We start from the raw sequence: 144,179 nt of genomic DNA, 5'->3' as shown, positions 1-144,179 counted from the left end.
TCCCCCCCCAACAACAATGGATTAAGTCCAGGGCTTTCAGGAGGCCCATGGTTGAGGAGGAGAAGCGGGTGTTTGTGCAGCAGATAGATATTTGTCTGTGTCTCTTTGTGCGTCATCCTCCCAACGGTTGGTGATCTCTCCGCCTGATAAGGTTCCTCTCCTTGATGGAGAGATAGCAGCTAGGCAGGCAGGCAGGCAGGCAGGCAGGCAGGCAGGCAGGCGGCCCACTGAGGCTGGATCCCTGGGCTTATATTTTGGCGGTTGAGATGGGAGACGCGATAAAACTTGGCGGCGATCACTGCTGCTGATATCTCAGAAAGCAACAGAGAGAGAGAGATGGAAGGAGAGATGGAGGATGGAGGGCACATTGTAATTACATCTGGCTGTTGCATGCCATTTTCCCAGCGTTGTCACGTTGTTGTCGGTGGTTTTGTTTGCGATTGGCTGGGGGTGGGATCTCTAGATAATTAAAAGAAAAGCAGAGGGAGAGCAGGGGAAAAACATGTGGCGATAAGAGGGAGGGGTGGAGGTGAGTGGTGGGAATAAAGAGTGAAAAAGTGTGTTAAAAAAAACGTGGCTTTAAGATGAATGTGTTGTGCTGTGTTTTAATGGAGGCCCAGCCAGCTCTGCCGCTTCCCCACCCCTCTGTGAAAGATGTTTGAGGCTGATAAGGAGGCCTGCTGATGGTAGATAGATAAGCGCCTGCAGATCCACACTGCTGATACTGTGTGTGTGTGTGAGAAAGCTCGCTTCCTATGACATCAGTGCCAGAGCTCAGAGGTCACCATGAATAATACGCTGCCTCCCACGGCTTAAAGCAAACCAGGACGCCTGCAGAGGCCAGACAAGGAAACACCGTTCTGACCTCCACCTTCTCCTTCGACTTCTCCTTTTTATTTTCCTTTCATAAAACAGAGGTTCAACTTGTGTAAAAGCTCATAACAGAGGAGTTTTTAGATTTGTAAAACAACTCGAGTCAGGTTCCAGCTGAGTGTGTTGCAGCTGTGTGAAAGGAATGTGTTCTTTTATCAGTAGTCCGACAAGGCCCGGGTCACGTGAGCGTTATATGGACGCACAATTGAGAGATTAATTCATTCTTTGTGAGCCAAAGTGAAATAAAACACACAAGAACGTCTGAATTCCACACACACACACACACACACACAAACACACACACCCAGGAGACTGAGCAGCGCCTTGGTGGCTTTCTCTTGTGTGTTTTTTTTTCTCCTTCTTTGTTCTGCTTTTAGCTTGATGTGAACTTTCGATAAGCCGCGGGGCCTGATCTCCGGTGCAGATAGAGATCGCCAAGTGTGATTGGAGTTGTTATCAGGCTGGAGCAGGCAGGAGCTGAGGCTCCACTGCAATAACAACAGGCCCAGGCGGGAGCAGCCGGGGTCCGGACCCTGGCAATCAGTTCCAGCCCTAATGGGATTAATGTTGTTGTATAATTAGATGATAGGTGTGAATGCATTTCTTTTCTCCCTCGATCTCTTCTCACTCATTCACACCTCCTCCTCCCCCTTCCTCGCCTCTCCCCTCTCTCTCCTCCTCCCTAACAAGCATTGTCAATGATTAATTTAATTAAAATTAATAGCACGTATTACTCATTCCAGATTCTGTGTAAGATAGCGCAGACATGTTGAGAAATTTTGGTGTTCATCGATGATAATCTCCAGGGTTTTTTTTTTTTCGGTTTTTTTTAACGTTCTTCTCTGTTAAAGGCGTAAAACTTGAAGAGCGTACAGTAAGCGAGGGGAGGAAAGTAACAGCATCAGCAGGATGACTCGCTCTCAATTGATTTTACTGACAGATATCAAACTAGCTGAGATGGTGAGTGATTGCTGATCGGATGCCATCGCTTGCTCAAAGCTTGGTGCGAGAGCTGCATGTAACTGCATATGCTGCATAATGCTGTACATTTAATGTTTGAGGGAACTTTTGATGATTTAATTTGTGTATCTAGAGTAACATTTTCCACAGATGTTCCTTTTTAAACACATTAAACTCAAACATGACTGTAATCACAATCCTCTGAATATTATTCCAGTTTTAGATGTTGTGCGATGTGTCCTGTTTATAGGTCAATTTACTTTATTCAGTGATTAAACTTTATGAAAAAGATGTGAAGTTGCACAACTGATACAATCTTCATCAACTAACAGGTTAAGGAAGTGGTAGATGATGTTAGTAACCATGGTCTCGAATGCTTATTTTTTGCATTTGTTTAATTATTTTTCCGCCCTGAAATGAAACATTTCCTTCCAATAGAAAACAGCAAGCTTACATCACTGCAGAAACAGAACACAACCACAAACAGGGCTCAGGGTCTGCAAGCAGAGCTGTAGCTAACGTTAGCTCTGCTGCTTTCTCTCAAAACTATGGCTGCATTCAGGCTGCAGGCCTTCATGCTCAGTTCTGATTTGGGGCTCGTATCTGATTTTTTGAGGTCACTGTTCATATCTATTTTAGAATGTGACCCAGTTAAGATGTCAATGTGAACACAAAATGATTTTCAAAAGACACGCGTGCGCAAACAACAAACAAGATGTCTCATCTGCTGACATTTGTAATCCGTAAAACATGGACGCTCTCGGGTGTTCTCACAAATATTTTCAACACACTTGGGTTGCGGTGTGAGCCTTCTAGTTTTGATTGGATAGAGGCATCTCCCCAAATAGCAATTTAATCTGCTATTTCGCCATCTCTCCACTGCCGCGTGTCGTTGTCCTCCATGGTCAAGTGGAAAAAGGAAGTCTTCTTCTTCTTTAGAATCACTCATGGTAATGTGCATATTACCAAGGCAACGCGGACCAATGTTTTAGATTTAGTACCACATATTCAAGTAGCCCAGTTCCGAATAAAAAAAAAAATGCAGCATGCAACTTGTTGCTGATTTGAAAAAATCTGATCTGTGTCACATTGGGAGGAAAAATGTGACACTAGAATTTGTTCATGGGTCCGTGCTTTAGTCCGTAGGTAACGAGCGAGTCTTTCCATGGAATATATTTCCTCTACTATGGCCAACCACTGTGCAGGGCTTGGGGGCGTGGCTCAACTTTTTGACCAGTTCCTTGTCATGGCCTTTTTACATGCAAGTCTCAGGACTTTGAAGAGGTATAATCACGTCACTTGGAATTAGACCCAGGCACTCAACCCGGGGGTCCCTGGGAATCTTGTAACCTTTAAACCTGTGATCTTCAATAACCTTGTCTCAGAATGTTGTTTTTTTTTTATACATAGTCAGAAAAAGTGCTTGCCATTCATTTGCCTGCACACTAATTGTTTATTTTTTATTTGGGGCGTAACAAAGAAGAGGATTACAGTTTTCCACCCCCAGTAGAAAGTGAGTAGTCAAAAGGTCTGTGTAAAAACCCCAGCAGATTAAAGGTTGAAGAGCCTGAAATGAACCTTTCATAATGGTTCAATAATTAATAGCTCCTGTGACCTGCACATTATTGAACTTCCCTCTTGTCAACTGACTGAAGTTCTTTCAAATCCGTTCACAAAAGCAGAAATTTATTGTCACTGTGTTTTTGTTCTGTTCTTGTCATTGTTGTGTGTGTGTTTGCATTGTGCCACTGGCGGGGTAGTGTGTGTGCATGCATGGTCAGATAGACCAAAGGGGGAAGTTGGCAGGGTTACAGAGGAAACGCCGTTTGTGTTGGGTGTGTGGATGAGTTATTACCCTTTCCTGCTATTTACCCAGGGGACGGCCGCGTGGTGAATTATGGTTCCTGAACTCAGTGCCGTTGTAAACGGTTTCACCCTTGACCTCGGCGGTGAGGACTCCGTGGACGAGGGAGGGGGAGAAAGCATCACCCCGCACCAACAGTAGCGTAATCTACGTCCAAACTGTTTGCTCTGGCAGTAATTACCACTCTGCCCGCTCTTCCCAGGGAGCTTTGTGAGGGCTTAACTCACGGCTCACATGGTCGCTGTTAGAGCCGGTGGATGTTTAACCAGAGTAACCAAAGAATCTCCTCGAGCTGCTGTCCGAGCGGAGCGTGAACACACACATATTCGGGGTGTACAGGCTCAAGCAGGTGTGTGTGTAGCTCAGTAGACTGTAGATTGTGTTTGTGTGTGGGATAGCTGTGGGCCACGCGCCTCTGATCTCTGGTCAGAATGACTCAGGACACTCTGAGGACAGTGTGTTCATGTGGATACATATCTGTGTGTGTGTGTGTGTGTGTATATAACAGCCAGTGTTATGACAAGGCCCCCCCAGCAGCAGTGATAAGACAACCCATTTGCTCCTACTGTGCTGAGCGCTCTGTTCCGGGGTGTTAAGGCAACCTGGGCAAACAACACCGCCTGACCTGCTTTTACAGCCACACTAACACACACGCACACGCACACGCACACGCACACTGCGACTGGGACTGCGACTGCGACTGCTCTTGTCCTGACAATGCATGCACCTGTAGCTTGAAGCTGCAGAGCTTGAATTCCCAGAACACCAAACCACACAAACAGTAGAGAGGTCAAAGGTCACAGCAGCCTGACGAGATGAAACAATACACCACCGTCCTCTAAATCAGTCGTACCCAACCTGGGGTCCGGGCGCCAAAGATTGCTGGGGGTGCGTGAGGCTTGTCGAGATCAGATTTGCACATGTTGAATAAAATCATTACAATTAAAATAATATATTCATCCATACACACACATGTATGCACACAGATATATTTAGACATTCATACAGGCATGCAGAAATGCCTACATATTTAAACTGAAGTAAAAGGGGTGTTTATTATAATAACTAAAGATAAGTAAAACGACAAAGAACTACAGGCTGATTGGTGTTAATTTTTGCCAATAAAGATTTGGAATTAATCACTTTATTGTTTTGGTGTACGTGTGCGCGGGCTGCGTGGGCTCAGGCTTCCTTAGATACAAGCAGCAGGGGGGGGGCTCCAAGGAAAAAAGGACCACTGCTCTTTGACCCTGTGTGCACCTGCTGCCTCTACAGTCTGCCATCAAGTGAAAGCAGCTTTATGACAACACATCACATGAGACTGTTTGGTGTAAACGCTGAATCTGTTCAGTTTTATTACATTTAATCCTTTTTGTCGAGTATTTCTTTGAAATATTTAATTTATATTTGGCTTCATTCGGGTTTAATATTATTTTGCAAATGAATTAATTTATCCTGATCTTTATGAATAGGCTTTATTTCAGCTCTTATTAGATATATTGTAGCACTGACTTGATTGCAGGTTTCTCCACCATGTTAAATTAAACCATCCCCTCAAATAGATCTGGTGTAACCGCATCTGTCTGGCCTTTATTCCTATTACTTTTACAGTTGTATTTGGCTGCTTGACTGACTGTGACTTGGTGCTGTATGGGAAAATTGTGCATCTACAACTGATAGCTAGCCTAGCCCTCATATTAAAGGCATATTCCCCCCTTCACAGGAATATTTCTTTTGCAAATTTCCCTGTTGAAAATTGTCCCTCTCTCCCATTTAATGCAGTTCAAAACTAAAATGTTCCCAAACGGGGCAAGTAGCATTTGGTTTTGTGATGAGAGCAGTTGCCATTGTTTTCTCTTAAAATCACAGTTGGCTAAAACACACACTTTGACCAATAAGACAGTGTGACAGTAACCAGGTCAGATTATTACTACAGGTAGCCTACATACTGTATACAGTGATGTACTAAACAGGGCTGTAGCACAGGTAGTGCAAGTGTGCAAAGAAAAATATTGTATAAGTAAAGTTACTGAACTCAGGTGTCTGCATGTATTGAGGTAATCTGCAACTGTACAGTATGAACAGACATGCAGATTATGAGTGAAGCAGAATCAGCCAGCTTTAGCCTTTGTCCATATTATATTGTCTGACTTACCTTGATCTGTCAGTCAGGAAAGTTTTCACAACAAATTTTTACAACTGTGGATGTTCAGAGCTCTAAGACAGAACATGACATTATGAGCACACTCTGGAGGTATGGAGGAGGGCAACTGTCTGGCCCTTATAAAGCCCATAATGTACAGAGCAACAGGCAGATGTTCGTTCTCGACACCGGATATTAATTAACGAGATAAACGCAATTTTCATTTTCTTATCTTTTGAATTACAACATTTTCATTTTCGATCACAAACAGGAAGCATTTACACAGCAGGTGTGTTGTTGCCAGGATAGAAAAGACTTGTTTAAACAGTGTTTCAGTCATAAAGCAACCAGGCTGGTTATAAAAATGAAAGAATCAGAATACAGTAGGGGAAGAGGAAAGACAACTGCCTCCATATGAACAGTGAAGTCCAGGAGAAGAGGATGGAGATGGGGGACGATGAGGGAATGAGGAAGCAGAGGAAGGTTAGAAGGAGGAAATGGGAGGATAGGAGGCGATAAGGGCGACTCGGCGTCCGAGACAATGCGAGCAGAAAGAGGAGATGCTGGAGGAGCCTCCTGGGAGCCGCCTTAACAGAGGAGGTCTAGACCAGCGGCTCCTCTCGCTGTCTATCTGCGCACACACACACACACACACACACACTTGCGTCAGTGCTTTAGGGATCAGGATTCTGAGTCCCAATAATTTCTCTCCAGGTTGACATCTTTCCTGGACTCTCTGATCTGCTTATTAGCCTCTTGACTCGTCTTTGCGTGTAAATGTAACTTTCTCCCAGCTGTCAGGTCGGACGTGTGGAGGCTGAGCTGCTGTTGTTGTTGCAGTTCCCTCCGGCTGCCAACAGAGGAGGATAAAAGTCACATATATCTTGTTTTCCATCTGAAAATTTAGTGTTTGATTACATTTAGGAATGTCAGGCTGACCGGCGACGCACAGCGTACTCCTCTTTTTCTCTCTCTCTCTCTCTCTCCGTCTCCATCCTTGTCTCGCAGTATCTCTCCCCCATGTCTCAGTGTGTACACTATGAGTCATGTGAGCCAGTAGTGTTGCACTGATCCGGGCCTTTGGGTTGCTTTGTGCTTGTGTAAACCGTGGTGCTCCGGCTCCCCGACTGATAAGTGAACTGCCAATCAACCAGCTGTGTGTGTGTGTTTAGTGGGGTGGGAGGTGTGTGTGTGTGTGTGTCTGTCTGGCCTTACAGTATGCTTGTAGACTGTATGGTGTGAGCCTGATAAAGACATCATATGAGGAAGATTTAGTCGTGTAAGAACAGATTTTAAGGAGGAAATCCAATTAGTTTATAAAGGATTAACAGTCTTTGGATATTGACCGGTCAATTAGACAACATGTGGTTCCAAACCAGTGCTTTTTCATGATTTTATAATGATAGGGTCGTTTAAAGGTGGAAGAGAATGTCCCTCTCCGTATGAAAAGCTTTCATACACATATGAGTAACAACCATGTGGAAACCTCCAGGTGTAAGAAATTAAGCCAGCGTGCTGCCTCACTTGCAAAAACTGCAGTTCCTCAAATGGCCACTTGAGGCTGGCACCCAAAGTGAGTTAATTCCCATTAAGCCCCATGATATCATGTCTGACTTCACAGCAGACTTTAACCTTTTCATAGTCTGGGACAAAAAATGGTTTTGGTCTTTCTAGCTAACTTTTTTTCTGCATGACATCTGTACGGGGTAGAATTTATATAATGTATGTGTATCTTACATGTTTGAATTAGAATAAGGCTTAAAGTTATGCTTGATTCATGACTTCAAAAGCGATAGTCTGCAAACCAATAGGTGATGTCACTGTAGCTACTTCAACTTCTTCTACGTCGTCTCAAACCGTGGTTCTCAACTGGTGGGTCGGGACCCACAAGTGGGTCACGGAGCTGTTTTCAGTGGGTGCTTGGAAAAAAAAAGAAGTTGTGGAAAAAGTCGTTGCTGCGCTTTTATTTTGAAGGACATGGGTTTCCTTTGACGTGCGAGCAGTAGTAGTGTAGTTTAGTTACAGTCTATGTATTCAGTGATTGGGTAATCCCAGCTACAGTTACAGTCTTGAAACTTGATGAGCCCAACAGAAGATGCTTTATGTTGCAGTTAATATATATTATTCTCCTCTTATGCACTGCCACCATTTTGTTTGATTATTACTCTTTTGTGATGTTGACGTACTGCGATGTTACGTTCCGTTTCAGGTCCATTTGAGTGGTTGAAAAAAATCGCAATTTGACATAAAGGGGGTGGTGGTGGGTCCTGAGGTGAGACCAGTTGAGAGCCACTGGTCTAATAGATAAATAACGCCATGCTTATCCAAACACCTGCCCTCCACCTCACTGATGTCAAACAGATGAAAGCTGTTTTCCTCATGTTTGAGAAGCTAGAATTTCAAAGTAATTGTCATTTTTGCTTCTAAAAAAAGTGTAAAAGATTAGATAATTATAATAGTCTAAACTGATAAATATTCTGTCCAGTGATGTTTTGATATACCAGTTGTTACAGCTGTAGTCACCACTTTAATAGGTAGGGAACCACTGATGTAGCCTCCTGTGTGCACGTATACATCCTGCAGTATTAAACAGTAGATTGGGATTTATTGTAATTGATGATTGTGATGTAAACCTTTATTTATTTTTTCCCTGCGTGAGCATATAGTGACCTAACCAAAGCGCATATGTTGACAACATGCCAATTTACAGATAATTCCAGATACATATTTAGAAATCCCAGTAAAGGGGATCTCTGATTGGTGCACGATACCAAGAAAGGTCAGAACAAGTCATGAGAAGATCTTCCCAGCTTGTGAAAACAGTCGTGGTATGTCTCTCTGAAGTCTGAGAAGATGACCTCAGATTGGTTATGAAGACCATAAAGGACAGATCTAATACAAACAGGCTAGTGGTTGCATTATGGGAAATGCAGGGTGCCTGAAGCTTGACCCAAACTACGATGTAAAAAATGGGATATGATTTCCTCTGCTGCTTAAAATGTGACCATTGCTTTCCACCGTTTTATAGGTCCTCCACTAATTGGCTGGAGGAGCAGGGAGCAGGGCCAAGTACATTTTTGATATCAGCAATGAAAAATCGATATCAAGTCATGTCAAAATAAATCAACACACTGCCTAATTTCCATCTTTCTAATGTTTGGTTTGAGACTGTTGGGAGGAACACATTCATGCAGTATCCTGACGGGTTGTTTCATCTTGTCTCTCGATAGAGACGCAGATAAAAGCCTGAGTGATCCACATAACTAACTTTGTGTAATCTCTCAGATTAATGAAGCCCTGTTGTAACATCATTTATTACGGGCGTGTTGATCTAATATAACTTAACAGTCTGCAGAGGCGGGAGGTGAGGCCGCAAACACGATGTCACTGTGACAGCAGGTTAAATAAGAAAGCCTGGTAGTTTATGATTATTTTCAGATGTCACTCTGTCACCTTCACCTCTTCATCTCCATCTGTTCTTGTTTTTCTGCCTAAAATAACCTCCTCTCTCTCCTCTTGACCCTCCATTTATTTTCTTTATTTACAATATCTTCCCTTCCACCTCCTCTTCTCTATCACCCCTTCTTTCATTCTATCTATCCCCCCCCTCCTCCCCCCTCCTCTCCCGCTCTGTCTCCAGCCAGACCCCTCGTCTTGGCGAACCAGGTCTTGGCGGTATGATAATGTGGAAAGTTGAACTGGCCCCATTACAGCGAGGCTGATGCTGGGTCCGATAAGGCTGTTGATAATGGGTGCAGATAGCGCTGACACAGCGGTCCAATAGCCTAGCCCTGCCTCCCCCCTCTCTCCCTCCTTCACCCCCTCAACCCCCCCCACCCCCCCCCATTATCATTCCTGCCCACCGATGGGCTCCCAGAACGCTATCTCCTCTCCATTTCCACTCCTGCGACAGATAAGAATGGAAATACTGACTTCATAGCTGACTGATTAAAGTGTCTGCCTTTCTTGATAATACACAGATAAATTATGTTTTTTTTTCTTCCTCTCCCTCTTCTTCTTCTCCCCCTCTCCCTCTCTATCTAGAAAAGGGTGGGGCACAGCAGAGAGAAGAAAAACCCTCTCCTCTTTTCATTTCTCTTTTCTTTTGTGGAGCGTTTTTTTTTTTTTTCTGCAGGAAGAAGGAGATGAAGTGCAGAGAGGAAGGAAGGAAGGGGGGATTGAGAGATTCTGTGCTGGTATTGAGATGTGAGTGTGTTTTATTTGCAGATCCGCTGGGCAGTAAAGATGTGTGGATCATTGCAGCATGGCCTGAGTATAAAGAAACTTGTATTACTGGCTTTTTGAGTCGTTATAAAGGCAACAAGAGCGTCGGGGGGAGGAGGGGGGCACAGATGGATAGATAGGGGGAGGGGGGGGGGGCACACAGGGCTGTTCGCAGCCCACTGAACTCCCACTGCAGCTACAGCTGTTTCCAGGTTGACTTTTTATCACTGATCGCTCCAGTTTGATACCAGCACAGATCCCTGATGGATATGCTCCCTGCATCCAAATCCTGTGAACCCCCCAACCTCACAACACACACAAACAACCCCCCCACCGTAACCTCTATCTCCCTCCCCTCTCTTATCTTTAGCTCTCCAGCTCTCCGTCTGTCCAACTGAACTTCTTCCCTTCTCCTCCTCACCTCCTCCGCCAACATTTCCATGAGGAGTAATTCCCCATCTGCTCCATCACTCCTCCTCCTCCATCAGGAGGGTGATGATGTTGTCTCTATTTCAATTGCTTCCGTTCATGATGTTTGATATGCCTGTCGACATGGGACTCCCTAAAAACACAGCCTTTAACACTGTGGTGGTGCCCGACCTGGTGCACGTTGTTGTCAGCCCACAATGGACTGTAACTGTAAGAGATTGTTTATTAAGCTAATTGTGTCTTTAAAGTAATCATCTCAAAGATTTTCTTCTAATTAAATGTCTGTTAAGTCGCTATCTATCGCTGAATGAGGTAACACAATGGTGATTGAGCCTATGGCCCACTGATGAAAGCCTTTGCATTTGCAGTATATAGTATTATTATGGACTGGGTGTCTGTGGCGACATACGCGGATAAAATCACAAGCGGCGCCCAGTTAGTGACGCGTTTTCCATCAGCCAGCAGTGGTTGGTCTGCCAGAGAGGGTAGGCGGAGCTAAGCAGCTGCTTTTCCGGTCTCTGCAAGTGTTGTGAGTGAACAGTAATCTACTATGGCTGAACAAACAAAGAAAAGATTGATGACAAAAGAAACAAATGTGACACTCAGATGAAGGCAAACAGTCTAAAAAGGAAAGCGACCGTCAGCGAGGAAAATCAAGAGTTACAACCGTCTGGTTAAATTGGGAAGTGTCCTCCCACAATTACCACATATCGCCATTAGGGGGCGCCCAAGAGAATGAAACTGAAATCTTCGAGATTGTCAGTTTAACCCCAAGATTGAACCTGCAGGAGACCTCAGGCCTCACTGTTACTTCAAACAGATGATTTGGTATTTTGTTGTTATGTTGAATCACACTGGCACAGCTGTTTCACTTTCAAGTGACTGTTGATAAAGGTTAAAACTCCTAATCATAATTTTATTCTGGAAAATATGTAGAAAATAGTGCTCAAATATATTGCCTTGGCTAAATCAATATCTGATCCAAACCATAATCTTTTTCTACACCTGAACAAACTGGGACGGTTTCCCAAAAACCTACAGACACTGAAGCATCAGTGTTGTGTTTAAGTTAACAAAAAAAGGAGGGAAAAAATCAAACCACATCCCTGTGATGATCACAGAGTCACCAGAGCAGGAACTCGCCCATGTTGGTGAAACACTGTGTGTATTAGTGAGTCCTGTATGTTTAGAGTGACGCCATCAATAAGAAAAGATCAATGCTCACCCCAGCACAGTCAGTGATAGCAGTGGTTGTGTATTATTCCAGTCTGTTCCAATCATTTGACTCATGAACAGAGCCTCAATCACCTCCTACTCACGAGCTTATAGCACCAGCATGTAGGAGGTGGACCTCTGGAGAGTCAGGTACTAAATCTGGTAAATGCACTCCTGCACAGAGTCAGTGACGGGATTGAAACCACTCTGATGTCTTTGTGTTAAATATAGAGCTACATCCAGGTATCGGTTAGCCTAGCTTAGCACAGAGACTGGAAACAAAGGGAAACCGTTAGCCTGTGTTTTTCAGAATGGAACAAAATCTACCTACCAGGACGTCTAAAAACCTTCAGAAGTCCTGTCGTATTTGGTGGCTGTTAAATACAAAATGTATAATGAATCAGTAAATGTCATTCTACCCACAATCCAGTTTGATTGTAGTCATTTGTATTATTGTAGATGCTAGCAAAAGACACAATAAAAGTAATAGAACTGATTCCATCCACATCTCTTGGGATCAAAGCTGGAAAAAAACCACTCAAGTTTTCCAACCTCAGATTATTAATGATTGTGTTTTATATATCCGATCAGCTTGTCATTACAGACATCCAGAAGCTGTTACCGCGCGTCATCCCCGCAGCGAGCCCACAGATGTTGTGTTCTCCTGCAGGGAGCAGCGGGACGGAACAGCACGCTGTTTGTCCGGGCCACACTCGCTGACCTTGATAGATTAGACCCAGAGAGGCTTTTCTGTCTGACACACAGCCGTGATAAGTCTGTGTGTGAAATAGTTTTTTCCTCTTCTCAGAAATATGTGTAGGCTGGGAGCAGATTGTGTGTGACTATGTCTGCTTCTGCCAACCAACCTTCCTGTCTGCTAATAAAGCCACTCCTCCCGCTTCAGCAGATCGCACATCGAGACGTGTGTTCAGTTTCCTCTGTTAAACGGCATGAACGCTGCTGCTTTTTAGTTTTGTACATTAACCTGATGGTGCAGGGGAAAAAAATCTGACGTGACTTTTTAAGGGCACTGCTCCTTTCGGTCCACAAAGACCGGGGAGTGGACGGCTCCGAAAAAGAGAAAGAAAACAGAAGAAAAAAGCGAGTGATAAAAAGCCCCGATAAGAGAATGACTGTGTTGTGTAGGAGTTGATATCAATGTTATCTATCTGTCTCTTTTTCTCTCTGCGAGCCCTTCTGTTGTTTTTGGCTCTTATCTTGCTGCACCAAAATGCCAGGAACAAAAAGGGGAGAAAGAAAGAAATTAGCGTGTGGATTATTCGTGGGGGTTGGCTGATAAAATGTTGATGTGGAAATTAAAACCAATACTTGTTTTTTCTCATTGTGATATTTCTGTGTTTTTTTTCCCCACATGTCTATAAAGGTTTTTTGAATTTTGTGCAAGCTGTGCGTTGATAATTTCTTGCCGTTGCTTGCTATTAGCAGATTAGACCTCATTTAACTCTTTATGCCCTCCCTGACACCAATTCATTACACGCACACCCCTCTGTCTGCGCACACGCACACACACTCTGCTGGGCCCAGATAAGCTCAGTCCTCAATCTGTCGCTAATAGAGAGGCACCAAACAGCAGCGGACAGGTTTGAGTTTCCACAATGACAGCCCCCTAACGTCTCCGTCGACAGCGGTGGCAGAGACGGGACGCTGTGATTGGCCGCTTTGTGTCACCGAGCCGTCCGGTGGCTTCCCAACAGAAGACGTGAAGACAGGCAGGTCAGCAGCTTGACCCCACTTTACATGTGAATCCCTAATTGCTCCTGTGCTTAATACAATAGCTCTGAAGTCCCAGCTGACTGACTGACTCTGTGTGTGTGTGTGTGTGTGTACTCATCCTTTCATTGGTGCAGCCTTTAGTTTGATAATCCCTCTTGCTTCCAAAATGTATTTTATTATTCAAAGCTGCACTCTAGTTGGGTGCCTGAACTATTATCTAGCAGTTCAAATAATTCCTTAAATATTGAGTGCGTCCCGTAATTATTCAGCCACATTTAGTATGAAGTAGGGCTGCAGATCTGCTTCCCAGAGCCCAGTGGCACGCCCCTTTCACACACGTGCACTGCACTCCTAAAAATATCCTGACATCGCCCAGGTGCGCTACATGTGTGAACGCACAAGGAGGAGTTTTCCACCGCGACTTTATGCCGACTTTTTCCTGCAGCATTTAACAGGATGATTTAAAACATTCAAGGTTAAAGAAGGATCATGTACAAGACGACAGTAGCGGAGATGTCTGCAAATTGGAGAGGTGAAGAAATTCGGGAGCTCTTGGCTGTGACGGCCAAGGCCGAAAATTGCCTGCCAGTTGTGGGGATTGATGCTATTTACATCATGTCCTGCCTCATAAGACCCCCCACGTCTGACAGGGAAAATCTCCTGCTGTGAGGGACATGTGTGAAAGGGCAGACTGTCTTAAAATGTTCTGAAAATTGTCGCATGGAGTGCATGTGTGAAAAGTAGAAACCTCTTGAAATATTACAGTAGGCAATTGATTTAAACTTAAGACACTTAAAGTGGCAGTAAGCAACATGAACATTTCATTGGAAATGCTGACACAAGTCACGTAGAGGCCGGAATTATTGAGTTTGTACAGAATCGCTGTGATTGGCTAGTCCAGTGGAAAGCTAACCCTGATTGGTTGTTTGATTTGGACCGGACGCACAAAGGGGCCGGCGCTCACAGTCACAGATCAGCAATCATTTCAATTTAATGTTGTTAAAGTAGGAGATGCAATGATCAAATTAACCAGATTCTTATGAACTAATGATGCCTACTGTAGCTTTAATAAAGCATTTGTGTGAAAACTCAGGACAAGACGTCAGGGGAGGCTACAAGCTAACTGCTGCTAGCTTGTTTCTAGGTGCTCAGCTTGTTTATAGGACAGCGTTTCTGCAGTGTTCATTGTTCACCTCTCTTTTCATATGCAAACAGAGTAATAAAAAACCGTTTCTCTGAGCATCTGTGGGGGCTGTGAGCTGAGCTGTAGCTTCAGTTAGCTTGTTTTTATGATAACTTCAGATCCGTCCCTCCACTTATATTATATCATTGGAAATTTCTGTGAGCTGACAGTGTGGTTAAAGACATAACAGTTAGATGTGGCGCTGAACTGGAAAAAAAAGGCAATTTGTATTCCAATCTGCATATTCTGAGTCAGGTGCTTGTGTAACACACATCATTTATCATTACGAAATTGCTCCAAAAACCACAATATCCTTCTTAACCGATATGTGCAATAACAAATTAAACATGCACGTTTTCCACTTTAGCTTCAAACAGTTTCCTGTTTCCATTGTTTGTGCTAAGCTAGGCTAATCACCTCCTGGGCTCGACTCATTCGACACATTCCCCTCATATTGGAGTGATTCTATCCAGTGGGTCTGCCCTAGAAGTCGTTGCTCATTTGCATGAGCAGTTTTTGATATTTAATATTAATTTTATACAATAATGGCTCGCCCTTTTTATCATGATGGAGTGCACCTGTAGCAATAGGCTGGGAAAAACCCATGACTGAAATAGTGTAGGAAGATTAATGAAATAAAATAAAGGACGATAAACCATTAATTTAATGTCTTTGGAAAGATCTTTTATTAGGTTATAATTCTTATTTTCTAAGGTTAGATTTTATTAGCTTATTCCAGCTGAGATTAGATCTCTTATAGAGAGAGGGCTTTTATTAAGTGGTAAACTGTTGATCCGGGGCAGAGAGAGCGAGAGCAAGAAAGAGAGAGAGAGGGAGAGAGAGAGAGAGAGAGAGAGAGAGAGAAAGAGAGAGAAAGTAGTCCTTGTGTTTCACACTTGACCCTTTTTTAACCGTAGGTCACCTGGTGCGCTACCTTCTGCCCCAAACCCCCCCTCCTGCTCGCTCAGGTTACCCCTGTGAGCGTTTCTGTGAGTGTACGAGACGCAGTTTTACATTTTTCTCAACATTGCATCCATTTAAATCAGTATTTAAATTTGCTCCACGGTCAGTCTGATTCATTTGATACTATAGAGCTTTAAAAACATGAACAGGTTACCAAATTGGCGCCTGTATTTCCACAGGCAGGATAAGGACATATCGGACATCGGCTGTAATTTCCTCCAGCTCATCGCGGTTTCCTCGCCCTTACCTCTTTGTGCCTCCTTGCCCCCTCTCCCTCCCCTCCTATCGCCAGCGAGTCCTCTTGTCTGTGTATTAGTATTAGCAGCAGCAGCAGTGTCCCCTGAAGTAAAACAATCTGCTGTAATCTATCAGCGTGTTATCGGCCCTATCTGAGAGCCGAGAAAGCCAGGGCCGGGGCTGTGGCGCCGCTCTCCGGAGCTGATAAAGTTTCAGAGTTCAGCGATGATGAATGTTAAGAAACTACACCCTCGTTACCGGCGATGTGGACTTGGCAAAGCCCCGCGATAGGGGAGGGGGCGTGTGAAGGTGGAAAATGGAGAAAAAGAGGAGAAGAGGAGGGTGAAGGTGGTGACGGGGAGGAAAAAGAGGTCTTCTTGGCATCAGTTGTGGGTCGAGGGGTCAGGCACCGGTGGGTCTTTTATTTTCTTGGGTTTCTCCGCGACTGGAGCACGGCTCAATTTCTACCTTCTGTTGTTACTGATGATGTTTGAACCTTTTACACTCTGACTTTCTCCTCACAGAACATGCTGTATACAGTTTATGTTTATCTGTTTCTCCCTGAATTTAACTGAAAATATATTTTTAGATTTAAAATGCAGCATATTTCATTATATGAGTAATATTTAAGATCTTATCTATCATTTTACTCCCATTAAACTCCCATTAATTCACTTTTGCTTGGAATACATCCACATTGTAAGGGCTTAGATAAAAACTTGGTCTCTTATCACTATTTTTGACATTTTATCAACTATACTATTAAGGACCAATCATTGACTACATCACTGCGTCGTGTAGACTCTCAACTGTCTAATGCTTCAGACTATGATTCTTCGGCCCGTGTTACTGGTGCACACTTGACCACCAGATGAACTGTGGTTATTGGCATTGGTTAAAAACAACCCCAGAATATTCCAGATATGTCGGAAAACCCAAGTATTATTGGATTAATCATTGATTACATGGTCCGGGGGCGGCTGTGGCTCAGTGGTAGAGTGGGTCATCTCTCAATCGCTGGGTTGGTGGTTCGATCCCTGACTGCTCCAGTCACATGTGGAAGTGTTCTTGGGCAAGACACTAACCTCGAACTGGCCCCGAGGACAATCGATCCTGATTGGAGAGTAACACTTAGGAGTTTGAATGTGTGTGTGAAAGGGTGAATGTGATACGTAGTGTAAAAGCTCTTTGAGTGGTTGGAAGACTAGACCATTTACCATTTATTTGCGTTGGTCAAAAACAACCCGAGAATCTTCCACATATGTCCGAAAACCACAGACTTATTGGATTAATCACTGGTTACATGTCTGCTTTAAGTGGACACCCCCTAAATATATTCAACTTGTACACATTGTGGACAGAAATTATTGAAATAGAAAATGGTTGACATAAATTTGTGTCTATTTGCACCTTTGTAAGTAATCAGAGCACACCATCAAAAGCTAATAGCAATAATTAACCAGCTAAGATAAGTGTTTTGTTGTTGCACCTTGTTGTAACTAAAAACCTGTGTTACTAAAGAAATATAGTCCCAAAGTTTGCCCTATTTTTTTACCCTGACCATACACATTTCTCTGGGAAACTGAATCATTGTCTAAAAAAGCTGAGCATCTACAGGGTGGCAAGCTGCCCAACACCAACAGTATTCTTTATTGACAAAGCTGACTTGACTAAGGGATCATTTTTCCCATAATGCAGCATGTTTTATTCCGTGGATGAAAGTGGAGCCCCTCCCCCTCCTCCTCTTTGTTATTCTCAAAGCTGACCTACCTCCTGACCTCACTGTGTGGCGTCTGTATCAAAGTTCTCATCAGCCGCCAACTCCGCGGCCCGTCCGTCCTCGTGAACACATCGACAGCTTTTATCAGGCGGCCATCGGACTGTCAGGCCTCAAAGTCCCCCGATTAGCTGATAAGGAAAGGCTGTTCACTAAAGACCTGGTACAAACGACTGATAAAGCATTAGTACTTATTCCACTGATGATTAGTGGGACGGTTCAAACTGCTTAAATAGAGCACGTTTATTTGAAGGTGTTGGTGCTGTGGGTTTGTGGGACACAAACTGGGTGGTTGCCAGTTTGAATCCAGCGAGCAGGTCAGATAATGTTCTGCTGCTCCGGGGCTGACAACATTTTTAACTCTGCCAAACTGTATCTTGAGTGTCAACCTGCAAAGATTCAGATCTCTTCTTCCAATTTGTTGATTGGGACTGTGTTTTTCTCAGTATAGGGTTCTTTGTTCTTTTCTGGCCTTTTATGCCTTTATTGAGAGTGAGACAGTGGATAGTGTCAGGAACAAGGGGTCGAGAGTGTGGGCATGACGCAGCAAGGGGCCGAGGGTGGGAGTTGAACCCAGGACCGCAGCATCGGGGACTTTGGCCTCTGTATATGTGACGTGCAATTTGACCGCTGAGGTAAACCAGAGCCCTGGGTTAGGGTTCTTTTCCAGCGACAAGAAGAGTTTCAGAATTACTTCTTTAATCAACTTCTTTTCGGGTCAGAACTGAAGTTTGCTCCTTTTTCATGGAACGAATTCCAAAAGACCTGGAACTAAAGGAACCGGTCTCATTGGATGCTTTTAAGGTGATTTTGAATAACCTGGAGACGGACACGTCTGGCTGTAGATGATCTGTTTGATATGATTGTGGTTGTTTTAGGCAAAGTTTGACTGGTTTGACTTGTTGTTCAATGTCTTTTATTGTATTATATTCACGTATTATGTGTTATGTTTGTATGGCCCATTGTTTGTCAGAAACTTAATTAATGTGCTGCTGCCTGTCTTGGCCAGGACACTCTTGAAAATACGTTTTTTTCCTGGTTAAATTAATAATAAATACATAACTAAAATAAATGAATACATTTTAAGGGTGCAGCAGCTGTACAGTACAGGTGAGATCTCTTATCTGTTTCATGACAGCACCTGCTCCAAACCAGCACCAGTATTCCCCATGCATGAGACATTAACAGACACGCTGTTTAAATTATAAGTCGGGCATTATTCTAATTCTTTCTTATTGCCAGAGTCACTTTTTTATTGATTGTGCACCAAAAGCAGCATCATGCCAGTGCATTCTAAATTAATCCATCTTTAAGAACAGGAAGGGGGCTCTGGTTTGGCTCAGTCAGTAGAGCACTTCCTCGTCGCATTGGCCGTGTGTCCGGCTCCGGCTCGCGGCCGTTTAATGCTTGTCATCCCCTCTCTCTCTCTTCCCCATTTCCTGTCAATATTCAGCAATTCTATCCAATAAAGGCAAAAGGGCCAAAAAAAAAAGAATCTAAACAAACAAACAAGAAAAAAAGAACTGGTAGGAAAAGTAGTGTTTGTAGTATTTTGGTCAGACAGAAGGAAATAGTGCTTTTGTTAGGCAGCAGGTTGGGTCACATGTTTTGGACCTTTTTAAGGCTTATAAGAACAGAAGAATATTATGTCAAACTTTTGTTACATGATCAATACTTGTAAGTCATAGTTTGGCTTTTAATTGGAATCCTGACAGTGATTAAAAGAAGGAGTATAACCAAATTTCTTAACGAAACTGTTGATTTCTTGATGTGGTGACCTTTTGTTTTGGGCCCAGTGTAACACTGCGGTCGTCCTGGACAGTGTTTCTCTGTTCACTGTCTTTTTTGTATGTACATCATCAGATCTCATATCCACACACACGCACACGGACACAAAGGGAGAGCGATGTGGTTCTCAGTTCTTAAGAGCACAAAAGGAGAGTAAAAATGTGCAGAAGGGAGAATGAGGGGAACCATTGTGATTGTGACAAAGTTCATGAGCGTATAATAGCAGTTAATGCGTAGCGGGGCGCGGGCAGCTTTGTTCGCCAAAGTGCCGAGCTCTTAATAGAATCTGATAGATAGACGCCTGTCTCCTCAGGCCTGTTAGGGGGGCGTTGGGTTGCTTCCACTCATCAGTCCAATAGTCTCTCTCCCCCTCTCCCTCCCTCACTCCTCTCCTTGTCTTACTGTCATTCTATGAAGGAATAATTTGTCAATAATTGGCCGTGTCATTCTCGTCAAGACGGTTTGATAAAGCGGCGGCTCTCCGGGGGCCGGGCCGGAGACTATCTCAAAAAAAGGAGGAAAAAAAAGCGAGGGGAAGCGGGGAAAAGGCAGCATGTGGCAGCAGATCTGAGGCAGCGATAGGGCCATTAAGCGCTTTAGAAGTATTTTAGCTGAATTCACACAAAGCAAAAATAGATAAATAAATAATGAAAGGGGAAAAAGTGGAACGTCAACTGTCAGGGAAGTGATACAGACTTTAAGAAATCATTTGGGAGGGTGAAAGATAAAAGATTATCCCTCTTTTCTGCCAACTTATTGCCTCCTCAGCCATCGCTCGGGCTAATTCGCTTACTCAAGCAATCATGCGGACATACCGTGTCCCTGTGTGTGTGTGTGTGTGTGTGTGTGTGTGTGTGTGTGTGTGTGCGTGCGTGCGTGCGTGCGTGTGTGTAGCACATTGCCTTCACTGCTGCTGGGAAGTGCTTATAGCAGCAGCAGCAGTATATAACCGTGTGTGTGTGTGTGTGTGTGTGTGGTGTATGTTGCCTGTGTGAATCTGATCCTGCCTCCGTCCACATCACTCAGCAGTGTATGGCATCCATTATCGTCTCCACTGTAAGGGGCAGGAATTTTCCACAGATATCCCAGAATGCTTATTATCTCTAAAATATCTCTGGATGGCTGACACTCATCTGATTGGCTCAATCCGCCTTCCCAGGCACATTCCTCTGACCCCCCCCCCCCCCCCCCCAAACCCCAATGACTGCAATGTCGGGAGACTGTCCTTATTCTGGAGTTTAGACCCCAACGTGAGAAATGATATCAGAATAGTGACCGCACTAATCTGATGTGGAAAGATATCTCATACTGAGCACAAAACCAAACAAAAAACAGTAAATAATTTATATAGGAAGTAGGGTTCAACAATATGACAATATATATCATCAGAACAATGTGAAAATGTCTACCGTATGTGTTTTCTATATCGTCTCTATCGTGACGTCACAAAACCAGCAGCTGGTGTCAGTTTGACAGTGCTTTACATTCCTTGCAATCCAGTTCAAATATTTAATTTACGCAGGATTATCCAAAAATACGCTTTACCATGTGGTTATTTCATATATACTAATTATTTGTTAAATAACCAGAAAACATGATGTATCGTGATAAATATCGTTATCGAGATATCGTGATATAGGATTTTGGCCATATCACCCAGCCCTAATATGAAGTATGCAAGGGTAATTTTTTGCAAATTCAAAACAAAATAAAGTTTAAATTTAAAGACAGCAGCAGTCATTTAATGTTGCACTTCTGCAAAGGTAACTTGTGAAAGACAGAAAACTAAAAGAAGACGGGTAAACAGCAAATCAAAAGAGGTTGAAAGTCCCTACATTTCTACAATCCTACATTTCCCATAATGCAGCTCATTAGTATCGCCTCATCAGACCATACATTACTCGTTAACACCTGTATCTTTCATCCATCCACACTTTCACCATCACCATCACCATGACATCATCAGGGTTGACCTCTCAGACCTAACAAAGCTCCTTTAAGGCCTCATAAGAACTTATACAACTGTTTTCAAATGCTGAGATGTGCTAACCACAGCATGTAAGCCTTTATGTGTAAAATAAGTCGTTTTTATTGAATGAACATTTTAAGTTAAAATTTTTAATTTTAAGACACTACAAATTAACATTTGACATTATTTTATTCTCACTTGGTTCGACACAGATTTGCTGTAAAACCCTCTTAAGGTTGTACAAAATATTCTAAACAGCTGCAGTAACTATCCTTAAAGCTCCTGTGAGAAACTTTGGGTTTGTGTTGATTTTGGCGCCCCCTGTGGACAAAGCCGTGCCTCTTATCTCTTTGCTGTGGTGGTTTTCACAACAACAACAAAAAATCATCCTGCTTTTATTAACAGTCATATGTATCACTCACTTTAAATGTTAACACTGGAAAATGTAAACAAAAGCAGTGTGCAGTTAATCCCTTCGTCTGACACCTGCCCCCCCGCCAGCAGTTTCAGGCATAAAAATAACTATATAGAAAGAATCAGTCTTGTCGCTGATGGTCTGGTTTGTTTTTGTAGGTCATAGAGAGTTATCAGAATTAATTTCAGTCTGTTTCATAACCAGTGGAAAAACTCCTCCCAGGAGCTTTAATCATTGTCCCTAATCATTGTTTTTGGAGTGGAGCTATATTGTACTGCTGTAACCTCACAGTACAGTTTAAAGGGAGATTTCCTTCTTTCCCTCTCTATCAGTGGCAGGATCTGACTGATAACGGTCGGCCGGGCTCTGCTCAGCTTTTTTGGCTGACCGATCAAACCCACGCTGACCTTTCAGTCACCTGCTGCAGCTTTGCATACCTACTCGCCGTTTCCACAGCATGCAAATGGAGGGAGATACAGAGCAGACTTCCTAGGAGCGGGGAAGGCCTCAGTATGCAGAGGAGAGAGAGATACTGTAGGCTCCATGAGGGCACTGTTGGAAAAGGCGCTTATTAACTAGGATGTGGAATTGATATTATAGTTTTTTTTATCATAAGTGTTAGTGTTATGTGTTTGCCAGCTTGTGATCTTCTTCCTTAGCTAAAAAAAGTGAAGCCATCAGCAGGACACATCCATTTTTTTCCTTTAGTGTTCTTGTGTACGTGCATGAGATAAAAACAAAACAGGGCAACCTCTTAAGTACATTAGTCAAAAGCACCACAAGCTATCAGTAAACATGTGACCTTCCCCCGGACTTTTGCCTCCGGTTTCATCTCCACCTGCTCCTATCTGGCTCTTTAGCGCATTCATACTTGTCTTAATTAATAGTAATAATTGTCTGTGTGCTGTTTGGTGCTGGGCAGGCAGTGTTCATGTCTTTTAGAGCCCTGTCAGAGAATGCTGCATGTTCAGACAACCAACACTGTGAGCTAGAAGAACATTTTCATGTAGAAGTTTAGTAACAATTGTCTTTGGCTGATTATTACAAGTGTCTCCTTTTTGATTTACATCTAGTTTCCTCCTGGGCAGAAAAAAGGCCTCCAAGCCAGTTGATTGACAGCTGGGCCCTTCAAAGTAAAGCAAAAGAAAAAGGGAAACTAAGGATCAAAATAAATTCACTATTTAAATAAATTACATCATGAAATAAAATTAGTAAATACAACAAATAAATATATGTACAAATATTTTTAAGCATAAAATATTTTTATTTTATTTTTTATGTTCATATTTAATCTATTATATTTTATATTTCATTTAATATATACATATTTTTTATTTTTCCCTTTATTTTTTCTTCTTATATTTCCTCATTTATTGTCATATTCTTTAACAGGTATTCTTCCTTTTTTTTTATTGGCACTCCTGTGACTCCATAATTTAAAGGTGTCCTCTCTTCCAGAAAGAACAACTTTTGGCTCATTTGAACTTATATTTGATTACATTTTTTAGGCAGTGTTTGGTCGTATTCAGACCTTAAAGCATCTTTCCCTATCTCCTTACTGACCGTGTGATTTTCCTGCAAGTGAACTTTGTCACGTCATCGATCTTTAGCTTCACTCAGTTTCTCATTTCAACTTTGTCTGATGAGAGTTTGCTCCTCCGGCCCACCACTCTAAAACCACAGCGCTGCGTTTTAAAGTGAGGACGAGGTAACCCTGGACCCCCGCATTCATTATTCATCAACAGATCGCTCTCGACAGCGCGGCCCCTCACACTGTGAGGGCCACGGCGGGCAGGAGCTGAGTGTGTGTGAGAGAGGAGCTGAGTGTGTGTGTGTGTGTGTGTGTGTGTGAGGGAGGCTGACGTTAATATTGCTGCTCCTCAGAGAGACATCTATCGCTCTCATCCCGCTGCTTTTATTTCACTTCTGCTCGTCTTAAATTTCCATTATTCACCACAAAAAGCCAAGCCAAGCCTTTTCACAATGACTGTTTGACACTGACAGGCCCCTCCTCCTCTTCTGTGCGCACACACACACGCACACACACACGCACACACCTCAGAGGACCATGTGGAGGGCTATTATTAATCATGCTCCTATCAGCTCCTCACATCTTCGCTGCTATTTGCTGTTTAATCACTAAAATAATACGAGGGGGGAGGGCGGTGCTGCTGGGGTGGGGGTGTCGGGTTGCCATGGTGACCAAATGGAAAAGGTCAGGCGTAGTTTATCTTATCAGTGATAGGGAATGGTTACTAATTACAGATAGGTACTACCAGCGCCTGGTCCACCGGGCCCTGCCTTAAAACACTATCAGCAATCCACACCGGCCTGATATTAAAATTATCTCCCAAGTCATCCGCACACACACTAAACACACACACTCATATACACACATATACACACCACGGTTAGGCCCCAGAATACACCAGGCCAGACAGGGCCAGGCCAGGGTCGCGCTAAGAAAGACAAGACATGATGCTATCACTGGTGTCACCTAATGACCAGAGGCCGAGTCCACCACGAGTTAATCCAGTCCACCAAGACTCATCCCTCGACTGCACGCCGCAGCTTCGCACACGTCAGCTGCAGGAGTGCCTCTGAGCAGGACTCTGATCCCCGACCACGTCCAGGAAAGCTTTAGAGAGCAGAGGGTCTTTGTTTCCCCTCATGGTGTGTTCAGGGATGCTCTGACATTTGGGTTTCACAAGTCAGGAACTAAAGAAGAATCACATTTAGCAGCTGTGGAATCAGAAATGTAACGCTAAGTAAGCGTAAGAAAACACAGATCTTATTAGAATATATATTTAGATATATTTTAAATTAGGTTGCTGTTTATTGATTCTTTACGTCTGTCCTTAAATAAACTAGGAGAAAAATATCTTTATTTAAAACTACAGCAAAAAGAAAATCTGATGTGAAAAAAGGTTTCTATTTAAAATATGATTTTGATCTGATTGGTTTATATTAATTATTAGGCCTGCAACTATCAACTATATTCTTGTTATCAGTAAATATTTGGATTATTTATTTGGTTATTTCATGCTGTTTTTAAGTTTTTAAGTTTAAAATATCTTCAAGTTTATGTCTTCAAATAATTTAGTTCGGGCAAAAGTTCCAAACATTTATAGTAATATTTTTAGTGGAATTAGATGAAGTGTAAAAATGGTTTTAAAATTGTTGCCATTAAATTAACTGTTCATCATCTGATGGAATAAGTGTTCAAGCACTGATATGTTCAGGAAAGAGAGGGAGCATTCTGGCCTGTGTTTTATATTCCAACTTATAGGAATTATCAAAAAAAAGAAACATTTTGGGCGCCGGTTCAGCTCAGCGTCTAAGGCGCGCGCCCCATGTGTAGAGGCACAGTCCTCGACACAGCGGGCCTGGGTCCAACTCCGACCCTCGGCTCTTTGCTGCAGGTCTTCCCCACTCTGTCTTCCCTCATTTCCAAATCTATCCCTTGTCCTGTTAGTTACAGGCCAGAAAAAAGTTCCTACTTCCAGAACATACTTGCACATTGTCCTGCAGAATAAACCATTTCTAACAATACAATAACTGCGCATCGTGTCCAGCTAAACAATAAAATATCTTTTGTGAATTTAAATTAACTCCTGTTCGAAAACGTAACCTCTATACATTTTAACACTGCAATTAGAGCTGAAATAATTAGCTGCACGAAAATAAGAATGACTTAACATCACTGTGAACTAAGTATCTTTCTGGACTAAACGCCTCTGCATGTTTGCTTTACCTGTTGTGGGCGAACAACATCGACAGGTAGACTAAACGATGATGAGAATAACCACAAGTTGCCACCCAGGTGTCCTACAGGAAGTTTAAAAAATAAATAATAACGATAACACCTGTATGTGATAAAAGGTGTATGTTTAATTTCCCAGCATGCTCTCTTGATTACAGATGATTTGAATACTGGATGTGAGCTTTGATAGATTCTTCAAACATGCCAGTGACAGTTGCAGCCGCTGTGTGTGCGTGTGTGTGCGTGTGCACTTTTATTTGCATGTGTGCTTTTATGAGTACAAGTGAGGAGGAGAGTATTTCTCTGTGTCCTGCCTGCCTGTGCTGTGTGTGTGTGTGTGTGTGTGTGTGTGTGTGTGTGTGTGTGTGTGTGTGTGTGTGTGTGTGTGTGTGTGTGTGTGTGTGTGTGTGTGTGTGTGTGTGTGTGTGTGTGTGTGTGTGTGTGTGTGTGTGTGTGTGTGTGTGATCTTGTCTCTGCACCCTTCCATTTATCATCTCTGACATTTGGCTGTACTCCGCCTCTATCTGACCATCATCTGAGGAAAGCACATTTTTCCCATCAGAAATCCCGTTGTGACTTTTTGCGTTGGTAGGGAGGCGAGGGGGGGTCGCTGATACTTCCATTGGCGAGGCGGAGAGATACATAGATGTGAGCGGGAGCATCTTTTCTTGGCTCTGCTCCCTCTGTGTGTGTGTGTGTGTGTGTGTGTGTGTGTGTGTGTGTTAAAGTAATTGTGTCTGCTGGGCTTGCATACTTATGCGTGCGTGTGTTCGATCAGTAGTTTTGGATATGTCCACACACACACACACACACGTGCGCGCTCTCTCTCTCTTAACATGGATGTTATCTGGGCACTGAGGGCTCCAGTGATGCCCTGCCTCTTGAAAATAGCCCCTTTCTTTGCTGCTGGCAGCCATGCAGCGGGTTATATTTAACCAGCTATCTCCTTTACATCCCCTCTCCATGCTCCACGGGGCTATCGCACCAACACTGCTGCCACCATCGCACTTTATTTTTATTTTTATTTTAAGCCTTGTGACAGGAGGCGGAGATAACAGATGCAAAGCCAAGTTGTGAGTGGCGTACCCCCCCTCGCTTCTTCTTCTTCTTCTTCTTCTCTATTTCTGCTCCCTCTCCAATAAAAAGACGAACCCCGCTCCTCATCTCTCCATCTCTCTTTCTCTTGTTTTTCTTTGCTTTGCTTGTCTGTCTCTTTATCTTTATCACTTCTATGTCCTTTTATCTCCCCCCTCCCCTCTCTCTCTCTCTCTCTCTCTCGCTCTCTCTCACTCTCTCGTGGTATTTCTCTTCACTTTTCGGAGGGTTTCCTGGTAGAAGCTTGCTGTTCTCGGCAGCGGGAGAGGCAGACGTACAGTAGGCAGCTGGAGATCTCACAGATGTGCGACACCGGGATTCTGTCGAGTGGAACGACGGCATATTGAATTTTTTTTGTGGCTTGATCTGTGCTTATTTATCGGTGCTTATTTATCCACCTCATGTGACACTTGACTTCAAGTGCAGTGTGTGCATTTAAAGCAGCTGTAGGCCTGTTAAAGTGTGCACACAGTGAGCTTCCAGTGTGACGGTTGGAAAACACCTTTACTGAGCTGAGCTGGGCCGGTAAACCATCCAGACTGATTGATCTGTCAATATTAGAAGATTGCAGATTTATTGGCCAATAACTTACAATTAATCATAGCACAATGTCTCTATTAAATAGGCAGAAACCTCCAGAACATGATGTAGACCCTAACAGGAAACTGAAGGCAAGATTAGTCATGCAAAATAATGATTGATTAGTTTCATTGTCAATAAATTAAATTTCTTGTAGTTAAAATTGCATCTTATCCCCAATAATACAGACAGATGATACCACTGATACTCTGTAGATGACACACATGCATGCACACACACACACGCACACGCACACACAGAATCAGCCCCCAGGGCAGTTCTTGTTGCACTCTCACTCGTGTTTTTGTCTCTGTTTCCTGGAGCTGTTTTCTCTCCCTCTACACTGTGTTTAGTCTCTGAGACCAGCAGGAACATCTGCGTGTGTGTGCGCACGCGCATGCACGTGTGTGTGTGTGTGTGTGTGTGTGTGTGTGTGTTGATTCCTCCTGTGATGGTGTACATATGACATGAGGTTTCAAGGTTGACGCTCAGATAAAAATGGGAAAGCAAAGGCCTGTGTAAATGAGAGTGGGATGAGGAAGAGGAGGATGAATGAGCTCAACAAGAGAGGAGGACGAGAAGAAACCTGGAAGGAAACATTAGAAATGTTTCTTTTTTTTTTTTAATTATTGTTGGCACTTTTATAGGTTATAAAAAAGATTAGAAAGATTTTGACTTCTCCCGTGTTACCAACTTTTTTCTCTTTAAACTCTGCAGCATGTCGGTGGCGCGAGCGCAGAGCTGCTTCATGTCAGAGACGAGGCGTTCAGGGATGTTCAGACAGGGAGGTGAGAGAGGGAGGACCACTCGCTCTCTCTCTGCATACCATCACAATCTCTCATCTGCCTCCCGTCCTTATTCAGGGCTGAGATCAAGGAGAAGGGATCGCAATCAGGCTTATTATATCGTGCACACACACACACATAGGCAGCACTAATCACGGTAAAAGTCAAACACACAAGCGCTCGATGATTCTCCTACTGTATACACTTTGAGAAATGTGTCTCATGTTGTGGCGTACATTAAAGACTCTGATGTGCATCTGATGTCTCCTGCAGGTTTCAGCTCGGCGTTAATTTGATGCAGCGTATCAGCAGATGACACACAAGCTTGTTATTAGCAACTATAGATGCAGGTTGGATAATGGGAGTTGCAGTCACATGTGTTAGGATTTATCTGAAAGGGTCTGAAGTGAAATCTTAGTCAACAACTACTTATATTTGTCATTTGGAAACCTTTTTTTTTATTTTCTCTGTTCTCGCTTTGTTGTAGGTTAAATGTCTGTAGCGTCTGCGCAACTGTGTCAGCAATCGAAGGCAGTCCTTCCTGTTATTTTATTACAGTAAAAAAATCTATGATTTCAGGAGGAACAGAAAGTAGAACACAAACCGGTGAGCTTAATGTGCTCCGCTGAGTTTTTGGTCAAGTGTTGAGATCGTCCTGATATTTATTATAAACACTTGTTTCCAAAGTTGAATCATGATGTCCTAAAATCCTTTCAGTTTTGGGTTCAGATTTCTGTAGTCAGTCCGATAGCAGCTGGTGTGGTGATGTCCTGGATGCAGTGCAAGTCACACACAGGACACAGATGGACAGGCGCTCCGCAGCTGAGTTGTTGTCCATCAGAGAAGTCCTGGTTCTGATCCAAGCTAACTGCTCATCAGTGGGCACTGGTCAGCTTTAAGTAGCTGGATTGTGATTATTTTGCCTTATAGTGCAATTTTACTATGATTAAAGGGAAAGATACTTTTTACATCATTATTCTCATTTTCATATATTAACATGATTATGGTGTGATTTTTGCAGGGATCTGAACCAAACAAATATATTTGATAATTGCATGACGTGTAGGCCAGAACATCAGCAGCACAATGTTTGAATTAAAATGGTATTTTGACACACATTTCACCTTTTACACAGTTTTTGTTTGCCTTCATCTGAGCGTCGAGTTTGTTTCTTTTTCTTTGGATTTTCACTTATTGTTGAAGTTGTAACTGTAGTCATCAATCTTTTCTTTGTTTGTTCAGCCATAGTAGATTACTGTTTACTCACAACACTTGCAGAGACCGGAAAAGCAGCTGCTTAGCTCCGCCTACCCTCTCTGGCAGACCAACCACTGCTGGGTGATGGAAAACGCGTTACTAACTGTCAGACAACCAGTCCTTAAAAAGTACCATAGGCTCAATCACCATTGCGTTACCTCATTTGGTGATAGTGACTTAGCGGTGTTAAACTTCAGGCTGCAGATCAGAACTGCTGATCAATAAATAACCATCTTCACTGTGTGGATGGAAGGGGGAGAAGCTCTCGTAGCTTATAGGCTGTGTTGCATCACCTGCTTTTATTTGACTGTTAAAACACACCTGCTCCATAAAGCAAACAATGAAAACACTCTTTTGCAGGCCGTGTTGAAGCAGGAATCAACAATGTAATACGTTGAATAAGCTGTTGAGTTTATATTCCCGTATCCCGTCAATCTGGCGCTAATGATGCAGACGAAAGGAAATATGTGAGATGAGGAGCGTCTGTTTAGCTCAGCTGGTTCAGCGCACGCTCCCTGTACAGAGGCTGGGGTCATCTCCGGCCCTCGGCCTGCTGCGTCTCATCCCCACTCCCTCAGCCTTGTACTTCCTGTCTCTCTTCAGCTGCTCTGCCAAACAAAGCCAAAACGCACGAACATATTTTCAAAAACAATATAAATAAATAAATAAAAACAAAAAGAAAATCTTGAACATGGTGAACTCACTAGTAAAGATAAAGCATAACAAGTAAAACACAAACAAAGCAGGAGCAGTAAGAACCTTTAGCTGCCTATCTGCAGAATTAAACTCACTCTGTGGTTTATAACCCGCTGTGTGTCATCAGTGCTGCCTATAGGATCTGGGCGAGTCTCACCTTCTGTTCAGAGCATGGGAGTCACATTAGAGGCACACACATTCTGCGGGACAGACCTTGTGAATGAATCCCATCAATAAATTTCACAGCCAAAACCATGTCCGATACGGGAGTGACCTTATTTCACCACCAGTGTGTGTGCGTGCGTGCGTGGGTGTGTTTGTCTGCATGTAGAAGTGTGTGAAAATTCTCACCGTCGTACTCAAGGCCGAGTCTCTTTATATCACAGAGAGGAGCAGAGATATGGAGAGAAACACAGTCTCATATGATTTTGGGATGAACTGTGCGACCTTGTGTGTGTGTGTGTTCTCAAACTCTCTTTGACCTCTGCATGAAACCTTTTAGTTATTTTAACCCTTAAGAGATAACAGTATAATGTTATGTGATGGTTCCCACTGCTCTTGTATCTCTGCAGCATCAGTCTGAAGAAGAGTCGTGGGCTTGTTCGTCAGTGGGAACCGAGCAGCGCCCCTGTGTGTGTCTGTATCAACCTTGTGTTCCCGCTCCTCTCTGGCCTTGCCTGGCTGTTGGGTTTTGGTGTAAGGGGGGGGTGGGTGGAGGAGGTGGGGTTGTGGTTGTTGTAGATAGGGAGGGATTCAATAAGTAGTTGAATCGGCCCCTCCTCCCCCTGTGGATCTTAGGACGGTGGGAAAGTTCAAATCTGCTGCTATTTTCTATCTTTTATCAGCTGGGCTTATCGGCTGCCTTTCTCGTCTGCATGCCTGGCTTCAATAGTCCAGGGTCTCAGCTCAGGCTGCTGGGTAACTGCTCTCCGTCTCCCTCTCTGCAAACTCCTCCCCTGCTCTCTCTCTTTTTTTTGTTATTTGAAACGCCACCTGTTCTGATCTAACCCTCCTTTACTCCTCCGTTTTTGATCCTTTCTTGTCCGAAAACAAAGAGAATGTTTGGTGTTAGCTTTTCATTTGAAAAGGTTTTAGCAGCTACAGATGAATTCTTCCTGGAGTTTATACACACACATTACACTACAGTCAGTGTGGCTGCAAGGCCTGGAAAAGTCCCACCATGTCTGTTATTATTTATCTGTATCCATGGCCTCCTCTGAGCCATGAGTCTGGGACACATTGTGTAGGGCTTTTTTAGGTGCAGATGAAGACATAGATATTGATGTTGTTGATATTGTATTTAGAGTAAGGTTGTCAAAATATTGATACTTTTTAGATAACACGTGTGTTAATTTTAAAGCTAGAAGGTTCCTGGTTTGAATCCCAGTTCTGATAAAGTGGGCCTTTTACTCAGTTTGCATGTACTCCGGCTTCCTCCCACAGTCCAAAGACATGTTCGTTACTCGTGAATCTAAAGTTCCCGTAGGTGTGAGTGTGAGCGTGAAAGGTTGTCTGTGTGTCAGCCCTGTGATTGAGGATGAATATTTTGCAGACCTTGGTGAGGCTGTCAGGGTATCATTCTGTGAGTTCTCGCCGCGTCAGCCCGACAGGTTCGACTCCGGCCCTCGGCCTGCTGCAGCTCATCCCCTCTCTTCCTGGTATGTCCTGCCTGTCTTCAGCTGTCCTACAACATAAAAGCAAAATGCCCCCCCAAAAATAATCTCAAATAAATTAATGGAAATTTTTTTTAGATGGTGCATAAAATACCAGGAGGCAGTCAGTGCAATAGTAACGAGAAAGCATAAAAGCGTAGAAGGAAAACGAAATCAAAGCAGGAAGAAACATAATCGTCTCTCGCCCAATGACAGCTGGGATAAGCTCCAGCCCCCACGCAACCCTGAACAGAATAAGCGGGATAGATGATGGATGGATGAATGGATTGTTTACTGCAGTTAAAGCAACAAATAAACACCCCCACACCAGGAAAGTTCCAGCTTTGATTCGATCCATCCTGTCCACGGTATGTGTCCTCTCTGCTCTGTCACACCTGCAGCTCTTATACATTAAACACAGCAGACCGTTCTTATTCCCAGGTCATCCTATACGGATTCTTTAGCTTCTGTTGCAGATAGACGCAGAGCAGAGAGGAGAGGCAGTGATGTCACCTGGTGGCTCCCCTTTTTCTAATCCCAACCTGCAGACTGTTGCTGACCACCGCCCAAAACAAGAAGAAACACAGCGTGGAAAACAGCAAAGTGAAGAGTGTCATCATCAGACTAAATTTACATCCGCGGCATGAAAGCTGCTGTTTTTCTTCAGAGACACATGAACATACACACACTGTCATCCCTTTACCTTCTTATCATAATGCACACATGTTCCCTTCTCATTAGATGTGTGCTGTATTTAAACTGCAGACTGCAGCCGCTCTGTGATGTGTGTGGGAGTGAGGCGTCCTTGAGGAACATGAAACAGTCTGTCAGGGTGAGAGTGTCTGAAGTGCTGCCAGAGAAGAAACGGTTGTGAAACAGAATACCAGAGCGAAGACTTGATCCGACACATCAGGAGCTTCTGCACACGGTGCGTTGTGCAGGAAATACAGCAGCCGACGCAGTGTTAAACAGGATCGTTGGTTTGAAACACTAAAAAAAAAACAGACTTTCTTTCCAAACTAACATGAAATACACCTTTAGTGTGTGCAGTTTTAGTGATGTTGCTTTATCCCTCGATAAAAGTGCAGCAAACAAAGATGAGACGAGCTTTATTCGATCTCTCTGTCGAAGGTGATGAAATCTGCTGAAACGCAGCATCTCTAAAATGTTATCGCACAGTATCAGTCATGTGGTTCCGTGAAGAAGTGTTGAACAAACACTTTTAATCTTTCAATCTGCAATGATCAGTTCCTATTAATTTTTCAGTGCACACAGTTCCTTAAGAAAACCTTAGAAAGATTTTACATTCCCATAATCTGTGCTCACCTGAATTGTTCAATTTCCCTCTGGATATTCCCACAGGGCCTGACCTTTGACCTCTAACCTTTGAAATAGCTAACACAGTGTGGAGCTGTGTGAAACAGGATTTCGTCTGATACTGATATTTAAGAGTTTAAATCATATAAAGGCATATTATCAATTCCTCCATTATCTTTAACGGGAGGCTGGAGCCTATCCCAGCCGTCATTGGGCGAGAGGCGGGGTTACACCCTGGACTGATCGCCAGTCAATCACAGGGCTGACACATAGAGACAGACAACCTTTCACGCTCACGCTCACACCCACACAATTTCACAGTCACCAATGAACCTAACGAGCATGTCTTTGGACTGTGGGAGCACAGAGGGAACATGCATCTCCACACAGAAAGGCCCGCTTCGTCCGCACCAGGATTCGAACCAGGAACCATCTAGCTGCAGCCCCCCATATCATCAATATTACTTTTATTTTTTTGAAACAGACTTCTAGGACAGCAACTAATGATTATCCTCATTACTAGTTATTACTTTCTAGATTTAAAATAAACACTTTGATCCAAAAAATGTCAAAGGAGGAAAAAACTGTCCTGTTTTGTGAGTGAAAACCCTTCAAATAGTCCAATAATTATAATATAAAACTGCATTAAGTTGTAAATCTCCATATTTCAGAGATTGAAAACAGCATTTTCAGCCTCATTTGCACAAAAATAAATTCAATAGATTTCAAAATATCATTGCAAGCGTTTGACAAAGGTGTGTGCGTCTCGCGCACTGTAGGCGTGAGTGTGTACAGTATTGGTCGGGGTGCAGCTGTAACATGGCGGGACTGCTATCAGGCCCGAAGCAACACGGTGTTCGGACATGGAAAGCAGCAGCAGGGAGATTTATTTCTGTGGACTCGGGTCGCTGAATCGTCCTCCTGAGAGGCTGCCGGACTATCAGATCGGCCCGCTGTGAAGAGGCTGCTGATCCACTCCTCCAGGGCTGCTTTTTCTCTCCGGGGGGGCGTGAAGGATACCCCGACACCGGACCATCCATCACGGAGCCGAGCTGAAGCGAGGCACTGTGGGTATCCGTGGTGCTGTATCACTACTATCTCTCCACCTGCCCTCCTCATGCCCAGGAAGCAAATATCTGCTCCTCAGAGGACGGAAACTAATTGTTAGTCTCTCTCCTTCTGTTTCGATTACACCCCGTCCCTCCGTCCCTCCGTCCACCGGCCTGCTCTATCGCCGTCTATCTCTCCCTCTCTGTCTCTATGTCTCTCTCCAAAGGTTCAGCCGGTGTCCCACCCCGCCGTCTCCCCAGGACCTTTATCAGGGAGACGGCTTTGCTCATTAAGGAGTTAATTTTCTCACTCCTATCTCTGATTAGTATAGTCAACCTAAAGCACTGTGAATTCTTTAAATTTCCTTCCTTGTTATCAAAAAAGGCAGAGGGAGAAAAAAGATGGGAATGGGGGGATATTTAATCGGTTAAGTAGTCTTCCTGGGGAACTAGATTTCTCTCTTTTTTTCTCTCTCTCTTCCCAGCAATGTAAAGAAATCTCGCTGAAAGCCGGCCCAGCTCAGTAATTCAGTTTTTAAAGCACGAGGAAGGAGGGAGGAGGAGGAGGTGGTGGAGGAGGAGGAGGAGGAGGAGGGGTGATGGTGGTGGCGGGAGAGGGAGGGAAGAGAGAAGGAGAGAAGAAAAAAAAAAAACGACTTGATGAAATTCCGCTATCAGCTCCGAACCAATATGCAAAATATCTCGCTGGAAATCAAATAGCTATTATGTTTTCATTTCCACGTCGGCGTATTTGCTTAATGAAGAGGAGACAGATCAGACCGGCAGAGAGAGTCTGCAGGAGCCGATAACCGCCAACGGCTCCCAGCTATCCGCGCAGAGTGACGCTCCCAGTCACTACGCTTTTTCACCGAAAAAAAAAAAAGAAAGAGAGAGAGAGAGAGAGAGAGAAAGGGATGGAGGGGAGGGAGAGAGAGGAAGAGAGAGAGGGAAGGTGATGGAGTATAAGGCAGAGGGAGAGAGCGAGAGTGATATTGAAAGGGTACAGAGAAGAAGAAAGAGAGGTGGTGTCGGCGGCGGTGGTGGTGGGGGTAAGAGGGGACGAGGAAGGGAGAGATAATGAGAGAAAGAGAGGAGGAAGGGAGAATATAAAGGAGGGAGAGGGCAGGTTGGAAAGGAGAGAGAGCTGCTGCTGAAAATGGCTCCTAAAACTCTTAAACGCCTTTAATTCTTTCTAACTAAAGGCCTCTAAAGGTCTTAAACACAACCAGGTAAAGTGTTAAACAATACTGACTTTAATGTTGCTGCTTGTGAGCGTGTTATGTTCAGGAACACGCTGTACTCTGCTGTTTTCATGCCCTTTTCAGGCCTTTGATGTTTGCCGTCGTGCTGCGTTCAGGTGCATCAGCTCACCTCTTCACCACAGCGGTGTGAACAGTTATTCATTAGCCTCACTGCGTACCGTGATGGACATTTTTATTTGCTTTATTTTGCAGGCCGTTTCTCTTCCCCCATGTCTTCATTCCGTGCATTTCTTCACACGTCGTCAGCGTGTGCTTTTTATTTCCTGCGGGCACGACGGCAAACATGCTGCGGTGTGGAATTAAAATGTTCCTCTGTGACGCCAAAAATTCAGCCCATTTTTTGTGGCAGGACATGAAATATAGAAGTTTTGTTGTTGTCCAGGTGACGTGTCAGATCCAGTGTTGTTGATATTAGAGCTGCAACAATTAGTCGATGTTAGAAAAAGGTTTTTTGATCATCAACTCCATGTTTCAGTCATTTTGAGAGCAAACATGTTAACTATTTGTTGGTACCGGTTCATGAGATGTAAAGATTTGCTGCTTTTCTTTCTAGGTTTTTGCATTCGTGGTTAAACAAAAGAAACAGTTCCACATCATGTTGGAGTCTGGGAAACTGGGAAACTTTTTGAACATTTTACAAACTAAACGATAAATGCATTCGTTTTTGAGATAATGCATAGAATAATTCTTTCTCAGGCGCTGTGTCCCACTTATACTATATTATCCATGTTTAAATATGATCAAGCTGTCTCATTAGCATCTCATTAGCGTCATTCCTGCTGCCACACAGGGAATGCAGTCATCACCCGCAAACGCAGACTAACTGTTGGTTGTTGCAGGTCAAAGTTTTTTCTGTTAACTAATATTATTTCAAAAGAGCAAAAAAATAAAAATAAGCTGCGTATCTTATTGTGCTGCTCAAACAGCATGTAGTAGTATTCACAGTAACATCCTGTTTTTTTTAACCAGGCCAGCGTATCTCCTTTTAGATGTATAGATGAACATTTTGTAGTAATGACACTGATAATGTTCAGCCACGTCCTGTTGTACCACCACATTAAGATCAAGGATTAAATAGAAAAAAAGATCGGATGTCTTCATGACTTGCTCTTTAGCAGAGTCAGCGTTTCACAAATGAGTCCTCCAACACATGCAGTATGACCCTCAGGAACATGTCCTAAAGTAGCGCCCCTACAGATGGAGAGCACTTCCTCATACTTTCACATTAAACACATGCTGATCATGTTTGTCCGCTACCATAATTTGAGAAACGTTTGTGAAGGCACCAAAACCAAATGATTTAGTTAAGAAAAAAAAGACTTGTTTGGGTTAAAATAGTAAGCTAGTTATGTCAGTTAAAAGTATAATAAGTAGGATTTTTCCTCGCATTTTGTCAACAACACATTCAAACTGGGCCCCTCCTCCTGGGCTCTTTGTCACCAGAAGCTCACTCTCACTCGCCCACCCTGCCGAGCTAACACCGACAGCATCATGGTTACCGTTGTGCTAGCATGCTAACCGCAGGTTACAGTTGCGCTAGCATGCTAACCGCCGGTTAGCTTGTCCACCTGTTCAACTGAAAGAAGGCCTACTCTGCCTCGCTCTTTCACTGTTCGTTGGTCTGAATGGGGCCCAGTTGCTTATTTGGACCACTCCCACACACATCTATACGCTGTGATTGGCTCAGGGAACCACGACAGCGCCCCCCCTGAAAACGTCCCAAGCAAAGCAAAACAACAGAATAGATGCAGAGGGAAGGGTCTCACGAGGGTCTCTTACCAACACACATGTATAGAGGCCCATAAGTGATGATTTGTATTATATTATATTTGTAAAAGTCTATATTTTATTTTTCTAGGAAAATCCTACTTATGATACCTTTAAATTATGTATGTAGGATGTGTAACATATGAAATTCAAGTGACTTTATGTGTGTGATGTCGACACATCCATCACCCACCATCACCTTCCACAGTACGCTTAATCCTCTTTTACAAACGTCACCTTGCTTCAGCCTTTTCTGCCACAATACTGTGGCCAATAGGGGTCGCTGTAATTATATGAATAGGCTATGTGTTTAAATGAGCTTTTGCAAAGACGAACATACAGCTGTATGTTTTTTTACCTCTCAGGTACAGTGGGAGTAAGTTTATTTTCATGAATCAACCACAGTCACATCCTGAAGCTTCTGCTCTGGTTTAAGTCACAGTGAAGACATTCCAGCAGAGTGATGGAGGTGGATCAGCCTGCAGCCCTGATAGATGGACGTCACATTACGCGTCACCTCTTGCAGCCCCTCCCCCACCCCCACACTGCAATCTGTGAACTTTATCACCATCACATTAGATGTGAAGATGTGCAGGACGGTCGATAAGTCCCGGGGATTTCAGATCTGTCGAAAAAATCCATGGCTTTGCTTGAGTTTGTCATCCCCAGAGTAATCAATGCTCAGTCGTTAGCGGCTCAGATCCGAAAGGCTGAGCAGAAAAAGCTGATTTTTATTGAAGCTGAATATAACGGGTCGATGCGGAGGCCTGTGTGGAAGCCTCCTCTGGTGTGAGGGCTGATGGGAGGCAGCGGTGGCCATGCGGCGGTGATAAGAGCCCGTGCAGTGTTGAGGGAGAGGTGCAAAGTTGATTAAAAGTATTTCCTCAGCGGTGGGTAATTCTCGCCGCTCTGATCAATAAGTGGCTCCTCTCCAGAGCGTGACACTGTGTCAGGTACCGCAGTTTCTCTCGAGAGCTCGCACATCCTCCTCTCCTTCCAATATTCTCCTCCTTTCTTTCTCTAAATATCCTCTTTTAATGTTTCTCCTCACAAGTCGGTGATTGTGCGATACAGGCGTGCCTTCTCTTGCTTTCAGGTCTAATGTATTTTTTTGTGCGGCGGGTTATTAGCGTGAGAGCGGCGAGGCCTGCGTCTGTTTAATCAGGCTTGTTGAGCACGCAGGTTTGATGTGTGTTGTCTCTGTGTTTAATCAGCGAGCTGCTCGCTGCAGGTTTGATGTGGACGGAGAGTTAATAAAGCAGTATCTTTGGTGCCTTCATCAGCCGCAGCACTTTGTTCTGCCTCTCCTCGCGCCTGTAAGACAGACAGCTGCAGACTCTGCGCTGCAGCTCCACCGCTCCTCTTCTTCCACATCTGTCTTCTTCTTCTCATTTTTCCTCAGACACAGTTATTTCAGTTCCACACCAGTCAGTCAGACACCTTCAGGTCCAGTAGGACTGAATGATTACTTTCATGTCTCAAATAATTAGATGATTAGACGATGATGGCTACATGTTAGCTTTTAAGACTTGATATATTCAGTTGGTAGCACATCAATCAGAGAAAGGAAATGTTCTGGAAATGTCAACAATATACAGCTCCGGAAAAAATCAAGGGACCACCCCAAATGTTCTTTAAATCCGCATGTCACGGCCAGCCCAGTCCAGATGTGAACCCCACTGAAAACCTCCTGAATGTGATCAAGAGGAAGCTGCTTGAATTTCTCAGCAAAGAGTGGCCTAACGTCACCAGCAGCAATGTGAAAGTCCTCCAAGATGCATAAACGCTGTCATTAAACACCAGGTTGTTCCACCAAAGATTGATTCCTGAACTCCTCCTGAGTTAAAACATTATTCTGTTGTTTAAACATGAACATGAACTTGTTTTTTCGAGGTCTGTGCATCTTTTGGTTATCTGAAACAGTCGTCATTTTCTGCAAATAAAAGACCTAAATGAGAATATTTGACTGGGAGAAATGTTGTTGCCGATAAAACAAAAGTTAATTTCACTCAAACACAAACCTGTAAACAGTAGAACCAGAGAAACATAACATTTTCTGGCGCTGTATCTTTAGCATCCCAATCAAAATAAAGAACATCTTATTTGCATCACACCCTTTACAGGTTCTCTCGTAAGATGGCTCTGTGAAGGTGTGCACTGTAAGAGAATGTATCAAAGACTGGAGTCCCTCGCTGTCATGAAATGAATGTGAAACATTCAAACCTTTATTTATTCAGGTTTGTCACAGTGAGATAAAGATGTTACAGGAAACACCTGAATACATAGTGTATCAGTTAGCATTAGGAACGAGTATCGGTTTGACTCTGGTGATATTACCTTTCAAAATAATGTCATACATTGCAATTCTTTAAAAAATGTGCTACACTGCAATTTTAGTTTCTGATTTAATGAAAACTGTACAGTATAAAGAACACACCAATCAGAGTTTCACAAGTAAACAGTGGGATCTACATTTGATCTAACACAGTCCCTGTGACATCCAGCATCAGAGCCATTTCGTCCAGTCTGACCAATATTAACATCACATCAAACATCAAATCTTGCATGTAAACCATCAATCAAAAAATCGATCCATCACAAAACATCATGAAATGTATCTATATTATCTTACACCCCTAAAAGGCATGAAACAAAGACATTCATTCATTCATTCAACCTTTATTTAAGTCTCGACGAGTCATTGAGGACAACAAAACAAAATACACATGCACCAACAGAATAAACACAAAGGCAAGAACACCATTAAAGACAGTTACATGTCAGGGCAGAGTAGTTTGTTATCATTGTGTTAAATTGACCCGTACTTACAAATGTGTTCAGCTTTCAGCAGAGAAGCTATAAGCAGGTTATTTATTTATTTAGGATCCCAGTTAGCTGTCACCGCACTAACAACTATTCTAACGAGACCTGAGGCCTTCACTGTCCAGAAGTGAATACAAAATACATAAACCTTTATTTAATCAGGTTTGTCAGGATGACATAAAGATATACACTCACCGGCCACTACATTAGGTACACCTGAAAAATCTAATGCTGTTCAATACAACAGCACTGCCAAGGAGTCTGCTTTTATGAAGTTCCCTTTTTGTTGACTTTTGTTTTGTGTAGAGTCGGAAGTGTGTAAATTCAATTATGTCTATTACTGAGGCCAGAGTTAAAGGTGGTGTTGCACTAATTTTTTGTCCTCCCTTTTTACATACATGAGGGGGCCAGAGTATTAGAAACACCTCTGAACATAACGCAGTTCAGTTACAGCCCCACAAGACACAAGACACAAGACAGACCTGAACACGTGTGTTTCAGTTAGCATTAGGAACGTGTATTGGCTGCAATCTGGTGATACATTGCAATTTTGGTATGTTTAGAGAGAGCTGGTACAGTATAAGGAACACGGCATTCTCCAACTATTGCTCAGTGTTTCTAAATAAGGTGTTTGCCCGTGGGACTTCAAGCATCAGCCAATTGCTAGAACGTGTTGAGTGTTGAAACCGCTTTAAGAAGGAGGTGAGACATGGAGGCATGTTGCCAATTAAGGCAAATATTTTTTATCATTTATAAATGAAACATAATAATACCTCATCAAACCTAATACTTACAATAATGATAACAACCAAATAGAAAAATAAGTAATACAAGAAGTCATTAAAAAATTTTAAAAGTCACTTATAATAAAACAGTAAAAATCAATCAGGGTTTTTATTAGATTCCTAATAAGGCACCATGGCAACAGAGTATCCAGCTTCAAAGTTCACTTTAATATACCCTGACATTCATTCTAATGTGTGACTTAAGGTGAAGCACATCTAACAGCAGTCTTTCAAAGATCACTGCTCATTCTAAGAGTTTCCTAAACTTCATCCTTCACAGTTTCATCCCCCCGAGACCTTTAAGTTTAGTAAGATGAACAAGCCTCTGGCCGAACGCTCCTCCTTTACTTCATAACCTCGAAAGTTGAGCGCTGCTGTTGGATAAGTCTTCACTTAATTGATGTCCCTCCTACACAGATACACACGCGGGCTCTGTCTGCGTTATTATTTCTCCATCTCTGCGACGAGTTCAGTCCAATTTTCCCGTGGATATCACGCTGTAACTATTAATAAGGCTTTAACTTTTAAACAGGCAAATGTGCCGCACTTATCACACTCTCCTTTCTGCCAACTATCCGAGGCAGGAGGAGAAGGGGGAAGAAGAGAGGGAATATATTTCTCCTTGGATAAAAGAGGGGAGAAAGTGGAGCTGAAACTTTTCCGCACCATTTGATGTCTGAAAGCAGTGATGCAGCGATTGATTCATTAAACCCGAGCCGTAATGAGGAGAGAAATCATAATTCAAACTTACATTTTAAACAGGAAATATAATTGGAATTTTATACAGAGGAGTCCCTTTGTACAATTATGATTAAAGGGAAATTAATTGTATGAAAATGTCCTTATAGATACTGAAAATTAGATCTAGCAGAGCTCGGGCGACACAATTCTAAAAATATTGTGTACAGGATCGATCTTTTTCTTTCTCTACTCGTTTTTTTTTTTTTTCTTATGAAGGTCCAAATCTCGCCGTGTTAATTTTATCTGAAATTACAGTGAACCATGCAGGCGTGGAAGTTGAAATTAGCCTAAAGATGTTTCATTTACAAAGACAGAAACACTTTGTCAGCCGCCGATTGTTTCCCGGCATTATCTCTCGCCTGCTTTTAATTGCTTTGGAAGTGAAATTAACAGAATTAGAAAAATTGCCTCTCCCTTTCTCTACAAGCTTCTTTATTCATGGGTATTGTTGTGTGCTTTGTATAGATTATAGACTCCTTTTGTTCCAGTATTGTAAATATATACGCCCCCCAGTCACGGCTTTAGCTCCGAAACAATCCCCCTGTTCGTTCGACACAACCTACTGGAAATTAATTTACAACCTGTCTGGATTGGGGGGAGAAAGGCGGGAAATGGTTTTCTCTCTGTATTCATTTCACTGTGATTCAGCTATTCAAAAACAATGTGCCCACCCTCCTTGACTTTCCAGTACATCATTATTATGTACGTGACTTGTTTTCTCCCTCGGCAGGCGGCGGCGTATTCTTCCTCGCCCCCTAATCCTCTTAAAAGAAATGGTTACCCTGAATTAATCATTCTATCATGGCGTCCTCTCGGGAGAATCAAGCATGTCATCCGCTGCAGATGAACATGCCTTTTCATAATCAGCAAGCCTTGAAACACTAATAACTCTAAGTCAGTCACAAACAGCTGGTAAATATAATAAAAGCGTACGTTTAGAGGACGCTGAGGAGCTCGTAATGCACCGTTAAAGCAGCTCCATCTTATAGAAGGAGGAGTATTATTAATGAAGCAATTTAAAAAAAGTCACATTAAATCCATATTAAGTGACTCCATTTTTTTGGATGTAATCTTCAAACAGGCTAAAATAGATCAAAAGTAGTGTATAATTAGTGTGGTCAGCAGGGATTATGAGACTGTAATTGATAGAGATCAGCCCCGCACTAATCACTCTTTTAGCTACATTTTTAGGTATACTGTAATTTGGCTTTAAGGTCCCCCTTGGCTCCCTGCTATTAATCTTCTGGATTAGACCGTTCAGCGTGTCCAATTCTTGAAACCCTTTTTTCAATGAGTCCAGTTATAAAAAAAAAAATGGATCAGTGTGTTTAGGGTATTTTTTCCCTCCCTTCTATGGCGCATACAATCATAAGTAGCTTGTTTAACAATCTCACTCCTCTTTTCTTTTCTAACCTTCCTGCACCACTCGACGTTTACGCTCGGCGCCCGTGGGAAGACAATTAAACTGAGATCTTCTCTCCTCGTGCAGACCTAAAGTGAAACACTGTTCTGTGATTGTATCAGAGACGGAGAAGTTTTATGGAGCTTAACTTTTCTCTGATGTTCTTATTGTACATGTGCATTTTGTGTTTGGACAATCTGGTCTAATGATTTAGACAAAAACGTGCATTTGATGAATTAAAAAAAGGAAAATTCCAATGTTTTTATACATGACCTATTTTATTTTATTTTATTTTTTTACATATATTGGGGTCTAAGTTATTTGCAGATATAAAAAGGTTTAAAATTGTGCCAGTAGATTGCTTCAGCAGGCATCCATAAAACAGGCTATAACGGCTGCAATGTAATCTGTCAGTGCACACACACTCGTTTAAAGTACGTCCACTAAAAGTGCTTGTTTTTGCCACCGACAGGTTCAGATAGTTATTCTGTGTCTGACAACATTACAGAAAGGATCCAGACAGAAATTGACCTGAATGATAAATGATCAGTTCCTTTTCTTGGACTGGAAACATCTGTAATGTCTCTCAATTAAAAGCCACCAAACTCCATTGTCAAAAACAGTACTTTTACCTCTCTGAACACGTGTTCTTTTCTACAAATGCCTTAATGGGTTCATTTTTTGTATTGTTGTGTGACTTTTGTGTTTTAAGGGAAAGCCAAGATCTAATATAACAACACAAACAAGCTGATAAATTCAGGCAGCAGCAGACCAGCAACTCTGGTGTCCTGCAAGATTAAATTACTGTTTTTATCAATGGAGTCTGGCAGCTTTGAAAATGGAGATTTAACAGCAGTTTCTGGTTATAAAAAGCACCTTTTAAAAAAAAAAAAGTCCTTCTGTGTAAACATCATCTCAGTGGCTCAGTGGTAGAGTCGTCATCTCTCAATCAGAAGGTTGGTGGTTCGATCCCTCACTGCCTTGTGTCCTTGGGCAAAACAAGGAGCCCCAAATTGCTCCCGAAGGCATAGCCATCGGTGTGTGAATGTGCATTGATCCTTGTTGGAGATTGGCACCATTGGTCCATTTACCATTTATCTGAGCCAGTGAGTGGCTAAAAAGGATTACACTGCAGCCATAACAACGTTATAACAGTACAAGATTTTCCCTTTCCATAAAAGTGTTTTTGTGATATAAATAATATAACTTCTTAAAATGCGTCTTCAAACTCTATTTCTTTTTGGTCCCACCAGGGAATGGACAGAATCACAGAGTAGTGATGTAGTTGTTAACATTCCCTCCTCTTCCTCCTGCAGGTTCCCTCGGGGATCTCGATGGCGGCGAGGAGAACACACCGGACAACCTCAGCCTATCAGGAGAGGAGGGCGGAGCCTCAGACCCTGACGATTCAGCAGAAGGCGACAGCTCCAGCCCCCCGCCGTACACACCTCTGTACAACGAAGGTAAGAGGAGGTAGAAGAGTCTCAACTACAGCAGAAGATTTTGGCCCAGGACAAAATTTTTTCACTAATACTGCTTCTGACCAAAGAAATAGTCCCTGTAAATAACTGTTGATGCAGGTGGGGCTTTGTGAATCTGAAATTGGCTGGTTTTTTTAGCGCCGTAAGCACATGTATCGCCATGGTAATGCTACGTTTTTCAGTGCTGTTCACTTTTGACACAGACTGCATCTTCTGAGAAAACTGCGTTTTGATTGTAGTGCTGACCCCAAATGCTGGAGAATTCTAAACACCAGTAGAGAAGGGCCCAGATTGACCTGCGTTTTTCAGTCACATCTGTGCACTGTTGGTTTTGTAGCTGTGTCACTGTACACAGAGCAATGCAGGAGCACCAATATTACAGACAGTAAACAAATTGAGTCCCAAAATGACCCTTCAGTTTCATCTTTCACATGGTCTCCTCGTCTCTTTAACAAACAGAACTGATTGACCAGTTTCATGTTTTTAAACTTGAGCTCGCTGACTAAAATCCTTCATCTGGGTAGTCCCTCCATCTTTGTTTTTTTTTTTAAATATGTCTATACCATTTTCAAAAGGCATAAAAACATTTGGCTCACAAACAGTGGATGACAGGCAGGATTTACATGATTGCATCATCTACAAAATTACAGGATATACAACAAAAAAAGTTGTACGTAGTTACAAAAATGCACAAGTATCAGATAACAAATAACGTATCTCTCAGGTCTACACCACAAACCCTCTTATAAGGATAGTAGAAATATTCAAACCAGTGTATGACATAAAGGGTTCCCATGTCTTGTGAAATACATCATGTTTGCAGTGTAACTACATGTCATATAATCCAGAGGGACATATTAAAGTATGACCCTGTGCCAATGTGTTTTAGATGGAACTTCGTCAGTAATGCAGTTCAAAAGAATGCATTTTGTAGCACAGAAAGTTAACATTTTGTAGAGTTTCCTTTTGTGTTTGTGATAGAGGCGTTAGATGTACCAAGTAGCAAACAGAATGTGTCACCATCTGTGCTTATAGACAGAATCTTATTCATTTCCTGCCTAATAATCTGCCAGATCTGCTGTATGTTTCTGCAGGACCACAGGATAAATTCCATCATTAAAAACAATGGTGAACATGAGACATGTACGCTGTTACAGTTTGGTGTGACCTGCAAAAAGCTCAGTCAAAGCTTCATATCGAAGTCAAATCCAATTCAGCTCATATAACTCTGAGTGGGTAAGCCCTCGTTGCTCATGGCGGGACTTTTAGTGTTGACTGATTCTAATATAGCTGTGTATAACAGTCTTTACTTTTGTAAATAGTTTTTTAGGTTGGCACACACTTTTATTTAGGGTAAATTAAGAGTGAAATATTTGCACTGTACAGCCTTGTGACAGCTTGTGAGTAAACCACATTAGACCAAAAAAGCATGCAGATATCTGTGCTCAAACTGTTTCATTAGCATTGTGTGTTTCATGTTTTGTGATGGGAAAATAAGACCTAAAAAACACAACAATAAGCATGTACATGTAAAATAACCCAGATGTCGGGTTCACTGGCAGTTATTAGTGGTTATTACCAGATTAATCTCCTCATCAAGGCTCCAAGTCTTTCTTTCATTAACTGTCTACCTGTTATCAGTCAGGAGGCAGTAAATGTTACACAGAGACGACTAAAAACAGTGAGGGACCTTTTATGAGGTTGCAGCTTTTCCACATGTATCACTCTTTTATCTCTATTGTGTCTAAACGGACAAAAAAAAAAACAGATTCTGTGGGTTCAATCTTGGCTCCAGTGAATCTGCCCCCTCGTGCACCTCTTATCCCGAGCCTCCCCCTCGCTCCGTGTGATAGCAGCAGAGTTTTCACTCATATTCTTTTGACTTATTCAAGATTTCACTCGCTGTGTTTTTTAATCTCAAAAATTCCTGCTCTTGTGAAATTTTGGGGGCTGGGAGTGATAAGCGTCTGTTGGTTGGCTTGGTTTGATAAACCCATGGAAATTCTGTCAGGTGCTAATCGAGACGAGATTAGAGATTATCTGTGTGTGTGTGTGTGTGTGTGTGTGTGTGTGTGTGTGTGAGACTGTGTGTTTGAGGTGAGGAGGGGGTTATGTGTGTATTAGATTGTATAAGAAGAAGAAGATGAGAAAACTCAGGCTGACTGAACATGTGAGCAAGTTTTTCTGTCGATAGCAAACTGACTTGGTGTCTTTGTTTCTCCAGTGTATGGAGTCAGAGGAGGGCCAAAAAAACCCCAAAACAAATTTAAATGTGTATACATATAAGAATAGATAATAAATAAAAACTAGGGCTGTCAAAGTTAACGCGTTAACGCACATTCCCTTTATTATTTTAACGTGCGATTAACCCACGCGCGTTCTATTATTACGACCCCCCGCCCACGCTCTTGTCCACACACAATCATATGCAGTTCTGTAACACAATGTAAACATTCCCAATGGGTATCTCCCTATGTCACTATTGTCAATGCATTGATTGTCGCTGTTTATAAAGCTTATAAAAGGTGCAGATCATTCGGTAACGATCGATTGTTTTGATCGCTACGTCATTAATAACGTCCCTCGTGAACACGCGGCTCACGTGCTGTGAGAACTGAATTGCGAGAGAATATATTTAACTTCTGTGACTTAATTAAACAGACTGCTGATGAAGACAGTCAACTCAGCAGACAGAGAGACAGACAGAAAGAGGGGGGCGGGGCCAGAAGCTATGCAGAGGTGCAGGTGTGTTGGGAGGACTGAAGCAAAACAAAGTGATCAGATTAAAGTATTTTGTGAATTAAAACGTGAATTAAGGTGAAGAAAAGCATATTTTTTGAACATGCAGTACCTTTTAAGGTTATTCTGTAGAATATTCTGGGCAGTATTTGTCATTGTTTTGGAATGTTGCAGTAATAATAAACATACATTTGCATAAAGGAAGCATATTTGACCTTTCCCATGTTGATAAGAGGATTAAAAACTTAAAAAATATCTCTTTAAGGTAAAAAATGTCGATTAATCACGAGTTAACTTTGGACAACCAGGCGATTAATAGTGATTAAATATTTTAATCGATTGACAGCCCTAATAAAAACGTAAAAAAAACATTTGGAAATATTAAGACAAATTGCAAAATACAAAAGAATAAATACAAACATTTGTATTTATTTGTTGATTTATGTGTCAATATTTAAATATATATCTTTTAAAAATATTTTTTGAAAATTCTTTATTTTACGTATGTCATCAAGTTTATTTTTTCTGTTTATTTGTGTTCATTAAATTTATTGATTTTCACATAATGTCGTTAAAAGCCTGGGCAGGAAGACCCGCCCAAAGCCAACTGATTGACAGCTTGGGCCTTCATGGAATGAATAGAAAACATTACGTAAAGAGGTAAGGAAAAAAGGTCAAAGGATTCAAATTATATTAAATACAAAAATCTATTCAAAAATTATGAAATACATAAAAATAATAAAAATAGATTATACTTTGATCTACATTATATAAATATTTATTTTAGAATAAATGAATAAAGAAATACAGGAAAAATAAACGACTATAAATAAAAATGCGTTTAATTATATATTTTGTTATTTCTCTTTATAGTTCCACATTTTTTATTTTCTTATATATTCTTCAATTAAGTATTATGTATTTAATTTTACATATTTATTTATTTTATGGCACTCCTATGACTCCATACCAACAAACACACTCACAAACATCCCCATCACACTGTTGATTTACTCTCTCTCTCTCTCTCTCTCTCTCTCTCTCTCTCTCTCTCTCTCTCTCTCTCTCTTCTGTGGGGTTCCTCGGTTGCCCGGCGCTGCCATTATCAGTTCTCTGTAAATCAGCCATGTTTGACGAACCTGCTCTTTCAACCTGGGATCAATACCAGGTCTTTATCTGGGCCAGCGCTGGCTAATAAAGGCAAGGCCCCTTATCCACCATCTGGGAGAGAGAGACACACACACATGTACACACATACACACACACACCCACACAAACACACACACACACACAAACACACACACACACACACACACACACACACACTGGCGATAACCGCCCTGATAACTTTAGCACGAAAAACACATTCTACCAGTAACAGGACCAGCACTCTGTTGTCTCCATCACACCTCCTCCTCCCTAACCTGAGCCTGTATATTCATGCTGAACAATAAATCCACACACACACATGCGAACACACACACAACTTTTGATGGGAAACTTATTTGTTTCTCTCACTGTTGTGGTGTCTTGACTCTTCTCAGAATCGCTCTACAGTTGCAGAAACAAGTAAAGGTCCTTTTTCATAACAAGGAAATCTCCCTTTTTCATCACAGGAAACCTGATAAAATCCACTTCTGAGCTAATTAGTCACTGTGTAACCTCCTGTTGACCTCTGATCGTTGTGCTCTTATTTGGGCCAATCAGAAGGATTTTACTTTTCATCAGAATCTGATCGGTTATAGGGGAAGTTTGTGTGATGCATAAAAGTTGTTATCTCTTAAGTTCTATGATGGATAAGATTGTACGTACGTATGCAGTCTTGCAAAAATCATCCCTTGTATAGTCAGTAACAGAGTTTATTTAAAACATTGAATGAAACTGTGATAAAGGAGAGTTTTATTTAACAGTGATTGTGCATAAATAGAAAAATAGTTTGGCCATGAAACATTACATGTACGCGTTCTCCTGTGGCCAACACATTTTTTCCACATAGTGCGAGCCTCTTCAGATTTATAGTTCCACAAACACCCTGATTCCTTCATGCGCGCCTTAGTGAAAGCCAATACGTCATGTCTAAAGCTGTTGCAGCGAGGGAAGGAATCGTTATAGTGGAGGAATATTAAGCAGACACACTAATATTCTTTTCTGCAACTCTGATCAGCAGAAAACTTAGAGTTCCAGTTAGCCCAATAGCTGCCCTCGACCTTTGCACTTCCTCACATCAGAGGAATATTAAACATAAAATTCACACAATTTTTCATGTTTATTTCCTGACAGGCCTGACAGCCTTCTCATATTTTGTTCAAAATGTAATATTTCAGATTTTTTTTTAATGTATCCATGGCCGAATCAGACACAATCATGGCTGCTATGGAAATTGGGGTAGGGGTTGGAACAGGCTGTGAGAGAACATTTACTATATGCAAAAAACATCTGTTATGAAAGTTAGAATCTCGAAGACCTCAGTTTCATTCTCTTTGGCGCCACCTATGGTGATAAACGGTAATTGCGGGAGCACACTTCCAAGATATCCAGACAGTGTTGCATGTGTGACGTCCACGGTTGGCTCCGGTTGTAACTCATGATTTTCCTCGCTGACGGTCGCTTTCCGTTTTAGACTGTTGGCCTTCTTCTAGCGTCAAATTTGTTTCCTTTTCTTTGGATTTTCACTTATTTTTGAAGTTGTATCTGTAGTCATCGACCTTTTCTTTGTTTGTTCAGCCGTAGTAGATTACTGTTTACTCACAACACTTGCAGAGACCGGAAAAGCAGCCGCTTAGCTCCGCCTACCCTCTCTGGCAGACCAACCACTGCTGGCTGATGGAAAACATGTCACTAACTGGGCGCTGCTTGTGATTTTTTTCTGTGAAAGTCGCACCAGACACCCAGTCTGTAATACTGCAAATGCAAAGGCTTTCATCAGTGGGCCATAGGCTCAATCTCCATTGTGTTACCTCATTCAGCGATAGATAGTGACTTAACAGACATTTATTTAAATGAAAATCTTCAAGATTATTACTTTAATTTTAGTAAATCAAACATATTTTTATTTTTTAATTTGGGCCACCTAAAATGAATTTTGGCCACCAAATGTAGGGGCTTGGTGGCCCATTGAGGCCAGTCCCTAAATGTATTAGCCTGTATGCCTCATGCAGTATATTTGCTAGAGTTAGCTGGCCGTAGGATATTTATTATCCGTAGTTTCAGATTATTGTGCCCACAAAGCCCTTCTCAGACATGGGATACGTCTTTGAGGTTTGTGTTTGTGTGTTTTTTATGGCGCTCTTTTGACTCCATATGCTGAAGAACAGAACATCTGTTCTATCTGTTACAGAGAAAGCTTTTCGCCATTCAGATGTAGGTGATGTCTATGTTAGTGCTACTCATTTAAGTCATTGTCTATTTTACACCTTACAGAACAGAAGTGTAGAACAGATGTGAAATGGGATTTTATTGTTAATATCTCCTAATAAATTTGATTTTTCTCTCACATTAATACATAACATACTGTGGCTCAATGGAATCAGTCCAGGACCTTCACTTTGACACTCAAAATTGGAAAATTGGAAAGACAAATTGGAAGACTGGATCCCTTTCCTTTGTCCAATTCCCTTTAGCTTCATTGACCAACATGGACACTGTATGAACACGTATTCTGACTGCGAGGGGAGGAGTGAAGAAGAAGACAAAAGAAATTAATCTATTCAGAGGGAGGAGACACAGAAATACAAAGAGGGCTGTAGAAGTTAGGAGGCGAGATTGTTGGGTGACTTTGCCCTGCAGGTGTGACAGGGGAAGTTCAGCTTATCAGATTGATGGAGACTGTCTCGCTGTGGGGTGGGGGGGAGAGGGGGAGAGAGGGAGTGAGGGGGTGGTTGGCAGAAAAGTGTCTGTCGACTCCTCCTGATACCTGCCTCCCTGTCTGAGATGATATGGGAGATAATATTGATAATATTAAACGCAATAACTGTGTCTCCAGCTCCCCTCCCTCGCTCCAGCCCCTGCAGGATAAAATCAATGTGCCATTCAATGTGATTTATAGCTGAAAATAATGGCACTGTTTAGGCAGGGGGAGGTGTGTGTGTGCTTGTGTGTGTGTACTGTATGTATGAGCTTTTGCATGGAAAGGTGGACGTGACGTGAAGATGGATGATATGTGTATGTGAGCTTCTCCCTCTGTGTGTGTGTGTGTGTGTGTGTGTGTGTTGATTTATTTGACGATGCAGATGCAATCTCTCAACTGTTACATTAATAACAGTGTGAGTGTGAGGGCGTCACGTGGTGGTTTATGGCTGGTATCGATCGGCCGTTATCGCTGTTTATCGGAGCGGGAATGCAAGGGTAAACACAGGCTTTGTGCAGACAGCGGAGGTGTTATCGGGGTGGTGGCTGAGGACAGGGTGGGATTCGAGGGAGAGCACAAAAGTGGAGCTAAGGAGGAGGAAGTAAAGAGGAGGGCAAAAGGTGGGAGGAGGAGGTGTAGGACAGAGATTCGGACAAAGAACAGAGTGTGTATTATACAATTATAATGTCTGTGGAGCATTTTTGGAATTAACTTTAAAGTTTTCCCAGCAGATATATTGTTCCGATGTATTTTGTAAATGTTTAACTACACAACATTAGAACGTGTGTACTGAGCTGCATTTTACACTGCAGACATGTAATGCCTCCCAAACACTAGAAGACTTTGAAAAGACTTTAAAAAGGACTTATACCCCATTACATGCAAAGACATTTTAGTTGCAGACTATAAGATTTTCCCATCATGCTCCTGGTGGAAATTTACAAGAAGGAAATCAAACAACGGAGCAGAAAGCAGCCTTTTGTCATAGACTGTAAGAAGTGGATGTAGCCACCTTAGTGCATCCATAGGTCTGTGAACTGTCGTTTTGAAGCCTGCTGTATGGCACTGTAGCTGCCACCATATCTGGAAAAGGTGGACAAGCCAAGTTATCAAAGTCATAGAGTCTATGCCCAAGGCTTACTCATTAGCTGGCTAATTAGATAGCTTACCACATGGTTTCCCACAAACTGAGACTTGCTTGTTGTTGTAACTACACTGTTTATTTATTGAACTTTAAAAACCTAAGAGAGCAAACTGGCCACTCTTTCTCTGCTCACTGGCCTGTTAGTAAAAATCAAACAGAAATCCATATATTTGTCTGATATTTGATTGAAAAGTTAAAAAAAGTTCCACAAAAGGCACCACCAGAAACTGAAGCAGCTTTTGGCCAAAGCTAACCACAGTTAGCTGTGTTAGCATTATTAGCTAGCAGGCCTCTTGTGAAGCATTTCTTTCCTCCCTACTTCTTCAGACTTTCTAAGGTTCACCAGAATTAGCCGTGGCTAAGCTAACAACATGTCCAAACAGCAAGTGAGTGTCCAACTATGGCATGACATTCAGTTCAGCAGTTAGTACACAGTGACAGCAGCCCTCTTTGGAGTACCCTCCATGTTTGCTAGCTGCTTGGTTTGCTTCTTCCTGTTTGGTGCAAGGTTCATGTCTTTGAGCCAAGACTTAAAACTTACTATAATATTAGACATGTTTTAATTTATTGGACGTTAAGACAAGAAAAAAAACGACTTAAGACAGCTTGTACTGAGTTTGATGACTATCTCACATCAAAAAGCTCCTGCATGGTTTCATTCTGACTTTGCAAAATTGTCTGTGAACTTGTCTGCCAACTAAATCTAAAGGTCATAAGTTTCACTGTATTTGCGACAAAATAACTGTTGTAGTTATAACATTATTAGCGAGATTAATAGTGAAACGTTAATGATAAGTTTCCATGCATCTTGAGTCAGCCTAACCCTTGGCCTGATAATGATGCAAGAGCAGAGAGCAAGAAGAGAGAGATCTTCAGCTGAGATAGCTCGAGGTGCTGTGATGTAACTATTAATCTAATCTAACTAATCATGAGTCCCGCTAATAGGGAGGGACCCGGCAGTGTGATGAACCGGCTGATACCAGCGGCGCAGGCAAAGTTCAGGGTTCACATACTGTATATAAACACATCATATGCACAGACACACGTCCAGCCACGTGCAGAACCACACACTGATCTCTTTGATCAGCGAGCAGGAGGCTCTGTAATCAGCTTGATCAATGGCAGGGATATCAGTGCTGATTAGAGGAACACAGGCAGCCTCAGTCTCTGCTGAAGGTGACAGGCCGCGGGGATGAAGGGGAGGAGATGGAGAGATAGAAGAGGAGAAAAAGATGGAGGTGAAGATGAGCACAGTGAGACCTAGTGAGGAGAAAGCAAAGAAGGGATGGTCTCGAAGAAAGGATGAAAAAGTGGTGGAGGACGGGTGGAAGGAGACAAAAAAGTAAGGCAGAGACGTTGTTTCTGATGAGTCTTTGATTCTCCACAGTTGCGATGACAATCAAAGGGTCCATCTCTGCGTGGCGAGGTGTTGTGTTACAAAGCTCAGGGAGTCATTTCACTGCTGCCTTTGATCTACAGACAGGAACAGCCTCTGCCCAGACATACGCACACACACGTATACACATTTAGACACACACAGGTTTCAATCACAGACTGTATGTGAGAAGCGGATGAAGCCACCTTCCATCTGTTTGTGGACTGCCTGTTTTGTATGGCCAGAAGTGACCATATTTGGAAAAGGTGGACAGGCTGGAGGAGCCAGGGTGGGCAAACACAGACCTATCAAAGTCATACAGTCTACGCCCAAGGCTAATTTATTAGGTGGCTAATTAGATAGCTAACCACATGGTTTTCCACAAACTGAGACTGATGTGTAGTTGTAACTACGTTGTTTATTTATTGTTTAAAAAGCTATGAGAGCTTGTGGAATGAGAAGTTCCCAGAAACAGGGATAAGAGAGTCAAGGTCAGCGACTCGTGGCTGAAGTGAAACCGAGCAGTTAGCATGCAACACCCACCTGTCCCTGAACGCAGCCAAAGCTTTAATTATGCATAATGCATAAGTCTTAATATGATGTAAAGTTAGGCATTATAACACGTAGGTCTATGGGAATAATGTTGTGTTTGTAGCCAGCCTCAAGTGGCCACTCGAGGAACTGCAGTTTTAGGGCTTCATTTTTCAGCCGTGGAGGTTGTTGGTTTGTTTCAATCTAGGAGGTGTTTCTAAAGCCAGCCACTGAAGTTTGTGATCAAGATGCCAGGAGTCGATTTAATATTTGACTGTGTTTTACATGTGACTGTTTGTATTGTGTATCTAGAGCCCAGGACTCAGGACTCTCGAGGAGGCCCCGACGATGAAGACGAGGACGGGGAGGAGCGAGGTTCGACACACAGCGGTGGGGAGGAGGACGAGGAAGGAGCGGAAGACGAGGAGGTGTCACATTGGAGGGGTCCAGGTCAGTGAGATCATAGACTTACTACACATTACAGCGTGACTGATATTTTTGAGGCCGATAGCAATACAGATTTTACAGGGTTATATTTACCGATTGCCGATATGGTTGCCAGTACAGTGAGTTATTTGGCTGAAATAAATTTAAATATTAAATAGACCTTCTCTGTGAGGATTGCGTACCGACATGACGATGCAAAGGTTCTTAGAAAATCAAATCTTGTAAATCGTTGTTAACCATTCTATTGGGGACTAATCACTGTTCAGCTGTGATGCTCTGCAACGTGCTGCAGCCAGTGCTGAGAGTATTAAAAACCGTGCTGTCAGAGCGCGCTCTGCTGGACAAACTACGTAATGAAACCATTTCTCAATCACCTTGAGCATTGTCTTCAGCATTTGGAGCTCTGTAACAAAAGTATTCATAACGGCACATATCAGATACAAACATAGCTGTGACGGCACAGTTATGAGGGCAAGCTTCCCCAATTTGGAGCTTGAAATCAGTAAGTTGTCTCACTCTTTAAGACCATGCGGTAAAAATCCCCAAAGCATTCACATCAAGTGTTACTTGTTACTTGTGCACCCTGCACAAATTGTACATTTCTAGGGTAAATGGATCTCACATGTTGTCAAATTTTAAAACATGTTTGTTAAAAAGAAAGACCATGAGAAGGTGGGGTGTGATAAAGTCTCTAACTGTATTTTGGTAGATGCAGCCTTAAGACAAACTCCACTAAGGACGGACATCATTACACTTTTATAAAATAAAATAGGGGGAGGAGGTGAGAGGAGCTGCATCACACAATACACCACATACTAAATTATCAATTTAGTCAGCTTGATGGTCCCAGAGCGGAAGGTTGTCTTGCAACAATAACAAGATGCATAACAAGAGATGCACACAGGCTCGGGTACAAAAACCACAGTTGCCCTATTTCTTTTGATGTTCGACGTGAGGAAGTTAGAGTGGAAAGGAAGGGTGCAGAGGTCGAGATGGTGATACCTATTTTTTATACCTCATGATACAATTTTTAATGTATTCATTTCCAACATATTTGTTCCTGCCAACTATGACACAGTTAAAGATAAAATTTGGAGGGAGGCAGTGTGCAGTTTCTGGCATTAAAGTTGGACCTGCCTCGCTCTCATCCACCTTTAAAACCGCCACATCATTAATGTCGACTTATTTAGGACACAATCTCTTATCCTGTTAATTTAATGGTGATGATGTGCTGCAGAATGGACCACAAGGGATACAGGGATACTTACATACTGTCCTTTCAGCTCTTGTTATGCTCTCAGGATGATGCAAGCAGCTGTATGTGGCTGTGTTGTGTGTCTGTGTGTTGGACATGTTGGCTGTGTTGTGTGTCTCTGTGTTGTGTGTCTGTGTGTTGGACATGTTGGCTGTGTTGTGTGTCTCTGAGTTGTGTGTCTGTGTGTTGGACATGTTGGCTGTGTTGTGTGTCTGTGTGTTGGACATGTTGGCTGTGTTGTGTGTCTCTGAGTTGTGTGTCTGTGTGTTGGACATGTTGGCTGTGTTGTGTGTCTGTGTGTTGGACATGTTGGCTGTGTTGTGTGTCTGTGTGTTGGACATGTTGGCTGTGTTGTGTGTCTGTGTGTTGGACATGTTGGCTGTGTTGTGTGTCTCTGTGTTGGACATGTTGGCTTTGTTGTGTGTCTCTGTGTTGGAGATGTTTGCCGTGTCGCCTCTTCAGGGTCTGCTGTGTTGTCCTTCTGTTTCCCCTGAACATGAGACGTGAAAGTGACAGGCCGGAGGAAAATTTATTCAAGACGTAACAAAAACACTCACACACACACGGCTAAGAGGAGATAACAAGTAAATCGCCATAATTTTATTATTTATTTCCTCTCTTATCGAGCTTTGTTTGGTTATTTATTTCTCTCTGTCTTCAATGAGTTAAACAATGCACGAAGATTACCGCACTATCTCGCATTATTTCCTTTTCAAGCTGCGCACGTTTTATGTACGTCTGTGTGTACGCGGCGGTGAGTGTGTGTGTGTGTTTACGAGTGTTTGTGTGTGTGTGCACGTGTGTTTTAATTCCTCTGGTGGGGAGAGAGGATGTGTTCATTATCGTCCTGTCCCAGCCTCGTCCCTTTAACAGTAATTGGAGCGATATTAATTGCTGCGCGGTGGCTGGTTGATGGTAGCACCATGATGCTGCACTGATAGGGCCCTTGGTTTTTTTTTTTTCTCTCCCTTCCTTCCTCTCCTCCTCGCAAACTAACTGCTGGGTGAGCGAGGCAGAGGGATGGAGGGGGGAGGGAGGGAGTAAGGGAGGGAGATAGCCCCTCTATCAGCTCCGGAGCAGGCGCTGTCTTTATCAGGAGCACGATTGGCAAAAAGGAAACTTTGACCGGTCTGAATTTTTCTCTTATCGTCAAGCCCCCCCTCCTCCACCTCCCCTTCCTCCCCTCCCTCCCTCCCTCCATCCATCCACCTTCTCCTCCTCTGGTCTCTCCATCACCACTAACAACCCAACTAACAGCCCCCTCCTCTCCATCCATCCTCCGCCCCCTAACAGCCAACATCTCTCCCTCTTTCTCTCCATCCTCTTATTGTTTCTTCCTCCTCTTCTTCTCCGTCGTCTCTCACTAGCGTTCATACTAAATGTTCATCATGTATCAGACGTTTCCCATAAACAGATGAGCTGGAGTGTGTATTAGAGGTAAACAGGGTGTTATCTCCTCTGGGAGTGTTGGCATTCCACACGTTTCTCACTGTTGTTGCCTCTTCGACACTTCTGCTCCTGCGTGGGACCACAACTTTCTGCCTGTTAATCTGCAGGAGTTTGGCTGCTTTAAGGACACTCGTGCCTGTGGTGCAACAGTCGAGTCAAAAGTCTTTATACGGCATGTTTCATACGACAAGTGTACGTCACTGTCAATCGTAAAGGTCACACAGCAGTTATCACTACTCTTAACACTTACACCTCATAACAGTTGTGCTCAGACAACTATCAATTTAGAATCTTTTGAATGTAAGGATTTCCTGCTGATGAAGTGTGAGCGTCATGGACAAAATGTAAGCTACATTTGGCTTTGAATAATTCTGATTGGCCTTTCTTTTGTCTTTTTTATGACCTTTCTTGAATAATCAATTCATTGATTTACCCTGACTGGGGTAGCCACAGACCCCAGAGGTACACTTGTCTCACAGGTGCTTTATTCTGTCATTTCATTCCAGTACAAATTTGTAAATCAGTATGTTCCTGATGTGTCATGTAGTAAATGGTAAATGGACTATACTTATATAGCGCTTAGTCTTGTGACCACTCAAAGCCCTTTTACACTACATGTCACATTCACCCATTCACACTCACATTCCAATCTCCAATCAGGAATGAATCCTTCATGCATATTCACACACCGGTGGCAATGCCTTCAGGAGCCATTGCGGTTCAGTGTCTTGCCCAAGGACACATCGACATGTACACTGTAACAGTCAGGGATCAAACCACCAGCGAGGGCCGAACGATTTAAAAAAATATATCAGATCGCGATTATTTTGACTTGTATTGCAATTTTGAAAAGATTTGCGATATTAAAAGGAATTATTATTTTTGCATCATTATTCTCATCTTCATTGAAAAACACTCATACCCCGATGACGATGCCTTCAGGAGCAATGTGGGGTTCAGTGTCTTGCCAAGGACACTTCGACATGTGACTGTCACAGTCAGGAATCGAACCGCCAACCTTCCGATTGAAAGACAACCCACTCTTTAATATTTCTTTTATACTCATCCTTTTTCTGCTGGTGTATCTGCACCTTATTTACATCCATGTCTCTCTCCGTCCTCTTCATGTCTTCTGTAGTGTCTCCTCACAGCTCCGACAGTCTCGTTTCCTTTCCTCTGTGCATTCATCACAGTGTGAAAATATACAAACTACATTTTCTACACTATATTATACATGCACAGAATATTTCACTTTTAAATTCATGCAGTTTTATTCAGATAAAAGTCTAAATTCCTTGGAATTTAATCTACTAATTGTGTTTCTAATGTAAAAAAAAAAACCTGATGTTGTCGTTTGAAAGACAAAAATTCCCAGATATGAAAACGTTCATTTCTCTTTCTGTGCACAGTTTGTGTTCCAACCTTCTGATGATAATCTCTTCAATTATTCAAATAATCTCCTCAAATAATTCTTTGTCGCCGTCCTAACCAAAGACTGATACGGACATAAAACAGAGAAAACAACAACACAACATTTAAATTCGTCCTATCTGCCTGTTTTTTTTTCCCGCCTGCTTAAAGATAAAACGTTTCATTACTGGACACAACGTTTCTCAGTCGACATGTCTCACTCTGTGTCCTCACTGTGTAATGACTTGTTTGTGTGTCACTCTGAGGAAAGTCCTGAGTCATAGATGAAAGTCAAGACGATTCTTTGTCCATTGTTTTTTTTTATTTTCTGCGAACAGCGGCTCACACATCGTCTTTGTGGCTTCCATTGATATGAAAAAACATTAGAATTAAAGAGATGATAAACTTGGGATGGATTAGAGGCTTCAGCAATTTTCACTTTCTTTCCTCCAGTGTGCAGTTTGTCTTAAAACAATCAAGATGATGTCTGTCCACATGTGTGTGTGTGTGTGTGTGATGGTGGCATGGTGTCTAGGTGGGAGCTGGTCCCTATCAGGGATGGCATGATATGCTAAAGCCGCCTTTTTAATCTACAGTGTGTCCATGCTGCATGATATGCAAAATAAATTATGAAGAGAAGAAAAAAAAAGAGGAACTATCTTCTGAATGACCTTGCAGGCTGGAGGGTTCGATATTTTCTCCCTCGCTGCTTAAAATTCTTGATATGCAAATGAGTGTCACAGTAATCCCCTGTCATTCGCTGGCTGCCGGTCCCCCACACATTCCCTGCTGCCAGTATAACAGTGCAGAAAACCATTGTCGCTAAACGGTCAGAGTGTTATATATCCACAGAACAATCCTCATATTAATTCATATGAATGTCATTTTCTCAGAAGGGACACCTTCACGTTTACCTTAATAAGGTGTACTGGTGTTTAGATCTGCTGACCGGGACGATAGAAGAGATAAACATTATGACAGTATATACTGTATGACTTCACCCCAGGGTGCTCATGCTCCTCCAAATAAGGTGTTGTTTTCATTTATATTCAAATTCGCTTCCTCCCCCTGTTAGACGACCTGCCATAGATCCATCATCGCGCTGAGTTCAGCTTAACGACAGGCGTCTGCTCATAGTTGTTGAATTAATCAGTCATTTAGTGATGGACACACAATTTTCAATCAAATTGCTGCCTTTAGTTTGTCTGATGTGATTATTAATTTATCAGAATCAGAATTAAGTTTAAGGTTTACACCTACGAGGACTTGACTTGTGTTTAGGTGCAGAACACAGAAGTAGAATGAAATAAGTAAGACACTACCGAGCAGTGGTACTCCCACTGTCTGGGAACTTAAATAGAATAAGTTGAAAAAAAAGACAAAAAAATAAAATATTCAAAAAAGCAATATAATACAAAATATGTACAACAGGTGTAATTAAAGAGCCCATCACAAATCATTTTAATACTTAAATTGGACAAAATAAGCTGATAAATAACTGAACTTGGTCAGCTTGGCTGAGAGGAAGCAGTAACAGGCACTCAGTTTATACATTAGAACGTTCAGTGTTTGCTTTAACACCAAGTTATGAATCTTAGATACTAAAAGCTATTTACATAAACTCAAAGATATGAAGCGTAAATGATGTCATGGTTTGTATGTGTATGTGTTAATATGTTATAATTTGCCTAGAGATTGTCCTCTCCATGACGAAGGAGTGCAGCCAACATTCTTTGTATCGTCGGTTAATTGAAGTATAATTGAATAAAACGTCAGAGAACAGTGGAAATAATCATCGTAGTTTCCCAAAGCCCCCAGATGACATCTTCAACTTGCTTAATTTTTGGATCAACTTAAACTGAAAGATATTCAACTCTTATACTATCACATAAGACCAAAAATCTCATAATTAATGGACTTTTTTCTGCTATAAATTAGTGATTTTGTAGCTTAAAAGCAGATTGATGCTCTGAAGACAAAGGAGAGGAAGTGCTGCTGGGTCTCTGTAGTCATCACATACAGGTGCTCTTTGGATACTTCAGGTTTGCTGTGGGTAATTCATCTTGTGAGGGGGTCATTGCATGAGTGAACAATTGAACTCAATCGAAAAATTAAAAGTGTAAAATGCAATGTACTGTTATACATATTTTTGCCATGTTAAATAAGAAACATACACTAGAGAATTGTCTGGTATGGCACAAATGCATGTAAGTATATTTTTTGCCATGTGAAATGAAGGCTTTTTAATTCTACAGAAGTCCTTCAAAGTGCTTTGGGTTGTTTTCTGAAGGACAATTGCTTTATACACTTTTTGATTAATCAATGCAATGACCCCTTCACAAGATGTGTTAACCATATTCATGCTCTGTGTTATATATTTATTCTACTTTATAATTTCCAGCCTTTTACATATTCCAAACGTGTCCATGCTGCCAAGCAGCAGTAGAAACACTTTAAAAGGTGCACTGACAGTAGAGGACGACCCTGGTGATTAGCACCACATAAAAGACTCGCCCGGGTCCTTCTTCCTCTTTAAAGCTTTCTAGTTTAACATGAATGGAAAAGAAGGTGTCGTCCAATCACAGCCTCTGACAGCCTGTCTGCTCGTCGGGCTCACGGTGAGTCGGCCGAGCGAGGCGAGTGTGTTCCTGCTTGCCCAGCACTCCTCGCTCCTTATCCTCCCCAGCAGAGTTATTTAAATGAGCTCAAATAAAGAATTATTACGGCAGGCGTAATAACCATTATTATTATTTACCAGGCACAGCGTGTGTGTGTGTGTGTGTGTGTGTGTGTGTGTGTGTGGTGGGTGTGGGGTTATCACACAGCAGTTAATTATAATGGAGCATGAAGGCACACTATGTGCATATTATCACAGCTGAGAGTCTCATTTATTTTGGGTGAGGAGAGGGAGATGTTGGTGGTGTCACATTTGCATACCTTGCATGGCAACTTTCCCTCGACTGCAAGCAAAACGAGCTGCACAGGGTGCACCCTCATCACTTTGTCCGTGTGTGATACGACCTTTGTTTCCCAGTTTGATCCAGCCAGTCATGGACAGCTGAGTGTAGCAGCTGAAGGAAAAGATGTTTGTATAAAAGCTTCCAGTTTTCTGCACCGCTGCTGGTCTTACTTTTTTCTTTGTGGAGCTTTTTAAACAAATCCAGGACCTCCAAAAACCTAATATCTGTGAAATGTCACTGTTCCAGGAATACAGCATGGCAGTACGGAGGCCATGAGAGGCAAGTGAGAAAACAAATTGTGGTTATCATTTTTTATGTCAAACCAAAAAGTTTAAACAGGTGAAACAAAGTGGTTTTGCCTGTGTGAACACAGGTGAAGAAATAAGCTGGTAAAAAATAAGCTTGCCAGGGTAATTTTTGTAATTTACTTTTTTCTGTCTGTGAAAAAAGTGCAAATAAAGTATTTGATGTAGTAATACACAAGAGGCTGAATACCCCGTGGTTTAAATAGAACAGGTGAGTTTAAATTACTCGGACACTGTAAACACAAGGTAGCTACATACTGTATAATGTGTGTTGGCAAGTTATCACTGCCATGACTATGATTGTAGGTAGTTGTGTTTGTGCCTGTGTTTAAATTAATTAAAAAATAATTTGTAATTAAAATGAAATAAATTCATAGCAAAATAATAAGACTTTACAATAATGTAAGATGACTCGCTAACACCTAAAATACAGTCTGTAGCTGCCTTGTCTTTTTACTGGATGGAGACATAAAACTCACTTAAAGCTCCTGTGAGGAACTTCTGGTTTGTGTTGATGATGGCGCCCCCTGTGGACAAAGCTGTACCTCTCTTTGTTGATTTTTCCTGTTCCTGATTTTAAATCGTAAATAAATCTTGTCGCTGATGGTCTGGTTTGCTTTTGTAGCTCATATAGAGTCATCAGAATTAATTTCAGTCTGTTTCATAACCAGTGAAAAACTCCTCACAGGAGCTTTAATGCTCTCAGTCCCATTCAGAACACTAGTGGTGCAAATCAGCCTCTAGTGGCCAAAACAAAGATTGCAGCAACAAACAAAAAAGAGATATATATACTTTTGTATAAAGACAATGCTGGTTAAACTTTTCTACAAACAGTTCTTCAGTCATAAGCACAGGAGAGATTAACATTCAGATCTACAGAATTTTTTTCCCATTTGCCTCTCATGGCTTCCGTACATTTTCATACCGAGTAGTTTCAATTCTTGTTTTTGAAATTTATACCTTGGCCACTGATTTGTTCAGTGTGTTTAAAACGTTTTAATCAGCGTTTTTTTGCTTTTACAATCTATCATGACTATTTCAGTTCCAAACTAAGTAGCTAATATGTAACCCAAGTTAGCAGATTTGCATTTGAATGACACCTTAATTATAAGAACCTACTCATGTTTTGATAAATGTGTTTCTCTGTCACATGTACACAGATATCTGTGTGTGCTTTGAGTTTCGGTGTGTTATCTGTTATCTGGTAAAGCAGGAGCATCGACGGTTAACTCCCAGCACTGAGGCGAGATGTCATCTCCAGACTGGTCGAGGTTAAAGGGGGTGAACTTTGGATAGAGGGATGAAGGGTGAGAGAGGACTAAAGGAGGAGACAGAGAACGACATTAGGGAGGAAAAGAGACAATAAAGAGACAGGTGAGGAGAAGGTGAGAGGGGGAGGAAGACCAAGAGAAGTGGTTTGGAATAAAAAAGTACATTATTGAGTTCAGAGATAACTAATGAAGGGTGAGAGAGGGGTGAGGGTTTAAGGATCAATGAGAGCGGGAGATGAGGGGTGAGAGATTTTAAGGTGTAAATCAGATAGTGAAATTAGAAGTGAGGGAGTGTGAAGTGGGTTAGGTTTAAGAGATAGACGGATGAGGAAGATATGATCAGAAGAAATGACAGCGTTGGCTCTGTGGGCTGAGGTGCTCAGAGTGGAGCAGGTCTGAGCTCAGACTTTTAGCATATCGTCATGTTTCCCTTAAAAGATCATGGTGGTGTATTAAAAGTCAAGTTGATATGCCAATAATGAAAGACTCTAATATCTGGTAAACTATGAGATGAATTGCCATGACTTTGTTGTAGAAGCATTTGTCTGATAATAACATCTCTGTTTTTATCAGATGGATAGCTGTACATTCATGGTTCCCAGAAGATGAATGTTAATAACTTTTCCCCACATTTCATTAAATTCCACCAATTTAATTTTGTCCGACGTTGTGCTTTGTTGCCAAATATCTCAAAAAGAAATTACCTTTTCTTCAGCCTCAGTTGGACTCTGTTTAATGCTAGCTAGCAGATGCTAGCAAGCTAACACCTAAATAAGACATTATAGCAATCTAAACCAGTTAAACATCAACAGGCTTGCATTATCTCTTTGAGTATCTACATTCAGCCTCACAGAGCCCCAGCACGGCTGTAGACTCTTTCATTATGTTCAGACCCAAAGGAAAGCAACATATGAGTTTGTGCAGGGTGATACGTTGGACTTTTTTTAACTACAAAGAAAAATTAGCATGAGGCTGTGACATGAAATTAAAATATTGGCATTGACTGACATCCTGATTTCACATCAAACATGGCTCCATTCCAAACACAGGCATATTGTGTTCGCTTGTCTCGTCTTGTGGACAAACCCAACAAAACTTAAATTCAAAAGTATAAAAAAAGCTGCTGATCTTTTCACTTTTTTTTTATTGCGATTAAATCACAGCAAAATTTTGGGTTCCTACCGCTTTAGTAAGCCAGATTTCAGCCGACACTTACCTTACTAGAAGTGAAAGTGCCTCTCCCAACCACAGATTGACATGCTGGAACGCTGTTTGTGGATGTCCAGCCGAGAAATTCTGAGATCCTGAATGACAGATCAGCAAATTGAGCACTGGACAACCTCATGCAGCTGGATACAGCTCTGGTCTTGTCTATAAATATACTGACGGAACATTTGGTGCTGTATTAAATTTGTACATCTGGGAAAGATCCTGGTCTTGGTTAAATATTGAAAAAGTCATGAACTGAAGTACGACACCTGAGGTGTTAACCCTCACCTTAATCAATGTGCTTTTGTTGCCTATAGGACAGGTTATGCTAGAAAAGAACTCTTACAAAGTTTGTCCAACCATGTCAGAAATCAAATGGGCCAACAGCCACACAGCTGGCTGACATAAGCCCCTTGTACACTGCCAGTCTTTAATGTAAAACGTTCTTGGGCTGAATGGTGGTGCGAAGTCTGAGCCGGCATCGTAGGAAGTAACAGAGGTGTAACACAGGTGAAATGGCGCGAGTGTAAACGGTGGAGCCGGCAGGGTGGAGCCGGCAGGGCGGAACAGCGGCGCGTATGTGGAGCTTGGGCTGTTTGTTCGCACTGTTTTTGCTTCCGTAACGTGGGAACACTATGTTAAACACACAGTGGGGCGACTTTATGCTGGCGTTGCTTGGTTTAATGTAAAATGGCAAAAACGACATAAAGGCAGAGCTTCGTTGCGGAGCTGTGGCAAAATCACAATGTAAAAACGTCTTTAGAGAGAGCCAGATGTCTTAATTATTACATAAAGGGACAGTGCAGCACATTTTTAGACTCTCTCTGTTTTTTTAACTGTTTGTTGTCGCCTCTTTCTTTCAATGAAACTTGGAAGAAGTACAAAAAAGAGGCATGTTGTGATAAAGTGGGATAATCCTTGAATGATGAGGGTTAGACAGAGGAGGATGAGATGAAGGACTTTAAGGGTTCGATGACGTGTCAGGTGAGGTTAGGACGTGGGAGGGAAAGGTTCCCAACAACAGATAATGTGTTCAGAAAGTAATGTTGAAAATTAAACCAGGCGAGTATCCACCAGATGTAGCTCTTAATTTTCAGGTGTACAGGTACAGTATATTGTCACACCCGAGCTGCGATCTCCTTCAGAACAGGCCTGACCTTCATCCATCCATCTCTCACTCTCGGAGACGTACTGTACTCTCACTCTCTGTCTTCCTCCATATCTGCAGCCAGCAGACTCCCACGTCTCTCAGGAGGAGGGTGTCCCTGCAAGCGGCCTGTCAATTCCACCTGTCAATCAAAATGCTTTGGGATGATGATTGGTTGTCATGTGTCCACAGGGCTTGTCTTGTCAGTGAAGCAGAGATACCTCAGAACTCGGTCTGCAGTTTGAAATCAACTCAGTCAAACATGCCTTCATGCTGACCCACATACTAACTTTTCCTGCACCGTGTTCATGGGGAGAAAACACAATCTCCCAGTGTCAGGATTCTTATCAATGATTCATTATGAAATCTTTTCTTAACACCAAATCACATAAAATACAACTCTCCCACTACATGACACCTGCTGCCATCATAAAGGTCCAGCTGTGTACAGTCGGGTAGTAGGAAAAAAGAGAAACCTGAGAGAAGGGCTGCATCTAATGACTATTTTGATAGTCAACTAGTAGTTTCTTATCTGGATGAGCCTGCATCATCCACAAGTCCAACGTGCTTTCTCTTCAAATACTTGCGCATTACCGACGTGCTCCCATGCTTTACAAATCCTGCAGGCGATGCTTTTATTTGCAGCGTTGAGGGTGAAATGCTGCCAGACTTTAGAAGTTTCAGGACGATTTTTGTCGACAACTAATCATTACACCCCTGGCTGAAAGTAAAGGGTGCTGATTATCGGTTCGTTGTCGACTGGTCAACCAAAGTCTGCTAATTAATAACTAAACAGGATCCATGACATCTGGAAGGATGTACGGATGTTAAATGTATAATCTAGCATTGATGAAACCCCAAACAGATGAACCAACTTCTGTGGCTAAAATCCTTTTTCAGTTGATTCAGACAGTTTGTCTTTTTTCCACCGCACTCCATGATCAGCCTACATGAGTCGTTCACCTGTAAGACCCACGTTAATCTGAGTTTCCTAGAAGACATTAAAAGTTTTCCAGACAACTCATTTCTTGGTGTTTCAAATCATTTCACCATCATTTAATAGCTTATCATTTAACAGGATGAAAGATTTTAGTCAGCTGGTGAGTTACAGTTGAGGACGGCTCAGTTCGCAGCCCCTGAGGCCCAGCTAAAAAGCATCAGAGAAACAAAGGTTTGTAACATGAACATTGTACCCACAGGGTCTAAAAAAAGCCTTACATTTAATATTCTAAAAATAAGGCCTCAAATTAAGAAGTATCACATTTGGTTTGACTGATTGAGGGTCTGCTTGGTCAGGGATGAGTCTGCTAGGAAACAGGAAGAACGAGCATCACAGCACAGCAGGTGGATTTACTGCATTATATTGTAAGTTCTGCAGCCAGTACTTTAAATACATGGTGCTTAAATTTCTAACCTTTTTAATCATATTTATGTCACCATTTATTCAAATCTAACCGATCCTTTACTAGGGTTTTAGTTCCATACAGATTTTCATTGTATTCCTCAAACCTTTGCCAGCATTGTCGATGTTTAATTTGAATTAAAGTGGAATTTAAAAGGCCTTAAAAAGTCTTACATTTAACTTGATGAATCTTGTGGGTAACCTGGTGAAGCTATAGTTTCGGTGTTTTTAGTTAGCTGTTAAAACCTTTCAAGCAATGAAGACAGAAGGAATTCAGAACAACCAGTGAGCTGAGCACCAGGAAATATCTAGCTGCAGCTCAGCGCTCAGCCCCTCCTGACGTCAGGTTTCTTTCAAAGACTGATGGAGAAACTCTGATTTTAAATCAGCGGCTGCTTTATTTTTATTATGGGTAACAGCATAAAAAAACCTTGTGAATGATGAAGGGTCATTTGGGGTTTTTATAGTCTTGTATTGTTACATGTTGAAAAGCTCAAATGCCAGAACAGACTTTTTCAGATGTGTGTCAGTGAGAGGAGAATCTATAAGTTCTCCTGCAGTAATGTCCTCTTGAATAAACACATCAGTTTGTTGCCTCCTGACCGTTTCCTCTCAGTAAGGAGGACATCTGACTGCAGCACAAAGTAGCTCCTGTGTAAGTTTAAAGAGAACACAGTGAAAAGTTGAACCACATATTTGGGAGCAGAAGCTCATGAGGAGCACTTGAATCCAGCATCGCCCTCTGCCTCCATCACCCTCTCTCCATCTTCACCACATATTGTGAGTGACACACACACTCTGTCACACACACTCCACCATCTCCTCTCTCCAGCCTGTCTGTGATGTGTCACTCCCCTCCTCCATCCCTGATGATTGATAGGCGCGAGGCCCTAATCTAAAGGAACATTTCTCCATGCTGTCCGCCTGCTATCAGCCCAGCAGCTCCCATGCAGCCGCTGTGTGAGCTGGTGGCAGGCCAGCCGCTGGTGGCGGGACTTTACATTGGCACGCTGATTAGCAGCCACTATCAGATCCCTGGCCTCTCCTGCAGCCACTTCCTGCATACCTTCCTCTCACACAAAACACACACGAGCACTTTTGTATTAAAGTTGCCAACGTGCTTCAGAGCCTACATCCAACCTTCAGTCCTTTGGCACAATTACACTTCTGCAGAATTTGAATGGAGCAGCTTTTGAGGTAACTTCTGCTGTCTTCGTGCCTAACTCAAATTGTGAAGCTGTAGATACGACTCTTGTGGATTTCTGGACGTGGTGTTAAAGTCAGGTGACACATTATGAAGATCTTGGAGGGCTCTTTGGATGTGGTCCGGGCAGAGGGATGGTACAAACACACATGGAACTCTCATCCAGGAGGCCCAGTTTGATACCCGTCTGAAAACAACAACAATTATTGACATCTTTTAAGAAGTTGTCTTTTTTTTTTGCCTAACATGCATACTTATTTTTGAAATTATTTAAACCCAAATGATCTTTTTCCAAAACCTAAAAGAGTAGTTTCGATGCCTGAGGATTTCTAATCTGTGTCTGTATCTCAACTTTTAGGTTCGACTGCTCGTTGCATATTTGCTCTTGCTAACAAGACTGCAGAGTTCTGCAGATACAAAACAGATGCTTGGGTGACACCTACAGTAATATCATTTTGAAGCATAAGGCCACTGACCAACCTGTTGTTTTTCATGTGAAGGAACTGAGAACTTGTCAAATAAGGGTGGGAATCACATGGTAACTCACGATATGATAACGATAATATCACGATACCTGATTCACTTCTTCTTCGGCCAATTAATTTCCGTTCACGCGACCTTCATTCATGTCATAAGCTCCACCGCGAGGAGTCATGAAGTAGTGACGCGATGAGTCAAAATCACAAGGAAGCGGCAGCCTATTGATAATTGTGTTGCACGAGTCAGGGCAACGATATATTGCCGTATCGATTTTTTTGTCCCACCGCTATTGTTGACAGTAAGCAGCATTTATCCAGAGAAATATTCTCAAACACGTTTAACAGAAGTTAACTGGCGTTCATTTGTCATAACGCTGCTCACATATGTTGCAAGGTGTCTTTTTATATATTTAATAAATGAGTATTAAATATTCTGCCCACTTTCTCTGTCGTCTGGAAAGTCTCTCTGAATTGTGGACACATTTATTTATTTTTTACTATTACTATTTATATATTTACTATATTACTATGACTTGAATTGAATGGTTTTCTGTGGTTCTGTTCCTAAGTAATGTGGTACATGTTAGCAGTAGCAGGCAGAGGGAAAACCTGAACACCACCTTAAAAACAAACAAACATGAACCTCACCTATTAGTGCCAGCTTTATACGTCTTACTGCCAGCCTTTAGGCCGGCATCTATCATACCACCCAACCAAACCTCTGTGAACGAAACCCTTTTAAGTGAGGAAGAAATACTATTTTAATCCCGGAGTGGAAACTCAGTTGTTTCACTCTGTTTTTACAAACATGCCACACACACATGACCCCGAAATACACACATGCACAAGCAGGACCCTATGGACATGCACTAATGGAGAGCTGTCAGAGTGAGGGGGCTGCACATGGACGTGCGCCTCGAGCTCGGTGCCTTGCATGAACCAGCCACCCTCCATTTAAGTCCCTGCAGATTAATAATTAATAGCCACTTTGTAAGCATTAAAAACAGCTTACATTTGCTTCACCTTAAGCTACACAATGCTCAACTAACACATCATTTTAATGATGACCAATACAATGTCATGTTTTTGTATTTTTCTGGCCCTTAAGAGCTGAAGTATGAGAAAGAAAGACTCACACACACACACACACACACACACACACACACACACACACACACACACACACGCACACACGCACACACGCACACACGTGTCCTGCTTTCTGCTCATTTTCCACCATCCTCGTATTATCTCTCTCTTATCATGTTCTGTCTCTCTCTCTATGTCCTCTACTGTATCTCTCACTCACCAGCTTCCTTCCTTTATTAGACAACAATCACTTGTTTTCCCGAGTCTTAAGGCAGTTTGTGTGTCTGCAGCAGCAGAAGAAGAGAACATATTCAGCCAAATGTGGGAATGTAATGTCTGCTAGTGCGCTCTATAATACTCCCTCTGATTCCCAACGAAGCTTTTATTATTATAAACAGACTGTGAAGACTTTTAAGGAGAAAGTAGAAGGAGAAATCATTTCAAACGGTATTAAAACTGCTTGTTGGACCAAAAAGAGTTACGCTGCATCCTACATTTCCTCAGCTTGTTTTAAACATGAAGATGCTTCTGCAAACAGTACTTGTGTACTCTTCCGTGATATGACAGTGACTCCAGTGTTTTACAGCCCCTCTCACGTTCCTCTGTTTGTTCCTCTCCTTCTTCTCGCTCTCGTCTCTTTAATTGTTGAACCTCTAACGACCCCGAGTGTGTCGAGCAACTCTATCACTCTTTAACTTTTCCGCGTCCCCCCCCCCCAGCCCGCGCTGCCTTCACCGACCTGATTGAAATGTCCTTTTTTTTTTTTTTTCAGCGGGAGCCAGAAGGAGTTGTTAAAGCAGACACGAATTAATGATTGAATTAATTATCGGAGTCACATACCGTACAATTAATTTTGTGGCTTTGCCTCAGTCTTTTTTCCTCTCGCGGTCTGTGCGTAGAGAATGTCAAGAAACATTTTCTAATTAATTTATGTGTGATTATCAGGGCTAGTTTCTGGAAGGTCTCCACTTTCAATTTGTGACAGCAGAGGAGAGAGGGAAGGCTGGGAGAGACGGAGGTGGGAGTGTGAGAACGGGAAGAACGTGCCCTCTCACACACACACACACACACACACACTCAGTGAGGTGCGCACACTCATTCACTTTCATTTTCTTTTTCTCTCTGTCACAGATTCACATAAAAATTACCCCCAAGAACTCCATCTTTCTGCTCGAGTCATGACTCTCCAGTCCTTTTACTCTGACGTTTTTCGATAAAGAATTAAGACTATTTCTATCGGTGTGGTAGATGTGTGGAAGGTAGGGATGGGCATTTCCAGTAATCTCAATATACGAGTAATCTAATTACCTCATGAACGAGTAATCGAAAAGAAAACACGTCAGACCGGGACCTCCCGGCCCGGAAATAGTAGGCTGTATGCCTGTAAGAGAACATTACTATCTAACACTTTCACATTAATGTGAATAAATCGCCAACAATAGAAAGCAAGTGCAATTTCAAATGCAATGAACAACCTTAACAGGCCCTTTAATTAACGTTGTAACATTCTGTTGTCAAACGTCACAGCAGTAGCGCACTGTATGGACTTCTGTTCTGTGCTGCTTAACACGTAACTTTATCCACTCTCGTAGCTGCTTTCCGGCCTGATGGTGGCTCGTACTCCGGTTCAACAAACAGTATCAGCTCACGGAAGCCTTCTCCTTCCACAACACTTAATGGGAGCAAACTTCCAGTCACCATGTCCGTTATTAGCAGGCAAATTTTCTCCACTCTGGTATCATCACAATGGCGTGTGCTAACAGGACTAGCAGATGATGTGGTGCGATACTGCCTGTTGTCTGTCTCTCCTGGCTTCTCCTTATGCTTTAAGCGCACGAGGTTAATCATCAAACTAGTATTTATATGATATAAGTTTAACACCACATATCTTACACAGCACGTTATCGTCGTCTTTATTGTCAAAGTACTTCCAGACATCACTTTTCCTGGTCACAGCTGACATGGTGCATGTAACTGAGTTAAACTACTTGAGCCCAAAACAACGCATGTGCAGGTGCGTGAGTAGTGTAACGTTACTCGAATAATGGCGTCAATAACAAGTACTCGAGTATTCATCACACTTTCTAAAGTCGACCTTTCACTATACTTTTATGAGTGTAGAAAGAGATATTAGTTTCTTTAATCTTTGATTTTCTTCATTTTCACCATGAAGTACTTTGAAGAAATAAAGGACAGAGATCTGGATGAATCTTTAGCAGCTGAAAAGTTCAGCATGTGGTCTCTACCAGGGTCGTAGGCTCGAGTCGAGTAACACTATATCATAGTTCTGAGATACTTCATTCACTCTCAGATTGTTTATAGTTCACATGAAATTTCTGTTTGATTACTGATCTAGAAAATGTTCAATCCTGAGACTGCACAAAAAGTAGTGCTTCGACGTTAACTGTGATAAATATAACAGCGGATCAGACTGCTCTGATTGCTTCAAATCTGAACTGGTTTTTACTCAGATTTGATGCATATTCTCTTTACTTGGGGTGGGATCAAATATTGATCGTGCAATACAATTATCGATATGCTGGCGCCAAAAAACAATATTTTAACTGACACATATAAGGCGCTCTGAACAGATTTCCCTGTGATTTTGACTCACTGCATCACTACTTCATGACTCCTCGCGGTGGCTCTATGACATAGAGAGTAACATGAATGGAATTGGCCGAAGAAGGAGTTAATCAGATATGGTGATGCATCATGATTGTCTTGCAATATATCAATTATCATGGAATCGCTGTATTGTGATATTATCGTTATCGTGGGCCACATATCGCGTATCGTATTGTAGCGCGAGTTACCCTGCAATCCCTCCCCACATTCTCTACACAAAGACAGTTTTCCTGGAATAAGAATAAGAACCCATAAAAAGTTAGTGGTTGCTATAAACATCGCTTCTCTCAATTTGCAGCTGCAAAGTTCAGTATGTGTTGGTAACTAAAAAAATCTCCCCCCACTACAGGTCAGAGGAAACACAGAACATCCAGTGAAACATCAGGAAATGTGTGCTAAAAAAGAAAGGAGGGACTAATTTTAAAGTAGTAGGACTAAAGTATGTACAGTGATTTTTTACAGAGTAAAAAAATCAATCCAAACACACTAAAGCTTTGTTTCTTGACTATTCAAACAGCCCACAGAGGCTGCAGTCCTTCATTTATGTTCCCCTGTGAGAGAGCCAGATGAAAGGAACAACAATTATTTTGCTAATCTTTCTTGTCTTACAGAAAAACTAATATTATCTTAGTTTGTAGGTAAGAATATAACAGGGCAAAGTTCAAGGCCCAAAAACGAGCTGGTTCCCAGACCGCTAAATCATCGCCCACATCTCATCACAAACATTTGTACTTGAAAGGTCAGAGAGCTCAACGGCATCTTGACCTGGAACTACCCCGTTACATTACACATTTCGAAGCACAGACCTGCCAGTTATATCAGACTGATTTACTGGTTTACATCATTTCTAATGGAGGCTCATTGTTCCCTCTATTCCGTCTTGTGAGCGGTTGGATAACGCCGGACTCTCGTTCCCACACACACGGACAGAGAGGCAGAATCTTTATCAGTAATAACTAAAACTCCCAGCAGCAGTCAGGTGATTGAACTCCAAAATGAAGTTTTGCATGTGAATGTCAGTATTCTTTGCATTTGTTTGTCTTCAGTGAGGAGGAGAGGGAGGAGGAGGGCTCATCTCATCAACAGTAGCCTTGTCACTTGTTCTGTTTTCACCTCCTTCGTCCTCTGAACAGAAAAATGCTTCTATTTTTTCCCCCGCTCATTTTATCTTTCTTCGCATATTTGTGAATTTGCATGTTTGCTTCTTGCTCTTTTCTCGCGGTGTATGTATTTTGTAGATAAAAGTTCAGCAGTGCAGTTAAGAGAAATTAGTTGGGTAAACAGTGGTAAATGTCAATGATAAAGTTCTGTTGAAGCTCATCTGATTAGCGGGGGCTACGCAGGTGTCTTATCTTGCCTGTGCAACAGAGGGTAAAATGGAAATGATTGCGTGGTCCTGAGCAGTAGATGCCTATCCCAGAAATGTCTATCTGCTGCTGAGCCGAGCCTGCCGGACTCCAGGGACCCAGGGGTGCCGCGTGGAAGATCACGGGGAGAGAGAGAGAGAGACGAGAAAGAGAAAAGGAGGCGCAATCAGGTGCTGCTTGTTGTTAGATTGAGGCCTTTTATCAGCCGGCTTTATAAATGATGTGAGCGGTCATTAATGTGCAAAAGTCAGAAATTCATGAATGCAAATTTGACTCCCTTCTAGAGCTTCAGCAGAATAACAACAATGATTTATTTAGCTTCTGACTGAACATTAATAATTAGAATTATTAAGCTATAAATTAGCAGATGATTTGTTCAGGTCTGGATGAGTCATTTAAGACATTTATATAATTACACTCTAAACTCTAAAAATCCCTAAAAGTCTTGTTTGAGTTTTTGCAGTTTCCAAATATTTTCAGCTATTTCTCAAATCTAAATTGAGTTAAGGTTAAAGATTATTACAATTTAATAATAAGAAACTTATCAAGTTAAAGCTGCTGTAATCAATTTTTTGTATTGTTTTGGAGTGTATCAAAAGGTTGCTAGGTATGAAGAAATAAATACAGCATCGTGTTGCGTTATTTTGTGTGCCCGTATTGTATCGATGCACAGTGTTATTACTGACATTTAATCATATTAATTATTAGCCTGATATTGCCAATAAAAATTGATTAATTGAAGTTGAGGTATACAGACTGTTATACAAGTTCAGTTTGTCAGGTGCTTGCCACCTTTATGGAGGTCAAAAAAAGCAACAAATAACAATCTTAAGTTTTTCCCTTTTTTTCAAACCAAACAGCGGCTTAAAACATATATATACGTTATATGTATATATGGCAAATTACATTCCAAACAATTGGTGAAGTAGGTAAAAAGCAATGATCATGTCAGAAAACAAAATTAAATTAAATAACAGTTTACAAAACAAGTAGACATGCAGCTACCAACAGTTACAGGGTTATTGTCGATCCTTCAACCCACACTGTCATTCCCCCTCAGACCCCTTAGATGTCTCAACACTGGTCCCCGTGCCTTCATGAACACTCTCCACTTTCCTGCTATTTTGAATCAAAGTCCCGTCCAGCTCTCTTAGCCACATCTCAAATGAAGGCATGTCATCTGGCTTCCATAATTGCAAAATATGTTTTTTAGCCAACAGAGTTCAGAGAGGTGTCGTTCATAGCCCCCAGAATGGCAACAAAAGGGGTCGGGTATCCATTGTTTGTTGAATGCTAATACTCGAATGTTCAATATCGCAATTGTTTTCTATTTGGACTAAAGTATTGTGATAATGTCGTATCGTTGGGCCTCTTGCGATTCCCAGACCTAGCCAGTATGGGTTACTAGTGTTGTGTATTTGCAGCAATCTGGAAACATAATACACATCCAATACAGGGGTTAAGATTCAATATACTCCCATATATATGCTAGTAAACTATTCATAAAAAAATCAATAGTGTTTTTGATAATCAAAAAATACCACACATTATAATTTATGTATCAATATTTTTGTACACCTCTTTATGTTATATTAAAGAGGTTTCTCATAGTGATAAACTAACCTTTTTCCAATTCAGAGTCCAGTTCATTTCAAACTAGTAAAAAAAGCAAAGAGGAAAAATGTAATCTAAAAAGACCAAATCTGTTTTTTTTATTAGTGTGCGATCAATTTAAAGAAAGAAAACACACATTTGTGAACACAAACGCTGCCTTTGACTTCTGCCTGGCTCTATAATATTGACTAAATGTATACGTAGTATGTTGGCTCTATAGAATCAATTGAGACTGCAAGCAAAAACTGCCAGTCATTCTGTGTACACAGAGAACACATGTACAGGGCTGCAGTATTTGTTCACTGTTTCCCACGAGGACTAGAGAGAGAATGGCAGCGGGAAGCGTTGGGATTTGTCATTCAGCAGAGGTTAAACCCCACCTATTAGTGCGAGGTCGGAGTAGCACGCAGATAAAGATTTCCTGTTGTGTGGTGTCAAAAAATCAATGGCTCCGCAGCGATGTGCTCATTTGATATCAACAATAGTCTTTTTAAAAATCAATTAGGCCGGATAGAGGAGAACATCAGCGTTGGGTTACACTGTTCTTTTTTTCTGCTTTAGTTTTCGTTGATATCCAATCAGGCAGCCTGTGTTCAGGGAGCTCGTTCTTATTGGATGACCAGGTACAAGCCCTGATGCTCTCTTGGTTTTTGCAAACCAATTGACTCCTTAAGAACTAACTTTGCGGAATATTAATCTTCTGACATAAACATCTTTAGGAATGAGAAGTTGTAAAATAAGAATATACATAAAAAATGTCACTGTCTAATTCCTTATTTTGAATTGTTGGTTATGAGGATTAATGAGAATTAGTGCCTGCAGTTGGAAGGGGTGTTTACTTAGGAAATGGTCTTTTAGGTCATATTAATGGGTTACCTCCAAAAAAACCTATGTGGTTGTGTGGTTTGGAGGAGTTGTTGGTTTTGTACTGTGTAAAGCATTTGTTGTTAAAAGGTGTGACACAAAAGAACTTTCCATTCTTTGCTATGCCATACATTTTTCATACCATTGACTGTTCAATTCATGCAAACCGTTTTGACTAGGATAAGGTATTTTGTACTGTTGAACTGTTCCAGTGGGACTCAGTGTGAGCTTTTTGGGATTATTGTTTGTCTTGCAGAACAATATTTTGTCATTCAAATACAAACATTAAGTGGGAGATACAGTAAATACTAAGAAGAAAAACAAAAATAAAGAGGACCCAAGCTACTGCCCTGTGGGACTCCACATACTTTAACATAGTTTTGTTTTCAAAGTGCTCATTGATAAAACGTCTAGAAACTTTACTTTAAATACGATCAATGTTAATGTTTAAAAACGAGAATTGGAAACAAACAGCATCAGCACTGCCATTTTTCTAAAGTCCACAGTTAGAGCCAGAAAAACCTGCTTTGCGTGAGGGTTCTGTTTTGGATTCATCCCAAAGTTGTGGACAGTTTCCACTAAGTAAGCATTTATTAATAATATGACATATCAGTTAAGATAGCAGCTCACTTGCAGGTTTAATTAATTTTCCCTCCAAGTTGACTCTACCTGGAGATGTTTCATCTTATAAAGCAACAATTAATCTCCCTGATTAAGTGAAGAAAAAGTGTTGTCCTTATTTCCAACAGGGCTGCATGTTAAGTAGGCATCTTAAATCATCCAATTCTCTTGCTTAAATGTGTCCTTAGTAAAGTCGTAAGGCTTGACCAGGGCTTTTATCACTTAAACGTTGTATGTTTGTATGTAAATTCACTTAGTAACCTGCTTTCTTAACCTTTCTTACTTTAATTTATGCGCTACATTTTAAGCTTTATATCTTACACATGAAAGATGGACTCATCATTTAGCCATGATGCAGTGTTACATGTACTGACCTTTGCAGGCCACACCATGTCCAACCAATAACAAACTAATCAGCATTACATCTTACAATCCCAGTACTTGCCTGAGGCATTCAGGCCATAGAAATTCATAAAAATTGTGGGACATTTCGAACAAACATTCTCAAATGGAACATTCCTTTGATGGTTCCAGCTTTATCATCTCAGACATGGTGACTCCAGAGACACCATGTTTTTCCATCTGAATAAAAGTAAAAACTAGGGTGCCCCTAAAAGTCGATGACATGAATCATAAGTCTAGGAAACCCCGACTCAACTCATACTTTGTAAATCAAATCTTTTCCCTTGTGTTTTTTAGCTGTGTCATTGTACACAAGCAGCATACTTTACAAACTGAGTCGTAAAATAACCCTTCATTGTTAATCATTTACAAGATTTAAAAACACAAAAAAACCTATTTCAAATAAAAAAGAAACACTGTCTCTCTGAGGCTCTTCAGCAGGACTTCAGCTCAAAGGATCAGAGCTGTTGCAAACATTAGCTCACTGGCTCAAATGATGTAATTGAAAACAACCAGGAAGTGCTTGAAACACTAAAGCCGTTTTCCAAATGGTCCAAAAACCGGCTAACACCCGGCTTTTTTTGCTTAATGGGAAAGGTTACAATGGGCATTCAGACCGGGGTCAAATGACTCTGTAGTAGACCCGGGTAATTATCGCCTCGGCTCCGATCAGCATTGATATGAACCCAAAACCCGTGTTGACGTGCTAATCTCCGCCCCCTTTCCGGCACGCTGCTATGCTCCGTCTGTAACTTCTGCAACTCCTTGTCATCTCAGCTACAAATTCCGCCCGTTTCCGTCCAAGCAGTGCTCCAACATCTTTCCAAATTTGTCAGCTCCGAGTTTGATAAACAGGCTGAATGAGTAATAGATACAATAAAGATCTAACCACCATAACATCTTCACTGTTTACTTACTTTGTCTCCGGTGCGTTTGTGACGTCAGACGGTGACGCACAAGAGTATACTCCACTGGCAATGGGAAAAGAGACAATTGGTATCTATAAGCAGTTGAAAAGGAAAGGGGAATAAGAAAGCAGTCATCTGGAAATGTGCTGACAGCTGTCACTCATTGAAACCTCTGATAAATGTGTGTCTTACAGGTAATACACTCTGGTAGGCTGATAAAGGAGTTGTTTGTGAAGCTGAACTTAAAGAAAAGGAACAAATATTTAAAACTTCAGATTGAGCCGCTAGATCCCATTTGACTGACAAAATTATAAATTGGCTAAAGCCCGGCAAGTCAGCATCTTTTTTATGATTTAATGTTTACGTTTATATTCAAACGCTCATTAACAGAGTCATTCACTATTAATGTATTTATTCTGTAAAACCAAATAAATGTGTAATTTAAATCACTCCTTTAATTACAGAACCGTCTGTAAACTGTTAAAACAAACGCCACAAAATAATGGTACCTATCCAGAACTCCTGTAACATCCTCATCATTAGTCTCCTGGTCTCTTGTAGCGTCTTCAGCTCTCTCTCACTCTGTTACTCCCCCTTCTCCCCCCTCTCCCCTCACTCATCGGTTAATTGCGTTAGTCATTTCATTAATGACGGACTGATTGTTTTATTGTGTTGGCTCGTCAAAGAGGCCTGGACGCCCCAGTGGCTGCTGAAGCGTCCGTATTGATAAGCCTTTGTGTGTTTATGTGTGTGTGTGGGCGCAGTGTGTGTTTGGCTGCTGTGTGTCAACGTGTCATCTTTGTGGACCTGTGTGTATTTAGTATGCTGCAGTGTGTGTGTCGGAGCTAAATGAGTGTGGATACAGTGGAGCTGGTTGATATTGATAACGAGCCCATCCAGCCTGGTGTTTTTGGGAATGGGTCATCCCACACTGACAGGCAGAACGATGTGTGTGTGTGTTCGCTCGTGCACATAACGTGTGTAGCGTGATGGGGGTAGTATCATACAGAGCAGTGAGGCTAGTGGCAGCCAGTGCAGCCGTATTGATAAGGAGCGCTGGGTTATTATGCAGGTCTGTGGTGGGCAGGAGGGGTAATTAACAGGGATTAGGATTGTTGGAGGCCTCATGTTACCCCAGTGAACACAGCTAACCTGCTGGGATTAGCAAGCAGCTCTCATTAGTGGAGGTGCACTGATAGCACTTTCTCTCCACCTCTATGAACACAGTGTTTTATGACAGACTCCCTGACAACTACTTAATCTGCATTAATGTCGCCTTTAATCAACCAGTTTAACTCCATGATATGCATTTACATATAGGTACATTTTCTTATAATGTTAAGAAAGCTCTGTAATAATCAGTAATCATTTGTTAAACTGGAATTTAAACCTTGCCCCTACTTTTGAATATATTTTACATTTTGGGGTCAAAACAAAAAAAGTGTTTATCTCCTGTAGATTGCGTCAGCCAGCAGCTGCAAAACAGGATGTGATGGCTGCAATGTAATCTTTTAGGTCAGATGTGTGATCTAAATGTCTGACAACATTACTGAAAGTATCTCTATAGACATTTCTGCTAAAGACTATGATCAAATTTTCAACCAGACTCAACAGCTACAACCAGACTCCATTGACAAAAATGGTAATTTAATAGTGTTTTTGCCTCCACTGGCGACAGGTGTGTATGGAGGCATTATGTTGTTCGAGTCCTTCGGGCTCTTTCTCGTCAACATCTCGGGAACGCCTCGGGGAATTACTTTACATTTAACATTTGATTAACTAATTAAATTTGGTGGCAACAGATCAAAGGTCAAGGTCACTATGACCTCACAAACAAAACAGATTTTAATTTAATATCCCTTGACATTATGCTATCTGCTTTAACAGGCCAGTTTGCCAAATTTTCAACCTCAGTCCTATAATGCTATTATGGGGAGCTAATGCCATCATGTTAGAAAAAAAATATAATATGGCTCTGTGCCTTTGGAGGACACTATCCGCTTCTCCAGTGGGTCCTTGAAAACCTCCACCAGCATACGTAAAACGCGTCATCTGGCAAATGCCAGGGAGCTCGCTAAACTACACTCCCTCAATCCAGGACGGCCGCCTCCGATGTCATGTCTCGTTCAAAATTGTCAGGTTTGAAATGTAGACTGCAGACCTGAAGTTATTTAGATGATCCACCGGTATATTGTCATCGTATTTCTGATTCTGTCCCGCTCTGAGCCATTGTCTGCAGCGAAAGCGGTAGTATTTCATTCCAGCGTCTCTCGCTGGGCCGTTCCTTTCAGAGGGAGAGACGCAATGCACGCTGGGTGTTGTAGGAATGTAGAATGGGCGACACCACAAGCTGTGTGTACAACTTTCTCCACAGCTATGGCGCCAATTTCAAATATTATTGCTTCTATCGATTACAGAGAACACCAGCTTTGACTGACAGTGGGGCAAATTGCTCCTTTAGGGCATCCATGTCATTGGCAGGAAATCTTTTCACTCCTTGAGAGACAGCAGAATAAAGAAGTATTGTGACTACAGTGTTGCCAGTTTCATGCGAACAGTTTGGTTGGAAAAGAGACAATTATTGAAATCACAAATAAGACATCAAACAAATGCTATTCTAGATGTAAAGCCGTCAAAAGCTATGATCAGTCTCGTCCTGTTATTTGGGTGATAGAAAGGCAATCATACACGATTTCCCAAATTTCTGAAATCCACCTAAAATGAAATATTTAGTGTTTCATGACTTCCACAGCTTAAGGGCTCAGTTTCTTCTGCAGCAGTGGATTTTAAGTTTAAGTACATCAAATACATGTCAGTAGACTGACCTCGACCCTGCCACAGTAACAAAGGACGTTTGATTTCACTAATGGCATGCCAAGAACAAAGAGTATGATGCAACAGGTCACTAAAGGAATAAGATAACATGTGTTCAGCCTTAATACCCAACAATCTAATGTTTGTGTTAGGCTTGTTTATAGGTTAATATTTGTGTTCGGCTGGCCGAGGTCAAATCCTCGCACCGTTTCACAATGAGGGTCAATTGAGCTGGTCAGGCTGATAAGAGTCCCATGTGACCAGGACCGGCCAATGGTACAGAAGCAGACTGGACATTGATGGAGTGCTGAGATAAGCAGGGTCAGAGTGTCCAAAGTGAGGCCCCGCAGGATGATAGGAGATAGGATACCAGCTGGACAGACGCTGGACTTCAGACTGTGTAGCCAGCGGGTTAGACTGTCTGAGGAGTCATGTTTGGGTTGGCGCTTGACCTGGGATTGAAATCTGACGCTGAACCGGCTGTTATCAGGAACATTTGAGTCTATCAAAAGACCCCATCTACCCAGTTAAATGTTCTCATAATTTTTTTTTAACAGAAAAAAGAAGTGTGAATACGTTTCCTTTAAAAATGTTTGTGAAATCGAGCTCCACCCAAAACCTGAGTCATTCAATAAAAAATTCAGCCCGACCTGACCCGAGCAGAACAGGTCAGGTCAGCTCCTGTTGCGTCTGGCATCAGTGTCGCTCTCTTATGTGCGCTGTGGAGAGAATGAAAAAGTAGGGCTGGTTTCACTGTACCACAGTGTATCACACACTGACCTATAAAGGAGGTGTACCACACCAGCCAGCAGCCGTGAAACAGACTGTAATGGCTGGTAAACCTTAGGGGCCTAGAGAGTCTCTTCAAAGCCACCAGACACCATTAACAAAAACATTTTTTTAACGTCTTTAAAACACAGCAGCTGCTTGTCTTCTGCCATGATCAGTAATTTGTGCTGAGTTTCGCAAATATGTTTGAATCCAAACTGACCGTCCATCTATCCATTATCTATACCACTCATCCTGTTCAGGGGGGGCTGGAGCCTATCCCAGCTGTCATTGGATAAGAGGTGTGGTACACCCTGGACTGATCACCAGTCAATCACGGGGCTGACGGACAACCTTTCACGCTCACACTCATGCAAACACATGCAAACTCCACACAAAAAGACCCACTACATCCGAACCAAACGGACCATTAAAAAACAAAGTCATACACTTATACACAGAAACTGACAAATGGAGGCAGCATGGAGAATCATCTCTTTTTTTCTGCAAGGTAAAATTACTGTTTTTGTCAATGGAGTTTGGTGGCTTTGAATAAAGTGCTCTAACTGCTGTTTGTGGTGGGAAAAAAAGCATCTTACTGTTTAACTAATACCCCTTTCCGACCTAAATTTAGCATGTTGACGCAGGTTTTTCAGACCCGGGAAGACCCACCTATAAATGCCGATTGTCTCTGTTCCCATTGCCATCGAAGTATACTCCTGTCGGTCCCTTTTCTGCTGCGTCACCGTCTGACGTCACAAACGCGCCCGAAACAGGTTTATTGAACAGTGAAGGTGTGACAAAGGTTAGGTCTTTGTTGTATCTATTACTTGTTCGGTCTATTTATCAAACTTGGCGCCGTCTATCTCTGTGCGGGGTCCCTTCTGTAACGTCAGACACCTGTCTGTGACAAAAACGAGTGGACGTACTGGGATCGGACACATTTGTCCCCAAGGATTATGTTGCAGCCATTACAGCCCGTCCTGCTGGAACAATTCCAAAACTCTTTGTACCTTTTAGCCATTTAGACGAAAGATATGTAAAATGATGATGATGTAGAAAAGATATATATCACTGTGTGTCATATAATTATATCATGCAGCAAGGCATTTCAACTTTTAGTTCTTAGAAACGTACTGTAGAACTCCCTCTACTAGACTCACATCTTCTCACTGTTTCACATCAAACCATGCTCCTCTCTACTTCCTCCTCCCCCTTCATGACCCCCCTGCACACACACCGCCATCATTCCCCCCCACCGGCTGTGGGAAAGCCATTTTATCAGCGTATGTCCGTTGTTCTCTGGTGGGGATAGATACAGAGAAGATAGATGAGTGTTTTGACATGGAGAGTGTTAGACAAACACTCTTATCAGGCCCGCCACTTTAGACCGACCCCCCGAAACAGTCGCCTGAACCACGGACGAGATGAGGAGGGAGGGAGGCAGGAGGACAGGAGAGGAGAGGACGAGGAGGGGGAGGAGGATTATTGTGTGTTTTGATCAGAGAGCGAGGTGGTCGCTCATAACTAGAAACCAGAAGTCGCCCCTGAGGCTGCTTGTGTATCTGAAGCTGGAGTTCCCACTGCGACGCTCAGCGGTGTTGCTCACACTTGTTCATTTCTCCTCACATGTGCAGAGACTTCTCCGCACTGCTGCTGCTGCTGCTGCTGCTCTCTGAGCCGTCTGAAGTTTTTAAATAGATGGATCAGTCCTCCGTGCCTCCCGGCTAACTGGCTCTATCTGGGCTGCAGCTCGCTCAGACCACAGCCGTCACTGCCATCCTTCTACAGTTATCACTTTGAGGAAGTACACAAGAAGTTTCCTCTGTTTGAAGCGACCGGGACAGAAAGTGCTCAGCGTGCATCAAACTCCCCCTGCTGTCGAGCTGTTGACAGCTGCTGCAAGGGTTCAGGTCAAGGTCACGGCAGGGGCTGCTTTTGCCTTCTGTCGTTTGTTTATGTCCTTTTAAGCGTGTCATGTGGTCTCTGCCTGTGCTCAGTATCTTTACTGCATCTGTTGCACTACTGATGCCATATCGTCAAGATGAGGCGTGAAAATAATGTCCACTTCTTCATTTAAGCATGGAACATGGTGCGCCTGTACAGTTTTGGGCACTGAACCTTTTTAAGAGCTTTCACAGGAACACTTTTTCTGCCATTACCCAATTATGTATTTTGCATCATATCTCCCGAACCAGACATGATATCACAGGAAAGGTGACTTTTCCCCTGATAGTGTAGGATTACAATGATACCACACACAACATCATAAAGTGGTCAAATTTATAACACTATATAATGTCAATTAAATGCAGGTTGTGAAGATTTTTAAAAGATTAATTCTCAGGGTGCTGGTTTAGCTCAGTAGGTAGAGCAGGCGCCCCATATATAGGAGGCTGCAGTCATCGTCGCAGGCTCGACTCCCGGTCTGCCGATCATGTGGTACTCTTTTCAGCTGTCCTATAAATAAAAGGCAATTAAAAGCCAAAAAAATAATCTTACAAAATAAAAACAAATTTTCACGAACCCTAACAATTAAAGTATCAAGTTAAAGAGTAAAACAATAGTCAATATAATAAAAGAAACTTTACTTTAGAAGAATGTGTCAAACACATTTGTTCGTTTGTTTGCTTTGCTTTCAACTTTTCTTCACAGTCCCCTTCACATTAGCAGAAAACACTTAAATGAGGCTTTGTTGTATTTGCATTTGCTCTTGGCAGCCTTTCATGCAGCCACAACTTGACCACAAAGGTGTTTCGGTCTTTCCAACCGAGGTCTGTGGGAGCCATTTGGTGCCACCTGAAATCCTTATATTTATTTATTTAGAGAGTAGAGAGTGGGGGATAACATGCACCAAATGACCGGCAGACCGGGAGTCGAGCCTGCGACCAACTGAGCTTAACCAGAGCCCCGCCACCTGAAAGCCTGGCCCTAAACTGTTTGCTCCTTTAATTCACTGCTCTTTGGTTAAGAAGCAGCAGCTCATCTTGTGTATGAACAATACTTTCACCCCTAATAAACTCATCACATCACTGGTGTTACCGATTTCACCAGGTATTTTACAAGAGGAGATATTCATTGATGAAGCTCAATCTGCAGCAGGCTTTCTGTAATGGGTGTGTTAAAACATTGCCAAACTGCAAAGCATGTTACCTTATAGCCAAAGCTTTAATAGTAAGATTTGATTAATTAAAGTCAGTTTAGACTGTACATGAAGCAATAATGTAACATTATATGAATGCTTTCAAATGTGGATATCAAGAGTGTAATTTTTAAAATGGTTTGGTCATCATATTTGTCATTGATGACCCTGCCTGGATGAGGCTAGATAATCAGTTTAATATCACTTGGCCCTATTAACATGTGTTCGACCAGTTGTCTTATATTTCAGCTTCCCTGATGTTAACAGCTCCTCTCTTATCTCCTTGCAGACGAGCTGGAGTTAACTGAAGAAGACGGCAACAGCAGGGTGGTGGCCAGCAGGGACCTCCATCCAGACACAATGTGGGGTCCCTACCCGGGAATCATCCAATCAGAGGGCAGCACAGACGATCAGGAGACAGAGGTAAGGGCTCTGATGTGATCACTGTTGTAATTGTTATGTTACAGTAAATCTGTCAAACTGAAACAATGAGGTGAGAGTAGATCACGGCTAAAGAGAGGCATCCAGCTAACTGAAGGGATTTCAGTCGAAAGGTCAAAGGTCAGATGTCAGATGGTGGGGTAACAAAGAGAGACAATGAATAAACACCTTATCGCGTATGTGTGTGTGTGTGTGTGTGCGAAATGAAAACAGCCGTGTGTATCTGTGTGTGTGTGTGTTGGTTGGAGACAGTGTGTGGGACCGGATGGAGCCCTATCAGAGGCTGCGTTTGTGCATCATGTGCAAGTCCATCTAATCATATGATACTGATGCTGGGAGAGGCTTCCTGGCACGGAGCACACACTCAAACACACACATATATACGGACGTTTACGCACTCATTCTTACACGGTTTCTACATTTGATCTACGGCACTTTACCTGGCCTGCCTGTCTTATCTCAGGTTGAGTCCAGTCTTTTTGACTCTACGTGCCAGATCACCCCAGTTTAACCAGCACACGTCTGGGTTCAAACCAGTTCATATCGGATTCTCAAAAAATTCACCCAGTTTAAATATAGCACGTTCATGCCTTTCTCTGTCAGTGCTTTCTCCTCTCTTTTCCTGCTTTCAACTCTTACTTTCTCCTCTCCTCTCCCTCATTTCCTCCTCCTGTCTCCTCTCCTCTTCTCTACTCTTCTTCCCTCCCCTCTTCTCTTCTCTCCTCTCCTCCAGGCCCTCCCCAGATTCCCATCCCATCCTCTCCCCTCTCCTCCTCCTCTCCTCCCAGCCCTCCCCAGACGTCCGCCTGTCTTTTATCTCCGCATGGCGCCATCCTCCTGGACAACAAACCCCAGTGATTGATTCCTGCTTGATAGGCTCTCATTTCTAAGATTTCGTTTATTATCAGTGAGGTTCTGAGTGTACAGATAGATGTGTGCGTGCGTGCGTATGTGCGTGTGTGCGCGCTCATGCACGCACACACACACTCTCTCTCACCCATCACCTTTTGTTCTTCCCCTCCCTTCCGCTGCTGTACCATCCTTCTTCTCCTCTAAACTGAAAGTCAGTTTCTTTTCTTTTCAGGGCTTTGCATTCATATGGAAAGCATCTCGTTCTGACTCTTAATACCCATTTTCTTTCCTCTTCCTCGTTTTCTCTCCTCCTTCCCCCTCCTCCTCGCCTATCTGTGGACTGAAAAAGTGAGGAGACGGACCTTCAGTATCTTCAGGAGATAGTGGGCTGTAATCTCACATTCCTCCTGTGTTTCTCTCCCTGTCACTCCACATCCTCCCCCTCCTCCATCCATCCCTCCATCCCTCCCTGCCTCCCACCCTCGCGGGTCAGCAGGGGTCAGGGCTATCCTCCTCAGTGTGCTGGAGAGGAGAAATTTGCTCATCTCCTGCTGCTCCTCCTGAGCCATCACACTGCATTCCTCCGTTGGTTATTTTGAAGGACTTACTCCAAAGACGTAGGATATAAAGGATGAACTTTTATTATGAACATAAAACAAGTACAAATACCTAAATCTGGGCCTTGTGTCAAAATATTTTTGGGTCTAAATGACTAATAGGTAAAAAGTTTTACCCTTCCTCCAATAGATTCCCTCAGCCGGAAGCCTTGAGACAGACTATAATAGCTGCAGTGTTATCTTTCAGGGCAAATGCTCCCAATCACAGTAAGTCCACTAAAGCTGTTGTTTGTGACAGGCTCAGATTCCTATTATAAGTGTCTGACAACATTATAACCATGATCCCTACAGAGATAGACCTTTAATGAAAGATTAAGAACCTTTTCTTTAAACCAAAAACAGCTGGAACATGGCTCTTGTCACACCAAACTCCATTGATAAAAACAGTAATTTTACCTCACAGAGCGCAGGAGTTGCTGATCTACCGCTGCTTCCATTGATGAGTATTTGGCCGCCCAAATGTTGTGTTGGCCTAGTCAACAAACAACATTATTACACGGCTGTGTTAAATACTTGATTCTGATTGGTTAATTACCGCATTCTGAGGTCTGTTATATCTCGATAACAGACCGTTGTTAAGAAGAACAGACTGTTGCTAGGGATTCGGCTCTAATCACACAATCCGGAGGACTAACTGTAGTCATATCAATCCGCCGAAAGAAGTCCGGTAAATTTGACGTCGGTCTGTTTACAAAGGGGAAAAAGGAAAAGGGTAGAAAAAACAGCAGAGAGCAAAAGGTTAAACGATGCAAAAACTGAAGGCTACGACGGAGAGATCTACAAAACTGACGCCCTTCAGGGTGAGCCACACCCCTTTGCTTCACGTAAGGGTCCCTGCTCACCCTGACGGGGTTCCATTCTGTGATGACAACCTGCTCACTATACATTATCCCTCACCTAACGAACTGGGCAGTGATAGACCGGCAAATCCTGTGTCCTGTGATGTTAAATTACAGTTTTTATCAATGGAGTTTGGTGGCTTGGAAGAGAGCCATGTTCTGACTGTTTCTGGGTCTGAAAATGGCTTCTTTCTGTGTAACAAAAAGGTCTATATCTATTGATCCTTTCACTCATGTTAACGGACACTTCAATAACAACCTGTCATTTGCAAAAACAAGCACTTTTACTGGATCATTACATTACAGCCTGTTTTGCAGCTGCCTACAGGAGTGATTCCAAAACCTTTTTAACCTTTTAATAATGTAGACCCCAACATATTTAAACAATAGGGCACATGTTTTTTATTTTATTTCAGGCAGCAGTAATGCTGTAGAAAAACAAACGTATACAGACAAGGTGTTCATTATCTCTTCATCCAGTAATATCTTAACCACAAACGACTCTCCGCGGCTTATCATGGGTCGTCCTGCGTCCATGTCCCTCTATTGCTCATCTCCCTGTCTGTTAACCATCTGCTCACCTTTCTATATGTTCATCTTTCCTCAGCTGTCTCTCCTTCCTCACCTCTATCTCACTCATAACACCTGTCTCTCTCAGTCCTCAGCGTCACAGGGCTCTGTGAAGCCCCCCAGGCCTCACCCCCGTCTCTGGGTGAGATTGGCATGGCCTCATTGCAGTCCTGCCCCTGCCAGCGTCGCCCTCTCTCTCTCTCTCTCTCTCTCTCTCTCTCTCTCTCTCTCTCTCTTTCTCTCTAAACTTCTCTGGCTTCTTATTCGGTCTAGACAGATAAGCTATTTCATTTTAATACAAGGCCTACCCAGCAACACACACACATATAAACTGAGAGACAAATCAAGTGCAATTCCTCCGATTTTGATCTGAAACAATGTAAAGTGAGATGTCTTTGCTGTAGCCTCAGCTGGTGTGAGTGGTACTGTATCTGTGGGGGGTCTGTCACTTGGATCAGGCTGGAGCAGAGAGAGGAGCGGATGAGATCCCTCCTCGCTCTCCCTCCAGCAGATCTCCTTGGTTAGATTAGTGCCGTGTTAACTGGCCTGTGTCATATGGAAATCCTGCCATTTGCATCTCTTGAGAAAGAGGCGTAAAACCATTTATCTATTTAAATATATTCTGGCTGATATGGCTGTTGGACTTTAGAACAGGGTATAATAATGTTTACTGATCAACTGATCAGCTGGCTGCTGATTCCTCACACTTTTTGGTTGAGTGAACAACCAGGTCCTCCTCGGCGAGCCTCCCATGGCAACCCAGGAACGAGCACGCCACGGCTGCTCCTCTGATTGGATCGCACGTAACAGATCTGATATTATATCTCCTCTCCTTCTGATTGGATCCTGCTTTAATTAACTGATAGTGTGGGTGGATGTGATTGGACCAAAGTTGCAGGATTCTCATGAATTGAAAGTGAAAGAGCGATGATGCTAAAGTGAAGGCTAACACCGCACGTGTTGCATCTGTTGAATCTGTCCAAAGGACAAACATCCAGGGTGAAGTCCCCTCACCATACCGCAGGAGAGACTCCACTTACAACATCGTCCCTATTGTTTTCCCCTCCTTCAGCAGCACCCAGCAGCTCACCCCACCCCAATCCTGTCTTTCGTGGAAAGGCAGCCTGGAGGCACGATCCTAGAAGGAGCAGAGTAGGGGAGTTCAAAGCGTTATCACGCGCCGAACGTCTTTTCATCATGTTTTAGAAACAAGCGTTCGCACTAATCCCCCAATAATCTCTCCAGGAGAACTGGGGCGATAAGGCGCGCCACCCACGGCTTTTCAAACACTTTTTGGGTAGTCTCTTCTCACTCTCTATCTCTCCTCCCCTCTACCTCCTCGACTCTCCTCTCCTCCGTCTCTCACTCCCCTGGAAGGACGAGTGAAGGTGATCACCGTCTCCTCCTCATCCTCTCTCTCTCGAGCTGTTATTTTTTTTGACGTTGACTCTGGGCTGGTTTGTTTACATCCTGATTCTGATCTTTATGTTTTATCGGGACTCATCAACAGTGTTTCTCTGCCTCTCTGTTTCTCTCTCTCCTCCGCCCATCAAATTAGAATGTTAATTAAAATGCTGCTCCTTCAGAAGATGACAAATCGATGATTACGGTGAGTGTGAGACACCTTCTGAGATGCCCCCAAGAAGAAAGCTATATGTAAGGAACGTTCGTCAACGAGAAACCAGAGCGCAGAACAACAGAACAAGAGGTTCTACCTTAAAAGATAAAGTCAAACGGACACTGTCCTTGTGTTTCTGTGTATTCAGTTATCAAAGTGCCTCTTCTATCTCTCTGAGAAAAGTTGACAGATTGTTCCACCCGGAGGCATGGACATAAATAAAGTCAAACGTGGTTGGGGAGGACCTAACTTCTCCCATCACACCAAAACACACTTATCTTTGTTGGGATGTTGCAGCGAGCAGAGCAGTATCATGGCAGGTTTGTGTGTGTGTGTGTGTGTGTGTGTCATTTAGAAAAAGCTTGTTTACACTGCTTACAGTGTATCTTTGCACTTTAATCCATTCATTCCTCGTCCTCAAACTTCTGTTTTTTTAACCCTTTTTGTACTTTTCAAATGTTGCAGACATTTTAAACACATTTCTGCAGGGTTTTGCAGCTGCATATCCTTAATCCACAGTAGCTACAGTATGTTTACACAGACCGTATTACTCTAATTATAGCTAGTTTAAAAGCACAATCAGAAAAGATACTTTAAATAAACACCTCACTCAGAGTAAACAGTCCTACGCTTCTTGCAAAGGCTTGTTCAAACCTGTCCATGAACTGAAATACCCGGAGCCGACTCATTCTGTCATGTGACTGAACTCAGTCTCAAAATAACCCTTCAGTGTTCATCATTCAAAAGGATTGCACCACAAGCTGAGTTATCCACAGAGGTCTCCGCCTCTCCAAAAATGGTGTTTAAAACCATAAAACAAACATAGATAAATAATCAGTGTCTGTCTGGTGCTCTGAGTCTATGAAAAGGGGGATGTGAGTCGAGCTGCTGCTAGCTTGTTTGTGGGATGATTGCGTCATTTTAACCAGGAGTAGAATCATCGTCAGAGCTTCCCTCCTTTAGCAAGTGAGCTGTTTCTACCTGTAGCTGACTAAAAGCGTTTATCCAGTTAAATTATGTCATAAAAATAGAACAGTGATCGGATGCAGGGTTTAGCTTTGGGGTTGAATCACGCGGCCCATGTGGAGAGACTCGGTCCTCGATGCGGCAGTCCTGGGTTCGACTCTTTGCCGCGTGCCATCTCCACTCTCTGCTCCCCTGTTTTCCAACACTATCCACTGTCCCCTCTCTGTTTCTCTCAATAAAGGCATAACAGGCCAAATAAATAATTGTACAAACACAACGAAAAAGAAAAAAACAACGGTGATGGAAATTAAAACATCGAGAAGGTAATTAGATGGAGATGTTCTAGCCAACACCAGGCTCTTATGAAGACGCACCTTTTAAGGAACATTATTGTTATTCAGTCATTTGAAAATATGTCACATTACAGAGCTACAGATGCTCTCACTGCCACGTCACATGAGCTTCAAACGACTCATAGTTCCCAAAGTGCTGCACGTACTGCCTCAAAATGTACCCTGTGCATCCTGGCCTTGGCTAGAGCCAGTGTTTGTCTGCTCAGTTTGAATCAGTGTGCTCCATATAGGCCGCCTGTTATATGACATGTCATGATCATGACAGTAGCTGTCTGTCTCTCAGTCTGTCACCCGGGCCCTGACAGAAGAGCCTATCACCCTGAGCGAGCGAGAGGGGAGAGAAACCCGCCACAAAAGATCAAATACTGATAGACAGACATGCAGCCAGCCAGGCCAGCGAGGAAGAGGAACAAAAGAGGCCTGAAGAGGAGCTAAAAGGAGGGACCAAGGAGGGTCGGTCAGCTGAGACAAAAACCTGAGAGACAAAGAGGAAATATGCACGAGAAGGAGATTCAGGAAGGAGGTGAGGCAAACATGGAAGAGGAGGGTTTAACGAGTCGGAGGGAGGAGGTGTTCATCACTCAGTGGCAATGACTGGCTGGTATCTGCATCTCGCTGTCATCTGCACCCGCTTCTGCAGGGTGGAGGAGGAAGGAAAAAGGGGGGGAGGAGGTGTAAGAGAGGAGAAGAGGAGAGGGAAAACCTCTATCCTCTCTATCTCTGAGCTTCATCTCCGCCAGTTCAGGAGCCTGCTTTCCAAGAGTGCCTCATTTTCAAATCTCTTATCTCGGCCCCCGTTTTAAGTATCGCAGTTTTATATTTTTACATGTCATTTGCATGCAGCTCATCAAACCTGCTCCCTCCGTTTTTTTTCTTCTCGCTCTTTTTCTGCTTCTCAGAGGTAATATATGAGCTCGCCTGCACACGGGAACAGGCTTTCACTTCACTGCCAAGCCTCAGCCATGTGCTGTGTTGACGATATTTGTACCTCGTGAGCAGAAATATGGTGTAAGAAAGTATCTGTGCGCGTAAGAGAAGCGCTCTGTGTGAGTGCAACAAAAGTAAAGTGTGTGTCCGTGTGTGTGTATGAAAGAGGCGGATGAGAGTAGGTTTCTGATGTTTATCTGCCTTCCTTTTCTTCTTTGTATTTTTGGAGGATTCACACAGTGACCTCTTTGTTTGGGACAGTGAGTACACCCCTCCAACCCCCAGGATCGGGAAAGAAACCATTTCCTGTAGCCGAGAGATAGAACCAGAGACAGAGAGGGAGAGAGAGAGAAAAAAAAGGGAGAGATAGGAGGGGTGGAGAGCAGACAGAAGGGTAGGAATGAGAGTTTTTGGAGAGGAAGAGAATCAGAGATTAAGAGGAAAGAAAGAAAGAATGAAAGAGGTGAACAAAAAGGAAGGAGGCGGGACAGGAGAGACAGTGAAAGAGGAGACGGGAGGAAGAGGGCGAATTGGATGATTGAATTAATGATTGTGGGAGAGGAGTGAGTGAATGAACGGTGGTTGAAAAGGTCAGGAGAGGAGCAGGGTGGGTTTTAAACTCCCAGCTGGAGCAGCACAAATCACTTCGTTTAAAGGGGAGGATTTTAGAGAGAAATACACCTTTTAGTGACGAGAGCAGCAAAATATCTTTATGATCCTCACCTGCTGTAAACTCTTTTAAGGGTTCGACAGGTGCCCGACATGGATCTGTCAAACCCTACTGAATGTCCTATTGAAGCTAAATGGGATCAGTAATGAGACAGGTTAGAGGACCACATAACAAGTCTGCCCAGAACCTTTGTTGGAAAGGCTGCAGAGACGTTTAAATTATAGCCATGAATAATACCTGGAGGAAATGAAACAACAAAACAGTCTTGTACACTTATTTTTCACACTTACACTAACTCATCTGTATTTTCTGTAATGAAATGGAAAGGTAGGGTTCATTTGGTATTGCTGTATATAAAAAGTAGACCAGAGGCGGCTGTGGCTCAGTGGTCGAGTCGGTCATCTTTCAATCAGCTGACAGTTGGGCACTTTACGTAGCAGCCTCTGCCATCACTGTGTGAATGTGTGTGTGACATGTAGTGTAAAAGCAGCTTTGAGTGGTCACAAGACTAGAAACCCTTACATAAGTACAGTCCATTTACCATTTAACGAGTGTATGCCATTACAAAATGGTAATTAACGCTATTAATACCTTTTTTTTAACTTTCAAATATTATAATACAATAATATATGTTATAGTCTAAAAAAAATAAAGTATCAGTTGTAGTGCTGTCAAAATTGGTGATACAACCAATAAAACGAGAGACAAACTTGCAGAGTTATATTCATATAAACATAAAGAAGTCTTTTAAAAGATCAACATAGGCTTCCTACACCTTGCAAAATTAATTAAAATAATTCTGTTACAGTAGAACAGACATTCAGCGCTCTGAGCGAGCTACGCTGTCACAGGTATATTTACTGAAAAAATCAACATAACTATACCTGTCTGTGATGCTGGGGGTGAGAATCCCTCTCTTCGCTGGTCAGGCTGAGATTTGAATTCTCCGCCATCATTACCCCACGGTTGTTGCTTGTTTCAGCTTGACTAAAGTTAATTATTAACGTGTAATGTGACGTTGTGTGCATTCAAAGACGCGCCGTAACCAAGAGAGTGCGTGAGAGGATTTTTTTCACGTCAAATATTAATTTTAATATCCGAATATCTGTTTTTTATTAGAATTTACTTGAATTTAGAATATTCGTTGACAGCCCTTATCAGTTGGGCCATCTATAATGAAAGTACAGCAGTAAATATAGGTCTTTGTTGAAAAGTGTCAAATACTGAAATACATCTTATTCTTAGATAGTTCCTGATTTAATATGCGTCTACTTTTGTAAAGTTAAGGGTCATACAGCCAAAACGCCATTTCATACTAAAACAAGTTGACACAACAATCGACCTTTTTCTTTTCCAATCACAATACTGATACCTAAATGGACTATATAGTGCTTTTCTAGTCTTGCAACCACTCAAAGTTGCTTTTACACTACGTCACATTCACCCATTCACACTGACGGCAGAGGCTGCTACATAAAGTGCCCAACTGTCAATCAGTCATCACATTGATAACCGTTGGCTATGCCACTGGGAGCAGTTTGGGGTTGAGTGTCTTGCCCAAGGACACTTTGACATATACCCTGAGGGGGATTGAACCACCAGCCTTCAAATTGAAAACGACAGACTCCACCACTGAGCCACAGCCGCCCCAAAACTAAACACCACCTATCTGCTGATACAGAGAACTGATCAAATCCAGTGCTCTCTTTGACGATGACTTTATTGACTGTTCAATAAAAAATAATAGTTGTGAGAACATAAAACAGTCTGTTAAAGCCTCCACAGACCGTGCACCAGTTGTCACAGTGTGACTGTCCTCCTGAAGCCATGTATGTAAGCATGCACTAGTAAGGACTATTGGCCTGCATGTTTCACTTCTAATGACCATGAGACTGTCCTGTACAGGCCCTCACAGCGCAGCAGTGTAAACCACATTAGACACAGTGGAACCGTACGCAGCATTGAGACGTAGATGTGTGAGATGAACCAGTAGTGATTTACATATACAAACATACTTATTCCCCTGTGGTGGCAGTAAAACTGTGGCAGTTGACAGCTGCACGGAGAAATCTTAATCTGCTCATCAGCAGGGTGGGGTCTAGTAAAGAGAGAGGGGGGTATTTTTTTTATTGTTTCCTCCCTTTAATTGAATGAAGTATATATAGCACAGTATGATGGGAGATGAGGTCAGCTCAGGAAAAGTTTTCTGCTTCCCGTCCCCATCATCGCAGCGATCATCTTCCTCGCCACTGTTTGCCTCCCCAGAGAGAGAGAGAGAGAGGGAGGGAGGGAGCGGGCGAGCGAGGAGCCATTCTGATACTGAACGAGGGAATGGAGGAAGAAAATGAAGAAATGAAATCAGCCTGGCATCATTTGCATTCAAGTTTTATCGGCGTAGGAGGAGGGCGTTTTTGGGCCTGATAAGGAGAGGGCGTCGCAGGCTGCGCTGGAGGTGGAGGGAGGGTGGGGGGGGCTGGTGGAGAGAAAGAGGTGTGTGTGTGTGTATGTGTGTGTGTGTGTGTGTGTGTGTGAATGTGAACTGACTTTGGCAGAAGACGGTGGCTCTGGAGTTCATTTGGTGTGCACACTTGCACACACATATGTGAATCTTCGGCAGCTATAGTGAGGACAGGGCGTTGGGGGCGGGAAAGTGTGTGTGTGTGTGGTGGGGGTGTGGGAGCAGGAGCGGGGGGTTAATATCAGACCAAATAATTAGATTCGCTATCGTCTCGGCGGCAGCAGTGCGGGGATCAGGCAGATTAAAGCCGGGCTCGGGGCTGGTTAATATTCATGAGGGGACCGGGGTCCGGGCGAGGGGCTTAGACTGCGGCTCAAAGACTCTCCTCTGGCTGATGGGGCTTAAGGCAGCGCTCTCAACCAAGATGGAGCTCTGCTGGGGAGGCCTGACATCCCTCTGATAGATGGAGGGCTGAGCGGATAGACAAGAGGAGGAGAGGGGGACGAGGGACGGCAAGGTGTGCTGCGGCTATGTGGATCTATTGATCTTTATTTCATATGATTGTTATGAACAGTTCTTCCTCTTCTCTGCTCCGCCCTCCTTCTTTTCCTCGCCCTGTTCAAAGCCACCAGATCATTTTACCATTTAACACAATTCATGTGTTTGTGTACCCTCATACCTTTGATAGAAAGCACTGTTTGGCAGCTCCGGGAAGTTTTCAGAGCAGCGTTCACTCTTTGTGCGTCCACACACGTTCCTCAGGTGACTGTTGGCCTTTTGAGTCAATGAGATCGGCGTCTGACCAACAGGAGTGAAAAGGGTTTTGATACCATCCGGTGGCCTCTCCGTTCTCCTTAACTCACCCCACATCTCTGGCATCTGCATTCTCTGCTGGCCTGGTTAATTACACGCACACACACACACACACACACACACACACACACACACACACACACACACACTGGCCCTGTTCCTCTCTGATTCTCATTATGTCACGTGAAGCCGTGTTGTGTGCGTCTTTGTTGCAGGTTGACGGTGTTGATAATCTCTCATTGTAACTGCTGTTTGGTTATATTGTGATTCACTTCTACAAGTTAAATCCTTGAGCTTTCTCACAGTGAAACCAGCAGCAACATGTGACCCAGCTGTGGTCATACTGAGGACGGTGCGATTGAATGACGTGATCTCAGAGCTTCCACACAGCTTGTGTATCCAGGTGCATGTATTTGAACTCTACTGGAGCTCCTGCTGTGCTTCCTGAATCCCAATGAGCCTGCAGGCCGCCCTCCCTAAGTCATTACCCTTCGCTCGTACAGGCCTCCTGTCTTTACATTTGATCCTGAGCTACGTTTAGCCAAAGTGTCTGTTTCTACTGGACACTGCTTGTTGATGAGAGCTCTGATATGGGATTAGAAATGTTTTAAGGATTGAAATTAATCGAGCCTGGCCACTAGGGGTGGAGCAAAATATCGATACGGCAATATATCGTCATCCTGATTCATGCAATACAATTATCAATATAATGTATAATTTACAAATATATCTGTTTTTTTTAAGATAATTTTTTGGGGCTTTTTATGCCTTTTATTTTTAGAGAGAGGACAGTGGATAGTGGCGGAAATGGAGGAAGAAAAGTGGGGATGATACGGCAAAGGGCCGAGGGCGGGAGTTGAACCTTGGGCCGCCGCATCGAGGACTATAGCCTCTGTATTTGGTCACAGATTTAACCGCTGAGCTAAACCGGCGCCAAATTTACAAAGATATTTTTCACTGCATCACTACTTTAGCTGTGGTGCTTATCACATTAATCCAAAATTCTTAGTCCTGATCTGTTCTATAGTTCTGTAAATGTAATTTACAGACTGAAAATACACGTTCATTGTTTCATCTCCGTTTGTGTGAAACTGACACCAAACTGCAGTAAATAAATACATTAATCCTGCACTTTACCTTTATAGGGGTGTTTTGTATTCTTCAGTTAATCAGATATCGTGATGTATCATTCTATGATTATCTTGCAATATATTAATCATCGCAGAATCGCTGTATCGTGATATTGTTATCGTGAGCCACGTATCATATTGTGAGTTAAGCTGCAAATCCCACCCCTACTGACCAATGTATCGGTCCTCATGGGCCTCCATATACGTATGTTTTACAGAATGCACTGCGTATGAAAACTTTTGTTAAGAACACATAATGCACAAATAATGCTTTGGGTGAAATTGTGGCATTACATAGTTCATCCCACAGAGCGTACTCTAACTCCATAGTTTACAATCATTTCAGCACAGCCTGCAGCACATGTAGCAGAGCATCACAGCTGAGCAGACGTTGAACTAGTTTCCATTGTATGATAATGTTAAACATTCTGTGATGAAGTTAATACCGATAGATAGTATCCCTCTGAGCGCTCTTGGACACAAATATTGGCCATTAATAGCCCCCATATCAGGGAATTTTTCCCTCTCACAACTTTGTTACAAGTTTGAGCTGTTGTAACAAGTGAATTTCCCCCATCGGGGTACCAATCAAGTTTATCTTATAAGATCAAATATCTTTAAAACATCTAAATTAATGAGGCTTTAAAACTTAATCATTAAAATGATTTTTAATGTTAGTTTTGAGTTTTCCCCTTTTTTCCTCATTATTGACGTCCCTCTAAAACATCTATCTGCCGTATTTCACTGTAATGATTTCTCTGCTCAGACATCAGAGATGACATTTTACACCATCTGTGATGTTGCACAATTACTGATCAATAACTCCACCAGAGATACATTGGAATAGGTTCCTTTTTTTCCTTTACCATGAATACATGTAGATGTAGCTGTGGTCAGAGAGGGAGAAGAGTGTTATTAATATCTCAAATAAGAAGAGATGGGGAGGATCACTCTCACAATGAGTCATGAGAAATTATTTAATTTTTTAGGTCTTTGAAAAGGAGCCGTGTGTGCCTGTATCTCTTCTTCTCTTGCTTTGTATATGTGTGTATTCTAGTGGGAGTGTGTGTGTGTTTTCTAGTCGAGCGCTGCTGAGTCCTCCCCATTGCCCTATCATGGTGAATTCCAAAGCTGCGGCCGTGATGAATTAGTCTGAAACAAATTAGCAGTACTTACAGCTCAGACGGCTCCAGCATTGGGTTACAAATTAAAACAAAAGCAGTCGTATCTCCACATCAGCGCTAGTTCCCCATGAAATCCAATACGCTCTGCCTCAATCTGCAACGTACAACAGGCGGAGACGCTTCCTTCCTTCTGTCCTTCACTTCTCTCTTCTCGCTGTCTTCCCGAGCCGTCCCGCAGACAACGTCCGCCGCCTTCAGGTATTTTGAAGTGGCAGGGTGAAGATTAGGGATGTTACGTATGGATCATTGCAGTTGTTTTTTTTGGATCTACACAACCTTCATTTGCGTTTATTTATTATTTAGTAGAATATGTGAAACACTATAGCTGATTTATGGAGTTGTGGTGGTGTGAGGCCTTTGAGGCCTGTTTTACATCACACGCTCGTTACCTTTTCAGCTTGTGACCCTTTTATAGCTAAGCAGTGTCTACATGCAACACCTCTGCACACCGTAAAGCTTTTACAAGATTCAAGAACAGGCAAAAAAAAACAACCAAAACTTCCACCTGTTTTTAAGCCACTGGAAACCACTGTTTTCTCCCATTTACTTCAAATCACAGGGAACATTCTTTTAAACCTGCAGCATTTTCATCCTCGGTTTCCCTTTCAATTCACTTCAAATCACACACTGAAGAGCACCAGAGAGACAACTTTTTTTCACACCCATGCAGCACCATGCATCTGCTTGTGATAGAAATGATCTAATGCTCAAAACCTTTAATACAGTTCACAAACAGCAGCTCAGATCTTTATTTAAACGGCTGATGAGCAGATCTGAATGAAAAGATCATTGACACATTTAAACACATTTCACTATTATAAAACTACTTCTGCACCTGCTTGTAATGCAGATACACATTTCTCTCTCTGTGTACTGTGGTTCTTAAAAAAGGCTTTTACCTTCACATGTAGGAAAGAACTGACAGGGAGGGGAAGGGGGGCAAAAATGGAGGTCAGATTTATGTGCAATGAGAATCAGTTTGTATGAAACACACTTCCTGCTCTGAGCTCCTCTGGCCTTTCCCCACATCATCACCACATCATCACCACACCAAACTGCTTAGTTTTTCCTCTCTGGAAAAACAATGACAAATTCCTTTATCACTCGCCTGAGGTTCAGTTTCACACTTGTCAGCTGGTCTTTGAACGCAGCAATGGCAGAATAACCACTTTAAAAAGGCTATGATAGAAAACAATAACAGGGATATGAGGATTTGATGAAACCGTACTGAATAGTTTATTCTTTATCTAGTATTTAAGTATTTAAACAAGACCTTAACAATAAACATATTTGTAAAGACATCTGTAATAAATGACACTTTATGGCAGAAATCTGCTTTTAAATTAAAACATGACAAATCCCTTCAATGTAAGAGCTACAGAAAAAACTGTAAACAGGCATCATGTTAACTTTGTGGATTGTACAGTCAGGCCGGTGTGATTGAGTTAAGGCAATGCTGCCTCCTGGTGGAGAACAAGCAGTACTGCATCAACTAATGACAGTCTTGAGCTGCTGTTACACAGAATGTGGACATCATTAAATTGGAAGTGTTTTATTCCCTTTTTAAAATAATGAATTTACTTCTATTTTTTACAAGTTAGTAAATTAAATAAAACAGTGTTAACCTAAGTTGACCTCATCATTTCTAAGGAAGCAGTTCCCTCTTAACTAAACTTTGGCATTCAGAGGTTTGAACAACAGAAGCATTAAGTACATTACCTGTGCAAAGCTTGTAAAATCCACTTTTCTTACCAGTCTCTATCTGCAGGGCAGGTTGGTGGAACTCTTACCTCAGCTGTGTTGACATTTACAGTACATCTGTTAAATAAGGAACATGAGCATGAGCCTACATACGGATGTTTTATGGCTCTGAGCTGAAGACAGCAGCAGTCGGATGTGTGATGTTTTCGACCTGTCCGTTAGTCCCGTTCTTGTGACCTCGATATCTCAAAGATGGCTGAAGGGAATGTCTTCAAATTAGTACAAATGTCTATTTGGACTCAAGAATGACCTGATCAGGTCAAAGGTCATGATTAAGTAATTTCTGTTATCCAAAATATAAAATCCTAAACTGTGACGTCATAAAGGGCTGGAAAAACACGTCTGGCCGTTATCTTGTTAATGTGATATCTCAGAAAGGCCTGAAGGGAATTTCTCCAAATTTGGCACGAACGTCCACTCGGACTCAAGCATGAACTAATTAGAATCTGGTGGCTATAGGTCAAAGGTAAAGGTCACTGTGACCTCAACATGTGCCCCATTCTTGTCAGTATGATTTGCCTGTGCAAGAGAACCACACCATTGGCGATCAATTAGTTGACAGTTCCTTTCCCCTCATGAACTTGTCTCTTGTGCTGTCGTTAGGAGGGCCTGCTGACAATCACATGCTTGAAAGACAAACAGAAAGAGAGACAGAGAGACCTTGGTCCTGTTTAAGGACTAATTATGACATTGTTTGTTTTTAAGAGTAACGTATTCTATTAAATGTGTTACACAAACATATCCCCCGTCCCGGCCACTGTTACTCTGTCATTCTGTGGGAAACACTGATGGATGTAAACTGCAACTTGATCAGTTGGCAGAGGCATCCATCAGGAGCACTAAAAAATGTGCATCCAGTGTGTCTATGCATGTGTGTGCGTGTGTGTGTATGTGTGTCATGGAGACATGGGATAAGCCTGTGTCCTGGGAGTGATTGTCAGCGGGAATGTTTCTGAACAAAGACAAGACTGTGCTCGGGATGCACAGGTGTGTGTGTGTGTATCCGTGTGTGTTTGATGTCTCCCTCTCTCTCCCTCTCTCTGTCTCTCTCTCTCTCTCTCTCTCATACCTCCACACACACACAGACACTGGATGATGCCTCTCCACTCTTTGTCCAGTGTATCCACTGTGGATCTTATTATGGCAGCAGTCTGAATAGCCTCCCCGTCGACCTCATCAGATCTTCTTTCTCTTCCTTTTCTTCTCTCACTCTCTCTCGGGGTCTCTCTCCCTCTTTTATTCCTCTTCTTCTCTTTTCTCCTTTATTTTCTATGCAGCTTTGTTCGGCCCATGCTCCCCTCATTTCCTCATTTCCTTTTTGGGTTGTAATCATCCTTTGCTCGCTGGCCTTCTTTTTATAAACGGGTGTTTACCAGCGGCCGCACAATGGACAGTACCGCCTGACTCTGTATTCCCAATTGATAGCAATTAATGGTTGGTTTTTTATCATTATCTCATGGTCTGCATACTCTAAAGCAGCCCAGTCAAAGAAGAGAATGAACACTTCAAATGACAATGGCATGTATCTTAAAAACATTTCTTTCTTCTGTCTGTTTTCTTTTAAAACAAAGTTGGACATATAAAGGTAGGCGTGAGAGAAATGGGCCTTTAATCTCCGGGTACAGTCTCTTTATATACCTGATGATAACCCCACTACTTATACTGTGTACAAGTTATTCAGCAGCTTTGTGAAGGTGATGTCATTCCTCATCTCCTCCTTCTTCTGTGTGTTTGTGTACAGGAATCACAGCTGACTCTGGTGTGTGAAGATCCAGACTGTTGGATCAGTCTGCTCCCTCTGACCTCTGACCCCTCCGCTGCAAACTGTACCATCTACAGCCGAGGTGAGTTCCTCTGCTTAACCCGTTCACTATATGAAACTCCAGGCCTTTGCTTTTGTCGTCTGTTCACTTCCTATTGTGACACGAGTCTGTGTGATTTCAGGTGAGGAGTTGTTCTGTAAGGTGATCAACGAGCTTGTGGCTGGTGAAAAGCTCCTGGCCTCCCTTTCGTTGTCTCCTCCTCCGGGGTCCTCCTCCTCCCCTATGGTCCAGCTCTCTCCTCCGCTCAGCCTCGTCACCCAGAAGCAACCTGTGGTGAAGGAGGAGCCGCTGTACCCGGCAGCGCTGCGCTCAGACATCCAGCTCCTCCCGCAGCAAGCTGGCATGGCCGCCATCTTGGCTACTGCTGTTGTCAATAGTGAGTGTTGTATTCACGGCATGAAATAATTTTCTGATTGGTTGGCTACAAATGCAACATTTACCTGCTTTTTGTATATATTCTACTAAGTATGTATCACATGTCTTATACTGTATAAGTATGTTCTAAGTTAAGGAAGTTATCAATCAGAATTGGATGGATCAGAATTTATAAAATCTATAAGCTACAAATTGATATCAAAACTACTAAAAAATACCAACAATATAGTAGGAAAAACAAAACAAGGTAATTCCTGAATATCATAATAATAATATCCTGAATAAGATATGGGCTGCCGATGAACTATCACATATAATGCATCCAAAATTGTATTGTTCTCTTTAGCCACAAGATGGCACCGCAGCTCTTTAAAAGCCAGCACCATTGCTCGACAGCAGAGTGTTTTCCCTCCTGCCGATGCTGCTCCCTAAAGTTTCCAGTTGACCGTGTGCTGTAATCATTGATAATCATCCAAGATGATCACACAGTCAAAGATCTTGTAACACTGCAGAAAATATTTGGATGTTGTTATTTGGCTGTGGCTCAGAAGTAGTTTGAGTTATATTCCAATCAGAGGATCGATTGTTGGATCCCAGCTCCGACTGTCCGCTTGTCAAAGTGTCCTCAGACAAGACGCTGCATAGCCTACAGTGTATAAATGTGTGTGAATGATTAGTAGATCAGTGGCCTTGCATGTTCCTTGATTTGTGTGTGATGTGTGTGAGAAAAGTGTGTTATGTGTGTTATGAAATGTAGGTAGGCCAATATTGTCTGCAGGCATGAGCCTATTACAGATATATCGATATCGGCAAGTATGTTTTCCAATATCTGCTCTTATGAAAACTTGTCTACAGGACCGAGCAGAAAAAATTCATTTGTATAGTCTTAGGGATGCATAAATAGAGGGGCATATCTGCAATCAATTAACATCAGTTTCATCACCTAGTAGTCTAAAAGATTCCACATGTTGGGCTCTGAAAAATTACATGACTAACTAACTCGACATTTATGTTCTGTTGACTATCAGAGGACATTTTCCCATGCAAGGACTGTGGGATCTGGTACCGCAGCGAAAGGAACCTTCAAGCACACCTTATGTACTACTGTGCCAGCCGTCAGAAGCAGCCCGCCGCAGCCTCGTCCCCACCACAAGACAAACCCAAGGAGTCCTACCCCAATGAGCGTATCTGCCCCTTTCCCCAGTGCAACAAGAGCTGCCCCAGTGCCAGCTCACTGGAGATCCACATGCGCACACACAGTGGTGAGAGCAACATTAATATGTATGCAAAACAGACAGTGGGTCAGAATATCGACACCTAACTTCATATTTGATTGTAATTACCAGCTTATAAGCTGGTCTGGTCGATAAGCTCCCTCTAACTTACTGTCTCCCTCTCTTCTTCCATAGGTGAGCGTCCATTTGTCTGTCTCATCTGTCTGTCAGCCTTCACCACTAAAGCAAACTGTGAGCGCCACCTTAAGGTCCACACAGACACACTGAACGGGGTGTGTCATGGCTGTGGCTTCATCTCCACCACTAGGGACATCCTCTACAGCCATCTGGTCACCAGCCACATGGTGTGCCAGCCCGGATCTCGCAGTGAAGTCTACTCCCCAGGGCCGGGCCTTCCCAAGCTGCCCCTGTCCACTGGTAAGTCACACCATCACTGTGGCAATTTATTTTAAACATCAGTGGGACTACTTTGTTGTGGTCTTACAAACATGATTTAGAGTTTCAGGGGTTCACGGCTGTCAGTCAAGTCAAGATTCCAAAATTGAACTGCATAAAAGGCTAAACTTCAGGCTAAAACCAATGGATGACATCATGTTGACTGCATCCACTTATGATATACAGTCTATACCTCAACCTGAGTGAATCAAATGTAACTTACTGTAATTGATGTAAACATCACTGATGTCGGATCTCTGTTTTAGGTCTCAGTCCAGGAGACTCTGGGGTGGTTCTTAAGTGTCAAGTGTGTGGCCACAACTCTGACTCCCCTGCCCAGCTTCAGCAGCATGTAAGGACCCACCTAGAAGTCAGGGTCCCAGCTGAAAGAAGCCCCACCCCTCGCCAAAGTACTCCATCATCAGTTGACCACTCTCAGCTCCAGCTGTCTCCCCAGGAAAGGGAGCCCCTTGCTTGTGTCCCTAAGCCAGACTCATCCAGCCCAGGCGCAAATGGCGGATCAGCCACCCCTCGAGACTATAGTCCTCCTGACCTTCAAATTACTGAGCTAAAGATTAAAGAGGAGCCTCATTCAGATTCTGAGACTGAAGAGCAACAAATAGAGATGAAAGAAGTTGGAGAGGAGGGAGAGGTTGATGAAGAAGAGGGGGATCAAGAAGCAAGAGGTAGGACAAAGGAGGCTCAAACTACCACCTCCTCCTGTCAGAATTCAAACTCTCCCAAGAGTCCAGCCATCGCAACTGTGAAGGCAGAACCAACTAGTCCCACCCCTGGCTCAAGCCCTGCCCATGTGGGAGGCACGGGGTCAGTTGTTCCAGGAGGAGCATTGTTCTTGCCTCAGTACATGTTTAACCCTGAAGCAGCCATTTTGCCTCAGGCATCAGAAATACTTGCTAAAATGTCAGAGATGGTCCACAGCCGTCTGAAACAGGGCCAGACAGTTCCTCAGAATAACCCTGCAGCCTTCTTTCCCTCTGGACCGACTGCAACTACAGCCACAGCCACTCCACCGCACAAAGGAGCCACTTGCTTTGAGTGTGATATCACTTTCAACAACATCAACAATTTCTATGCACATAAGAGGCTTTACTGCTCCAGCAGGCACCATGGAGAAGGTGCAACCTCAGCTTCAGGCCCTGGGTCATCAAGGGATGCAGCCCCAGCCAATGTGCCTTCTAGCGGGGCTCATGGCTCATCCGCATCTCCTCAGGCTGGAGCAGCAAGCAGAGCAGCCTCTGCCTCTCCTACTAACTCTGACCCTGCTGCAGGGAGTGGAGCAACAGAATCAAGGAGGGTGGTAGAGGTTAAGAAAGAAACCCCTGTGGGTAGAGAGGGAATATCATCCTCTTCTGAAGGGGAAGGTGTAGGTGGCGGTTCGGGAGGAGGAAGTGGAGCAGGAAGAGCAAGCGAAGGCAGCCAAAGTCCTGCTAGTGGTTCTGCAGAAGACCTTGAAGACGATCCTAATAAAACCTTCTGCGAGGCCTGCAACATCCGCTTCAGCCGTCATGACAACTACATTGTTCACAAACGTTTCTATTGTGCGTCTCGCCATGACCCATCCAACCACCGATCCGTACACATGACCAAGGCAAGCACCACAGCCGCCTTCCTTCCCCAGCCCATTCGCACTCGCAAGAGGAAGAAGATGTATGAGATTCACATGGCCAGAACTGAAGCCTTAGCCAATGCTGCTGCTGCTGCCGCTGCCGCTGCTGCTGCTACAGCTGCTGCCTCTGCCCCATCTCCCTCTATTCTGGGCTTAGCAGTGAAGCAAGAAGTTTCTCCATGCGGGGCAGGTAGCTCCAGTCCCGAAGGAGATGGCCCGATTGACCTGAGCAAGAGGCCCCGTCTGAGAGAGGCTCCAAGGAACAACAGTAGCAGTATTCTCCCTGCTCTGCCTCTTACTGACTACCACAAGTGCACTGCCTGCAGTATCAGCTTCAACAGCATTGAGAACTACCTTGCTCATAAAACCTACTATTGCCCTGCCACCACTCTCCAGCCTCATACCTTGGAACAGCTTCACAGGCTCAAGAGATCGGCCTCTACCTCTCCCAAAAGCAGGCCTCAGCAGGAGCGACCGGATCTTCTGCACCCTATGGAAGCTAAAGCTCTCCCTGCAGAGTGGGTTGCACAGGCTCAAGGCGCATCATCCAGTCCTAACCCCTCTGCCTTACCTTCCTCCGATACCACATCTCCGCCCCATATGACCACCACACTTGCAGCCATCCCGGGAGCTGGAGCCAAAGGATTAGGTCCCAGTTCTACACAGATGGTTTGCCCTTATTGCCCTAACAGGCTCGTCACCTGTGACTTGATGGAACACTTCAAGACTACCCATGGTCTGGTTGTGACCATTCAGCCACCCCCGGAGCTCCTACCACAGCCAGGCAGTGTAATCAGCCGCAGCCCCAGCCTTAGTCCCAGGGATGGATCTGCTGCCACCAATTCCACCAGCCCAACCAGCCAAGCCAGACTGGTCTCCAGAGTGCACAGAGACAGCATCAATGGGCAGGCAAGGAGCGGTACAACTTCCCCCGCCTCTCCACTGGTAAACGGCAGCCCTTCAGCCGGGGGTGGATCACCCTCAGCCGGCTCACCTCTGCCCGTGTCTCCCGCAAGGGCTCCCTCTCTGACCTTGTCACCTGTGCCTGAGAACCTGAGAGAGGCCATGGGCTCATCCCACCTTCCAGACTTGGCCACTCAGACAGTGGCCTCTCATCCTGTCCCTGCACCCCAGTCCACACCAATCCCCGGCCCTAAAACCAGTGTCATCTCCCCAGTGCAAAACGGTAACTCCCGCTTCTGTCGGCTGTGCAACATCAAGTTCAGCAGCCTCTCCACATTCATAGCTCATAAGAAATACTACTGCTCTTCCCACAGTGCCGAACATGTCAAGTGAGCAAAGTCATTTCTCCCCTTCCTCCTTCCCCTTCTTTTATCTTTCTGAGTGGAGGCAGTCCTTCCCTAAGTTCCAAGAAACTCAGAGGTTCCTCCTCCTCTGCCAGTCCTCCCACTTGGGTGCTAAAAAGTCACCCAGCTGGCATGACCACGAATGACAATGAATGACTGTTACTCACCTGCCTGGGCCTGATGCCCTACTGCTCCAGAGCGCATTTGCAGGTGATGTTACGAACACATATTGACTGATATTCCTCCTCCTATGGGTCAAAGTTTATAGTACACTAAGAGCTGAGGCGATGCTACCTGCACACACTGGTGTGCCCTTGTCCCCTAGATCACTCTGTTTTTGTACCCCAGTCCCCAATTCAACCACTCCTGTATGTTGGATTAGGGGACGTTTAAAAGATCCATCAACAATCTCTTTTCTGTCTCTCTGTTAAACCGAGTTTATAATGGCAGTAATTAGAGTCTGGATGATGATGATGCTGATCATGATGGATCTTCAGTCGTTTCCTGAGCTCTTAATGTTCCAGACCTAAACAGAGGAATCATGTGTGGAAAAGACTTGATCATTGTTAATGTTTTTATTATCTGTGCATAGTGTATGATGTCTGAAAAAAAGAATTCTATAATGCTTTTGGTTTCAACACTGGCTCTTTTTGCTTACTAGAGAAGCTAAAGCGTTTTTAGCTGAAAAAGAAATACGCGGTATCACAATGTTACTAATTACTGAAGGATAATATTTCAAAATGGACAGTTTTTCTTTTCTTTCACATACACAACTTTTTTTTTATTTTCTCTTCAAAATGCAAGGGAGAAAAAATGTGAAATATTTATCTTCTATCTTTTAGTCCTCACTGATTTCATGTCAACAGAAAACTACCTACCTGGTGTCTGAGAGTATTTGTATTTTTTATTTGTATATTTTTCATACTGTCGGAAGGAACTGTTTGGATCTGGGTGTATTGAAGTGTATTTTCTAAGTGTAGATATGTAATATCTTCTCACAGTAATCACTGGGATCACACTGAACTTTGTTATCACGTTAGCATTTGGTGTAGTCTTTAATTGATGGTGAGCCCTAAATACCAGCGCTGTGTTTATTTTTACCCCCTTTTGTACTTTGCTGATTAAGATTAGATCAGATCAGCTTCCTCAGTTACAGTTTCCACATCAGAAAGTTGAAGAGAGGGCCTCTAACATTGCTGTGTTTATACCTTGGTGAGAATGATGTAGCTTCACAGGTTTTAGAGTATACAAAATACACATTTTCAATCAAACAATGACCTTTAAGGACACGCAGATTTCCAATTTTTGTTGCAAACTGCCATTTCAGACTTTTCCTGAGGGATACACAAAACACATCAATGCTTTGTCACTTAAAATTATGTTATTTTTCTGTTTAAAGGCAGAATGAGTGGGATTTTTCGGTTGCAGTTCACCCTGTTATTGTTAAAAATTCAAGATTAATTTATTCGACTCAATTAAGTCAGGCACATGGCAGCAGCAGCCAATAAGCAGACCATTAGTAACAATTTTTACCAGATTTTTTAGGCTTACTTTTTGGACCAGACCTGTCCCTGGTCTCAAGTTTTTTAGAATTATTGAGTCCAATTGGATCTCAGAACGAATTTCCCTCGTCCATAAGGGTTCGCCTCTGTTAGTTTGCACCGTCAAAAACCTCCATTACAGCCACACGCTTCTTGTGGGTCATAAGTGACGATTGAGAGCGATTGTTTTTGTATCAGTCTCTACATTTTTTTTAGGAATTCTGCTCTTTCTGCCTTTAAAGATTTTTTTCCTGTCCGGGCAATGAAGGCATAGCAGGGAATAGTCACAGCTCACACAGGAGTAGGCACATACTGTATGTAATAACCACTCACTGGGGTGTAAGAGAGGCAGTGCTCGTCCTCTCACTCTTTGCCCTCTCAAACATGCACACAAAGTTTACACCACATGCTCCTGTTGCAGTTGCAAGACAGTGTTAGTTAGAGCTGTGAAATATATTTTTTTCCAATACAGGCGCACACATACCGATGTACAGTAAGGCTCATGTTGAGTTTTTAATGCCCCGACTTCATTTTGAATAGAAACTGCAAATATTGCAACTGATTTGGTCCCCAAATTTAAAAATAACAGAACATTTCCCTCAGGAGGTAACTCTTGTCGGTATGCAAGAGCCTCTAAAACAGCAGCTGTGAAAGATTTTAAGTTCTGAGGCCAATCCATCCTTGCTTGAGGGATTATCCTGTAGAGGACGACTGTAAACCCAATAATACAGGACAAATCTGGACCTCTCTTTGTTCAGTAGTAGCATCAAAGACCCACACATGTCCCTGCAAACTGGAAACACAATATAAAAGTGAAGGATTTTTTTTAAACATAATTTAAAATTCCCGATTGATTTCTTGTCTGCTGTGGTTTGGAGCAGCCAGACACATCTTACCACTAAGTGTTTACAATCGAGCTGGTCCATCTCTTCCAGTTCATAAAAGGAGAGAAGAAGAAGAAGCAGAAGAAAGTCACAGAGTCATGTCAACTAGTCACAAGTTGAGGAAGTGAGTGCTGCAGAATCATCATTTGAACTTGCCCCATTTAATTGCACTGTGTTGTATAAAAATGTGCTGAATGTTTTAGTTTTAGGGATGTTTTCTTGTAATGTATTTATGTTATACAGAACTTTTCCCCGTCCAGAATGCGCCATCGTTCTACCTTGAAGGACTTTCTGAAAGATTTTTAAACAGCATTAAACTTTTTTCTTTCCTCGTTGCAAACATTTTAGTTTCATTTTGATTCCTCTGATGTCCAGTCCATAATGGAGAAAATCACGATGAATGTCAAAACTTTATTTACATATTTTTATGTTCATTTCAGTTCCACTACACTCTTGTCCAAACTATGCATGGGAAATAAAAAAGTTCTGAGAGACACTGACACTGAAGCGTGACTGTACTTCTTTCCGGTGGCTTCAGCCTTTCTCATGTGGACGCCTATGCACAACTCTCATCATCAACCTGAGTGAGAGTCCTTGAATCTCCTTTTGGAGGACTTGATTCACCTTTGCTTATGTGTCGCCACTCAAATTACTTCTTTTCAAAATGAAGTTTTGAGTGCACTGATTCTGTTTGATACTGGCTTTTGAAGAAAGGCTGAATGAATCATCAGCTTTCCTTTTAAAATAATGTGCATTAGTAATAGTACTTGTAAGAAGAAGAGCTTCCTGAGCCCAATCAGAGCTTCAAGGCTGCTCCAATCAATGATAAAGTGCTCCAGATTTCTTATATAAACCTAGCCTCTCCCTTTTAGATGAAGAGACGGCTCAACTCTGTAAAGGAAATTCAAAGGGCCATCATTACATTTAAAAGCAGCAAAGTCCCTGGCTCTCGTGAGTCGCTCAAAAGATGTGACCAAATTCTGTGTCCATTTTCACATAAGAGGTTCACTTAAACCCAAATCTATATGACATTTAATGTTACATTAAAAGGGTACAGTCCGAGTTGTAGTCTTTTAGTCCCATCTTCTTGTTAAACCACGATACAAATTAGTTTCCTAAAGTCCTGGCTGATAAAAAAATAGTTAATTCAGACCAGCCTGCTTTTATACATAACAGAAATTCATTTTTCAACCTAAGACAATTATTCACCGTACTCATGAGGCAGCCATTTTCCTCTGATGCAATGCTCCGCGTGGGAGGCTCAAATGCTGTCAAAACGTTGTATTGCTGTGTTTCAGGTCTGCAAGTCTTCTACACGAAGAATGAATGTATTGCATAGCCTCGTTTATGGCCCATAATCTGTAACTCTGCAGCTGGTAGGCAGCTACCTGCCCAGGAGTAGGAGAGAAACCGAAACAGTGCTGTGGGGATTTTCTTTTTTGTGGTGACAAAAGGAAAAGGGAAAGATCATGGATTACTTGAATTGCACAGTGTACACGCTACATTACTCAAACAAGACCAGGTCAAAACCTAGTATGTGGCTGACCGCATCAGGTCAATGTGCACTTTTGTGGGCAATGTGTTACAAGGACTTTTCTCATGAGGGCGATCACAACGCGTTTAAAAGCAGGTGCACGCTGCGGTCGTAGGTGAGGACAGCGGATGAGCAGTGGAAGAGCAGCCCCACCTACTCCCCAAACACAGTATCCAGAGCCACAAAGACAGAGTTGCAGCCCCGCCTACTCCCCAAACAAAGTATCCAGAGCCACATAGACAGAGTTGCAGCCCCGCCTTCTCCCCAAACAAAGTATCCAGAGCCATGTAGACAGAGAGTCGCAGCCCCGCCTTCTCCCCAAACACAGTATCCAGAGCCACATAGACAGAGTTGCAGCCCCGCCTACTCCCCAAACACAGTATCCAGAGCCACATAGACAGAGTTGCAGCCCCGCCTTCTCCCCAAACAAAGTATCCAGAGACATGTAGACAGCGTTAACAAGCGCCTGTAAACAAAGCTGACATTTTGTCCTGACGCTGTCACTTCAGGTAAGGTACAGGAGTGTCCAATATGTGACACTAAATCCTCATAATTCCTGTCCAATGTGACATTTTGATGAACCGTACCTAACATCACATCGAGATTCACATCTAACCACGCTGATGTGAGGTGTCACACAGAGTGCTTATCCTTGTCCTCAGATGTTGGATAATTGCTTTGTTCATCGCTGAATGATTGATTCAACACCGAGCCGAGCACTGAGCACTGCCTCCTGAGTTTCAGGGAAGAGACCACTGCAATCTCTGAAATTAAACACCTACAGCCTCCTGAGTGGAGAACTTTTTATGATTGTCTGCCTTTTAGCCCTGAGGTGGTTCAGAGCAAAAACTGAAGTATCCCCAAATTAGTCCAGACAAATAAACTGTGCAGAGAGGGAAAATATATTCTTAAGCAATGTTTGCCCTGCAGCTTTAGGGATGATGATATTTATCACTGACTGGATTAAATGAAAATTGGTAGACTTAAACTTGAATACTGATGGACCATTTCTGAACATACTGTTTAATATGCAGGTCCTCAAGAAAGAAACAAATCCGAATTAGTCATAAACCCATCTGCTCACCTGATAAGCCAGTGAAAAGTAACTGTATTCATTGACTTCAGTACAGTAAACGTTGTTATTTTCATGTTATACTTTAGTGCCATGCATATTTATAATGTAATTTTAATATAACCATGTTAATGAGTCTGTAGTAATGATAAAAATACAAGCATGTAATTATATAACACATTAAACTTTTGATTTTGTTATTTCCACTTTAAGGATCTAATACTTAAAGTTGTAATCTCAAAGATCTCAGTTTCATTCTCTTTGGCGCCATCTGTGGCGATAAACGGTCACTGCATTTGTAAGATGCACGCTTCCCAGATATCCAGACAGTTTTGCATGTGTAACGTCCGGTTGACCGGAAAAGCAGCCGCTTAGCTCCGCCTTCCCTCTCTGGCAGACCAACCACTGCTTTGTGATGGAAAAACGCGTCACTAACTGGGCGCCGCTTTTGATTATTTCCTAAATGTCAACACAGACACCTAGTCCATAATAATACTATATACTGCAAAGGCAAAGGCTTTCCTCAGTGGGCCATAGGCTCAATCATCATTGTGTTACCTCATTCAGCGATAGATAGTGAATTACATTTATTTAAATGAAAATCTTCGAGATTATTACTTTAAAGAATACAATAATTGTGTTGATTCTTCACTTGCTTTATCTTTAGAAACATCAAATGTAAAAACCAGTGGCAGTGCCAGAGGTTTTACCCTGCGGTTTTTAGAAGGTTGCTCAACTTCTCATGGCGTGTGCCCTGACATTTTTTTCACTCTTCCATCAATGTGCCAGTCGCCAAAGTTAAATTTCCACATGATTTAACATGTGCGCACACTCACAGGCATAAAAATGGGGTACCCACTTGGTGACAGTTACAGTGAGGATATAGTCAGCTCCAGGGATATATTTGTAAGGTAGCCTGTCTACAAAAACCCGTTTCTAAATATAAACTGTCACACAATTCGGCCACAGACAGGGCTTGTATACAAAGGACAGCTTCCGCATCCTGGCACCCAAAGAGAAAGCGCACTGTGAATAATTGACTATTTAAGTGTTGGTACTGGGATGTTGTACCTCGGAAAGACGAGTCCTCCAATTCAAAATCATTTATGAACCACTGAGCATCACTTGACAGACCCGGAACTTGTAATAACACGGTTCGGCCAATATCTCGAACTGGCTTTAAGGTCTGCTGCACTTCCTTCCTAGGAATAAACACCGATCATTTTTTATCCTGACACCCTGTCAAATGTTAATTTTAGCTCTATAGGTTTGAATTGTATGTCGCTGTAGTCTGACAGCTATGTAGCGATTTGTCAGATTCCTTCTGTTAATAAGATTAGCAGTCATTTTATGTGGCTGTGGTCAGAGACCCAATGTCAGCCAAGCGAGCCGCTGAGTGAGTGCAGCTGCACTCGGAGCAGACTCTGCTCCTCTGCTTTAGTGCTCTGTTAGCAGCATGGTAACCAGTTTTGCTTGCTCCAGTGTACCTGTGCTTTAAAGATTAAACTGTGACATGTGTTTGCCATCTACCTGCTGACAGGAGTCCTGTAACAGCTCAGAGGGACAATGAAAGCGACCAGTCGACCTCCCTGAGGGGATCGAAGACCCAGGAGCACGCTAAATACAAGTCGTTTTTTGGAATAACCCAAACAATCTGGCTTAAAACGTCAGAGATCAACAGGTCTGATCTTAAAACAACAACCTTGAATGCAGCACACAGCGCTGCTGCAGTTGTGCGCTCTAATGAGAAAAAAAAACAGGAAACCACCGGTCAATGGGTGTGTATGCGACGGTAGGCTGGTGGTCTTCAAAGAGGTGATCTTCAAGGCCTTCACAACGTTTTCATGCCCACTGTGGCCTTTTCAATCTCTATTTCATCTTCCCAACCGGCAAGCAGCTATCTGCCCCGAGTCGCAGAACACATTGTGCTCTGCAGTACAGAACGTCTCTCATCTGGAGGAATAAAAAGGTATTAGGGGAAGGAACATGAGGTCAGGAGGAGCCACAGTCAGAGATTAGTGCTTTTAAAAGTGTAAGTACAGTTCAGAGGGAGAAAACAAGGAACGCACACACACACACACACTTGATAGGACACTGTCATAGAATTTGGCAGACAACTCTCGATGACAAAAGTGGTCAAGTGTGACAGGAAGGAGGGCGAGCCAATACCAGCTGTCCACAGGAGCAGCGAGGTGTGACTGGCTAGTGGAGGGGTCTGGTCTGCTAATGTGGGAGATGACAGCGTTCTGTGTGTGTGAGTGTGTGTGTGTGTGTGTGTGTGTGTGTGCGTGCGTGTGTGTAAGAGCTCGTCTTCTAAGTGCCAGTTCCTCCTCAGACACCACAGCAGTGTTTCGACACTGTCCTGGCGGCTGTGGAAGAAAAGGTTCTTTCAGGTCTCATTATGGGGCTGTTTTAGGCCTTGTTTACACCTGGTGATAAAATCCATCCTGTGTGATCCGGTCACGAGTGAACAGCCTGACGGACACACACACACAGACAGACGGGCAAACAGATGTACTTTGAATGAATTTAGATCAGACCACATTTGGAGGCAGCCTGTGACACATTTTTACCCATTCTTTCAGCAGCGTTTACGCACCTGGGACGGCCTAGTGTCAAGGTCAACGCTGACGTTAAGTGACAAACCACCTGCCTGACATTCTTGCCTCATTCAATACTTGTCTGCTTTGTTGCGTGAAACATTTTTGGTGTTATTAGTCTTTCAAAGAAACACAAAAATGTATCACATCCAGTATTGATCCAGTAAAGTGCTTTTTATTTTTTAAAACAAGGAGAGACAAAGGAGACATGTGACTCACAAGCAGTTCATCATAGTTTATAAAGATGCAGCACAGTGAGGATACAGACGTCTCAAACAGAGACAGGCACGTAAAGCACAGGTCTGTTTGTCACTGTTAACAGAGACTTCGGTCTGCGCTGAAGTTCATACACCTCACTGATAAACAACACAAGTATAAAGCTGAGGGTTAGTGGTATTTACAGAGAATAAAAATGACGTGTCTCACAGCCTCATGTTTAACATTTTGATGAATGGAAGAGAAGCGCATTTCAGCCAGCCGTGGATGGTCTGCCAGAGAGGGTAGGCGGAGCTAAGCGGCTGCTTTTCCGGTGTTGCGAGTAAACAGTAATCTACTATGGCTGAACAAACAAAGAAAACATTGATGTCAACAGATACAACTTCAAAAATAAGTGAAAATCCAAAGAAAAAGAAACAAATTTAGACGCTCAGATGAAGCAAACAGTCTAAGAAGGAAAGCGACCGTCAGCCAGGAAAATCAAGAATTACAACCGAAGCCAACCGTGGACGTCACACATGCAACACTGTCTGGATATCTGGCAAGTGTGCTCCCGCAATTACCGTTTATCGCCATAGGTGCCGCCAAAGAGACAAAACTGAGGTCTCAAAGATCACAACTTTAACACTGAACATATAAAGGAAGCTCAGGGAAATACTTTCTGATACACACGCTGGTTCTGTTATAAAGTGAAATGAATGGAGAGAAACTGTTATTTGTTACAATATTTATTACATAATTATGATTCCACACTTTAAACTACGTACTGCCCGGTAACAGAAGTGATGTAGCTGTAAGTTCTCCTGGCAGGTCTGGTTCTCTGGCAGGACTTCGTCTGGGAGCAGAGAGGATTTTCTCTCTGGGCCGCTCCGCTCAGACTTCCTCATTAGTCTTTCCTCTGTTGACTCAGACCATGGCTGGCTGTAGCAGTGACTCATCACTTCTCACCTTGGTCTCAGTGTGAATAATGATTGTGTAGTGACTCATTCAGGAGGCACAATTATTGTATAAAATGTTGAACATAACGTAATGAGAAACATTTACCTGTAACAAAATGACATTGATCACCACATATATTTTTTGGGGGCTTTTATGCCTTTATCATCAAGAGAGAGAGGACAGTGGATAGTGTCAGACACAGGGAAGAGAGAGTGGGGGATGACAGGCAGCACAGGGCTGAGGGTGGGAGTCCAACCTGGGGCCGCCGCATCGAGGACTGTTGCCTCTGTGTGTGGTTGCCAATTTAACCGCTGAGCTCTTGTTGATTTTTAGTGCTATCAATCGTCCTTATAATAGTTATGTAACTCTAAAGCTGCTATTGATGTTGACGTCATCATCACTACTGCACTGCATTGTGGAATATACTGTATATGCTGGAATATGTCCTTGGGAACAGAATGCATTATTGTAGCTCTGATTTTTTACTAAGGTTTCACACACACTAAAGAATCTCAAGCGCTGTTTGAGCGCACTGAACAGCATGTTGGAATTTGGAATGCAGTATCGTTTTAAGTGTTATATGAATATGTTTGTGTTCATAGTAATAGGACTATATTATGAAACCAAATAAACAATAACCCACATAATCTAAAACTTCCTTTGCACAGGTGAGGCCTAGTTGGTGACATCATAGATTTGAATAATAAATAATAATAAAAAAATCCATATGTTTGATTAATTATGAATTATTTTTTTATCATTGAACACGTTCAATCTGAAAAGTTTTACCTCATTTACTTGATTGTCTCCTCACCTTTTCATTTTAAGAGTGTGAATTTAACCAAAAATGAAGCCATAATATATTTTCAGAATGATGTTGGATGATTTTTCCCAAAATAACTATTTATACAAATGTATCCTCATGATACTGATTTGTTTTCTTCAACCTGTTGGGCTTTTTCTCAGCATTCATCTCAGCACTCACTTTTTCCCCCTCCGCAGCACTGACGTTAGAGTGTGTAAGCGTTTTTGCATTAGCAGATGATTCAGCAGCACTTTGTGTGTGTGTGTGTGTGTGTGTGTGTGTGTGTGTGAGTGTGAGTGTTGCTGCTCCGTTCACTGTGTTGTTATTCTCTTGTGACTCATCTTTGACAGATGACAAGTGTAAGATGTTAGTGTCAGTTGTTTATTAAATGCACTCTGTGACACCGTCATCATGTAAAGTCATCTCCATGTTACACCAGTAGAAGAACAGATGAGTCAGCTGATCGTTGATACTCTGCATGACAGCATTGTGCACCACAGGATTTTCATAGACTATTTAGGGAAAGTGTTTCCTCCTTTCACTAATCAACAGCAGATTCAGCAGGGACGAGGACTACAGAGCTACATCCAAAAGAATTTAAAATGTTCCTGGTAATCCAGCCAACATACTGTATATCTTTTCAAGAACGAATTTTTCTGTTCTCTAATTGGTCAGACTCGGCTCACTCACTGCTGTTTGGTGTGCTAACTCAGGGGTTCTCAACCCCCGGTCCGAAGGCTGGTACCGGTCAGTAGGTCGTTTAGTACCAGGCCGTGACACCCAATAGATGTCTGTGACATTCCAAACATACGCGGAGTCAGAACCGTCACATGGGCTGTGTGAAGTGTGCAACCACACAGGGCCTCGCGCCTCCACAGTCACTTCAAAAGTCGCCCAATTCAGCTGGAAAAAACGCAGACCTGGCAACCCTGGCTTCGCATCCCATGAAACTTTGATCATGAAGCCTGATGCCCCTCTAAAGCTCTGTGTTTATCAGTGAAATATATGAACTACACAGCATATAAGCATATGACAGCCTTTTTGTTTTTTTCTTCAGTTAGAAGTTTTTACAGTCGTCTTTGAAGTAGACACTGGATAATCCCTTCACTTAACCAACATGAAGTTTCTTGATACCACCTCTCTGACGGACCAAAATCCAATGTTCAAATTATAAACTTAATTTCTTAAATATCTTTAAATGAAATGCCAAACACTTACACATAGTTTTACTGGCTTTGTCACAGAAAATATGACGCTTTGACAGATTCAGAAATGACAGAAGCTGTACCTGTCATCTGCATTTAAACTCTGAAATGAGGTTTCACGTGCAACCTTCAGAATGAACATCAGCGTGGTGAACACGTAGTGACAGGAGGTTTGAGATGATGTTTCCCTGTTCTGTCAGGGTCTGGCCCCCGAGGCTGAGTCTAAATATCCACATTTTTACTGGTCTTGCAGACATGTACCCAAGAAATACGCTACAATCCAATGCACAACTGACTTAATGTTAAGTCATCTGGTTCAGAAATAATATCCAACCCGGTTTTGGGCATTATTCAACCCAATGTAAAGTCCACAGCGTTCAGTCTGCAAGTAAAGTTTAAATGTGTCGAATATTACGTTGCACACACCTTTCAGGCCACTCGAGAGCAGGGCACACCACCAGGACATGTGGGTATCAAGTCAGTGTAATGCAACATGTTTTATTAGGCTCTCTAAATTTAATGCTGTAAACAAAATATAGCTGATGCCATTATATCAAGAGGTGTCTTAAGTTATTTATTTTTAATTGTGTTGTTGCTCCTTTTTACTAATTTTACAGTCATTAAATGGAGCGACGCCTGCGAGCTAGTTCAGGCAGGCAACTCGAGCTGCACTGATTTCACACTTGACACTCTCCCACTTTGGCGGCCTGTTTAAGCTGCAAGATTTCCGGTCTCTCTCTCTCTGCTCTGTCATTGCCACCGCTGCCCTGCACTCTGACTTTCAGCCCCACCACCACCCCAGCATCCACCTGCAGGCTCCGGTTAGGAGGGTTTTAAGATACTGTTTTATCTCATCATGCCTTAAATTTCTGCATGTGGAATGAACCTGCGAGGAGTGATGAGGTCGGAGCCGAGAGCTATGTTCTGCTGCTGTTTCAAACTATCACAAATGTCCTGTAATCAGCACATCTGGCAAAAACGAATCCCTACAGCCTGTTAAAATATTTAAATGTCATAGCATTTAGCATAAATAGAACCTCTAGGATATAGTTTAGTGATTAAATGGCATCTAGTTAACACCGTGATGACACAAAGGTCATATTTAAGGCCTTGATTTTGTTATTTATTGGAGGCTCTCGCTCTCGCATGATTAAATAATTTGCACACCAAACATCAGGCATATAAAAAGAGGATACTCTGTAGATGCACTCTTCTTCGGCACTTCAACACAGACGCTGTGGCCCTGTAGAAATCAATTCTCTGACTTCAGATTTCATTGAGGCTTTTGCACGGTGAGACCTGTAAAATGAGTCTGAAGTGGCAGCAGTGATGGATTTAAGGCGCCGTGCAGTAATAATCCCTCTTGGTCGGAGGCTATCAAAGGTCCTGATGACTCCAAATGGAAATGACTGAATGCCTCCCCACTATTCCCCCATACCGAACTTAATGAAAATGGATTTTTATCTGAGTATCGCTCTTTCTCTGCGCTTTTCTCTCTTCTCTCCGCCGGCACACTTAACAAGGCTGATTAGAGCGGCAGAGTGTGGACAGGTTTAGGATATGGCCTGCCGACTGTTCAGGAAGAAAACGGCAGATAGCAGATAGTTGGAACGATTGTTTCCTGATCAATTTATCTTCAGTGGGAGAGTGAAGAACGGAATGAAAAAATGAAGGAGGCCCTCTATCATTGTCAGATACGGAGTATGAATGAGAAATCCATTTTAATAAGTGTCTGTCAGACAAAGTGTGCACACACAGACACCTTCATACTTGATTAGCGAGCCGGATTCAGATTCAGAGTGAAGGCGTTTTTTTCCTTCAGGCCTGAGATTAAAGTTTTTCTTTGCATTAAATAAAGTCCAGCATCATAAACAGTACAACCTGGAGGAGATCGTGTAAGAGAAAGCAAGTTTAGAACTTGAGCAGGTGAGTTTCCTTATCTGTAGGGAAAGTTAATGAAGAAAATATTCCCCCTTTTACCTCACAGTCTGTCTGCTTCTGCTTTGTTTGTGCTCCTGACTGGTATCAGAGTAATCTACGGAAGCCCTGCAAGGCAAGTGAGAAAATAAATCAGATCTAAATGATTTTCTCACCTTTGTTTATGAAGTAAGAGCAAGTGATAAAAAAAAGTTTTGCCAGAATAATCTTTCTAGGTTCTTCAATAAATTTTTCATCCATAAAAACATGTAAAATTGTACAAATTTTAGCAGATAAAATACTTTTTTAAAGCCTATTCAAAGGCTTTAAAGTATGATGTTTATGTTAATTTGTCATTAGGACTATGAAAGTTGATGTATAAGTATTAGTCAATATACAAAAATGACTGTATGGACGACGTGCTCTTGTTGATGCCAAAACAGCCTCTGTGATAGGTGCTGTCATCTTGCAATGGTGACGTCATTTGGAGCCAGAGTTGCACAGTAGAGATCGGCGGGTGGAGCCGCCGTAGCCACTTCCGCTAATCAAAACACATACTTAACTTACAGAAAAAAACAGCAAAGTGTGTTTAACATCAGAACAGCTCCTTGTGTTTTGTCTGAAGCAGATGTTCACAGATATGGAAACTTGGCTGCAGGAGCCTAATTTGTCAACAGAGCTGTCAATCATCCTTTTTACAGCCTCAAATAACTAATTAAAAATAAACTTCTCAGAATAATGAACACTTGGATGTAAATCAGCACGATAAGAACTAACTATAATGAGAACAACCATGTTTGAGAAAAATGTGTTTGGTGTGTATTTTGACTTTATAGTGTGACTCATGTCCCATCTGTTAACATGGAGGAGGCGGGCTTTATGACCTATACTGCAGCCAGTCAGCAGGGGGCGATAGAGATGTTTTGGCTTCACTTTTAGGGAGTTGTCATGTCGTCCATCTTTTTATACAGTCTCTTCCAAACAGGAATGGCGTCGGGTGACTACAGTTTGTGTTCATTGCTGTGAGGTTGGGAGGCGATCCTCGGTACGACAGCTTGGAGGAAAGCTGTTGTTTAGTCTGCTGGTGATGGACTTCATACAGTATTACCTCCCACACAGATCTGAATGGTTTTCATTATGTTTCAGGTTTTACAGATTACAAGACATTTGCAGGACTTATCTAATGATTAGAGTTACTATCATATAATATCGAGGAAAGATATCTTAATTGAGAGATTAGGATCTCTGAAATACGAGGAAAGATTTTGTAATAATGAGAAAATCTCTTCAGATAAGGATCCCAGGATGGCACCATTGCATGCAATGTTGTATTTCCTTCAGTGTGAGACAGGGAGATACTGACGTTGCTTTATTTGGATGGCATTATTTTGAGTATGTCAACAATGTGGGGTCATCTATATTCAATGGGATGGTTCAGATGGAAAAGGAGGGCAACCAAACACCATCAGCACACTTGCTCAATGCCACAAAAAGTTTAATAATCACATTTCGATGCAGAAGAGATGGATGGGAACCACATCCATATATATATATAGATTTGCACAGCAACAGGCTGATAAACACTAAAGCAGGTGTGGTCAAACATGCGAAGCACCCAGGTTGAATTACATCTATAACAAAGATTATTGATGGAAAGAAAAGTCTGACCTGCTGGAAGTCGCTCTCTTCCTGCAGGACCAATCAATCAACATGAAATGCTTGACAGATAAAAAGTTCATGCATGCCTTTGTAAGACTTTTGGTTTTTATTAATGACTTTAATAAGCGCTGCACTTTCAAATATCGTGCAAACCTGAAAACATCGTATTATTGATACAACACTGACAAGCAGCATGAGAGCCGGCAGGTTGTAGGCTATCGATGTGGGCTGTCAAGGCTTCATTTCAGATGCTAATGCACTGACACACTAATGAATCCTTAATTGCACTCAAATGTGTGATATTATAATTTTGAGCATCCAAAATTAGTCATTTATATTCTGACAGAAGGAAATAAAAGCAGATTAAATGCAATAGTCTTTGCCAACTGTCTCATCTCTCTTTATGATGCTGTTTCTACTGAAAGATAGGAAACAAGTTGCATAGCACAATAATTAACTCCAGGGTTGGGTTATTTTAAAAATGTATTCCTATACACTTACTAATTACCTGTTAAAAAATGTAATCAATAACCTAATCCAAGTATCACAAAACGTATAACTTTCAGTTACTTCTGGATTAGAAGACGACAGGTTAGCTAACATGTTAACTGGTATTCTGTGCCGCTAACGTTAGCGGTTGGTCTTACCTGTAAATGTTATAGATGTCGAGTCCTTTGATAATAACAGCATTTTGTCAACTGGAAGGCAGAACTTGCACTGTACTGGGATGTTGCTCCCTTTTTCTCCTTTGAAGACAAAATGATGGTAAAATTTCCACCCAGTGAGAGAACTTTTTTCACCACAGGCCGTGGCAACCGGAGACTGTTGATGGCAACTCTGAGGAGCGGTGTTGTGAGACTTGTGTGTCGCAAAGTGCCATAACATGTGCGCGCAGGTGCATGAGATTATCAGAGACGGTCAGACGGACGGTTTAGAAATGAGATGCCAGATGTTATAGAGCATGTTTGGTATTATATCATTTTAAAATGTATTTTAAAATTGTAATCCTGTAACCCCCATCTTTAATAAATGTATCTGTATTACCTCTTTTTTTTCTGTAACTGTAACAGAATACAGTTGCCTCTTTTTTGTGTGCTAATAACATAACGCTGTTACTTGTATTACTCTCCTGTTTAACACAGTCAGCTTCATCCCAACAGGTACACTCCTTTTGTCTTCCACTGTTTCACAATAAAGGCCCCAGATACACAACTCCTAACCACAGGGAACTCAAAGCAAGCAAACAGGCAACTCAGAAAAGCAGCTTACATTAGAGTCAATGGATAACTTATTATATAACTTAATTCATCATTATTAAGAGATGGTAAGTCATGATTATATATATTTTTGTTTCTTGCAGCGCAATTCCTTACAAAGTCAATGCAGAGATGAACTACATGCAAATACCACTACTATTTGCAAATGCTGTGAAACTGATCATGCAAATATGCTTTTAAGCATGACTCATGTTTTTGCATAATATGCTTCAGTTTTTCTTCTGTGTAAATCGGTGTGAGTTTATGTGAAGATGTTTTCTGAGAGCCAACTGGCATTTAAAATCTCCTGATGTCGAGAGCAATAAATCAAACATTTTACAAAGTTACTTCAGCGTCCTTTCAACACGTTTTCTGCAACAACAAAAAAATCACACTAAAATCAGTTTATTTTGGCTCTGTGAAGCTGTAGTAAGCCAGATTCAAGCTGACATGTGACTTGCTAGACACAGTAGAAACCACACTGCAGACTGCTGGGCCGACACTCTGCAACTAAAACAGGTCAACAGGTCATCAAACTGGTCAATGGTCTGCCTCATGTGGATCAATACAGCAGTGCAATTTAACCAGGCTGTTCCTGGAGGTTAAATTAACTCTGCTGTGTGCACCTCTTGTCTGATGCACACAGACACAGCAGCATTTGGTTTTCTGGCAAATCTAGACGGGGTCATTTTTGCTCTTTGCCACGGTCAATGTGAACATTTCTGATCTACTGTAATTGACCAAGAGGAGTGCAACAAATTTGATATAATAAAACTGGAGAGAAAGGAAGCGTGTGCAGCTGAAAGAGACAAATCATTGTGAAGGGCAGCGAAGCAGACCCCAGACTCTAACCACACCACTGCTGATGCTCAGCGCTGAGAGTGCACTCCCACACACTTTACACTCCGTTCCAATACATCAACTCCAGTCCACTCAGTCATTTATGGCCAGGAGTGGGAATAAAGAAGGGGCAGAACAACCGAATAAAACCGTAAATCATCTTCTACTTCACTGCTGCGCTTCTCACATTTCCTGCCAAAGCCTCCTGCAAGTGGTACAGTAAATCCCTGATATGTATGCGAGTCCCGTGGCAATGAAAAATGAATCTGCTTGGTCAACATCACCGGGACCTTATTTACGGGTAACATTTTCAATATGCGAGGTGTAACAAAGAACAAAGTCAGTATAAGTTACATAAAGAACGAAACACCAGCTTCAGCAGCTCTCACTGATTTGAAGGCTCTAGTTTTGTATTAAGGCCATCTTGGTTTTCTGGAGCCAGAAGTGAACTTGTTTTGATGAGAGGGTGCCGCTTGAGAGGACCGAGGGTATGGCAAACACAAGGTTATTAAAGTTACACAGTTTATGACAAAGGCTTATTGGTTTGATGGCCAAAGAGCAGAGGTGTAAAGAGTACTGAAATGTTCTTCTCAAGTCAAAGTAAAAAGTAGCTCACTTAATATGTACTTTAAGCTACTTAGCTGCTTTCCCACCCTGCTGATTTTTATAATAAACTAATTGTACAAAGTTATTTCAACACTATTTCAATTCATTTTTATTTAAAACATTCAAAAAACACACAAACTACAGCCTACCATCTTATTTCGCCATGTCGAGTAAGAAATCCTGCTAGCTAACGGTGCTTTAGCTAGCGCTAGCTGGCAGCCTACGGTAACGCTGATTGTTGTGAGGGTGCAATAGCGATTACGACGGTGCCTCTCCGTGACGAAGTGTTAAAACAGCGTGGAAAACACAAAACAGCACTGCAGCATATTGTAAACAGGTAACGCTGTAGCAGCTTGGACCTGGAAACAGTTTAATGCAGAGATGTGACGTCGCCACTTAACAACCGGACAGCGCAGCAACATACCTCTCTCTGCTTTTTGTACTGGTATATTGGTCACACTGGTATATAGGATGCAGCCCACTTTTTAGATGAAAAAGAAAAAGTATTAAAAGTGCTTCTTATACACAAAATTTTACAGTAGTTAAAGTAATAGGTGTGGCTTCATGAAGCAGGTTATGAAAGCTTATTGTGCGATCTGTAGTCCTCAGCTCCCAGTTATAATTAAAATGAAGAAGATCCTTTGTTTCACCAGAAACAGCAGTTATATAGCTCTCTTCATAGCCTCCAGACTCCATTGACAAAAGCAGTAATTTTACCTTGCAGAACACGAGAGTTGCTGATGGTGTACCGCTGCCTCGATCTGTAAGTTTCTTGATGTTATTGTGTTGTTTTTTAAGGGGTTAGTCTGGTTCTGTGTGTTACGCTGCATTATGAGGCAGAGGTAGCCCATCATATCCTGTGTTCTGCATTCTAGTAAAATCCGTTTTTGTTAATGGAGTCTGGTGGCTATGAAGAGAGCTATATAACTGCTGTTTCAGATTAAACACGGGTCTCCAGCGCTCATCTCTCCTCTGCCTCTCTCTGCTGCTCCTCTCATCAGCTCGAGAAAGTCTTCCTCTCTTTCTCTTTCCGCTAACCTTTGACTGGCCTGCCTCCTCCTCCTCTTCCTCACCTCACCCACTGCTGCACTTGGCCCTGATTTGTCCTCATGGATAGAAGAAATTAGGTCAGGGGGGCTGATAGAAGGCCGCTGTCCTAACACCTCATCAGAGAGCACACAGAGAAAAGGGAAACAGGTTAACACAGGGATGGAAGCATAGGACGGTTGGACAATGTTACACAGCAGGTCAGACACAAATCTCCCATCTCCAAGAAATAATGTACTTGTATGACATATTTAAGGCTAAAAAACAAACAAGAAAAAGGTGACAGTCACCTTCAATCCCTGTGATGTTACGTGCTTTAACCTATTTAAGTTAGGTGACGTTAGCTAGTTAACATATTATTTTAAAGATAATTTAGAGTTTCAAGACCCCTTCCGTGTTTTAGCATTTGTACCACTAGCTTTTCGACTGAGTTAATACTTACATTTACTTACAAATACTTACATTTTAAAGTGTGTTCCTCTGCCGCTTGAGAGTCCGCCGTCTTGTTTGAATCGGCGCGCAATTCATCTCGGGATATGTTGGGGAACAGGAGGACGCATTTGTCGGCCGCATCTGAAGGAGCCTTCAAATTGGGACAGCCTTCGACGCATCGCTGTGACGCAATCGGCCTTCAAATACAGCCACTGAAGGCTGCAGCCCGTGGATTAGGACGCAGGTAGTGACAATCAACCGGCACCGCTGTTTTGACGCATGCATGACACTTTGATCTGATTGGGTTTTGCTGCGATGCATTTTAGTGGCGCCTGGTCCAAGTTTTTCTTTCAGGCTCGCAATCTCTCCTAAAGTATTTGATGCATTTAGTCGACAGCTTAACAGGTGCACAGGTGCTGATGGTTATAAGCAAACACTCAAACCAATGCTGCGCCAACAATTTTCTCCCATAAGGAGTCTAAACGCCCTCAGTTATCGAGTGAAAGATGCTCTAATTAATGTTGAAGACGTTGAATGCTCTACTGGAAGGATGGGCACAAACCGCTCATGCAGCTGCTGCCTCTGGAGGCTAAACAAGAGAAAATGGCTGTAAAGTTACAGATGAGGGTCTCAGCCAGTCTGGGTGGGACCAAAGGGGCAGGAAGCATCTGGCAGCATCCGTATTTTTTCAGTGGAATCCATTTTATGTAACAAACCTGAAAACATGTGACGACATGTACACAAGAGAGAGGAAGGAGCTTGTGTTCCCTGTTATTGAAAAAGCATCAACCAAAGAGCACTCAGACCAATACTGCACTTGTAGGTTTTTAGATGTGTAGAGTCAAAAGGTTGTGGGCTTCAAGGTAGTGCATCCTGCACCCAAGTTTCAAGCTCTAACACCGTGGAAAAAAAGGTTTAAGAAAGCTCTTTAATCTATTGAGAAAAATGGAGTTAAAGTATCTTCCATCGCCACTGACAGACATCCACAAATTGTAAAAGAAATGAGGGTCTGCAACCCTAAAACGCCATGAATTTGATCCCTGGCATGTGGCAAAAGGAGTGTCAAATAAACTGGCCACTGCAGCTAAGAGGAGGGAATGTGACGGCCATTATAACTACACTGAACTTTACACTTTTCATGAGCTGAACTCAAAGATCTAAGACTTTTTCTATGTACACAATTGCACGCTCCCTCAAAACTTGCGACATCTGTGGCATTGTGCTGTGTGATAAACCTGCACATTTTAGAGTGGCCTTTTATTGTGGCCAGCCTAAGGCACACCTGAGCAATAATCATGCTGTCTAATCAGCATCTTGATATGCCACACCTGTGAGGTGGATGGATTATCTCGGCAAAGGAGAAGTGCTCACTAACACAGATTTAAACAAGTGAACAATATTTGAGAGAAATAGGCCTTTTGTGTACGTAGAAAAAGTCTCTTTGAGTTCAGCTCATGAAAAATGGGAGCAAAAACAAAAGTGTTACATTCATATTTTTGTTCAGTGTAATTTGTGGTGGAACGCACAAACCTGTGAGGGTTACCCCGAGGAATTGAAAGACAAGTGGGTATCAGTAATGCACCATGTTTTCTAACTGATATGACTGGCCTGGGAACAGGCACAGTCGCTGATGTGTTCATGAGCCTCTTGATGAGACGCGATAGAGAAGCATGCTTTGCCTAACCCAGGATTCAAAGCTCACAAAGCACTCGTGAGAACTGTCAAAGACAAGCTGCTTTTGAAAGACCTGGATGATCTGAGAAAGCACATCCACACAACAACACAAGAGGTATTTTCAAATATAGATGCCTGAGAAATGGTATTACATAAATAAAGTGTGTTTGTGTTTTTTTATGGCAGTTGTTTTACACTTTTCGATCAAACTCAAATTTGTTGCAGCTGTACCACTCTAGTACCTCAAATACTTTCCCAAAGAACCAGGTAGGTGAACTGTTATCACTTCTTTCCTTTCAACGTGCTGTGTTTCACTGGATGTTGTACATCAAACCTTCCTGAACAAACCTTCTGTTTTTCAAGATCCAGAGAGTGTCGTGAACCCAAGTTCAAAATCTCATAGAGCGAGGTCCTCAAGAGATTCAGAGAGCAATCTTCGGTCATGAAGTCAAGCCCATAATACATCTAGATTAAGGAAACTAGCTCAAAGTTCTCGTGTACTGTGATGCACAGGATATCTGTAACTATAAACACACGGACTAGCATCTTGTTAGTGACTATTACTGTTAAGGTGTAAAGCTTATGACAGTGGGCTGACCTCTGAAATGACTGATACATTGGAATACATTTTTATCATTCAGAGATAGTTTGATCTTACCTTTAACTGCAGCTGACAGAAGGCAGAGCTCTTCACAGCAAACTCTCTCTCTCAGTTGGCAGCTGTCGCACAGACACCTTCATATTTCCCCCACTCTCCATTCCTCACCTTTCCAATCGTCTTCACTTTCATCTACATCACGTGTAACCATTTTCCATTACCGTGTTGTCCTCCTCACTAATGCTGCACTCTGGTTCAAATTGAAAAGGCTGAATGGACGACATGTTAATCTCAAGTAGGGGAAAGAGAGTGGATCGAAGTATGGTGCCGCTATAAACTATAAGGCATGATTCCTTTTAAAAGAACTGTCTTCTCAGCACTATGGCCTGCTGTCTTCTCTGTGCGGAAAAGCCAACAACAATCCTGACTCCAATGCACAGGCCTCCACCAACACATCAATGCACTGAACAGGCTAATGAGCCAGGTACAGTGAGTGCAGACAAAAGCTGTGTCTCAATTCAGGGGCTGCATCCTTTGAAGGACGCGGCCTATGGAGGATGAGTGATTCGTAGCCTGTGTAGACCGCTGAGGCTGAACTGAAATGAGACGGTCTGGTCTATGAAGGATTTCCTCTTTGCGTCACCAGCTGTTCCTGCACTCAACAATGCGTCACCAAACGCGGCTCCTGTCACTTAGCAACAGGTAGCTAGCGGGCCAACTAGCCATCATAACTAACACCACGTAACTTAGCCTATTATTTTTTTCAAGACCCTTTTCATTTGTTTAACATTTGTATCTCTAGCTATTCGATTGAGTTGAAACCAAAAACATTTACATCTACAAGTGTGTTCCTAAGCCGCGCAAGAGTTCGCCATCTGGTTTGAATTGGCGCACCATGAATACGTTGATTACGTCCCGAGATACATTGGGCCGTGAGGGATGCAACGATGGATCCTTTGTGGCCTGGGATCAGCAGGATGTATTTGTCGGCCGCATCTGAAGGAACCTTCGAAATGTGGCAGCCTTCAATGCGCCGCTGTGACTCAATCTGCCTTTAAATACAGCCTTTGAAGGATGCAGCCCCTGGATTGGGACACAGATACAGATACAAGCTAATAAGTACTAATAATAGAATTCTAGATGTTTACTCACCCAAAAAAGTTGGAGCGCAGACTTCTTGGACGTCCTGTTAGTCAGTAAACTTAAGTGATCCATATTATTTGTCTAATTGATGCATGAGAATATCACGAAAAGGCACCAACAACACAAATATGAGTTGAAGTGACAAATCCAACTGTAAATCCCAAACCACTTCCTCCACCCTTTCCCTAAGCAATTCCACTTCCACTCCGCTTGGGTCCGCCACACTGAGTGCCATCCAACACCTCTGAGTGTGGAGTGGGAGTGGGTTGATAAACCCTCCACCAGTGAGTCTGCACTGATGCTGGCTTACTGACCAGGTGCAACGCTGTGTTATGATCGTCATGAGATGAGAGACGTAAATTAAAGCTCCGTGTTATTACCCGTACAAACAAGAACTGCTTCACTTAAGATAAACAAGAATGAATTGAAAAGTTTAAAGTGTTTTATATTATCGGCTGTAAAAACTCAGCAGGTCATTAACACGAGTTTTAGGCTACAAATAAGAAAAGCCTCCAGAGAAACGGAGTGACAAGAGTTCGTCTGAAAGCTGGGAGCTTCATTTAATCCCTTCACTTTAACAAAGGGTGCTCCGTTCAGCTGTGAGTGCGACGTCAAACGGAGTTCACTCACGACACAGTGGGAGTGGGGAGGGTCCGGTTTGGGAAAGGCCCTAAGACTTAATACTATTAGCAGTTGGACATTTTATCATGGGGCTTTATGAAGGATAACGTTTTTGGAGCCAGCCTCGAGTGGCCATTTGACGCTTAATGAACTGCAGGCTTAATTTTTCTGATTTTCCTGATCGTGACTATTTGGTCCGATCTCGAATCCCACCGGCTGTTGTCTGACGACGATGTATGCTCTGGGCACACTGGTGAACATGCCGGGGCATGTAGCCGGCGGTCAGCGATAAACTTTTCTGCGTGCTGCATTGTTTTTCTTGTTAATTTACTTTAATTAACGTGTCTTACCTTCGCAGAAATTTCATCATGATGCAGATTAGTAAAAAGTAAAACTGAAGCTTTGTCAGGTCTGTCCTCAAGAGGAGAAGAAAACAACTTTTAAAATGCTCGTTTGTTGAACGGAGGTCGGATCGATCATTTCTGATGCATTCGAGGCAATCGAGAAATCTGAACGCTGAGCGGCTTTCGTGACACCGTGTGAGGGAATTTATCTCATGTTGAATTTTAGATCTAACGCAGATTGTTTAAAGAGATAAATAAGAAGTTAAATCAGTGAACGCTGATGGGAGCCGGGATGTCGTTACGGTGCATTACGTTCCGCCTGCTTTTGCTCTGCACATGGACGGTCTTTTGTCGATTGGTCAGTACTACTCGGACTTGAAGCGGAAACCAGAACGCTTGCCGTCACGGAAATCCACGTCCCTGCCTACAGATTCTACATTTCTAAATAGAATCTGTAAATAGAGATTACCATTTGACTTTATACGTGGAGCACTGAAGAACAAAAGAGTAACTGTCCACGGTGGTTTGTTGAAACAAACTAGCACTTTTATCTTTTGTTCCCAGTCAACTCTGCCGAATGCTTTTTACTTTCACTCTGAAGCCTTTGACTTTTCATTTCCAGTGGGCTTCTCTTTTATTTTATTGCAGAGTGCTTTTTACTCTCTGAACTAAACAAATGTCAGTGTCCATCATGTTGAGGGTAACAAAGGCATTCAAGAGAACTAATGTCCTCCAGACAATAAGAGGACAAAGGAGAGGAAAAACAGAACATGAAGGATTTGAAACATTATTGTGTGGAGGTATAAACTGTTGTGCAGCGTTTTACTTAAAAGACTACCGCAATTAAATATGTTCAGGCATTTCATAATCGTCTTTACTTTCTGATCCCTGCTGCCTGTCATTCTCTCAACCTTGTACACCCACACACACACACACACACACAAACATCGCTAAAACTCATACGCTTTTAATATTTCTCTCTTCATACTCGATGCCTGATCAAAACAGTGGAACATGAAGTTCTTCTTCATTAAGTTCATCTTAACGAATTGTATTAGCTCTAATTGTTTCTTTTTTCATTTTCCTCTGGCAGAAACTCGTCAACCTGTTTGATCCGTTCGTGCTTCGCGGCATTGCAGGAGTCGGCTGTAAACCATACGCAAGTCAATCAAAGGCCCACACAACTGTTCAACACCCACACACTGTGAGAGTTAGTCACTGCCACCCACCACGTCTGACTAATGCAGACTCCTTCTCAGCTCCTCTCGTCAGATCGTCGCACACAACCAGCAGCTCGAACCAGAATAACATCAATCAGGGCAGAGTTTGTATCCGTCACTCAGATAAGTTTAGATCGCTCGTGTTCGGGAGGAAGAATGGAGACTGTTAGCTTATAGTAGGTTCAAGGGAAAGGCACGGAAACCTAAAAAACTTCCCCTGTTGTCTGAGTCGTTTGCAGATGATGTGTTTCAATACTACAAGCTAAAATTAAAGCAGCTGTAGGGAACTTTTATTTAGTGTAGATGCTGGCGACCCCTTGTGGACATTAAGTTGCTGGGTTATGGTAATTTAGTGAATGAAGCTAAAGATACTCAGAATGCCGAGTAATGTTATGTTTTCATAGTAATAATCAAACAAGTTCAACACGGCTTCCTGTTAACTAGCTACCACACTACTCACTGTGAGACTTTACCATTGCATCTGTAAACAAAGACTCTAGGGGTCTCATTTAACAAGACCAGCTGAAAACCTAATATGTGACTGACCCATCAGGGCAATGTGCACTTTTGTGGGCAACACTGGAAGCGTGGCGTGTGCGTGACGTGTTCATTCTCATTTGAAATGCATGAAAACAGATGAGTCTCCACAATGCTGGCGATTGTGTCAAGGGGCGAAAATGTAGAGAATAGGAGGCTCGCCTATTTTTACCGCGAGCCACGAGAGGTTCTCGGTCAAAATACACGGTGGACATGAATTGTGATGAGCCTTATTGATCTCTGATAATATGAACATCTGTTCCTGTAGTAGAAGTCAGAGGCATGGAGAGTAAAGTAGGTCAACACTTCCAGGATGCTTTTTCAAAGTAAAAGCTCGATCTGGAATTGTGACTTCCCTCGTTTGTACACAATGCTTTTATTTTGAAGTGTTTCGCGGGTCGTTGTTGTTGTTTTTTTTTTACTTTATGTGGCTCTGAAAGTACCGTCACTCAGTCAGTCACATACAGACCATGTGTAGGGCTGACCCTGGTGGTCAGCCGAAAATAAGAGCGTTGGATCCATACTAAAAGTGTTCATGCACAGAAAACCTGACAATGGCGTGCACCAAAATTAATTCAGATTTATAAAAGCGTGTGCACGCACACCTGCACACAATGTTCCCTTTCTAAATCACAATCCATCGGGACATTTGCCCACTATAGATCAGCCTTAATTTCTGCCCTCCCTTGGCCACGTTACCGTGGCACAGCACCTCATGAATATATATGCATACAAATCAGCCGGCAGATCAAAGGCTCTTTACAGGGAATCACAGGAACGACCAAGAGGAAGATGAAGGTAACGACAAAGGACATGTTGTTTGGAGGACACAGCAGGGATCTTAAACAAATGTGAAATCAGCGAGTGGCAACGCGTTGCTGCTGCATTCATGCAGTCCTTCACTAATGCCCGTCAGGAGCATTATGCACGAGTGTCACAACAGTATTTATGTTTACAGAAACCACACTGATCGCCTCACATTATGAGTTTTAGTGCGCATTCACACCTAAAGTCTGTTTGTTTGGTCCGAATCAAAGAGCTCTGATTGGTCAGAATTTCCACATGGGAAAACCCTCGGAAGTAAACAAAGCAAGAGAGCACACTGATCAATCACACCCAACATAATCGCCGACTTTAATGTTTTGTTGTCGGAGTTTTTTACTTTTAACCAACATTGTTCCACAGTTCAATTCTCCTTTAGTTTTTCACTGCACAGTTTGAATGCCTCCGTGTTCTTGTGCGCTTCCACAAGCATTTGTTATATTTGTGTGTTGTGTGGTCAGCCCATATTTCTGTTTCCTCATTGCTTCTTCACGTCTGTCTTCTACTCATCTCGCTGCATGTCTCTGCAAATGTCAGCACCCGTTACTACAATGCACAGTTTTATGGTTTGTTTCCTGTATTTGGTCCTACTTTAAGTCTGTGAACTTTCATAAACGAACTGCATCGATGGGACAAACGCTCCAGGGTTCGGTTCAATCAGACAAAACAAGACTGGTGTGAACCCTTGACTTTAACTTGGTAAGCCGCCACTTTCAGGTCCTGTTTTTTGCGTACCCAAGACAGACAGGTATTGTCAGTGCGCAGACAGACATTTCAAACAACTATCATACGTATAGAATCGAGACTTGACAACCAGTTAAAACCTCCTCATACAAGGTTTAGTACATTGAATGACAGCAGTGCCAGATTCAGACTATAAAATATCACACAAATGCACAAAGTGGTTCTGTTGGAATCCAAATTAAAGATAAGCACTTATCCCCCGTGTAGGGAGTCATCCTGGAAGACACCCAGAGCAGGGTTTCTCGCCTGGTTTGCCAACTTCTCCATCGTGTTGTCCAACAGGAGCGCAGAGCCCTCGTCCACCCACAACTGTAAACATGATGAAGTGGAGGATGAATAATGTTGCAGCTAATGTGAAACAGTGAACTCCTTTCAAACTTTTTTCTCTCAACTATGTAGAAGATGATGTTTGGGAAAGATGGTGAGCTATGTGTGGACAGCAGCCCTGTCTCCTTGTTTCCTGTCATACAACTTATTTGCACGCTCCAGTCGTTTATTCAGCCAACTGATCAACATTTCTATTAACACAATAAAGAAATGTTGTGATCATATTTAATGTGTTTCTTTGCCAAAAAATCTGTCTTTCAGTACACTATGCACGTATTGTTCCAGTTTTTTTTAGTTTAATTCAGAAAAACTTACTTGAAACATTCGATGTGAAACCATCTTCCCATAACTAAAGTGTCATGTACGATCTTTGTTTAGTCATGTATTCCATTTATACTTGGTTGGTCACTTCCCTCGTTAGTGACTGTGTGCCCCTCCTTTATTGTTTTCACCTGTGTCTCTTTAGTCTCACCTGTGTCTGATGACCCCATGTGTATTTAGTCTCACTGTTCCGTCTTCATCAATCCTCTCAGCCCCTCTCCCTGTGTGGATGTTCCTCTTGACTCTTCTTCTTTTCCTCCTGTTTCTTTGGATCTTTAGTTTGACTTTTTGTTGGACATTTAATTCCTGAACTCTAAAAAAAGTAGGCTTTTGTTTTACCTCTGTTTATTACATTTAATTTGCCAAATGCATCTGGGTTTTCTTGCTTTGTGTTACAACACCAACGTGACACAAAGTGGTATACTGCGTGTGGACTCTGGAATCTCATTTATAAAACAGTGTGTAGAGTCGAAACTTATGTAGGCACAAAATCCAAAAATGGTATGCACCAAAAGAATCTCTTCATAAAGTCGTGTGCATGCACACCTGCAGGCTATTTCCCCTTTATAAATCACAGTCCACCTGGATGCGCTTGCGCCTAGATTTCCTCCTTTTTCTGCCTTTCTGCTCGCCCACATTAAACTATAAATGGTCAATGCAACCCATGAATGTGGATGCATATAAATGAGCTGGTTAATCATATGATTCTTCACACTGAATCATTTTAACAGAAGATGGAAAAAGGATTTTTTTCTGAGACCAAAATCGAAGTGCTAGGAGAGGAGGAGGAGGAGGAGGAGGAGGAGGAGGAGGAGGAGGAGGCCAGAAACATGATTTGTTGGGTGGCCACAGCACTGTGGTCACAAAGAAAAGTGCAGTGAGTGGCAACATGTTGCTGCTGCACGAGTGCGATAGAGGACGGTGCCACAAATAAAAAAAGAAGTAGTTGGATTTAAAAGTTAAGGCCAAAAGGAGGATCATATCCCACTGCCAGACTGTCTGCAACTGGTGGGTGCAGGGGCTTACCTGAGCTTACACTGCTAGTGGCTGAAATAGTCTTAATACTGGTGGATGCGAGTTTGTGTGTGTGGCATAGTGTCTGAGAAGGAGGGCGCCCCCGACATGACGTACATGCCGTGTCAGGAAGTTCTTGCTGATGCTTTTCTGCAGACACGGAGGGACGCCATCACTTCAAACAGTATGTGACAAACTAAAAGAAATAAGAGCCGTGATGTGCAACACAGCAACAGGCATGAGTGAAATATCAACCACATTAAAAGCCTTAATGTCTGTCTTCTTACAAATGCCTCATTACATCCTCATGGATTCTACATGTTAAAGCCCTCTTTTATTGGAGTGGGTTGCAGGTCAGGTCATTCACGCTGGGGGGGAGGGGGTCCAGGAATGGCAAAATGTTACGCCATGTTGTGCAGACAATTTTACAAGCCTTTGTCACGCTCCACAACTGAACGAGAATGGGAGTCGTTACATTTAATTTCCTCTGTCTTCTGTGGGTTCAGAGGCAGCACCTTGAAGCCACTGTGACCTGCAGGTGAAACGCAAAAGTAATTATAAATCAAGCGTAAATGTTTGAAATTTAAAGGTTAACATTTATTGACTCACCAAAGAGCCAGCCGTCACGCAGAGCGCCTCCCTGTAGTCTGTTCCTTATACTGCTGTCATGTATTACTTGCACATTAGTTGAATGGACATGCTCTCAATTAACGCGAACATGTGTTTTCATCTGGAGCCCTTATAGCAATATGTGTGCAGTCAAACTGATTACATTTGGGGAACCGGGCATTGCTGCAAGCAACCTTTTAATGTCGGCCTATTCTTTCACAGTGTAGAGAAACCTGATGTAGCAACTATTAATGCCATTCAGTTTCAACAGCGATATTATTCCTAGAAGCTTTAGGCAGAAGAGTAATCACCAGGCGATATATTGTTTAGCATGTCAAACACATACCTGTCAGCTAATTCCTGCTGGTCAGAACCGGTTGCCAGAAACCCGAGGGAGGTTAAAACCTGTATTCGGTCGGGCTTCTTTGTCGTAGGCTGCACCATTTTTCAGCACAAAGATCCGAGAGCTCTTAGGAATCAAAATCGGCTTATTAACCAGTCATCATCGTGGGCAAGAAAATCCACGTGGTCCCTGAGTACTCTCCCCCCTAATTCTTCCATTGTCCTCCAGCAGAGCCGGCGAATCCGTCATGCAGCATAATATTTTGAGTGTCGCCACAGTTGTAATTGCTTCACACCTGACCAAATGATCTCAACAGTGTTAACCCTCATCCTGGGATGCTGTTTAAAATTAGAAGGTTGATAACTGAATTTCGCCTGCGTTTCTTTCCCTCCAGAGGAAACGGACCTGCTCGTTCGTGAGGTCAAGGCGGTCAATTTATGGGAGCAGCAGGAGCCCAGCGAAGCTCCCCAGGGTGAAGCAGGCATAGGAGGAGGTAGCGGCATTTCCTTCGACAATGCTGAAAGGAGACGGGAGAACAAAAGCACCAGGTGGGAACGGGAGGAGGACAAGTCAGGCCGGAACATGTGACCTCCGCTGACGACATTACTGCCTCGACTCTCTGTTCAGAGAGCACTGAGGGATTTAGGGGAGCCAGAGGAGGGCGTTCAAGGTCATTCAAATATACCAATAAATTAATCATACAGTATGTCGCTGACTGTATTTTTGCACAGAACAAACGAAGGCAGCTGCCAGACTCAGCCCACAGGAGGAGGGGGTTGCTGTGGGGGGAGAGGAGGAATCCACAAGGTCGAGAGGAGAGATGAGTCGAGTCAGTTCTTCAAGTCCAACACGCCGGATCCTTTAGTCTCCACCTCTCCCCCTCTAACCACCAGCTCTCCTCCTTAGGCCTCCACTTCTCCTCCTCTGACCATCAGCTCTCCTCCTTAGGCCTCCACCTCTCCTCCTCTGACCATCAGCTCTCCTCCTTAGGCCTCCACCTCTCCCCCTTTTGCCTCCACCTCTCCTTCTCTGACCATCAGCTCTCCTTTGGTCACCAGCTCTCCTCCTTCGGCCTTCACCTCTCCTCCTTTGGCCACCAGCTCTCCTCCTTCGGCCTTCACCTCTCCTCCTTTGGCCACCAGCTCTCCTCCTTCAGCCTTCACCTCTCCTCCTCTGACCACCAGCCTGACTTACCGGGGCTCATCTTTTCACTGTGGACAGTTAATGTCAGACACATATCGAGGCTTCTCATTGGCTCAAACTTAATAACAGACTGTTTCGTTGTTGCTGTGAACCTTTCAAGGTTAAGGGTGTAATTGTATGTATTTATCTAGTATTTGTCTCATATCTGTCTATACATTTATAAATATAAAATCATTTATATTATTAATTGCAGACTGAAATACATACGTTTGATTTTATAAATGTATTTAATTTAAAATTTTAGATTTTAATTGAATTAAAAAGCCTAAATTTGTCTCAAGTTTGTTTTATTAAAGAAACATTAGATGAGTTCCTTGTAACAAGATACTTCTTGATGTTGTTGTGTCTCTGCCAAAATAATGCAAACTACAGTCAACATTCGTATGTTTGTATTTTTTATTTCTGTGAACTAAAATGTTTTTTTCTCAGTTGACTTGAAAGTAACTGAAATAAATGCACTGATCTCGGCACAAAGTCACACGTCACAAAGAACGCTGCGACCGTCTGAGGGCTGTACTGTGATGCTCCACCTGACCGATCCAAACGTTCGTCCTACAACAGCACAAGCTTTTGTGTGTTTTTGATTCAATGAAATGTCACACGCTGTTGTTAGCATGATAAATGGTGTCATATCTTCAATAGATAGCCATTGTCCCAACAGTGACCCCTCGAGGGAAGACTGCAGGAATGACAGAGTAGGCAAAGATGAATGAGTCATGGCTTTGATCCAGGGTCTTTTTATACATGTGTCACTTTATACAATGCATCGCAAATTTCCTGGACATTGATAGAATGGGTTCCCTTCCTGTTGATGTAAATCAGTGCGATCTGTGAGGTTGCACGTATCTGCATGTGAGTGCAATCTATGGTGCCCAAGAGGCCATGAACTTCTGCTTCACCCTATCTTGACTGGCAGGTGTCACAGGGATTTTTAAATCCTTTGCATGAGGGAGGGAGGGAGGGAGACGGAAGCTCAAGGAAACCTGGCTTTTATGCACATACACCCAGGTGCAGCCAGTCAGCAATCCCAGGTGGGCGGAGTCACCAAACTACAAGGGGCGGGGCCAACCTCTGCAATAGAAAGACAACAGCAGCAGCCAGGAAAACACACACGGACAGGGCCGTATGTCACACTAGTCCTCCCACCACACAGAGCGCTTTAACACTGCATGTCACATTCACACACTGATGGCAAAGGCCTAAGTGCCACTTTCCAATCAGGACACTCATACACCAAAGGCGATGCCTTCAGGAGCACTTTTTCAGTGTCCTGCCCAAGGACACTTGGCATGTGAGTGTAGCAGTCAGAGATCGAACCCCAAACCTTCTGATTGAGAGACGCCCGACTCTACCACTGAGCCACAGCCGCCCCACAAGCGTACAATTACAACAACAGGAGATATAGACAACTCAAAGATACTGTTTAGTGCTGCAGAATGCTGAGTGTTAAATTAGCCACTGCTGTGAGTGAAGCCAGGGAGATCTGCCACGCCCACACAGTCTTGAGAAAGGATCTGCTCTGTAGGCAACCATCCTTTCCACCCGACCCCACATCTCCGCTCACCTCACCTTAACTTGGTTGCCATGGAAAAACATTACCAAGTTACTGTTACAGCGCGACACTGATACCCCCGCTCCGTCTTCTGATGTTTCTTTGAGCCCATCATTATGTATAATCAGCAGCTTCCCGTGCTTTCACCCCCCGCAGTGACACAGACACATGCCCCTCAGTGTCACTGCGACCACACCAGCAGAAGCTCACTGATGCATCCAAATGTCAACGCCCACACTGCCTGTCACAAATGGGTATGAGGTGAAGGCATGCAGCGTACATGCTGTACAACAGGGGCTGAAATAACCGCATCGAGCCCAAGTTTCTACACTGTTTAACATTCTGCTCAAGAACGGAGGACAGATTAAAGAGAGAGGATAAACAATGAAGCACAATCTCGAAGGAAATAAATGAGAACAATAATTTAGCTCTGCAGATACCTCCTCCTGTGTTTCATCTCCAGCAAAAAAACAACTTTATTTCCTGGAGACCCCAGCAGAATAAAAATCTGTCTCTCTACTCTGAGCTTCAGACCGTTTTTTCAAGATTTATCGTGATAGTTGTTTCTGTTGTTATCTTCATGAGAATCATAACGTTTTTTATGATCAGATCCATAGACTGCATAAAAAGAGCGATGACATGAACGTTCCCTGAAAGTGAAGCCAGAACATCTTGACGACCCCCTGCTGACTGGCTTCAGTATAAAGCCCGCCTCCTCCATGTTAACAGATGGGACATGAGTCAAACTATAAAATCAAAATACACGACAAATACATTTTTCTCAAAAATGCAAACTTCAATGACTGTAGTGATTGTTTTAGTTACGTCTCCTCTCGCTGTTCCTCCTCTACTCTGCTAGTCCGGTCTTTGCTGTTTTTGACTGCAAGTTAAATGTGTGCTTTGGGTATCGTAAGGGGCGGGACGTTAATACCACGGCTACACCAGACGATCTCTACTGCTCAGACTCTGGCTCCAAAGATGGCAGCACCTGCTCTAGCGGTATTTTACTGTTATTTTTGTTATTTTCCTACAACGAGAGGAATTGGGAGTCACGTCATCCATCTTTATATACAGTCATATTGATCAGATTATAGGGTCACAAAACTGAATGCATGTTTGGAATACGTTTCTGAATTGTGACTCTGAAGCAGTGTATGGCAGCACACAGGGTCCAAAAATAGCTCCCTGCAACCTGTAAACACAGGCAGCCATTGTCTCTGGCAGGTTAATCAATAAGTGACTTTTTACAGCGGCCACTAACTGTGAGGAGAATCATTAGAGGCCTCTGTGGTGCAGTGTTTAAATTAACCTGTCTCTGAGGACCCTGGGCCTTAACCACAAACAGAAGCAAACTCTGACTTTAGATTGTTCCCATTAGAATATTGATTGAGGGTAAAATAGGGAGAAATAAAAGTGTCTCTCTACATTTAAATGGATGCAATATATACTGTATATGGCTCCTCTGTTGTGCAGTGATTGGCTAAGTTGTAAACATTTTAGTGTACCTTACCTCAGCTTTATCCACCATTCATGATTCAATCATCAAATCAGCAGAGGAGGTTCAGCCGGTCAGCCTGTTTCTGCTTCCCATCAGGAGCAGGTCAGCTCTGTGTTTTCTGCACTCACTTTAACTCCTGTACTGTACTGAACTTCAACACTGTACAATGACCCAAAGCTACTGGAAACCAGAATCCACAATAACCTTCTTACGGCCCGATCAGACAGAACGCACTTTAGCTTGGTTATAAGACACGCAGGGATTAATACAGATGCTTCTATATAATCTAGAAAAAGATTGTCAGCGAGAAGATTTGAGTATTTCTTTATAGTAAGGTGTAATGCCTGTGTCTGCTGCCGGTCAAAGCAATTTACAGCATGTAAAAACCATTAGGGCCTTTATTTACATTTTCTGTGTTAAAGCTTCACAGTGAGTGACACCATCTACAGTCATAAGGCAGCAGGAGGATCTTTTAACCCATTACTGTCACGTTTTAAGCTTAAACATAAAAGGTAGAGGCAGATGCGGACTTATTGATATTTATTGAAACACAAAAAACAAAAACGGCAAAAACAAATGCTTACTGTAGAGTCCATGTTGTGATGGCTCTTGCATAGTATTGGTATATTGTATTAATGCATGTGTTTCTTTGCAGAGGAGCTGGTCGAAAAGCTGCAGCTATATGGAGCACCTGGGCCCATTGCTCCATGGGTATAAATACAGCAGCTTCCGGCGAGCTCTCGCTCTCTCTCTCTCTCTCTCTCTCTCTCTCCCTTGCTCTCTGGACTCAACGCCAGCACCATTATTAGTTTGGTTCTTTGTGTTAGTGCACTCTTCAAACATCTCACCACACCATACTCACACTCCCACATGTACACTACTGATAATACAGATTTCACACATCTCATAGTATCTGTAAACTCCTTAGTTAACTTACGTTCTTTTTGGCAACTCGTGTCTCTTCTAGTTGTTTGTCATGGCCTTACGGGCCGGGTGATGACAATGAAAGAAATCTAACAAAATGAGATAAGATCCAAAACACAAGAAATCCCACAAGGAAGTAATCCACCAGGGGTCCATTTCAGAAAGGTGGTTCGAGAAAACACCGAGTCTAACCCCGGGCTGTGGTTCGACTTACCCTCAGCTGAAAGTCGCTGGCTTTTTGGTTTCAGAACAGCTGATCCGAGTTAGTTCAATCAACCCTGAGTAGGTTCAGCTGGAGTTAAGTGCGTGCAAGGTGACTAAAAAGCCAGCATTAATGGAGCCCTGATACCTCAATTCACCATGGCAACTGCAAACACAAAGAGGTCATCCTACTTCACACCAATGGAGCTAGAAATCCTCATGCGGACATTCAGCGAATATGAAAATGTATTTCGCAAGAAAAGTGACACGGCTGCATGTTCAGTGAGATTATTTTCGTTGTGATTTGTCACTATACAGATAAAAAGTAATTGATTGATGTAATAGCCATGGCCATTTGTCCTAACAGATTCTAATGGGGTTCTCTGCCTTGTCGAGCCCCATCCAACAACAGAACCTGGCCTTCACATTTGTGATGACATGTGAAGCATCACACATGATCTTGACAGTGCAGAAAATGTTGGGTTCCATCCATGCACCCAATCACATTGGGAAATCCTAGAATAAAATGAAAGTAGTAATCCTAGTCTGAGGTCCCAGCAACATGTCATTAACAGTACACAATACATTATCATTAATTAAAACTGATTTCTACATCGACCTGCAGTCCTGTGGCATTCCTCCTTAATGGCTCTCAGTGGTTTGTGCCCGGGGAATTTAACAAAAATGTGCAAAGAACATTTAAGTGCCAGACACACTTTCCTCACTGCCCTGCAGACGGTGGCTTTGCTGAGGTGCTCTGCATCACCAATGTTGTAAAGAAAACTTCCATTAGAAAAAAAAACGTGATATGCAGTGAATAACTGCAGATTTGATTTGTTTTCTGAGTCAACATCTGAGTAAAAATAAGTTGTCTAAAAAATCAAAAGTAGCAAAACCAGATTCATTTCTATTAAATTTAATCTAAAAAAATACCTCTTGTCATGATCAGTTATTTCTCTGCTAACTTTTATTACGGATGAATGAATGAATTCAGAGGGAGCAGGAGAGTCTCTCTGTCAGCAGGTAACATTTTTAACGTGTGAGAGTGATCATCAGTGAGGTCAGGTTTTTAAATAATTAATTCAGATCAGATTATCAGTGATCAAAAATGTAAATAATGAACAAATTATATAAAGATAGTACTGGTAAGAAATGTCCGTATGGCTCTGCAGCAGGAACACAAACTGCGGCCTGTTCTTCATGTGCAGGTGTTTGTTACACAGGTAACAGGTTACAGAGAGAAAACACTGTTACTGTGTGTTTTATTAGAAGGAATACAGTGTACATGTGTGCAGACACAAACAGCTGTTAAAGCAGCTGACGCGGTCGTCACAAACGGGCGTCGCAGCACGTGACGCTTCATCAGAAAGGACGTCTCATGTCTCTTAAAAAACATTCCCTCGTTTCCTCTCTCCTCTCTTGGTTTCCTCGCATCTCTCCATGCGTGGTGAGAGGGAGGGAGGGACTAAGACGCAAGTGAAAGACGCAAGTGAAGAAAGCATGGTTGCAATTTATGAGACATGAGGAGCAGCGTATATCAGCAATCAAAAGACCTAAACATACTGCAAACATGAAGCTGAAAAGCAGCCGCTTAGCTCCGCCTACCCTCTCTGGCAGACCAATCACTGCTGGCTGATGGAAAACGCGTCACTAACTGGGCGACGCTTGTGATTTTTTCTGCAAATGTCGCCACAGACACCCAGTCTGTAATAATACTATATACTGCAAATGCAAAGGCTTTCATCAGTGGGCCATAGGCTCAATCACCATTGTGTTACCTCATTTGGCGATATAGTGACTTAACAGACATTTATTTAAGTGAAAATCTTTGAGATGATCATTTTAAAGTGACAGTACGTTTTGCTATCATGATGCTAAAGCATGGCATGGCCACTAACAGGAAATGATGATCACACAGTTGATCTCATAACTGTCTGCAAACAAACCACGGCTCTTTTTGTGGAGCAGAGGAGGTGAAATAAAAGTGGATTGTGCAACACTCAGCCTGTTCCCTTCTGGGTCTGCGGTTTTGAAGTCTGCATCAATTATTTTAGTGACCCGAGTTTGCTGAGAAATTCCTTGCTTTTAATTGCATGTGTGACCAGGTGAAACCAAGTTTTGTTCAGTAACAGAGCACACGCAGCAATACACAGCCACAGCACACAGTCTGAATCTGGGGTACAGCTATTGAACGGGCCATTAGTTAGCTGTCAGGTTATATTTATGTGCCTCTTGTGTTCACGTTCTGCTCGGCTTCTTCTCTGAAATTACTTAAATAGCTTTAAGGTGAGTGTGAGACTGTGCTTACATAAGCAAAACATACAGTACAACGTATTAAACTAATACACCTGCAGGATTAACAGGCTGATGAGTTATACGATACTACTGTAAGAACAGTTACAATCAGTCTAAACAGTTTTTTATTATTGTGCTACACGTATTTGTTCTTGTTTGGATCTACATTATGAACTTTTCCCATTAAAAAATTGTGTATAATGTTTTACTTCAGTGACCAGCCTGTCTGCTGAGCTAGTTCCCATTATCTGTCTGCGCTTTCATTGTTCCAGTGTCAGCTAGAGACAAGGTAAAGCATGTCAGCGGTAATGATGTCCTGGCTTAACGAGGTCTGGACAAACAAGAAAGCAGACATTGTTTTATAGCTAACCTTTAATGGCTGGGTGTCTGTGCACAGTCCTGGGGAGAGAAACAAATGCATATACTTAGACATTTGCTGCCGTGCACGTACACACTCACTGCCGACTCCCCGGTGTTCCATAATGATTCTGTTGTTGTTTTCTGCATGGGTTAAAGGGAATCGGTCTGCAGAGGTGTTCAGTGTGCACACAGAGCAGTGGGGAGCAGACATATATTGGTTCTTTAGATGTGACCATTGTCCTGGTAAAACAATACACACCTTTGAAAAATGAATGTATGTAAAGCTCCACACAGATTAAAAAGAGGACAAATGCTTTGAAGAATGTCTTTAAACTCTTTATTGACAGATAATAATTACAACAGATGTTTTCTGACAAAAAGCAGCGTGAGGCACTTGTGCTTTAAAAAATACTTGCTTCCTGAATTGGAAAACTATTGATCACAAATAATTGCTAAATAGTTTGACAGAACAATCTGTGTGTTTGGATTCCTTTGTCGCATCTTATGAAAGATCAGCTGCACGGTGGTGCAGTGGTTGGCGTTGTCGTCTCACAGCTAGAAGGTTCCTAGTTTGAATCCTGGTTTGAATGAAGTGGGCCTTTCTGTGTGGAGTTTGCATGTCCTCCCCCGTGCATGCGTGGGTTCCCTCCGGGTAC

The 144,179-nt window shown here is 42.6% G+C and overlaps 1 protein-coding gene across 1 annotated transcript; it reads left to right on the top strand.

The window, feature by feature from the left end:
• Positions 1-27,929: 27,929 nt before the first annotated feature.
• Positions 27,930-107,371, top strand: zfpm1 (zinc finger protein, FOG family member 1). Its single transcript, XM_069686125.1, has 9 exons — positions 27,930-27,999; positions 44,064-44,210; positions 54,177-54,314; positions 84,909-85,042; positions 101,560-101,662; positions 101,763-102,017; positions 103,045-103,278; positions 103,426-103,668; positions 103,953-107,371. The coding sequence occupies exons 1-9, from the start codon at positions 27,930-27,932 to the stop codon at positions 106,607-106,609; spliced, it is 3,981 nt and encodes a 1,326-aa protein (XP_069542226.1). The 3' UTR covers positions 106,610-107,371.
• Positions 107,372-144,179: the final 36,808 nt, after the last annotated feature.

This window comes from Semicossyphus pulcher, unplaced genomic scaffold (assembly GCF_022749685.1).
Source record: "Semicossyphus pulcher isolate SPU_LCO1_2020_fin unplaced genomic scaffold, fSemPul1.0.p SCAF_8, whole genome shotgun sequence".
Lineage (NCBI taxonomy): Eukaryota > Metazoa > Chordata > Actinopteri > Labriformes > Labridae > Semicossyphus > Semicossyphus pulcher.
This window is presented reverse-complemented; position numbering and strand designations above follow the sequence as displayed.

Coding starts and splice junctions, on each gene's coding strand:
- zfpm1 (XM_069686125.1), top strand. CDS start 27,930: ATGTCGGTGGCGCGAGCGCAGAGCTGCTTCATGTCAGAGACGAGGCGT. Junction 85,043..101,559: donor CAGACGATCAGGAGACAGAG/GTAAGGGCTCTG, acceptor GTTTGTGTACAG/GAATCACAGCTGACTCTGGT. Junction 101,663..101,762: donor CTGTACCATCTACAGCCGAG/GTGAGTTCCTCT, acceptor GTGTGATTTCAG/GTGAGGAGTTGTTCTGTAAG.